Below are 110,442 nucleotides of genomic sequence, written 5' to 3'. Positions count from 1 at the left end.
ATATAATAAATTAATGAAAACTTAGCTTTCACTCTACTCAAGCCCAAGCTCAAAAGGATCAATTAATTAAGAACAAGATAGTTTCCTATATACAATAAATTAATGAAAACTTAGCTTTAATCTACTTAAGCCCAAGCTCAAAAGGATCAATGAAATACAATCAATCACAATAGTTTCCTATATACAATAAATTAATGTTATAAAAATTAAATAAATAAATGAAAACTTAGCTTTCACTCTACTCAAGCCCATGCTCAAAAGGATCAATGAATTACGAAGAAGAAATACAATCAATCACTATAGTTTCCTATATACAATAAATTAATGTATAAAAATTAATATAATAAATTAATCAAAACTTAGCTTTCACTCTACTCAAACTCAAATATAAGCGTTTTCACTTCCTTTGAAAAAAAAACGAAAATTGGTAAATGATATATAGCGTCAAGCGACGTAATTGATATTTTATGCATTCAAATATAGTATACGACATGGTAATTCTTTTCAGGGAATGTTATATTCAAATAATAGATATCATTAAAAATAAATAAATGATAAGAGAAAATAATGTGAACAAAATAATATTTTTTTTTCCTACCGGCCTCTTTTTTGATATTTTCCTCTCATCGGCCTCAAAATCGACATTTTCTCGCGGCCTCGTGGGCAAAATGCCCACTGGGTCTTATGGCCAGTCCGCCCCTAGGACCTGCTCAACTCAGGAATGTAATAAATTAAATTTAAACATGTTAACATTAAGATTATCAAATAAAAAAAATTTAAAAGAATTATTTGTAAATGTCTCTTTAAGTTCGAGGATGCTATTTTGGAAGATGATATTATCTTCTTACAGAGATGGCATTTGGTGCTGATTATATTATAAGAGTTGCTTTCATCCATTTCACATAAAGTAAAATACTTACGTAATTTCAAAAATGGTAAAAGATTCTCATTCTCACTTATATCTGCTGTTACATCAATAGTAGAAGCAATAGAATCTTCTAAATCTATAATGGACATTTACATTTACCTATTAAAATAAATATTAATATATTATTATAAATTTATATTAAATAACTTGTAAGAGCTCTAAATCTCGTCAAATTTAGGAAACGAATAAATATATCTATAAAATAAATGGTGGAATGGAAGTTGATAAAATATGAAGATAAGATATTTTTTTAAAATATAATATAATATTTTAATTTAATTTTCATTTTATTTATTGCTTTTTAAGTATAAAAATTAATTTTTAAAAAGATCGGGATCGATTTTTACCAAAATGATCTCGATCTCGATCCTCAATTTAAGTCAGAATCATAAATCTCGTAAAATTTACAAATTTGCGATCGAATCCAGGATCGTCGATCTTTTGATTCGATCTTTTAACAACTCTGGTAAATAGTGATACGATTGTTTCATTTATATTAATAAAATGGTTTTCATTATTGTTAATAATTCCCTAAATAATTTAATACATCATGAATGATAAAATTATTGAAAATAGTTAAGATAATAATTCATAAATTCAAAATAAATTAAATAGTGATTAATTGAAACAAGAATTTTTAATAAAAAGATAATTAAGATATAAATTGATAAAGTATAATCATTAAATGAATATTGATAAATTTAGATGTTAATACTAATTGCATTATTAAATTTTTGCCTAAAAAATGAAGAAGTATATAAGATAGGTTTTTTGAAATCATTTCATATAATTCTTAAATAATTTATTATGGCCAGTAAACAATGTATTGACTGGCTAGAAAAACACTGTCACATAACTTCATCTTCTACTTCATAAACTATTATAGAGCTTTTATTAAATTTTATTTTAAAGAATCTTATAATACCTTTTTTCAAAAAAGCTTAAATATATATTTAACAATATATGATTATTTTAAGGATGTGAACCCGGACCCTAACCCTAAACCCTCGTATTTTGGCAGAACCCGACATTTTAAAGTGAAGGGTTCAAGGGTTCAGGGTATTATAAAAAAAATTTTAATTTAAAAAAATAATGTAAAAATATTAATTTTTATAATTTTATTAATTTTTTTCGTAGAATCATTTATTTTATATTCGCGTTTTTCTTTCGTTTTTCTTCCTGGACTTCATTTTATTTTATTTAGAGATTGATACCATAAATTTAAAACTATAATTGATAAAGCAAGGGATGTTGTAAAATATTTAAGAACTCCCACAATTGTAAGAATATTAAAATCTATGAAAAGGCAAATGGCAATATTAGATTGCACAACAAGTTGGTCCTCTATTTGTATGATGTTAGAGCGATTAATAAGTTTGAAAGATTTCTGTAATGATTTTATTATAGGAGCATGTGAAACCATTTGTCAGAAGATGATTGGAATCAAATAAAAGACCTTACTAGTGTATTAGTTCCTTTAAAAATAACTAGATTAAGATTGCAAGCAGAACAGTTATGTTTATCGGATTTTTATGGCATATGGATAAGATGTCGATTAGAGTTAGTTACAAGTTCTTTTTCTTATGAAATATTAGAAAATATGAAAATTAGAGATCAACAATATTTACAAAATAGTGTTGTATATGCTTCAATATATTTAGACCCTCGATATCAAGTTTTATTAAGTATTGAGCAAAAATAAATTGCTATAGACCATCTTGAGGATTTATGGCATACCCAAAACTCTATTATTTACAATATATTGGAGCTACGACAATATCTACTGGTTGTAGCGATAACAATGATAATGATAGAAATATTGATGATCTGGAAATTTTATTATTAGATAGAGAAAAAAAAAAGAATTTATCTTCAGATAGAAAGGAGCAAAAAATATCTATTGTATCTTTTATAGAAAAGTTCTCAGAAGTTAAGAGAAATATTTACAAAATAGTGTTGAATATATCGTTACATAATAAATATATATAAAATAATTATATATATTTAATTTTGATAAATAGGAATATAGAATAATTAAGGCTAGGCTTAGTGTTGTGTAACGTCTCCCAATCCCTAAATTTTGTCTAATTAGTTTTAGGCGATTTTTCGGTTAGGCCTAATTAGGTATAGTTGATTTTTAAGCTAATAACACTACTTATAAATGTCGGACAATTTTATACAAACTTATGGAGAGACTTTAATTTATAATAATTTTTTTATAATTTTTCAAATATTTTTATGTAAATTAAAATTTTAAGAAATTCAATATAAAATCTTCTAAAATTTATAGGGTTTAGCCTTCAATATATATAGATTTTTATTATAAATTATTAAATATAAAAATTTTTTGGCCATCGTATGAAATTCCCAGGGTAGATTCTCTTCAGAATAGATTTGATAAAATCAAATTTATCAAGGAAATTAAAAACACGCACTAAAATCAGATCAGAGAGCTACAGGCCTGGCCTTAAACCTGATTCGAATGCCTGGACCGAAAATTTTATTTTTTAAAAATACATGGGCTGGGCTAAAAAAAAAAGTTTAAATACCCGGGCCGGGCTATATATTTTATAAAAATCATTTTTATAATTTTAACAGATAGAATTTTTTTGAAGATTTTTATTTCCTTCCATTTCGTCGAAATCAAAAAATAAATGTTTTAATAATATATTAAATAAAATAACAAAATTTTCCAATCTTTTCTATTCTTAAAAAAACAAGCCAGATGCCGTCATATAAATTCTCGGAACACCCTTGAATAAAAAAAAGGGAAAAAATAATATTAAGTAATCTATTTATAAAAGTCTACAATTTTTCAATAATAAAAGAATGTTTTATATACTTTCAAAATATTAAATTTTTTTTACTTAATTTTTTTTACTTAATTTTTTTTACTTAAAATATATAATTTTTTTACTTAAAATATAATATAAATATAATATTTTTATTACTTTTAAAATAAAATATTTTTTCCTTACTCTTATAAATTAAAATTTTTTTTTTTACTTTTTATGAGATATTTTCACTCCATCTGACAGTTTATCTTTTTGGGATGATTCCCCATTTGAAAATTCAAGTCATTCTCAATTTGGTGAAGATTTTCAGGTAAAATTATATTTCAGTTAGCTAAAGTGAGTGCTACATAAAATCCTGACCCATATATAAATCATACAAATGATATTTTAAAAAAAAAGATATTGCAGATCCTGTTGCTTAAACCTCTGTTGATATTATTGATTGGTGGTCTCGAAACGCTAATCGTTTTCCAAAGCTGTCGACAATGGCCAAGGATTACTTATGCGAACAAACTACGTCCATAGCAAGTGAACGTATTTTTTCTCGAGCCGGCGCAACCATTACTAAGAAGAGGAATAGGATATCAGCCACAACCTTAAAACAATGCCTATGTATAAATTCATGGGATGTTAATGTTTTAAATTTGCGTGACGAATTTTTTGTATAATTTGTTATTTTTCCATTATTTGTTATTTGATTTATGCATATAATTTTTTATTTATGAAAATAATAAAGATATGATAATGTGCCTTATATATTTTGCATTTGTAAATTTTTACTTATAAAATATAAGAGCCTACTTGCGATAAATGAATAATTTTAAATATATCATTTTTAAATTAAAATAGTTATTATTTCTAAAAAGAAAGGGGGAGGGGGGTTTATAGATAAAAAAATTTTAATTCCTAATTAGATGTATCTCTGAAGATCTAAATGTTTTCCTAATTTTTTTTATGATATTCATTCTTAAGTATGAATATTTGGATTTTGCATATGTCATCCACACAATTACCAAAGGAAAAAAATCAATTAAAATTTATAATTTATAATGATGCATTAGTGGTAGAAAGTATTTAGGGGGTTTAGCAAGGCCCGCTAACACTCGCTTTAACAATCGTGATATGTAAACAAAATATTAATAATTTAAAATTTGTCAAGAATTATATCCATGATCTTAAATCAAATAATAATTAAAATCTTGTGTTTCAAATCAAATTTGTTATAAAAAATTTATAGTAGTTACATATTACTTAATATTTTTATAAGATTAGGAAAAATATATGTATCTGAATGTCTTAAATTTAAAAATGAGTTCCTAGCTCAATTTGCCCTGTATTTTCCTATTATCTACCAATCCTTTAAAAAGTTTCAAATGATATACCACTCATATCTAATACCAAATATTATAAACTAAATTCAAGTTAAAAAAAAAGAAAAAAATATAATAGCAGTATCAATATTAGAGGTTTAGAAATATTTTTCTGATTATAAAAACTTTTTACTAGTCTGAAGATAAGTATAATTTTTTTTATATTTCTAGATTTTTAAGGGTGGAGTCAAAAAGTAATGAAAGAAAAAATTTCTTACTGAATCCAAATATTTTATAACATCTTTCCAATATCAAAATTTTTTAAATAGGCTTAAAACAATTTTAAATAAAATTTTCCTCAACGGAATAAAATATAATTGCAGTGACACCTTATTACTAGATCCAATGATTTTAGAAAATCTTTTATCCAAAACTTTTTGACTTTAAACATAAATAAAATGTTTTTTTAATTTTTACATTTCAAGCGTGGTGTTAAAAAAATGGCAATAGAAATTTATAAAAATAAAATTTTAGAACTTTATAATATTAAAAACCACTAAGATTAAAAGAAAGTTTTAAAAAAACTTAAAGATGACGATTATGACAATTGTCATTTTTTTAAGGTACATATTCACTGAAAATTTAATTTAACATGTTTACAATATATATTTTTACCTATTCTCTTCAAAAAAATTTGACAAAACTTAAAAATGACGATTATGACAATTGTCACTTTTCTAAGGTACATATTCACTGAAATATTAATTTAACATGTTTACAATATATATTTTTACCTATTTGCTTCAAAAAAATTCGAAAAAACTTAAAAATGACGATTATAACAATTGTCACTGGTACATATTCACTGAAAATTTAATTTAACATGTTTACAATATTTATTTTTACCTATTTGCTTCAAAAAAATTCGAAAAAACTTAAAGATGACGATTATGACAATTGTCACTTTTCTAAGGTACATATTCACTGAAAATTTAATTTAACATGTTCACAACATATATTTTTACCTATTTGCTTCAAAAAAATTCGAAAAAACTTAAAAATGACGATTATGACAATTGTCACTTTTCTAAGGTACATATTCACTGAAAATTTAATTTAACATGTTTACAATATATATTTTTACCTATTTGCTTCAAAAAAATTAGAAAAAACTTAAAGACGATTATGACAAATTTTTACGCAAGCCGACCCAGCAAGCCGACTCATCGGGTCGGCCCAATGGGTCGGCTCATGAGGCCCATTGGGTCGGGTCGGATCTGATGTCGATATTTTCCGTTAACACGCTAATTATTCTTGAATTTTTCTAAAGCTATGTTTAAGTCTATTTTATTATTGTTTTCTATGCTCCTTTTCGTACTAATTTCCATAGATTTCACAATCCGTCCACACTGGCCATTAACTGCTAAGCGTATGGAGCAGCAGTAAGTTTATGTTTTATCCCATGATCTTCACAAAATATTTTAAATAAATGGTTTGTAAAATGTACCATTATCACTGACTACTTTCGGTGCACAAAATAAACATAATTTTCATTAATTCTTTAATAGTTAAATCTGTAGTTATATTCTTAATCATTGGAAAATCGACCCAAATGTTACATGATTTCATAGGCGTAACCAGAATTTTCCTAAGGGGGGGGGAATTCTTGGTTATCTTAGTCTATATATAGTCATAAAATATTTTTACAAGATAGGAGTTTAATTTTAATAAAAAAAATAAGCCTGGTATGAAATATATTTTTTATTAGTTTATATAAAATATAATAAATTACTTGTATATACATTAATATAAAAGCATGGTAATAATTTATTCTAAACAAGTATAAGAAATTTATTTATAAAAGGTAAGTAGACATATATTTGATATTCCTCTATATATAAAATTAGTTACAAAATACTAAAATTCCACTTTTACAGACATATTTGACAATTAGACAATATATTACAGTTAATATTTTAACAAATTTTACTAATCAATGCTCTTGATAATAAATATAGCAACAATTTGTATTCAATTATTTAACGCCTTCTATTTATTTTAAATAAAAAATTATATTAAAATAATCTTCATATTATTCATCCCACAATGTCTTTAAAAGATATTTTCTGATGTCCTTATCAATATTTTGTAGTTTTCTGTAAAATATATAATTCGCTATATTGGTAAAAATTACTTTATTGTCATATGATAATTTATAAAATTAGATATGCTGGTTGTAAATCTACGACATATAATTCCACTGTTTGTATTGTGCTTTAATTTTTTTATTTAATTTATGAATTAATTTTATCAATAGTTTTATAATTATATTTTACTTTTATTAAGATAAATAAATTAAAATTACTCACTTTATGAAAAATTATATTTGATATTTTATATTATTTAGTAATTTTATGGATCTATTATTAATAATTATAATATATAATACATTTCACTTTGGTCTTAAGACTTTCCATTTCTTAAAAAACATTTTTGGTTCACTTTTTTTAGTATAAATGTTTTTTCTCAAAAATGTATAAATTATGATAAATAGTTTTATAAAAAAAATATCAACTTTTACATTCTTTCTTTTAAATTATTATTTAAGATATATGCATACATTTTTGCAGGGAGTGGGAGGAAGACTAAGGGGAATATTTTTTATTAGCTTAAAATGATATTCAAAAGTGATAAATTTCTGAAGGGGGGATTTCCCCTTGCCCCCCCCCTGGCTACGCCTATGCATGATTTGCATTCTTTTATTTCGTTATCAATATCATTGTTAATTCCAGGCAGCGTCTACATAGCAAAATTTTATGGAGGCAAACCCCCCTAAAAAATCATCCCATCCCCCCAAAAAAAACTTTCAGCTACCTTCGGCCGCATTTTCGCTAAACCCCTATGCAATAGTGATTTTGATAAAAAGAATCTTATGTTTAGCTACCACTTATAATCTGACAACAAAATTTTATTTACATCTTTTCAGGCCTATTTAGGCTAAACCCCAATTAATTTTTTGTTGGTATAATCGCGTTAAAGTAATATAGCGTGTTTTTTCAGTAGCGATAGCTTAATCGCGCTACATTAGAAAAAAATAATAGCTATAGAAGTAGCTGGCTACTAATATGGAAAGTAACGAATACACATAAAAATTATTGAAATATATTTATAATTAATTCTATAATCATATTCTTTTTATATAATATAATTTTTTTTTGAATTTTATATTTAAAAATCTCCATTATAAATCTAGTTTTCAAAATAAATTGAAATGTCGACGATAGAGATTAATATTGAAAAAATTTGGGTACAGATCATATCGACAAAGTAATTTCCCTGGAAAATGATGATGATATAGAATTTTCTTTTCCTGATCTCGCAAAATATTTTAATCACGATAAAAAAATTAACATAGGGTATAAATTTATGGTATACCGAAGGTTTTATCACAAATATGACTACTAGTAGCATCAACGAGATGAAAGTAATATCAAGCAAATTTAATATCAATTTGTAAATCCCAATATTTAATTTTAAAATAAAATTTGAATCAAGCTGTATCTTTAATATTTGAGAAAGATGAGTTTATTTGAAAATATTTTTAGGCCTAGTTCAAACATATAAGATATTAATCAAGAACTATATTATAAATTAAAAATTACAATAAATAATTAATATTAAATTTTCATTTTATCATTAGACTCAATATTTTATAAATTATTACCTGGATGTTAAACGTGTTTAAAATTAACCATATCTATTAATAGATTTTATAAAAACATGCTAAAATACTTATTGAAATAAGTATTTTCAGATTTTAAACAATTTTAGTGAAATAGATAAAATGTTAAAGGATGTTGACCTGGCCAGTCAGCAAGCATGGCCATTTATGGCACTTATCCCCTACATAATTTTTATTTTAACCATTACTATTATAATTAGACACATTAAAAAAGAGATGGTTTTTTTGGAATAAATAGTATTATTTAAAATCTTTTAGACGCATTTTTTTAAATCTATAAATAATTAAATGACAATTTTTGATGATTTTTCTTATATAAAAAATATATGTTAAATTTAATATTGCATTGCCCTCAAGTGCTAGGGTTGAACGATTATTTGATTATAGATTATACTTTCTGATCGACGCGCTCTAGGTAAGATGACAGTATGGAAATGTTATTATTTTTGGGATGCGATAAAAAATAAATAAATTATATATATATTTTAAATTTTAGTCATTTTTATTTGTAGAAAAAGAGATGCGTAAAAAATATTTTAAAAAAATTCAAGGAAGAGTTGCTTGGGTCTCTCCATTGGGATTGATCATTAAATGAGAAGAAAATATAATCTAGGAATAGTCGATAACTTTGGATGTTTACTAATTATTAAATAAAGAATATAGTTAAAATTTGTTTACCTAGTGAAAATCTTATTTTTAATAATAATATTTAAAGTATTTTGCTAAAATTTTAAATGATTTATTATATCCTTAACTGATATATAGGAACTGAAATTTATTATTTAAAATATAATATAAATTATTAACCTCTATACTTTTAGAAAATTATCAAATAAGCATAATATTAATATTTTAAGTGTGAAATTGCAAAATAATATGGTAAATAAATAAATAAAGAGTCTTAATAATTCAAAAAGAAAAAATTTATAGTTTTATATTATTTGTTAATAAACAGATCACTTTTTAATTCATTTGTCAGAATAAGATCAACGATAAACATCATATCATATAAGTTATTGGATTCAAAAATAATATAAATCAAGTAATAGACTACCCCTCAAAAATAAATACCTACCCCCCAAAAATTAATGCCTACCCCCAAAAAATTAATATCAACCCCCAAAATTAATACCAACCCCCAAAAATGCCAATATATTTTGGAGGCATTTGTCTTCTACCCACCCCGGCCATGTAGACACTGATTCCAGGCCACCAAAGATATTCTTTAGCTAAATGTTTGGTTTAGCCGGCACCCAAGTGTCCTTCGTGTAAATGTTGTAGTATTGATTTTCTTAAAATTTTCGGTATGATGATTTTCTTTTCATAGACCATTTCCCATAATACATAATTCCGTCACCGTTTCTAATGAGTTTATTATTTCCATTAATTCTCTGTCATTAGAAGTTTCTTTTTCGATCATTTTAAAGTTAATTGGTAGGTCCCATAAATCATTATTTTCTTTTATATCATCCACAAATTTACTTTCCCCTATCATGTAGTAAAGATTGCCATCTTTTATCTTGTAGGCCGTGCATTTTCTAATAAAGTTAGATTTATTGACATTAAGTGGAATTTTTGAAAATTTTAAAAATTCATTTATTTTGGAAAAATTATCACTAAAAATATTTATAAAATATAATATATATTGTTAGTTAAAACTTACTTCATAATACAGGAAATATTCCTTTCTTTCAAATTAAAACGTATTATATAAAAATATTTTCAATTTTACAGCTACATTAAAATCTGACGTTTTAAATTTGAGAAAATCTAATCCATATTGAATTCGTAATGTGAGATTTTAAAAAAATCCATGAGATTTTGAAATATTGAATAGCCGTGAGATTCTGAATATTTAAATGGCCCCCAATGTATTTGAAGCGATAAAAATCAAAATCTCATGAAATCACTTTCACACGGTATGAGCCGTGAGATTTTGATGGTGTGAGAATTCGAAATCTCACGGCAATCACTTTCACACGCTACACCGGTCCGGGCTTGAAAAATTAGGCCTGATGCAGATCACTAATATAGATATAATTATATAAATTTTATAAAAAGATATCAAATATTAAAAAAATATTAATCATCAAATATCATGTAAATTTTTTTACTAATATTCACGACAAAATGTATGCACATGATCTTTACAAATGAATTCATCCTCCCTTTTTATTTGATGGAATATGTTTTTCATCAGTTATATTGAGAACATCCCCAATGTTGTTACGTAATAATCTACATATACTAGGGTTTTCAGAACTGCTGAACATATATAGAGTTATCAGTTCCATTGCTAATAATTTTATAAATTTTTATATTTGATAAATTATTAGCTTTATGAACTATCAATACATTTATTATTGATATATTTACTATAGTATAAAAATAGGCCAATGGCCATCTATTGAATTTCCTGGATATATAATATATGGGGATAGTTGATCAACTGTATCAACTCCTTATAAAAAGTTATAATTTCTGGTTTTTTAAACTCATCAGTTGACGCATCAATTTTGTTATCATAATGTGGTGTGTAGAAATAGAAAGCAGCACTATATTCTTATACTTTTTTGGTATGTATGAAACTAACAGTTCTATTTTCTCTAAATGCAAATAAACTAAATTTATATCTCTAATAAACACCTGACTCACAATCTATAAAAAATGTTATAAATATTAAATAGACAATTCTTCCAGAACTTGATGATATTAAATTTTCCATGTGCATCTTTTATAGTATTTAGCTCCATAAGAAAAAAAATTAGTATTAATTTTAAAATTTTGGGTTATTAAAAATAAATTTTAAGTTAAGAACCCTTCTATAAATTTAGGTAGATGACATATAAATGCAATATAGAAACCATTTAAAAATGTTTGGTTCAGTTTAGATTCTCTTTAATAACGGTTAATATATATTTAACAAATCGTTTCAGGTTTGGTTTAGGTTAATAATCAAGCTAAACCTTGGATATGAACTAAAAAGATTTTAAAAAAAACCATTGTTGAAACAAATAAAGTCATCGAAAAAACACAACAAATAAACTGAATTGTATTGTTAAAATGTTAATTTTGATATATTTTTCAAATCCCGCATAAATTTTTTGAACTCTATAATTGTCCCATATATAATATATCTCTATAAAAGCAAGATCTACAAAATAATTATCTACAATGTAATTCTCTACAAAATAATTCTCTATAAAAGTAATTCTCTTTAAAAGTAATTCTCTTATAAAATCATTCCCTTTGAAGTCATTCTCTATAAAGGACATTCTCTATAAAGGACATTCTCTATAAAATAATTCTCTTTAAAATCATTCTCTATTAAACCATTCTCTATAAACGGCATTCTCTATAAAATAATTCTCTATAAAAATTATTCTCTATAAACTACATTCTCTATAAAACAATTCTCTATAAATGCATTCTCTATAATTGTTTTCTCTATAAATGTTTCTCTATCATTCTCTATAATGGTTTCTCTATAAAGACGTGGAACCCCATTAATTATATAAAAAAATTATATATATATAATTCTTTTTATAATAAAAATAAAAACTTCACCCTTCACCTTCTATTTTATTTGAAATGCACAGACGATTTTGAAATTTATTTTATTTGAAAAAAAATTAGTTTTAAAATTTTGGGTTACATTGATGGGGGATTTCTTAACATATGTGAGTGAAATGGGGGATTTATTAAAATTTTAAGATTATATAAAAATCTCTCTTTTTTATTCGTTATTCAGAGTCAGATAAAATATAACATTAAAATATATTTTTTTAAAAATATTTATTTTATTAATAAAAACCTCTAACGTTTCCTCGCCTTCGGCCACTTCCAAACACGACGTTTTTTCAACGCGATAAATAACAAATTAAGCTTAATAGATGTGTGCTTCCAAACCAAACGATTTTGCATACGATTTTGCGATTATTTTAATAACAAACTAGCTTGATTTTTTTTAATGATTAAATGGCGTCTGATACAATTGAAATGAATAAGTAATTTTTTTTATTCAATAAATGAAATGATTTTAGAGGAAATTTTGTATCTGAATTGATAAATTTTGTAGAAGATCATGACGATTTATGGAACCAATCTAATGATAATTATTCTAATAGATTATTAGTAGATGAACTATGGACTTTATGTGCTAAAAAGTAGAACAAGACTTTATATTGAAAATATTGACTATTTTATAATAATAATTTTTAATTAACAGACTTTTTAATTAGATACTATTTATTAGTAAGCATGGAATATGAATTTAATAATTTATATCTTTATTTAAATAAAATTATTTTTTATCCTTTATTATTTACCAGGCTTGATTCATCCCCAAATGTCTGTAAATTAAAATGGAAGAATTTGAGGGATTCTTATTTAAAGGAAAAGAGAAAGAGAGAAGAAGTGCATTCATGGGATGCTGCAAAAGCTAGCACTCCATGGAAATGGTATGATTCACTATCATTCTTACTACTTCCACCACACCAAGAAAGACACTAAATAATATCACAGATAATATAGAGAATGTAAGACCTGTAAAAAGGGCTAGAGTAACAAAAGACCCAATGGAAAGATATTTTGACAAAATGTTAGAAATTGATAATGACCCAGATAGATTATGGTGCCTGTCTTTGGTTGATAATGTAAAGAAGGTTCCAAATGAAGTTAAGGACGCCATGAAAATTAATGTGCAAACTCTTATTTATAATTATATAAATAATATTATAGTAGAAAATGTTGATGTTTAAATAGTTATGTAATATTTAATAAGTTTAAATTAAAATAAATGATTTATATACACATACATAAGTGATTTATATAAACATACAAAAGTAATTTATTAATTTATATACACATACAAAAGTAATTTATTTATTTAATATATAATGATAAAATGTTAAATTAAACATATATTAAAGAATTAAAATAGTCTTTAAATAATTCTCTTTCTCTTGAATTGAATTAGAACTTGAAGCATTTAAAGATCTACTGATCCCTAAATTTTCAGTAATAGGTAAAATATTAGGTGTATATTCTATTTTATCATAATCAATAATATTATGTAAAAGAGTAATTGTAGATATAATTTTATCAGCATTTCAACTGATCACTCTATAGCTTTAGAAAGTAGGGCACTCTTTCTTTATAAATTATACTTACTTTTCGTTTTTTTTTATAATGTCTCATAATAAAATATCTAGTTATAAAATCAGCTGTAAAATATAAATCGTTGTTTGGAAGTAAAAAATATTGCGAAAAACGTGCCTCGGAAAACGTTTTGAAAAAACGTCGTGTTTGGAAGTGGCCTTCTATTTTTTTTCCTTAAAAAACTTTGGTTATTGCCACTCTCGGGGGGTATATTATTTTTATTTTATTTTTTTTTGTTATTTTTTTTTGTTATTTTTTTATGTTATTTTTTTGTTATTTTTTTATGATATTTTTTTTATCAATTTTTTATTTTTAAGTTATATTTTTGAGAATTTTGCATACAAATTTAATTTTTTTGTGGTAAAATATAGGAATTATTAATTCCGCATATTTAAGTTATATTTAGGAGAATTTTGCATACAAATTTAATTTTTATTGTGGTAAAATATAGGAATATTAATTCCGCATATTTAAGTTATATTTAGGAGAATTTTGCATACAAATTTAATTTTTTTTGTGGTAAAATATTTAAATTATTTTTATAGGAGAATTTTGCCTACAAATTATATTTTTTATATAGGTCAACAAATTTTTATTGACCCCACCTTTGAAGTTTAAGTGATTTTTACCCTTTCTAGTGAAGGATTAAATCGAAATATAGTATTAAATGACGCAATTAAATATAGTATTCAAATTTATACACGATATATAGTATTAAATACTCAATTTTATTCATTGAATAAATATATTATTAAAGTTAATACAATCATTTATAAAATGAATGAAAATGTCAGAACGATTTAACAATTTATATTTTCTGAAATACTTATATTCAAGAAGATATTCATGAATATAATCGCGATCCACATGTCTTTTGTAGTTTGTTTTTAGATCCCGCCACAGCCTTTGGACTTTTTGGGTGTGGATGGATCTGTCATTAGGATCAACAAAATTTCGAGAATGAATGACCCATTACCTACCCCCTCTCTCCCCCATATATAAACGATGCGGAATTAAGAATTTCTATATTTTTTTACCCCTAATACAACATTTTGTAGAAAAAAATTTTCAAAATATCTTAAATAAAAATTTATAGAAAAAACTTTTTTAAATATCTTAAATAAAAAATTAAATTTGTAGGCAAAATTTTCTTAAAAATCACTTAAACTTCAAAGGTGGGGTCAATAAAAATTTGTAGACCTAAATAAAAAATATAATTTGTAGGCAAAATTCTCCTATAAAAATAATTTAAATATTTTACCACAAAAAAAATTAAATTTGTATGCAAAATTCTCCTAAATATTATCTAAATATGCGGAATTAATAATTCCTATATTTTACCGCAAAAAAAATTAAATTTGTATGCAAAATTCTCCTAAATATAACTTAAATATGCGGAATTAATAATTCCTATATTTTACCACAAAAAAAAATTAAATTTGTATGTAAAATCTAAATATAACTTATTAAATATGCGGAATTAATAATTCCTATATTTTACCAAAAAAAAAATTAAATTTGTATGCAAAATTATAACTTAAATATGCGGAATTAATAATTCCTATATTTTACCACAAAAAAAATTAAATTTGTATGCAAAATTCTCAAAAATATAACTTAAAAATAAAAAATTGATAAAAAAAATATATCATAAAAATTGATAAAAAAAAATATCATAAAAAAATATCGTAAAATAATAACATAAAAAAATAACATAAAAAAAATAACAAAAAAAAATAAGTAAAAATAATAAGTGGCAGTAACCAAAAATTTTAAATACCATTTTTATTATAAATCATAATCATAATTTTCTTTTTCATTTTATTTCTTCTTTCAGATTCAGATATATTAAATTTTTTCTTTATTAAATAAAATTTTTTTAATTAATATTATGAAAAAAAAGAGAATACTTTTTATATAGAGAATTAATTTATAGTGAATGATTTTATAAAGAATGCCGTTTATAGAGAATGTCGTTAATAGAGAATATTTTAAAGAAAATTATTTTATAGAGAACGTCTTTTATAGAGAATGACTTCGAGATTGATTTTATAGAGAATGTTGTTTATAGAGAATGATTTTATAAGAGAATTACTTTTAAAAAGAATTACTTTTATAAAAAATTATTTTGTAGAGAATTACATTGTAGAGAATTATTTTGTAGAGAATTATTTTGTAGATCTTGATTTTATAGATCTTGATTTTATAGAGAAATATTATATATGGGACAATTATAGAGTTCAAAAAATTTATGTGGGATTTGAAAAATATATCAAAATTAACATTTTAACAATACAATTCAGTTTATTTGTTGTGTTTTTCGATGACTTTATTTGTTTCAACAATGTTTTTTTTGTAAAATCTTTTTAGTTCATATCCAAGGTTTAGCTTGATTATTAACTCAGCTAAACCAAACCTGAAACGATTTGTTAAATATATATTAACCGTTATTAAAGAGAATCTAAACTGAACCAACCATTTTTAAATTTTTTATATATTGCATTTATATGTCAGCTACCTAAATTTATAGAAGGGTTCTTAATTAAAATTTATTTTTAAATTTTTCAATGTTGTGTTGTAACCCAAAATTTTAAAATTTAATATTAATTTTTTTCTTATTGAGCTAAATAATATAAAAGATGCACATGGAAAATTTAATATCATCAAGTTCTGGGAAAATTGTTTATTTAAAATTTATAACATTTTATGTAGATTGTGAGTCAGGTGATTATTAGAGATATAAATTTAGTTTATTTGCATTTAGAGAAAGTTTAATAATTTTGAAATGATAAATAATTTCAAAATATCTTTATTTTATCCTTGTTTAATAAAAAAATATGACAATTGTCAGTTTTCTATGTTATATATAAAAAAAAATCAAAAAAGTTTAAAAAAACGATTATGGCAATTGTCACTTTCCTGTGATATATCATCACTGAAATTTTAATTTAACATATTAACAATATCTATTTTTACCCATTTGCTTTAAAAAATTCAAAAAAGCTCAATAATAACGATATGACAATTGTAACTTTCCTGTAGTACATCTTCATTTAACGTGTTAACAATAAATATTTTTATCCATTTGCCTTAAAAAAATTCAAAAAAGTACAAAAATAACGATTATGACAGTTATGACAATTGTCACTTTTCTGTGATACATCTTCACTTAAATTTTAATTTAACATGTTAACAATATCTATTTTTACCCATTAGCTTTAAAAAAATTCAAAAAGGTTCAAAAATAACGATTATGACAATTTTGACTTTCCTGTGATACATCTTCTCTGAGATTTTAATTTAACATGTTAACAATATCTATTTTTACCCATTTGCTTTAAAATATTCAAAAAAGTTCAAAAATAACGATTATGATAATTGTCACTTTCCTATAGTACATCTTCACTGAAATTTTAATTTAACATGTTAACAATATCTATTTTTACCCATTTGCTTTAAAAAAATTCAAAAAGGTTCAAAAATAACGATTATGACAATTGACACTTTCCTGTGGTACATCTTCACTGAAATTTTAATTTAACATATTAACAATATCTATTTTTACCCATTTACTTTAAAAAAATTTTAAAAAGTTCAATAATAACGAGTATGACAATTGTCACTTTCCTGTGGTTCATCTTCACTGAAATTTTAATATAACATATTAACAATATCTATTTTTACCCATTTGCTTTAAAAAAATTCAAAAAAGTACAAAAATAACGATTATGACAATTGTCAGTTTCCTGTGGTACATCTTCACTGAAATTTTAATTTCACATGTTAACAATATCTATTTTTACCCATTTGCTTTAAAAAAATTAAAAAAAGTTCAATAATAACGATTATGACAATTGTCACTTTCCAATAGTATATCTTCTCTGAAATTTAAACTTAACATGTTAACAATATCAATTTTTACCCATTTGCCTTAAAAAAATTCAAAAAAGTTCAAAAATTACGATTATGACAATTGTCACTTTCATGTGCATCTTCACTGATATTTTAATTTAACATGTTAACAATATCTATGCTTTAAAAAAATTTTCAAAAATAACGATTATAACAATTGTTACTTTTCTATAATATATCTTCATTGAAATTTTATTTTTACATCTTAATAATAATAATTATAACCTATTTACGATACAATAAATCGAATAAGATCGACTATTACAATTGCTACTTTTTTGTGTTACTTACATTACATCTTCATTGAAATTTTAATATAAATTTTTTTAAAATATAAATTGTCAAATAAAGTTTAAAAAAACTAACGATTATGAAAATTGTCGGTACATCTTTATTAAATTTTTATTTTAATTTAACATGCTTACTAACCCATTTACTTCAAAAATAATATCAAAAAAATAAATTTACTATAACATTATAAAATATGAAGAGCTTTGAAGATCGTTGATCTAAAATATTATTAAATAAAAGATCTTCAAAAGATCTCGATCTTTGAAGATCGTTACTCAAAATTTTATAAAAGTAAAAGAACTTCTTGCTCAAATTTTTAAGCGAGATCTCGCTCAAAAATCTTCAAAGAAGATCTTTTGTACAACTCTGCTGTTATCATTTAAAATTAAAAATTCTTATTTGTTTTTTTAATATTTCATTTTCATATCGTATATAATTTTATTTATAAATTGAAATCAATTTTTAAATAAAATTATTTCCTCTCTACGCCACTGGATATAATATATGATTAAATGATTATAAACAATTATTAGATTTGAGTAATAATTGTATTTTCAAAGTTTTGGTCATTAAGGCATCCTCATTTATATGTAAAGTCATTTTCAGCTACAAATAGGGCAAGTAAAGGGATTGTGTTGCTGTATTTCATGAATAACAATTTTATATCAGGATAATCTTTATAAAAAATCTTGACAATCATATTTAAAATAATTATTGGGGTATTAAAAAAAATCGGATATTAAATTATTTGTTTTTTTTTCACAGGTATTTGTTTGCAATCAGCTGTTAAAAATTCATCAGCTAATCTTTGTATTAATTATTATTTTTTATTAAAATTTTTATTCATTTATAACCATGTCCAACAGAGTTGTACAAAAGATCTTCTTTGAAGATTTTTGAGCAAGATCTTTGAAGATCGTAAAATTTGAAGATCTTTTATTTTTTTAAAATTTTGTGTAACGATCTTCAAAGAACTAGATCTTTGAAGATCGCTGCGATCAACGATCCTCAAAGATCTTCATGATATTTATTTTTTTACCCCTTTATTAAAAGCCCAGATGTTTTTCAATTTTCATCAAGGCAGGAGGAGAGGTATAAAACATAAAAGAAATATTATATTAATAAAATTGAAAAACATCTGGGCTTTTAATAAAGGGGTAAAAAAATAAATATCATGAAGATCGTTACACAAAATTTTTAAAAAATAAAAGATCTTCAAATTTTACGATCTTCAAGGATCTAGATCTTTGAAGATCTTTTTATTTTGAGCAAATGTACAACTCTGATGTCCAATCAAGTTTAAAAAAAAAGGATAGAACATAATTGCTATAATATTTTCATCTTCAAATATTGTCCCAATAACCTAGATCAAATATTGATTAATTTTCCTATCTTCAATCCCTTTAAGTAAGGCATCTAGGAGTAGTAAACAAAATCTCATGTTCATTTGTTTAAAATTCTTCAATTTGATAATTAGCAGTGAAATAGTTGCACAGTAATTAAGCGTGCACATATATTTATCTCCCTGAAAAATATAAGGAGAACTAGCTACTAGCTTCATTAGCTAATTTAAAATAATGCTATATATATAAATTTTTACAACTTACTAAACAATATTCATGAATAAAATCACATTCATTAAATAAAAACTTAGGTTGTTTTTTAATAAATATTTTTATATATATCTTTTTTATATATAAGTTTTAAGTCTTAATATTTTTTTAACATAATATATTTAAATTATACACTCATCATATGAAATAAAATAAATTTTGCATTCAAATATATTTATCTATAATATAAAAATAAAATAAAAATATATCAAAATGTATTTTAAAGGTATCTAAAAACAGATATAGATACATCTAAAATAACATCTAGATCGCGATACAGATATTTGAATAAAATCTATCCAGATACAGATATTAAAAAGAATCTATCTAGATACAGATACCACATTTTTATATCTAGATACTTTAACAAATCTGATGAGTAACCACTTTGAAAATGTATTTTTATAAAAAAAATTCCAGTTGTTTTTTTGTAATAATAACATCATAGTGACCACTTTTTTGGAATTTATTTTTTGAATATTTTATATTATAATAATTAGATATTATTATTCTAAATTTTATAAGTTTATACTTTGTTAAGATAATTTGATGTTATGCTAATTTTATATTATTCATATTTTTTAGTTGGTACATACATTGTTCATGACTATGTAGATGACTATACTATATAACGTAACTTTTTATAGAAAAATGATACTTATTCCTTTTTACTTTATTAAATAATAAAATTCAAATTTAATAAAAATTGTGTAAATTCCTCAGCTTTTAATACTACAACTTTGAAAATTTTTAAATATATTTTAGGCTTTGTTAAGCTTTTAAGTGACCGCTTTATTTGTAACAATATCTACAAAAGCGACAATTATGTATTGTAAAAAATAAATATTCGATAAAAAAAATTATATTATTTTGAGTCAATATTTAAAAAATATATATTTAAAAAAAAAAGAATTATGGTAAAAATAAACTGTTTTCATGTTGTAAACTCATCTTATTTAATAATGAAGTATAAAAATTTTCAAAATTATTTTGAACATTATATATTACTATATTCTCTAGATGACGTTTCAAGTTTTATATTATATATTTTAATATTTTTATTTATAAATAATAATATTTTATAATGTTAATCTATAAAAAAAATGGAAAGCATGTGGGAAGAATTCTTTACCGAAAAACTGCGGGGAAAAAACATAGGAATGAAAACTGCGAATCTCAAAAAAACTGGGAAAAAACAATTTATGAGTAAAAAAACTATGGAAAACATATCTATTATTAGAAATAAAATATCATGAAACAAAAAATATTCTCTTTTAAATAAAGTGAAAATAATTTTTAAGGAGACTATTTTTATATAGATGTAATTTGTATATTATTCTATCTGATAACATAAATGGGAAAAAGGAAAATAACCATTATATTAACGCAAAATCTGCAATATTTTATAGGGGATTTGTTGAAGAGAGGGGTATAGTTACGACTGAAAGCAAATTTTTTTAAAAATCTGCTAAATGTAGGACTTCATTATTTATGACCATGTTGGAAATTAAATAAATATAAGATAGGCTCAACCCTTAGCACAGGTGGAAAAAAATAAAACGGTGGGGTTCCCTCGGGACTCAATTTAGATATGATCTTAGAAATTTTTTAGAATCCTTATCAAATTATCATAGAATTATTTATAAGGGATCTGAATAAACAAAGTTTTCAGCATCAATTAATTTTTTAAAAACTTATATAAATAATGAGAAAATTTAACAAACCAAATAATTAAAATATATTCTTTAAATAATCATATAAATTTTATAAATTACGATTTTTTTATGATAACTGCAGAGGTCAAAATAATTTAAATTTATTTTTTGAAATCCGCCCGATAACAGACTTGAAAAAAAAATAGCCAAATCCTGGTTTCTTATTTTTTAGGCCGGTCTAAATATTAAAATATTTCACTTGTTTAATTATTTTTTACATAAATTAGAGAAAATGGAAATAATTTTTAAATTTGTACCCATAATTATCAATATATTCTCATATATGTCATATACACAAATGTCACTGTCAAAAATATTCTCAGTCGTTTTAAAATTCTAAGTTGCCGTTGTTAAAGATTATGCTTCTCTCCTGTGATCTACTTTATACAAGCGCAGGCTGTAATAACAGTCCTAACATTGTGTCATGGAGCAAAAATGGTCTTATTGCATATGCTTTAACAAACTCAATAGCGATATACTTACCATTCGTAATAAAATTATCAATTTTAAAATACCTAACATAAATATAAGTGTAAAAGCATTAAAAATTCTGGAAGAATAATTGATATTTATTGTGAGCATTTAGAAGAAATTGTTTTTCTTAAATGGGCTTCTTTTAAAGATATAGGTAAATATAATTGTTGTATATAAATAATTTGATTGTGTTATATATAATTTACTTAAACAAGATTTATTGGCCTCAGCTTCAAAGGAAGGAGAGGTAAAGTTGTCATATTTCAAAGATAAACATAAGGTTTTATAAAATTACAATGTTTTTATACCATTTTATAGAATATTTTGAAAGATTTTGTATGCAAATCTTCCCAGCCTATACTTAGTATGGATATAAAATTTTTATCAGAACATCAAATATTCCTTGTTTTAAGTAGCATGAACTCTGATATAATGTTTAATTTATATAATATAAAAGGTTTCTTATATATTTCATACATTTTTCAAAAGATTAAATTTTTTTAAACATGATTAAAAAAGAATCAATCTCACATTCCCTTACTTATCAATTTAAGTATGATTATGTCATATCAACAAGCTTTATTAAATTAACTGAAACAAGTACAATTAATTATTTCCAAAATATAATATTTATTACAAAAGGTCTACTCATATCATGTGGACTAACAAATGGAGATATTAATATATTCATGATTAATATTTCATCAAACTTTAATAAGCCAGTAATATTAAATCATTCTAATATAAATATAAAGGGCCATATGGACTGGATTCGTGGCTTAGATATTATTAAAATTCATAGTTTATTTAATTATTTTATATTTTGATTTTTTTTTAACCAAGATACTATATATTTATTATCATGTTCACAAGATTTGACTATTAAAGTATGGAGAATTTTAAATTTAATAAAACAGGACAGAAATGAAAAGGACATATCTGGAGATGTTATTGACATAATTACTAGTACTTAAATTATTTTGAGCCAAAAATTTATTTATTATATTATTTTAATCATATATATTTACCCTAATCATATACAGTTATTTTTTATGTTATTTCATTTATTATTAAATATACTTTAATTTTATTTATAACATAAAATACTTTAATTTTTAAACATTATATTTGAAATAAAAAATAGTAATAAAAAGACTAAATTTAAAAGAATGTGCAAAAAGAAACCTAATTATATCTAAAAATTTGAAAATTTTGTCCTATGTAGAAGAATTATTTGGCTTCAGTAAAATGTCTACTGCAAATCATTAATATGGGTCTATACTTGGGTTACTTCATTCCCTTCAAACTCCAAGATATTCACTAACCCATCAAAAAATTATAAATATAAAGATCTCAACAACTTTTTTTTTTCATTCCTATAATGGCATCCATTAAACATTTAACTAATAATATTATTCCAATTATAAGGGTTATAAATGTTTTATATTGAATATACATAAAATAAAAACTAAGATAAATCATGTTATAAGATAGGGGCAGAGTGCATAAAAATAACTCACTGGTGAGGATCTCAAGAGGTCTATTATATCAAAATTATATAATAGAGATTCACTGACACCAAGGTGATCAACAATTTGTTATTGAAAAAATTTTATTTTATTGAAAAACAAATTCAAAATTATATAAGAATACTTTTTTTGATCTTATTTGATAATATATTTTATATAAAAAATCCGTAACCAAAATTAATTATTATAAACAATCCTAAAATTTTAAATTCCACTTTTTTATACAAACAAATAATTTATTTATGATAATAGCTTGATTTCTTATCAACCAGTGGTATGATAAAAGGTTAAGATATCGACGATATCATTTTTGTTACCCTGTAATTTAACATTTTGATAGACACCTGCTCGACAATAGAATAGCAAAAGTTAACTAGCGAAGTTTTTTTTGAGCGGTATGTAATATTTTTTTAGGCAACAAAATATATATTTATTACCGAAACTTATCAAACCTTAAATAAATTTTGGAATGTTCCTAAAAATTAAACACAAAAAAATAAAGATTAATATAATAAATGTCATAAATTTTCTTTGGATATGGAACTGAAAATGAAATTATTAAACTATAGATTGCTATTTTTGGTCTAAAATACTTTCTACTTTTTTAAAATTGATATTTGAATAAAACTATTATCTTTATTAAATAAAATTGTAAAACAGAAGTTTGGAACTTTGATCAAAAGAAGATTTCGGCTTCGAATATTTTTTTTAAAAAATGATTCTCGTTCTAATTTAAATTTTTACGTTCTAAGTTTTACGCGGTAAAGGCTGTTTCCGGTTTCAAACTTAATAAAAAAATGGTGGATTTTTTTTAATATAGACTCTTTAAAACTAATTGCACAACATTTTGAACAATATTACATCATATGAACTAGTCGCTCTTTAACAAGTTCCTGATTTTTTTTCCTACCAAGGTTCTGGCTCCATTGGTAAATTTAAACATAATCACATTTTAAATAAAATATATGACTTGGCATTGAATTTCTTTCAAATATAAAACATGATTGATGTTAAAGATTCAAATTTTTTTATTTAGATTATGATAAGATTGCGAAATTAACAAACACATATTCGATAACACTCGAAGCTTCGTTGAATGCCCATAAAAATTGGATTTATTCAGTGTACTGGCATCCCTTAGGTAATATTGTTATGTCTCATTTTTGTAACTATTATTTCTGTCAAAAATTATATATTTTTTTAAGCTCACATAGACGATAAAAATGATTCCCACAAACTATCCTTTATATCAGCTTCCATTGACGAGTCCATAATAATATGGGAATATGATGAATTATCAAATACCTGGATTGACAAAGTTATTCATTAATTATATTATGCAATAGAAAAAAATGGTTAGGATTTGTTGTTTTTTTATTAATCCAGCCTATAGATAAAACAAAAAATAGAAAAAGGTAATATTTTGACATCTTCAGTTATCACTGCTAATAGGTCGTGTTGGTCAGTCTTAGTATATTTCGATAGTAAATTCCGCAATGGTTTGCTGATATAACATATTTTATTGAAAAAAATACCCTAATTTAATCGTCGATTAATGCATATTCTTTCAATTTAATTTTATTAAAATAATTGGTAAACATGAATTGCAAAATATTTGTATACGTTATATTTTTAAAAAAATAAGGATTGCAATAATTTTAAAAAAATTTAGAATTGATGAGAAAATAGATGTTTAAGTTTTTTTTCACTTACGAAAATAAAGTTTTTTTTTCATGATGGAGGGCAAATTCTTATATTTTCAATTTTTTCCAAACCAAACATTACAATACTAAATCTTAGAATCGGAACCAAGCTTATTTCTGTAAATGTAAACCACAATATGCTATTTTAAATGAATCGATATTGTAACAATATAATAACGGTTAAAAATTGTGCAGAAGCGTTTATTCGTTGCTTTTAAAATTAGTCATGAAAATAAGTTTATTCGACAATAACATTTGAATTTAAGCAAAACAAAAACGTAGCCATTGATAATCATTATGAATGTACATAGAAAAGGTTGGGTGCTATCAAAGGACTGGGCTTTTATGGAGCGATATTCGACCCCACTGGTTATAGAATACTGGCTCACACGCTAAAAGGTGGATTTTACATGTGGAAAAAAATCGGAACTTTAACTCAAAATGGCGATGTTTTTTGTAACGATGGTAATGGTATGGTTTATGAATGGGAAACGGATTTTATGTTGGGGGGACACACTTCAGCGGTTAGTGATATAGCATGGCAAAGTATATCCACCACAAATGATGATACCACATCTATTCAGTATCTTCTATCAGTTAGTTCGGATCAATCCACTCGATTGCATTGTCCCATATATTTATCGGAAGTCCATTTTTGTCATTATTATGTTCCTTTTTTTTATTCTTATCCAATAATTGTTGTGTTGTGTGCAATATAATTTAGCTCCTTGAAGCATTGGAAAAACCATTGACAAATACTAACTAACCTTGGCTGATGTTTCATCGATTAAATGGTAAATACATTCAAGTTAGCTGTACTCAATGCCATTTGTTACATTAGATACTATTGAACGACATTTCGTCTAAATATCTTTCACATTTCTTCTATATGTTCAATGGTGAATTTTCAAGTATATGTTAGCGGCAATGTATCAATGTGTTAATTTTTGAATTTAAGTCATTTTTTGAGCGCATTTATAAATTTGATTTTATTGAAAATGTATTTCAGCATGTTTGAATACCTATCTTAGGAATTGTAGATAATTTTCCCGTTAACTTTTGAGTCATTTATGATTTATATGAAAAATCTATGGAAAAACTAATATAAATTATATTGACTTCGAAGGTTCATGTAAAATATGTCACAAATTATAGGATGGGTATTCCAAACATGATGGATTACATTTCCTTATCAGATTTTTAAATTTAAAAACGCGCTCAAAAAATGATTTAAAGTTGAAAAAATAACACATTGCTGCTAACTTATATGCACTTTTAAATGAATTTTAATGAAGAAACCATCAGTCTAGTTTGGTATTAATGTCACCATGCATCAAAGCTAGCGCGAATTCACGGCGAAATATACAAAATATGATTAAATGTGTTAAATATGGTTTCTCTTATTTTATTTTAAACTAGTTCTTTTTTTATCCCTCTTTTGTTTAGTCTTAAATATAAATAAATTAAATATAGTTTTTTTAAAGTCCTTCTTTTGTTTCATTTACATTAAAAGTAAAACATGGTTTTTGTGTTTTCTTTTAATCAGGGGTTTTTCATATTTATGGATTCCTTAGTAAGGTGTTCATTTATTATAAATTAGATAGTTAGGTCCCGGAGATCGTCTTGAATCCGGTGGTAGTTACGAAAAATATAGGGGTTCGGGTTTAACCCAATTATGTAAGATAAAACTAACACAACTCCTTTTCGCAAGAACATTTTTTATTTCACTCTACGTCAATTATATTTTCATTTATAATTGCTCTTCTTATTTTCCCTATAAAATGATTATCCTATATTTTAGTTAATAAATTTTTATAATTAATTAATTGCGTTATATAAAATTCTATTATTTTTACGGTTTAAAAAATATTGAGTTTTAATATAATTTAATTAATTGTAATTAATATCTAGTAAATTATGACCCTTACCGGATCTCAAGGGTTAAAGGATCCTACAACGACTCTTCGTGTGAATGATACTACGCCCAATTTACCTGTATCTTAAGTCCTTTTACTTCAAAATGTAATATTTTTACATTCATTTTTGCATACATCGCTGTTAATTCGCCTAACTGTGAAGGCGAGGATAGGCGTTAACACTCGTTTTCTCTATAGCGTTGCCGTTGTATTATACTATAATTATACAATTTATCTGGATAAAAGTCATTATAATTTAAATTAATCGACATTTAAAAATAAAATAGGAAAACCAAAAGGTTTGGTGCGAGGTCAGTAGGTGTCAGATACACGGTTATGATATAAATTGCATCGCTAGTCTAAATAGTTTTACTTTTGCTACAGGAGCGGAAGAGAAAATTATTAGGATATTCAAATGCCCCAGGATATTTGTACAAAACCTTTCTAAATGGACCAAGAAATTGTTATACCCTAGTATAAACGACTTGGACAATGGGTGTGGCATAGAGGTTTATCATGTTTACCTTTTTTTTAAGTGAATTGATGGTTAGCGCTGGTAGAAATGAACGCATTTTGCATAATTTCTACAAAATAAAAATATATAAAACAAATCTATCGAACCGTTACTCGTGATATTGGTCAGTATCGGTTTTAGCTTAAATTTATTTTTAACTAATACCAATGGTCAATACAAAAATTATAATTAATCCTTGCAAAAAAATTTGTGTCATAAATTAATTTTTAAAAGATATGTCGATAAAAAGGAGAAATAAATAGCCATCTCCTGGTTTGAACTTATTTCTGTTTAGCTCAAGCTCAACAGATTACTTTAAAGATGACACCTTATCTTATTTTTCTTAAAGTTTGAACATTATAAAAATTATTTTTTATTTTCATATAATTTTTCGGTATAAAGAAATGATCTTTTTACATAAATCTAAATGACCTCTTTCTTTTTAGGCTGTTTAGAGAATGATAATTGGACGGCTAAACAGACGACTGTTTTTAAACAACCCAGGACATAGCCTAAGTGTTTGAATGACAGATTTTTTTATATAATTCCTTCTTTAAAATTTGATTTACAATTTTATATATGGTCAAGTTGATTACTTTTTTAGTCTAGGTCCACTTTTTATCAAAATTGATCCCCCTCCCTTTCCTATAAATCAGTTCTTCATTACCATCTCCTTTTGTATCAGCAATAAAAATGTGAAAAAATTATCTATAATTATTTTTAGTAACTTTATTATATTGTTTCATGTCTTAATTTGCATAATACTATAGTAATTCATGTTCCATATCCTTAAACTCACATAGTCATGAGATATTCTAAAATACGGCTATTTTTTTAAAAAAAGGTGTAAAATAAGTTTTTTGAGAATATTATTTTAGGGCAAGCTATAAGTTACTTAAATTAAATATCATTTCAAGCATTATCGATAAAAAAAATAACTATTTGTTGAAAATAGGCCACGTAAATTTTTAAAAACGCTCTTCTGAACATTTGAAAAAACGGACATGGAACACTATAATCCTCCCTACGATATATATTATAAATAATTTAAAATAAGTATACATTTATATTTTCAAATATAGGGAGAAAAATTACCTCAAACGGCTAGCAATAACCCTTTAGATTTAACGAATCTCCCCATATACACTGATGAATCGAGCATTGAGCGAAATAATATTGTTAATAATGCCAATTTTAGTGAAGGTATTTTATATTATTTTATACCTTACTTTCAAAAAAAATTTGTTAATAAATATCTCATTCATCATTATTCTATTAGGCCAGTCCGGATTTTTTAAAATTTGGTTCATTATGGCCTGGTGCGAATTATTATTTTTAATAATATCTTCTATGTTTTAGAAGTTGTTTCCAAGTCCTAAGATGAATTTTCAACGGTTCATATCTTTTTTTTAACCTTTTCGAATTAGTTGTTTATATTTTAAATATATTTATAAAGTTTCGTCTTGGCTTGGGTTTTGATTAGGAATGGGCCTATAGACCTGCTATATAGATAGTTTATGTTGTAAATAATAAAATATTTATACTTAGATATATAGTATTATATTTAAAAGAATGTCAATCAAATATTTTTATTTTATTGATTGTAAAAAATATAAAGGATATGATTATTATTATTATACTATTGGATTATATAATAAAAAATAAAGAGTGATTCTTGGAGTTTAAAATTTATCGTATCAGAGGTAAAAAAGTTTAGTATTGTGATTCTTTCTTAGTTAAATCTATAATTCGATTTTAAAAAAATTTTTTTATACAGAATATCCTAGCGAGAACTTGTTGCATCAGAGCACCTTATGGCCAGAAGAGAAAAAACTGTAAATTTTTTATGAAACATTTGATATGTTATTTAATTAAATAAGGTATGGTCATGGAAACGAAATATTCTCGTTGGCCTACGACCCCGTCAACAATATTCTTGCATCTGCCTGCAAGGTTTACTTTTTAAAAAAAATTTAAATTGTTTTTCATCTTTCAAATGTTTAAAAATATCTATTTTCAGTAGAATTTCTTAATTTTTAGAAACCTGATTGGGCAATAATGCGAATAAATACTAAATACTTTTTTAAATTTATACTTAGTTGAATATTTTAGAAAGTATTTGTATTTTAAATATTAAAAATTATATTTATTACCATTTCACGATTTTCAGATGAGTATAAATACTTTTTTTATTATAAACTTAAAATATAAATCCACATTTAAATGTTAATTTGTGACCAGTTACCCAAAAAATTAAGAATCTTTAAAATGAGTATTACTAAAATGACAAGTTTTTAGAAGATGTGAAAGATAGTAATTGAAGAAAGGGAGTTTCTATATTATATTATGCTCATGAATTTTGTGACAAGGTAAACAAAGTATCATCAAGAATCAATAATATAGTGAAAGCTAATTGTAATATCTGTTCAACTAAAAATACCAAAATCATGAATTGAGCAATATAAGCTCTCTAAAACGGTGATATTAATATTTACATGATTACATAATTTATGTGATTGGCAAAATTATTCGTCAAAGTATTTATAAATTTTTTTAAATCTGTATTTGTGTTTTTGAAAATTTATTCAACCCTGTTAGTAAAATCATCAAAAATGACCATATTTTGCCAAAAAACAACTTTCACAAAATTTAACACTTTAGCCAGGTATAAATACAATTATAGTTACTTTTTGAGAACTCTATTAACCATTTAGTTATATTTTTTTTTCATTGCTACTCTTAATCACTACATTTTTAAAAAAGTTTATTTATTTATAACTATTTTAATGGCATAATAATGATTACTGATTTAATACAACTTCATTCAAACCTATTTTCTTGTTAATTTTTTTTTACACTAAGGCGAAATTGTTATTTTATAAATGCCGATAATATTTTAAAAAAAACAGGCTTCCAAGCCCCAGTTCGCTAATATATATTTATGGGATTGCGATAATCATTACACACACTATCATAAAGGCGTGCACGATAACGCAAAAATATACAAATTGATTGGAAAACTGTCGATCGAAGGTGGCCATTCTTTAACAATAACCCAAATGACTTTCAGCCATAATGGCCGTTTATTATTGTCAGTTTCTAGGGATAGATCTTGGAATGTGTACGAAATATTAGGTAATACATTTTTAAATAGATTTATTGTCATTCTATTTTTTTTGAACATAAAAGACATTTATATGAAAAAATGACGTTATTCTTTTTTTAAACTGTCAATTAAATTTATTCTAAATTCATAGTTAATTTTTTTTTAATTAGATAATTCAAAAATGTATCAAAAAATTGATGGAACGAACAATTCCTTAAATTCAAAAAAGTTAGTTAATCATACAAGGATTATTTGGGATTGCAGCTGGGTATCCGGCCCTGAAACACTCTATAATAATTTTATAACCGTATCTAGGGATAAAAAGGTACGCATATTTTTTCTAATTTCCTATTCAATATTGAATCTCACCCAATTTATCCTCATAATTTTATTATATTCGATTTTTACTTTAATAAAGGCCATACTATGGACCCAAGATGAAAATGTTGAAAGTAAAAGTTTATGTTGGAACACTAATAAGAGTCAAATGATTTTACTGTCAAATCCGATAACTACAGTCGATTCTAAAGATTATCGATACCATGGCGAAGACGATATTTTGAAGTATAATCTCAATGCATGAATAAAGTTTGATAAACTACTAAAAATATTTTTCGATATAATAATCGAATGAAGCTATATTTTTAATTATTATATAAATTGTCTGCTTCACTGCAACCTCTCGCATCGGAAATTTTCCCTATAATTATATAAATAAATGTTTGCAAAAAAGAATATCTCAATTATTAACCAAAAACTCAAACATTTTTTAAATAAATATAGCAATTAAAGTTATTTGGTCTGCTAAACAATTTTAATTTTCAGATATAAGGATATATATGCCAGCAATTGTGTTTTCCTTAATTAGGGATCTGAGGACTCATGGCAATATCCTTTTTTTAAATATTAATATCATCTTAAACATATTTACAGATACCTAGTAGCATTTGGGCTGGAGAATAGCTCAATACAAATATGGATGTTAACTTTAAATAAATTAGGATCAACTGCCGATTTTAAATATTTATTTGATATTTCGATGAGGTATTTTCATATAGATGATTTATATAATATTTATATTAATTTTATAATCCATGCATATAAATTACAAATCATACAGATTTAAATTAAGATTTTTAATAATATAATGACTTTTGAATTGCTACGCTTTTTATATTTCGATGTCTTGTAATGTTTTATAAAATATAATAGCTTTTAGCATAAATTACAAATAAAATCATTTACTCATATTTTTTGATATTTACATTGTATCCAAACCCTATGCATTTTCAACATTTTCTTTCTGTTAACTATGATTCGTTTATCCATTATATTTTGAATTTCGATCAGCTGATTGTTTTGTTTTCCCCCATTTAAATCTAAAAATAAGTTTCTCATCTCCTCTAAAAAATAAAAATTAATCATATTTAATAACATTAATTAGCTATAGCTCAACAATCAAAAGACTACGGTTTAAACCAGATCTCTCAAATGATAAAACAGAAAGTTCAAAGTATATCATAGCATCATGTTATAAAGATAGCAGCGTCAGAATTCATTCGTTTGAATTTACAGAAACATAAAAATATTTTTAACTAACACACTCTTAACATTGCATTATTTATTATGTTTGTAATTGATAATGCTTAATTAATAAAAAAAAATATGGGTATGTGCATATATAAAACAATAGCAGTTGGTAAATTATACTTTTTTTCAAGGTTTAACAGACATCTTCAATAAATATTTAAAGATTTTTTCGCCCAATAATTTGAACCAAGATTTGAAGATAGAATTTTTTTTATCATTTTATAAATATTACAAAAGATTTACTGATAGGATTTTTTTTAATTTTTGAGTTGTGAAACCTTAATTTTTTAAAATAAATTTTGTTAAATAATTAAAAAATTCAGGTAAATAAATTTACCTTTAAAAACTGAGATAACGATTAACAATTACAAAGGTAACAAAATTTATCATTTTTGGAAAATATTTTAGCATTCAAAGAAGATTTACCTTGAGTAAAAAAATAAGCTCTGGTGCCATCACAACGAACGTAGAAATTGTCGCCTAGACATTTACCTAAAAGGGATAATATAGGGAAAAATTTAATAGTTAACAGAATTTATTTATAAAATTAATTGGTTTTAAAATAAATATAAAAAATAGATTATAATATAAGCGAGTAATTCCAATGACAAATCGACCAAAATTAAGTGATTTTCGAAAGACCATTTTTAAAGGATGATACTTGGCATGAAGGTTAAAAAATTGTATATTTTAAATAAATCAAAATTTTAATGCCCTAGGTCAAATATATCTTGAGTTATGGGCCTTCAAAGTTAGATGAGAGCTTTATCCTCTTTTAACGAATCTTAAAATACTCTAAATATTTTTGGTATAAAGTAACAAATTTTATATCATTTTGGGGCCCTTAAAATTCTCCTTAAGAAAATGCGAAAATTACTTAAAAAATGTCTTCGGTGTCGTATTTCCGGTAAAACAAAAAATTTTTTTGAAAAGTGCTCTATTTAAAATGACGAAACTTAGGAAATATTTTTATTACCAATATATTTATGTAAAAATATTAATGAAGAAAATAAGAATTTAAATCTTATTTAGTTTGTTCTTAGGAGATTATAAGTTTATGGTATCGATAACAGATTACTAACAACCTGAGGATCAATCGTTTTAAGAAATTTGCAAAATGGTAATGTTCTTAGTAGGATTCTCAATGATATCTATTACTACATTTCATTATCAGTTAAAAGGAAAGGTGATTTATTTTTTACTGATCAAAAAATTACCGACCAATTTTGTATTTAATACCAGGTATTCATATCGTTAAGTACAGTAGTTCCGATCATTTCGGATTTTAGTTTAAAATTTTATAAAGGTTTAGCTCCATTTCGATTATTTTTTGAAGAAATTCATTTTGGTTCGGTTTAAAATTTATAAAAGTTCTTTTCGGTCGTTCCGGTTTTAATAATTTTGATTTAAAAAAAAAATTAATCATAAATTTATATCTTTATAATTCATAATTTAATTTAACCATAAAGGTTATTTCATATCTAATTAATTAGTAATTGTTGAGTATATAAAAAAAACAATAAACTTGGTATTGATTGATAAGAAGATAATGGAGATTTAATTGTAAAAAATTTTAATTGTAAAATAAATCATTAATTTAAATTGCTCCAAAGGAAATTTTCAAGTTTAAGTTGATAATTTAAAATTTATTATTTTTTAAAACCGCTATGAACCGGCTTAAACTATTTGTAACAGTTTGGTTCGCTCTTATATTTTCTTTATAACGGTTCGGTTACGGTTCAAAAAATTATAAAGGTGCGTTTCGCGGTTCGGTTCGAAGTCCTGTTTAATACTGATAATCTATTGTTTATACCGATGAAATATTAATTTTAAACAGGTAAAAATGGAAAAAAAATATATACTTATAAAATAAATATGAAAATTTGGTAAAAAATACTGGTGTTAAAATTCGCCATTTTTTAAGAATAAAACTAACCTTGTTTAAATCTTAGTTGAGCCAAATCGTACCTACCATAGTCTCTGATCAATATGTATCCTCCTACTTTTAGGTACGGTAAAATTTGAGTTATTGCAGGCTTTAATCTTTTGAATCAAATTATTAGATTGTTAAAATTGAATTGTAAACTAGAGGTCTGCATTGAGCCTAATCTTTTGAATCAAATTATTAGATTGTTAAAATTGAATTGTAAACTAGAGGTCTGCATTGAGCCGGGTTTTCGCTCGCCCGCTCATCTAAATGGACAGGCGGGCGAGCGGGTTGAAAATTTTCAAAGAATGGGCAGGAGGACGGGCGGGTTAAGAAAAATATTTAAACTATGAGTGGGTGGGTTAAAAAATTTACAACTTTTATTGATATTTAAAATCATTTAAGTAGACGTAAAAAATGTGCTCCATGCAACATATTTAATACCAAATTCTCTATAACTGAAGATCTTGATATCGAAAACATGGTGGATTTGATTTGCATGAAAGAATAATATGGATGAACATCTGATTTTACCCATTCCCCCAAAAGCCAATAGAAATCAATTAAGTGTAATTAATTTTTTTTCTGTTTTCTAAATATCCAAAATATTTATTCAAATTTTACATAATAATAGTTAAAAATTATAATTTCTAAATTTATATTATATAATTAAAAACAAAATTCTATAATTGAGTCCCTAAAGGAACCATAATTGTGTCTAAAAATTTCAATTTGATTTTTTTGGCGAAGCGAATATAAAGAAATTCTCTGGGATCATTTGTAAAAAGCCGTATTTTATTTTCCATATATTTTAAAAACTTAAATTGAGGGCGAAAAATGCCCGTTCTTATACGTCACTACTGGAGTGAATATGAAATTTTTTAAATATTTATATTTGTTGGTCTTTTTAATTTCTGCCTGAATTATTAGATTGATATTTATGTTTGAGGGGAAAGACGAGACACATGTATAATCCCATATAAGTGATTTACCGAGGGCCCAAGGTATGGTTGTCATACCATCAGGTCTTAAGCAATCTACTTGAGATAAGTTTGTTGGTTCAAGATTGTTCGGAATGTGGGCAGATGTTAGGCTTCTATTTATTACATGGTTTACTGCTGTGTGCCGTTGGTGTCGCCCTTGACTAAATATACAATTAAGACCATGCCTACCCTTTGAACCGATGGGTGATTTGCATTTGATGCAAGCATGAGGCTGTATGATGTCACAACCTAGACGTAAACCAATGTCTCAGTTGAGATTACCAAGGTTACGACTAGGGAGCAGAGTTGGGCAGGTCCTCCAGAAAAAGAATCTAGATACAGATTGTTTATAAAAAAATGAATCTTAGATACAGATACTAGTATCTTTTTCAAAATATCAAAAAGATACTTGTATCTTTTACTAAATTCGAGTATCTTAAATACAAAATACTTTTAAATTATAAATACCAATTAAATTAGAATAGTTTATAAAATACAGTTTTTATTATTTATTTGTGAAGAACATAGCATACATATATAAGAATGAATATTTACAATAATTAATTAAATATTTATTAATAACTTAATTATAATAACCAGGGATTTTAATATTAGTTTATTTGTGATTTTTATGTATTATTTAAATTAGTTTATTTTCTAATATGACTTATTAATTCTTGCGTTTGTAATATCAAATATATAAATATCATTTAAATCTCTTTTCAAATTTTTTTTATATATTTCTTGCAAAATAATTAATTATATATAAAAAATATTATAATAATGTACAACTTTATATTATAATTATTAAATACATAATTATTATTAAAAAAATATACATAAAAATGGATTTAGATTTTATTTATAAAAATAAATGATTTTATATATAATTTTTTTGAAACATTTTACTTTTGTTAAAGAAGCCATTTTATATCAGATCAAATTTTATAATATTGGCGGATAACCGATATTTAAAAATGGGTGAAACCGGCCGGATCCGATCTGATAAAAAAATCGGCACATCCCTAATATATTTTATATATAATCATTTTAGCAAGTTCTTATTAGAGAAAATATTTAAGCTACAATTGATATATAAAAATATTAGATAATTTTAAAAGGCTCTTAATAAAATAATTATAATAAGGTAGAATTTAACTTTATTAGTTACTTTTATTTATTTATGATATAAGTAAAATTACATTACAGTATTGATTTACAAAATTTAATCAATTCAAAATGCATTAAAGAAAATTATTATGTTTAATAATTAATTAATAAATATTCTGCCATATTGTTATTTTTTTGCGCATTCTGTTTATAAAGGTGTGCGATTCTCTTCAGAATCTGTTTTTAGTGAAGCTGGTGATATTGACAGTTATTATCGCCGCAAGCTGACCTCTGATAAATTGGAAATATTGGTATTTCTAAAAAGAAATCTTCGTTATATTAATGTTAAATATTATTTTAAATATTTATTTCAAATTTCATAATATAATTGTTTATTACTTATTATGTATATAGATTAATGTTATTATTTATTATATAAAAGTGATTTAATAATAAAAATATTTTATATACTTTTAGAATTGCAATTGAATTGAATATAAACTATAACTCATCATTATAATATATTTAAATCACATAAGTTATGGTATAGTTAAATTATAGATGTTATACTAATAGAGTATATTAAAAATTAAAAGCATTGGTATCTTTAGAGAATACAAAATTAGATATGATATCGGATCGGTAATCGGCAGATATCAATTTAATATCGGTAATATCGGATAGGCCTCCAAAAAGTGGTTTCGACACACCCCTAAAAAATATATATCCAAAATGATTTTAATTTGTAATCAACCATCTTCTATAAAAAGTTTTAATAACAATTATCTAAGATGGATTTAAGTATAGGTATTATTATGTTGATAATTAAAAAATAAAATTAAATATACTTTAATATGTTTAACAAAGTTTGTAAAGGAGTTTGTTGAAACTTTAATAACTTTTTTACTTGTGCAATTTTGACATTCAGCTTGTACCTTGTTCTTTTTCACATAAATTACTTTATAAAATTTTCCATCTAGAATTTTAAGATTCGGATTTGATTCAGGAGAACCCATCTCTATAATTTCATCTTCATACTATGATTGTTAAACATTTTACAAATTAAAAAATATTACATATAAAATATATTCTTCTCTTATTTAGTTTTAGTGTTGTTATTTTTAATCTATCTATCTTTGTGACCTATAACATTTCCAACTAATTTTGGTTATCAATATATTTAAAATATAGCGGGAAAAAATAAAGAAAATAAAACAAGATTTCACGAAGAAAATAAAGTTACATTGTGTGATATGTAAATGTTTTAAACAAGAATATTAAAAAGAATCTGTATTTTTGTGCGTGATGATTGATGGTAAGTCAGTGTTAATGGGTTTATTTGCCTTCCATTTGTCAATTGCGTCATCTAATAATCGATCGGTAGGGCATATGAAGCCAGAAATATAGAATTGTTTGATAATCTAGATGATATGAATGATGATAAGGATAAAAGATTGAGTGGCAGCCTAGTTTAGAGCGTAGCTGAGCAAGTGACCAACTGAATGAGTTTAAATATATGTTTAATATTTTTTCTAAAAATATTTTAAATTTATCCTGAATTATAGATATGAATTCGTTGTTTTTGAAAAAAGATGATAATTGGAAAATATGCAAAAATTTAGGTATATAAAGGCATTGGCGTATTAAAAATAAACGTTGGTGTGGCGGTAGGTGACATAAAATGTGCTCCATGCTGTAAAAGTTTTTAAAAATGTTATGAAGGAAATCTTCTGACTTGGTAGAATTAGCTAATGGGGACCCAAGTAGGGTTAAACTATCGGGTGCAATGATTTTGTAGCCTTCCAACTTTCGTGGCTTATTGTTTAAAAAACAATTAAGTACCAGGCCGATAGCTTGGGAATTGATTTCCAGGTGTTTTAAGGCTCTAAGTACATTAGCTGAGGGGCCACAGATGGTCCCACGTCCAAATACCACAGATTAAAACCTAGGTCAAAATTTTGTTTGATTTGGTAGATGAGATAATGGATTCCAAAACAAAAAGAAGAAATCCAAATGGATCTCCTTGTTGGATGCCTTCTTGGGATAAAATCCGAAAAGATATCCATATGTTAGAGGCGCTGAAAACTATATGAGGATTCAATGAATTTAGAGTAACAGGGAAAAGTTTCAAAGAAAAATTTTAAAAAAGAGGTACGATGTAGGCTATTGAAGGCATTTTTGAAATATAGTTTCCATATTACAGTGGCCGGTTTTCTATGTATATTCTTAAGGTATGAGCCGCTATTTCGCAGCCGCACTTGATCCCGAAACCTACTTGATACAGCATCATATTTAATACGTCCGATTATGATTTTGTCTATTAATCTTCTGAAAAAGAAGCCTACTGCAATGGGACGGGTACCACCATCTGGCTTGGATAAAGTAATTAGACGTGCACCAAAAAGGATTTGATGAGTTTGTATTGGGATATCATTATTAATTATGTTATTACTAAAAGTTGTTAAAACCTTGATGAGAGAACTATGGGAAAGATTTTTTGAATTAATTAAGTATTGGAAATAGGAGGGTCTGAAACCATCAAGACCACCTTCTGAATTTTTGTTGAAAGAATTTATACCACTGGTAAAAATTACAATCTGGTGGATTGGAGGGATGGGTAGATTATCTGTGGAAGCTTCGGGATATAATTGTTTCAATAGTTGCAATGTTTCTTCATTAATAGGAGAAAGACGGTTATCTGAGGACATAAGTTTAATTGCATCACCTATGTCACCTTGATCTATTTTATTTGATATTATTTGCATTTGTGTGTTATATCATCTACTTGCTAACATTATGATTGTAATTAATCATTTGAATAGTGTCAAAATTATCTATGTGTGATTTTATTTGTTCATGTAATGGGTTCTCTTTTTGTGAGAGAAGGTTAATAAGTCTTCCCATGATTTTAAGCAATTTAAGTTATCATTTACTTTTGTGATAAGTTTTGTAGCAAAATTTGAATTTAGGTTTCTAGATTTATTTGGTAGATGTGTTAAAGTGGGTCCTTTTTTCCATTCAAAAAATTTTCAAGAAAATCTGTGTTAATATGAGGATGAGGCTCAATAATATTTAATAAGGGTTTGAATTTTGTTATAATTTCATTGGTTGGAGATTTTAATTACAAAAGGACATGTTGTCCCTTTGTAACTATGTTTGTATAAAAGATTGGCCTTTGTCACTTTTATTAATTTTGCACAAATGTTACAAATTGTTGAAATTATTTTTTTTTAAAGAAAAAATATTTTTATTATGAAAATTTCTTAGCAAAACTATGTATATAAGATTATAAATTGTTAAATGGGTGTTACAATTGCTTGTTACATGTTTGAGGGTATGTGTAATGTGAAAGTGGAACCTATGAGAGGTATAGTTTGTAATATAGATACTGCACCTCTAGGTAATGATGGGCCAAAGAGACTTAGTGTATTTAATTATAAATACAATGTTTGAAATAGATAGCATCCACGTCATAATTAAACAACAGATGGAAAGATGTGGCTGTTACAGAGGAGCACCTGATCTGATGACATAACAATATTTAATGCTCAAAGTAACGAGTTTTTGTATAATTTAGCAAGATTTTAGGCTACTTAGTTTAGATCATGTTTACAATTTATAAAAAATTAATTTAAATTACTTTTTAAAATTTATTAACAATGACTATTTATTTAAATATCTTACTTGAATAGGGGATACTTCACACGGATTTCCTACTTAAGTGGAAACGACAAAAGATTTATCAAATCTATCAAGATTAGCTTGAAAAATAGTGGCAATTTCAGCAACCAGTTATTCTTTTGGACAAAGAATATTAGCATGGAGGGTTTTTAGAATAAAGAAGAAGGTGTTTGACCAGAAAATGTGGATTCATTATTATTATTATCAAACAAATTCCTTTCGTAATTTAAATTGAATATTTTTTTATGCTTAATATAGCAATTTCCTAAATTAGAAAAGTTTTTTGTAGGGGTATAGCAGAGTTGTTATCGCTACCCATCAAGTAGCACACTATTAGCTACTATTTTTTAAAAGTATATAATACATAAAAATCAACATTTATAAATATTTAAATAGTTAGTTTGATTATAAATAAAATTTATGTAAAAAGACTATAATTTATGAAATAAAAACAACTATTTATGGTAATATTCATTTTTTACTTATTTTGTTGGATTTTGATAAAAAAAATCATTTCTTGGCTATCATTCTCAGTCTAGAGCGACGATCAGAAAGTATGAGTTTAGCCTAACTAAATAATTTTTCAACACTACAAGGCAGTATTTAACTTTATATACATATTTTTAATATAAGAAAAATGATCAAAAATACTTATTTGAGTATTTTTAGATTCAAAAAACGCGTCTAGAGGATTTTCTATTATATTAGTATCCTTTATTTTAAAAAAAAATTATCAGTGAAAGTTGTTTTTATGGTTATAACTAAGGCATCTTTGTTTGGTATGAGAGAATTCTGCTTTACCATGAGCTTATACTGATCTTTACCATCATCGGAATTGATATATGAGTTTAGTTTAAAATTGGGAATCATAAATCTTATTTGCAAGTACAACGCATATATGGCATCCTATTGGGTCATTCCATGTCAAATGAGCAAAAAAATCAAGGTTTTCGGCCGATCCCTTTCAATTTCAATAAAAAGCTGTAGACTGGTTATATATGTTCCCATTAGATCTTAAACGAAATTTTAGCGCATTAGCAATTATATTAGCGGAGATAATCGGGGTTAAAGGTCCAAAAAACGTCTTTTTTTGCTTTTTACTGATGTTAAATAATTAGTTTTTAATTTAAAACTAAATATGATCAAATATTGAATCTAATATCAATAGCTAAGTTAATAATTGATAATTATGGCAAAAACATCAAAATTAATTTTTTTTAAAATATGGGTCATCTTATGGTCAGTTGAAAATTTGAAATTAATATTTCGAAATGAATATGATCTCCAATTTTTAATTTTTTTAAGAAATATTATCCTTTTACTATTTTTTTAATAATTTCTTCAACAATTAGCATGGCTGGATATTTATTTAAAAAATAATTGCTATTTTTATACTTTAAAAAAATAGATGGCGCTATATATAATAGTTTTAATATGTTAAAATTCATTTTTTTATTGATTAAAAATATTTTAATGTATAATATATCATAAAATTCGATTATATTACTTTGTAAACCTTATTCCCCTGAGATATTCGCAGGATAAAAATTTTACTAATTTTTTTAATATTTCAATGTAAATTAAAAATAATTAAAAAATCCGACTAGCATGCGAACAAAAAAGCAGGATTAAAGGAGTGCAGGAAAATTATTAAGGGAAAAATCGAAAATCACATAATTACCCGGCCTACCCCCCCCAGACTAAGTCATACCCATCAAGACCAAGAATGTTATGAAATTGTCATTAACCAGAAAATTAGATTTTTAAAAAAATTTTAAGCAAAACGAAAAATTAACTAGTTACAAAATTTTGGGTATCAAATGAATTTGAGCATTCTCTATAAAATTTTTGATCAAAGTCTTTGAATTTTGAGCATATGTTTAACACTGAAAAAATTAATAAAAGTAAGTCAGCTGTTTTTATCTTTTCTTAAAATTATTAAAAATAAACTGATTAGCAAAATTAATTAGCGAATTTAATAGATAAATCACAGTTGCTAAAAATACAAATTGATTTCTTTAATATTTTTTCACAAACACTGATTCATTTCTTTAATATTTTTTCACAAACACTGATTCATTTCTTTAATATTTTTTCACAAACACTGATTCATTTCTTTAACATTTTTCTAATTTAAAAAAAACTAATTTTTTAATATTTTTACTTGTCGTTAAAAATAAATAAATTTTTCTAAATGAAACCTTTAAAAGATAAGCTAAAGTGTTGCAATCCACTGAATAAACCAAAACATAAAAATTTAAAAAAAAATTTAAGATCAGTTCTTCCATGGATGCTTAATATAAATAATGATTTATATCTTCAACAAAAAATATGTAATTCGTGCCGATACCAGTTAAGTAAAATTGGTCCACACATTCCCGAAGAATTTATATCCCCAATAACCCATAATCAGAATGCCTTTGAATCGATTAATTAAACATTACACAATATTGGAGAATCACCAATTAAAAGAAAACGTTTAATGGAGAAAAAATATCCTAAAAATAAAATTCAAAAGATTGAAAATCAATAAAGAGTAAGGTTTTAGAAATATCTGATTCCGAGATTGATAGTCCAATGAAAGAGGAAATTCTTATTATATTAAAGGATAACTTTGATAAATTATCAAAAAATCAACAATATCAAATTCTTACAATTTTGCCTCAAAGATGGAGTGTAAATAAAATTCAAGAATTCAACGTAACATCATACATGGCAAGAAAATCTAAAATGGTGATAAAAGAAAGTGGAATTCTTTCATTCCCAAAACATAAGGCAGGAAAGACACTAAACGAAAAAACATTTAAACCCTTCAAGGATTTTTATAATTCTGATGAAATAAGCTGACTCATGCCTGGAATAAAAGATTGTGTATCTGTTAAAGGCGAGAAAGAACCAGTTCAAAAAAGACTTATATTAAATAATCTTAAAGAAATATTCAAGATGTTTAAGGAAGAATACCCAAATATATCAATTGGATTATCTAAATTTGCCGAACTTAGATCAAAAAACTGTATTTTAGTTGGAGCTAGTGGCACACACACTGTTTGTGTCTGCGCTATTCATCAGAATGTGAAATTAATGACAAATGTAATCGTTGAAATTACAGCAGGAGAAGATTACTGTATAAATTCTTACAACTATCTTTTGGCGCAAATTATTTGTAATCCATCTCAGCCAAAATGTTATTTAACAAATTGTGATCAATGCCCTGGTATAGAGTCTCTTAAGGGACAATTATACCAATTGTTTCAGAGAAATCGTATAGAATATGTCACGTTTAAACAATGGATCACGGTGGATAGAACAAATCTTGAAACTATTATAAAGTCCGTTGATGATTTCATCGATTATTTATTAGAAAAAGTTCAAATTTTACTGCGTGACTCGTTTATAGCTAAACAACAAAGTTTATTTTTGAAGAATTCCAAAGAAAATTTAAAAGATGGGGAATTTTTAACAATTCTAGATTATTCTGAAAATTATTCCTTCATTTTACAAGATGAAGTTCAGGGATTTCATTGGAACAACGTGCAGGCCACTATACATCCATTTGTAGCATATTATAAATCTGGAGAAGATTTAAAAAATATAAATTTTGTTATTATATCCGAATCATCAAACCATAATACTAGTGCAGTCCACCTTTACCTAAAAAAATTTATTAATTTCTTAACAGCCAAATTTAATTCTAAACCAGAAAAATAATATATTTTTCAGATGGAGCCGCGTCTCAATACAAGAATCGCAAAAATTTTCTGAACATATGCCTTCATAAATACGATTTTAATATTTCTGCCAAATAGCATTTCTTTGCCACTGCTCACGGCAATGAAGGCTAATGCTACAAATCTTATTTTTAAAGTCTTAGGGTCTAACAGTGGCCTGTGATTCCCAAATAAGCTTTAAAAATATTAATATCAGATCAATTTATATATAAATATAAACAAGTGTTACCTTTGTATGTGTCCAAATATCTGCCGTGGCATTTATAGGATATCTCTGGCAACTCTGCTATTAGAGCATCTTTTATCACTTCAAAGTTATCTGATATCTTAATCATTAGTGTCTGGTGACATAAAATAGGGAATAGAGTTTTAATCATCATGATATGATGGATTATCAACCAACATTGGTTGAGCTGTATCAAAATCGACAATGACTTTATCAGCCAGTATCTGAGAAATATTGGCATGTGCAATATTATTAATCAATTTAATTGGTCTGGATTTGGTCTCACCTATACTAAAATTATTACGATGTTTATTTATCTCTTTAAAACTGTTGGTATGAACATTACTATAAAATAATTAAAATTTAAGAATGACAACTACCTTTAGGTGTTTTTTGAAGTTATAGTTACTAGATTTATTTGAAGATATATTTTTTTTATACTTTAAACAAATAAATTTGTAGCCACCTTTTGTTTTTACATTAATTTGAAAATATTTTTCAAATTTTAGAAATGGAAAATGTGTATTATTGTTATCAAGAACATTTTCTTCCAGGGTATCTTCCATTTCATTAATATCATAATTGTCTGACTCATTTATATCGATTTGGATATCCATTTACGATAACATTTTAAATTACACTAGCTGATTTAGGTTTATATACAAATTGAAAATATTTTAATTTCAAAATTAAATAATAAATCATAAAATTAATAATTAATTATGGTATTATATTTAAATTTTCATGTTTATATAGCTTGATTATATTTTTAAAAAGTAGGCGCTACTTAGCTACTTTCAAAAAAAAGGGCACACTAAAAAAATGGGAAAAAAGTAGAGCACTATTAGGTATTGCTACCAAAAAATATAGAGTGCTACAATAGCGCGCTTCTTTAACAATGGGGTGTCATTTTTTGATTATTTAAAAAATTGTTGGCATGAATTAATTTTTTTTATAAATAATGGGAGTGAGAGTAAAAAATTTTAGACCAATAGGTGGGTGGGTTTTATAAAAACTATGGGCTGGCAGGTAAATTTTTTTAACATATTAGATGGGCAGACTTTTAGTATAAAAACTGGCCCATTGCAAACTTCTATTGTGAACTAATTCATTTAAAATTAATATAATTTAGTTAAAAATCACATTATAATTTTAAAAAAACTTGAAATCCAAACTTTAAAGGATGAATCGAAGACAAAACGAATATCAAAATTATAACATCTATGCTATTTATCGGAAAAGGAAATTTTAAATTCACATCCTCTTGAGTGATATCGCATAAAAACACATGGCATTTTGTGGCATCATAACTAGGGTTTGACTTTAATATAAAACATCATAATTTTAAATCAACTAAGTATTATGATCATTTTACTTTTAGAACTTTAATGGCATGTTGAGAAAAGTCACAACCAAATATGTAAGAATGTTTATCCCTATAAATATACAAGTTAAAGTAATCAGGAGAAAAAAAATCTGACTTGATTTTTTCTATTATTGGGTATATTGTGTTCCCCACGCCACACCCAATTTCAAAAATATTATAAGATTCTCTTAAAAAGTCATCAGTCATCTTCTGTTCATTTAATTTTGGAAGACTGAAAAAGTATTTATACAAGGGTAAAAAAGGTAGGGTAGCATTATTTGATCTTTGTGTTATTGCTAATCCATTATTACCTTTTAAAATTCATAAAAATAAAAAAGTAAAGTGTCATATTTTTGTGATGTAAATAGTTTTATTAATAACTTATAAGTAAAATAACCATTATTATATTTAAGTTTAATGTTATATTTTTTTTCCGCTTGTTTAGAAAAGTTACAGTTAAACAATGTTCACCTATCCGATAAAACTATCGAGGCTTTAACTACAATGTATCCTACACATTCATTAAATTACAAGTCATAAAATATTGGTCCCTCCCAAATAAATATAAATATTTATACCCATGTTAAGTACTTATGCAAAATACGATTAGTAAGTCAGAATTAAAATAATGATCTTTAATTTTTTTTTAATATAGTAAGAATAATAATGTTTAAAAAAAATACATAGTTTCTTTTTAAAATGTACATAAATTTATATTATATAGTGAGCCCAGTAGAATCAAAAAATATAGCATTATGTGTGAATAATTTTTAATGCCAAAATATAGGAACTTTTAGTTAATATTTCTGAGAATTCTGTAAACAACCATAATCTGTTTTTAAAAAAATTGTTTTCATGGGTTGCATAAAATTCATCCCAATAAAAAGATGCTTTATTTTCATAATTTTCTAAAAAAAATTTATATATCATACTAATATAAAATCATATTTTATTAAATTTACTTATAGTTTCCTCATCTAATTTGTTTTTAGAGTTTTTTTCTATTATGTTTAATGCATCACTTATTTGTTCATCAGTCCAAGATGCATCATCCCTTCATATATAATATTTATTTCTGTATAAATACTATAGCATACCAAGCATTATGTAAAAATATTTCATCTGGATTTACTAGTATTCGATTTTTAGAAAAGTTATTAAGCTAACCTTGAGATTTATAATTAATTTTATCATAAAAATTAAAACCTCCATAGGACATTATCTTGGTAGTATATCAGTGGCTTTAGGGTTTGAAAACGTTTCACTTTAAGAACTTTAATACACCGGCAGATGAATCCATGTATTTGTCTTAAATGAATAAAAGTTCGCTAAAAAGATGATTTACATGTTACCTGTCATATAGGTCACATTATGTAAAATAAATATTTTATTATTGTTTTTATATTTATGAAGAAAACGCTGTTACAAAAATAATATTGAAAGCTAGAATTTAGCCCTAAAGGTTTGTGTAAAGATTTTATTCTAACATATGAGAGATAAAAAAATTTTTTTTGTTTAGCATGTTATATTTAGCCTAGTGAAAAGTGAGTATTGGCTTTGTCTATTATTGTAATATGTTTCAAATCTACCTGTAAAAAGTTCATAAATGAGACAGAAAGCATGTAAATAAAATTCAAAGTGAATATTGGCACAGCGCTCTAATGCTATATAAAACAGCAAATCTATGCTTGCACTCACATCTAATCTAATTGGAGTCAGAAATTTGGGAGTTACCTAAGTTATGAGTCAACAATATGTTAATAAATCAATAAAATAAATAGATATTTCAGAAATAATATAATACCTTTACCTTGTGAAAATCCTATATCGGTAATGTGGTCTTGTGTTGTTCATGCCTTTTTAAAAAGTTACATAAGAATGACAGATTTTTATCAACGTCAAAATAATATATCATATTCGATATTAATAAAAAGAAGCTATTCCCTTCAATCGCAACTCCAAATTTCTAAAATTTGGATTATGATGTCTGATCAAGTCTTCATAAAAATAGGCGTTAGTTTGTTATCAGCTATAGTTGTACCTATTGTAGTGTATTATATATCAAATAGATTTGAACAAAAAAGCAATAAAAACTCTATAAAGGTTTAAAAATCTATTATATTCATCCAATAGCAGTTGTTTTAGGGGAAGAAAAAGTTAGAAAACATATTATCGGCTAAAGAATTGCAAAATGTAAATTTGTTATATTATATGTTTTAATCTCAATTATTTTTATCGATAGCTTGATTCATATGAGTATGAAATTGCTTCATCAATATCATTCAAGGAACAAAACACATCATGGTCTGATATAGGTGGGTTGAAAGGGCTTGTTGACGATATTAGAAAACGTGTCATATACCCATTTATGTATTTTCATTTATTCAAATCAAATTCTCCACTAATTTCTACACCAAAAGGTTATATTTTTATTATTATATTTTCATAATTATTATATCAGTCTCATTCATTAGACATTTAAAACCAATAAAATAATCTTTATGAATAAATTCCCTTTATTATGAACAATTCTTTACTTAAAATTATTTAAAAAACTTTGTTATTTTTAGTGTGATTTGAGCTATTTAAATTCATTTCATGACACTAATATATTTTAAGACTGCTACTTGATTATTAACTTAATTTAATCATGATTTAAATAAATTTAATTTTTCGTAATGTATAAATTTTTTATTTAACAATATCTCATTCATAATTAAGAAGGTGAGATGGACACATGCCCTCAGTAAGAATAATTTGACTCTAATTAAATATGACCGCTTGTGAACCTCTTAAAATTTTAGACCAGTTTTAGTCAAGACAAAAACAGATATTGGTTTGGAAGTTCTATCTGAAGCCAAAAATTAAAATCAACAAATGGCAATATAATTAAATATAAATAATAGCCAAGAGATTTTTTGTTTTTGCTTAACAGTATATTTAGTAATAATTTTTTACATTTTGCAGTATAGTTAAAAAAAGTTTAAAATGAATTTAATTTTTTTTATTTAATCTTAACACAATATTTTCCAAAAAGTGTTCTGTCATCTTAGAATGTTAAAATGAATATATGTTCAACAAGATAATATCCATTTATAATTTAAAATATTTATAGGTATTTAAAATTAACTGAACTTTGTTAAAAAAAACAAACAGAGTTTGGTTTAGGTTTGCAAAAATTTTATAAACAGGATTCTGGTTTGGTTTGGGTTCAGAAAAGATATAAAAACTTCAGTTTGCTAATCTGGGTTTAGATTTGTCTCACAAGCCTACATCTGGTAATCTTTTTCAAAAAATCACCTGGCAAGATTGGGAATGAATAAAAATTTTGCATGAATCACTGAAAATTTTATTTTAATATGTTTCTCTTTGACTTTTATAATCACAAATAGTATTAATTTTTTAAATTATTTTATAATGAATTAATAATCTTATAATTAGGGATGTACCCAGGCGCGTACGCAGGAATTTGGTCTAGGGGGGGATAATTAATTTTTTTAAGAAATAATATTTTTAATTAAAAATACTAAGCATAAATTTATTAGGATTAATAACTTTTCTAATACACAATTTTAAACTAATGTGAATTAAAAAAATTATATATATAAACCGGCATTTAAATGTGAATCATAAAATATAAAGTGAATATAACCCACGATATGAATCACCTAAATGACCCAAAATTGAAATTTGAATTTTTTGAGCTTTTAAAATATATAAAGTATAAAAAATTTAAATGTTGTAAATATAAATTAATACACAAAAAGTTTCTTAGGAATAATTGTATTTTGTATGTTTTGAGCTAATTTTTCAATTAATAATCCTTGCTTGGCGTTAAATGTCTATGAATATTCAAAAGATCCAAATCATTCAATCTACTTTCAGATGTTGTATTTCATAGGTATGTTTTTCACAGACTTGCAGGCCCGGCCCCCGAATTTTAATTTTTTTAAATATACCCGGGCCGGGCTCGTAATTTTTTTTTATAAAAACACCCGGGCTGGGCCTGAAAATTTTTTAAGAAAAAATATCCAAGCCGAGTTGTATATTTTAAAACCAAATATTTGAAATCGCCATTATTAGCTATAAGTATCAAAAATAAATATAATTTATTTTAAAAAATACGGGCTAAGCCAGCCTGGCCGGGCCTGAAAATTTTTTTTAAAAAAACCCGGGCCGGAAAAAATTTTAAAATAAAATCTGGGCCTGGTCCTGCAAATGGTACCTCTGCAAGGCTCTGTTATTCTTCTTAAAAAAGTGAATGTTCTCTCATTAGTTTACTAAAGAGCTGCTAATATATATATAACCATTTTAATAATTGGGAGTATAATCTAAAATGTGTTTGAAATAAAAAGCATCCATAGCATTTTTTGGGACTGTATCAACCATAGTTAATCTTTTAATCATAGTTATTCAGCTAATAAGGCATCATAAGATATTTTAACATCTTCATGATAAAAATATAACAAATATTTATATTTTTTTTCTATCACCATATGAAAAAGGTTGGGAGAGGGGACATTTGTTTTATAATACTCTTCTACTGATCCTATATTAATGTTTTGATGATGAGCTTGCTTGCTGCAAGTCGAGGGGGACAAATATTTAACACGTATAGCTCTGCTTTTGACTCAACAATAACATATAAAATATGAAATTCTTCAACAACACTAGCTCTATTTCCTTGAGTTCTAATAAAATGCTCTCCGCTATTCTCATCTTCTTAATCAAGTCAATGTTATGTTTTTAAAAGTATTACATAAAATAGTTGTATAATTAAATAATACATTCTAATGAGAAAAAAAATTTGGAATAAGTATTGAATCCAATAATTTTCTTGCTTCTGAGGAAATATTTCTTTCAAGCCATTGTGATATTTCAGTAATAGCATTAATAATCAGCTCTTCTAACTCCAAAATAGCTGTTACTGTGGCGGAGACTCGATCTCGTTGGACAAGCTTGCAATTTTTTTCTCCCTGTTGGACAAGGAGTTTCAGAGATAATTATTATTTTAATAGAAATTTAGATAAATATTACGCCACTAAAATTTGAAAATAATAGGTAAATTACGCCAAGGAAAACTTGAAATCGAAATTGATTGATAAAATAACTTAGTAGATGAATGTGATAAATAAAAAAAATATATATATATGTATATATGAGATAAGAATAAATATTAACAAATATAAATTAATATTAACAATAATATTTTTGGAAAATATAATCCGGCATCTGCATTTTTTGGCTTTGGGGGAAACCTAATTTTTTTAGAAATAATTCACTGTTTAACAAAAAAAATTAAAAATTTTCATTTCTTTATTTTTACTAATGTTTTCTAAATGTCAAATTTAATATCAATTTCTTTAAAGGTAATTAGCCAGGTATATTTTCTCAGCCCGGCTAAGCTTCAGTGGATTTTCCTCCATAGCCATCAATCGTTTACAAAAGAAAAAACAAACAATTTAAATAAATAATATTAGTATCAGGTTTGGCTGTGATTCCAACGATTTCACGCCTAATTTTGGACTACATTTTTTGTGAAAATTTGAAAAATCACTTTCTTCCCTGTGGAAATTTATTTTTTTTCTTGAATATTTTCGCCTTTTTTTATAATGTCATAATATTTGAATATAAAGTATTGTTAATAGAATCCCTGCAAATTTAACAATTTTTTTCGTTCCATTCCAAAATTTTTTAGTCCGACCGTAATTTCGATTTTAGACTCTCCCTTAATTGAATAGTTATAAGCATTTTGCGCTAATTGGTTTGTCTTTATTCCAAAAAATTTTAAATAGTCATGCTATTATAAAAGAAGTGGATATTTATTTTTTTTGCATCTGAACTCCACTCGATTTTTAAAAAAATATTTGTAGGTTCATGTCTGAACTAATTTTTCAGGTCCTTATCTCAATTCTTGCTGACGACTTTTTTTAAAGTATTCAGGAATTTTTTGGTACGTTCGATTAGGTTCTGGTTTTTTATGATAAAAGATTTATGCTATCTATTCAATATATCGTTACAATAGTTTCAGACATTGTAAAAGGTAGATAGAACCAAATTGACTTATAGTTTAAAAAAAATAGTGATCTACACCAATGCATGAGTAAAACCATTACTAGAATATATCTTTGGTTAAACAAAATGCATTTAAAATTTTTTATTTTTTGCATTACCAAATTTTTGGTTTAGAATTATTCACAAGGGCATTTTGTTTTCATTTTTCTATTTTAATTATGAATACAACTAATTTATAAAAAAAAATTAAAATCGTAATTTTAAACATTTAAAATATTTTTAATCTATTAAATAACAAGAGAGGAAGAAAATGTATATGTACATAAAAGCCAAAATTATCATATTCATAAACAAAATCATAATATTATGTTTTCAAAATTAAATAATGAATGATATCGCAATATGTAGGCATCATATTAAGGGAGATGATAAAATATTTTGATTAATTTTCATATATGCTCGAAGAAAATAATTCATTTGCGTTTAACTTAAAATTTTTAAAAATTTTCATAATCTTAGCTCAATTCCTAGAAGATATGAGCACGGGCCTAATTTTTTATTCACGGCCCGTCCACTCACGCTTACTCTACAACGCCCATTTTCGTCTGTATTGTGTTTTTAAGCCCGATCCGCCATTCACGAAACTTTTTTTTATCACACCCTAAAAATTCACGGTTTATTTTTTAAATAATAAAATTTTGCTTTCTTTATTTCCAAACTTTACATGAAATAAAATCGTCTCATAGTGTGCACAAATTGAGCATTTCAAACGCTGCGTAAATAGCCTCGTGCAAATTGGTAAAGTTACCGTTTGGCTTTAGCAACCATTTAAAGAAACGCAAAAACAGGTTTGCTTTTTCATTCTTCATTTTGCAATAATATAGAAAATGTAAAAAATAGGGGTGTACCGATACCACTTTTTGGAGGCCGATCCGATCCGATATTCCCAATATTAAATTGATTTTGGCCGATAACCGATCCGATATCATATCTAATTTTGTATTCTATAAAGATACCAATGGTTTTAATTTTTAATAACTTTTTATTAGTATAACATCAATTTAACTATGCCATAACATATGTCATTTAAATATATTAAAATGGTCAGTTATTATAGCTTAAGCTTATATTCAATTCAATAAGTATATAAAATATTTTTATTGATAAATCACATATTTACATAAAAAGTAATAACATTAATCTATTTACAAAATAAAATAAGTAATAAACACATATATTATGATATTAATATATCTAAGATTTCTTTTTTGAAATACCAAAATTTCTAATTTATCTGAGGTCAGTCTGTGGCGATGGGGACTGTCAATATCACCAGCTTCACTAAAAACAGACTTAGATGAGATACTTGTGGCAGGTGTTGCTAGATATTGACAAGCAAGTTTAGATAGGGTTGGATATTTTTGGCAATTCACAGCCCAATATTTCAATGGATCCGCAGGGGTATTATCATTTAGTGCTTTAAAAACTGGTTCATTGAGATAGTTTTCAATCTCAAGGGAATAAGGACAATTTACACCGATAATGTTATTAGATTTCTCGTTATCTTTAACCACATCAGCATAAGATCCCCACAAACTAAATATGCCAGTTGAATCCATTGCTGATGTTGATGGAATTTCTTTTATCTCCATATTTTGATTATCCTTTTCTAAATTGTTTAAATTATAAAATTTAAATGAAATATTTATTAAAATGATTTAATTCTTTACCTAGGCTGGATGAATTAATTATCTTACCAGGATTACTGTCAAAGCATACTAGAAGTAGTTTTTGTCTATAAAAGTTAGATATAGATTGAATTGGGTTTTAAATCGTGGATCCAAAATTGTTGCTATAAAGTATATTTTATCATTATAAATAGAGGAAAAACGTTTGGTAAGATCTTTATACATAGCATCCTTCATAGTTTAAACACCTTTATCATACTCACCATGACTAGTAAGCTCCTTTTTAAGTAATTTTACAAATGGAATTACTATGCTAATAGATGCTTTTTCTCCACTAATTTCTTTAGTGATGCGTTGAATTGGTAATAGAGCCAGATTTACCTTTTTTTTCTAAACACCACTCATTTGGAGTTAACATATCGAGGGTAAAATCATTACAATAAATAAGTAAGGCTTTTTTTTGCTCCAGGAGTCTTTCTAGCATATAAAAGGTCGAATCTCACCTTGTGTCAACATCTTAAATAAGTTTGTGGGTGGGTAAATAATTGCTTTTGGAAAATTTTGAGTCTATTGTTAGCAATAGATGAATGATTAAAATGACCAGTAACCTTTCTTGCTCGAGATAACATATCAATAATAGCTCTCTGTGTAAAAACTCCTTCTTTTACTACTAATTGTAGGGAGTGGGAAAATATGAAACGGATGAATAATTCCCTAAATAAGGTTTGTTAATATATATATAATTTAATTACCTAAATTGCAAGCAGATTTTATATTTGGCGCATTATCACCTACAATAGCATGAATTTTACATTTACTGATATTCCAACTGGTCAACATTTTGTTCATAATATCGGCAATATTTTGTCCAGTGTGTGAATCATTGAAAGTTGCAACATGAAGTAATCTTGCAATTGGTTCAAAATTTTCATTAATCAGATGACAAGTCAAGCTAATATGTGAATACGACCCAGAACATCTAGACCATATATCACTTGTAAAACTAAAGGGAATTTTTTCCCTATCTAATTGACATTTAATCTTATTAAATATCTTTATATATTTCGTTGGTTAATTTTTCCGAAAAATATTTTCTAGATGGAATTTTGTAGTTTCCACATAGATGATTCATTAGTCGATTAAAGCCAATATCCTCTACAATAGAAAACGGCTGATTATCTACGGCTATCATATGGTTTTTATGCATCGATATCGCTTTGGATCTTGGGTCATCAATGTCCCATATTGTCTGCTTATTTAACAGACCTGGCAAAGTTTTTTGGTTAAATTTAGATTTTATTTTAATTTGATCTTTTTCCATTTTTTTTCTATTTTCTTTAGTTAATAGAAGTTCAAATGCATCTTTATGATTATTCTCGAGATGCTTCCTCAAGTTTGTGGTGTTGTAAGACTTTTGACATTTACTACCTCTGGAAATTTTATCGGTACAAGAGTCAACTTTACATTTAGCAAAATTAGAACATGGCGAATCCAATTTAAAATAATCCCATATAAGCGAACAAGAAGCCATTATTTTACTAATTTTAATACCGGAAATTTATGTAATATGCAAAATAAAACAATAGATTATTTGGTTAGGGTACCTTTTCAGGGGCAATTATTTTTTTATGTTATTTTTTGTTATTTTTTTATGCGATTTTTTGTTATTTTTTTATGCGATTTTTTTTTATGTAATTTTTTTATGAAAGCTATTGTTTTTATGTTATTTTTTTATGATTGGTTCATTTTCTTATTGGTTAATTTTTTATTTAAGATATTTTAAAATAATTTTTCCTAAAATTTAAAATTCGTACAATTATTTAAAGGAAGTGATGGGGGCAAATAAGGGGGAAGGCTAGGGGTAAGATTTTTGGTAGACGAAACTTTCCATTTTTAATTTTTTTTTTGGTATAAATCTTTTTTTGGTTCCCTTTTTTTTAGTTCCAATATATATTATATAATTCCTTCCATTTTTTTTAAAATGAATATTCATAAATGACGAATTTTTAGATTCCATTTTTGAAGGAATTCATGATGTTGGGAGATTTTTAAGACTAGTGTACTTGTACATAAGTACCAATTCTTTAAAAAATATTAAACAGAATTATTTTTAGGCCGTTATAAAATTTTAACTGCTTCGAAAGAGTTAGATTATGATAAGAAGGCAATTTCAAGATGGTAATCTAAAGTATAATATGGTTTTTTACTTCACTTATATAGGTTTAAAAAATTTCGAAAGGTATGTGGATTCCATATAGCCTCGAATCATTCAAAGATCGGGGGGCCTGGCCACGTTATTGAAATTGATGAAACTCATGTATGGAAGCGTAAATATAACCGTGGTCGGCATTTGACTTCCGAGGCTATATGGATTATTGGTGGTATATGTCGGGAAACAAATGAGATATTTTTAAGTGCCACCACAACAAGAGATCAAGATACCACCTATCGTGTGGTTAAAGATAATGTTATGCAAGATTCCACGATAATGACTGACTCGTGGTTAGGGTATGTGAATTTATTTTTTCAATAAAGCAAAAGTGGTGATAAATGTAAATATATTTATCTTAGATATAATCGGCTAGAAAGTTCAAACTATTTCCACTATCGGATCAACCATTCGCAAAATTTTGTTGATCTAAATGACAGATCGATCCACACTCAAAAAGTCGAGAGGCTGTGGCGGGATCTAAAGGCAAATTATAAAAGACATGGGGATCGGGATAATATTCATGAATATCTTCTTGAATATAGATATTTTCGAAAATATAGATTATTAAATCGTTTTGATGTTTTTATTCATTTTATTAATGATTGTATAAATTTTAATAGTATATTTCAATTTAATGAATAAATTATTTCGATTGTTATGCTTAAATTTTATTTATTTTTGGAATCTTCCTTTAATTATAGTGTTATCACTAAAAAAAATTAAATTCTTTATACAAATTTTAGAAAAAATTATTCATATTAAGTTTGTATAGAAGAAATCATATTAAGATAGAACAAATCATATTAAGTTTGTATAGAAGGAATCATATTAAGTTTGTATAGAGGGAATCATATTAAGTTTGTATAGAAGGAATCGTATTAAGTTTGTTTAGAAGAAATCATATTAAGTTTGTATAGAAAGAATCAACCAAATAAATTTTAAATAGCGAAGTTTCATCTATCAAAAATTTGACCCCAAACCTACCCGCATTGTACATAATCTAATAATTTTACCCCTTACCCCTAGCCTTCCCCCTTATTTGCCCCCATCACTTCCTTTAAATAATTGTACGATTTTAAATTTTAGAAAAAATTATTTTAAAATATCTTAAATAAAAAAAGATATATTAATTTAAAAATATCTTAAATAAAAAATTAACCAATAAGAAAATGAACCAATCATAAAAAAATAACATAAAAACAATAGTTTTCATAAAAAAATTACATAAAAAAAATCGCATAAAAAAATAACAAAAAATCGCATAAAAAAATAACATTAAAAAATAACAAAAATAATTGCCCCTGAAAAGGTACCCTAACCGATTATTTTAATGAAATGTATAAAAAAATTTTATTTATAAACATATTCCAAATAATATTAAATAAAAGAAAAGATTATTTTATAAATTATCGCACACTTATAAACAGAATGAGAAAAAAAAATACAATATGGCAAAATGTTTAATTAATTATTAAAAAAATTAACATAAAAATGGATTTCAATTTTTTTATAAAAATAAACATAAAAATGGATTTCGATTTTTTTATAAAAATAAATGGGTTTTATAAAAAAAAGCTATTTTTTATAAAAATAAATGGGTTTTTTCAAAAACGCCATTTTTTATCGGATCGGATCGGAATTTTTTTAGTATTGGCCGATAACCGATATTTAAAAATGGGCGAAATATCGGCCCGATCCGATCCTATAAAAAATATCGGTACATCCCTAGTAAAAAAATAACTTACTTATATCTTAAAATAGAATATTTGGAAATTAAAGAGATAAGAAGGCAGGCGATATTATAATTTTCAAAGACGAATCCTTTTTTAGAATTTAGATAAAATTTTGAATCAACGACATTAATAAAAAGGTTACCTCATTTTAAGCAAGAGATGTGTTACTTTTTTTGAATAAAAAATTACGACAAAACGTAAACGCTCAATTTGTGCGCACTATAAATCAGAATTCACTAATCTAGTCACATTTATAAATCAAAATCTTTATTTAAAAAATGGAAAATGCCAATATTTTTTCTTATTTTGTTGCGTTCATCTTTCCTATAGTAAACGATTATTGGCTATAGAAAATAATCAATCTTTCACTGAAAACCGAATTGTTGGGGTGATGAAATTTTATCTTCGAAAACTTTAATAAAAATAATGCAATAAGCCTTTTCTATAAAATAAATAAATATTAGGCATTTTAAAAAAATTCTAATAGTTTATTCAATTTTTTTGATAAATTTGTGAAAATATTTGAATTTATAAAAAAAATCGCGTTTTGTAGTCTCCTAATATAATTTCTTAGGATAACATTTTATTATAAAATGTGCAAGGAAAGTGGTCCGGTTTTTAAAGATTCTTTCTTACGTTTTTTAAACTTTCTCTGATCCACGCAAAATTCTAATCACCCTCGGTGATTTTTTGGAAAATTTTATGAGGCTCACATTCGAAGTTTTTTATTCACACTAACGTCGCGACCCGATCGATCACGGAGATCTTCATTATCTGCGCCAACCTCTAATTCCGACCAGCGTCAACCCTATATTTTTTATATAAACATATACATCTATTAAGCCCTCCAAATTTAGTTTTTATAACCTCTCAGTTAATATTTTTTAATTAGGTAATTACTAAAAATCGCCTAATTTGGCTTAATCTAAAGACAGATACCGAAGAAAATCCGGTGAGGGGAGACGCTTGTTAATATATATCTGCTATCTTCAAAAGTTGAACGAGAAGTTATCAAGAAAAACACCAAACTGAAATAATTTTTCTGCAAAAAGTAGATATACTTTTACCACCAACTAAGAATTAGTTTTAAATAGTTAAAAATTGAGCTATTTATTACACAACTATTCTCCTTTATAATATTATTAGTATCTTTGTATTACTTCAAATGTTAACATGATGTGTGAGACTTGGAAAATAAAAGAATGATAATTAGTTCCAAATCATGAAATCTGACAATCCCGTCTCCACTTATAAAAAAATAAATAATAACAAATTTATGCGACATATAAAAAAACATATTTATTTCAGCTTACATTAAAAAAATGATTACAGCATGAATGAGTTGGGCTAAATATAATAAATAAACAGTTATTGGTAACATCACATTTAATTGAATTAATGATACAATAAATAGAATATTAGAATACCAAACAAAAATATGATGTATCATATTTTAAAAATTCAAACATGCATTTACGAATCTGCCGCCTACAAAAAATCATCCATGCCTATATAGGGCATCGGCGGTATTGCGTCATTACAGAAAAACAATTATTGAGAAACTTTAAAACCATTATAGAGAATGTCGTTTATAGAGAATTATTTTATAGAGAATGTATTTTACAGAAAAATTTTTATAGAGAAAATAATTATAGAGAATGTCGTTTACAGAGAATGATTTTATAGAGAAAGTTTTTATAGAGAATGATTTTACAGAAAATGATTTTATAGAGAATGTATTTTATAGAGAATTATTTTATAAAATTTTTTTAAATATGATTTTTTTATAAAAAATGTTTAAATTTTTTTTGTAAATTTGTGTGCTCTGCATAGTCATACTGGGAAAAAAATTATATGAAATATTAAAATTACCTTATATAAGCTCATTATTGGGCAGTTTTTATTGTAAGAAAATTATTACAATCTGGATCAATTAAATTTACGTTCCCAATATTATAATATATTTATATTCATTGGTTAAGATTGAAGTTTTTATAAGATAAATCTAGTTAATCTACTAAATAAGAGCATAGCATTATACATTCGAAATATTAAATAAATATTTATTCATAATAAATCCAAATAAACATAGTATAAATATTATACCAATATAAAAAATACAATTATATGATTAAATTAAACATTTAAATTTGTATTGTTAGATAAAGCCCTTAAATAATCCAGCATAGTTCTTGAATAAAAATCTTCAACAATTAGAAAAATACTTTTGGATCTTTCGCGATATTCTTTCTTTGACAGCGGGGCCATTAATCCTAAAGAGTAGGCTATCTTCTTCTTTGAGAGCTAAAAATGGAAAAGTTTTTAAAATTTTTAATATAATATAATTACTAACTCTTTATAAATTTCCAGATCGATGGATGATGGGAACTTATATGAGACGAAAAACTTCGATGCCAGCCTTCTACTGAATTATTGGTATTCGGTTCACCAGCTAGTGATGATTCGTAGCAATTCCATAGAGAAATGCTAAATATTGGCGACCTCTTCTCCATATCTATCATTTTTCCAATCCACGTCTCTTCAAAGTATTCTATCAAGGGGGCGAGAATATCCCTATTTTCTTGATAGAATTCAGAGGCACATAATTCCTCGAATCCATGAATTACATCCTCCACTGGTACATATGCCAGTGACATTAACATTTTTATGTACATAGCAAAATTTGTTTGCGTTTTATATGCATTGCAATGATTTTTTTGAACAGTGCGCCATATGCATTGCGACATATGAAACAGGCACCCGCGGATCGCAGTCAGTGGAAACGACTGTTTAAAAGCAGATAAGGCTGCTAATTCAAAGTCGATCATGATGAATTTAGGATTTAAAAAAATTTGGAACTTTTTTATTTGATTTAAAATATTAAGGTAATCTTGTTGGCGACGTGATGTCATCAGGACATAAATAGCTGGGCGTGGATGGTGTATATTTGCTGGAAGAGAGGAGGACATGTCTTGAATGTGCCATCTGCATACCATTTATCACATGTTGATAAAAATTTTAAATTTTTTATGGTTGAAAATATGAGGCCGGTGATCATGATGACCACTATCATATAACAAAAATTGTTCATCATCATTGGATAATTGATATTCAATAGGTATGACCAAGTATCAGGCTTAAGGGAACGGCAGGCGCTCTTCTTACTTGGCGTCTTTTTCTTTGAATTGTCCTTTTAATTAAGGAACAACTAGGCATTCTCCCAATGGCGGCTATAGATATATTGCTAGATATATCGGCCATTATATTATTGGGCAGAGATTGGAGGCCAAAATTACCCTACCTCTTTACGGGGCATAGGGGCACAGGCATTACAAGGAACGCATTTCCTGGTAATTCGTTCAATATCCTTGCCCATACCAGGCCACCATACATATTCTCGAGCCCAAGATTTCATCTTGTCTCGACCTTGATGACCGGCGTGCAGTAATTTATAAGGAATTACGGCTTTGTTTCCCCTCATAATACAATCATCAACAATTGATAATTCTTTCTGTATTTTTTATATGCATCATATTTGTTTTTCCAAGGTTTATCTCCTGTTAGACTTAATTTTACTTGACCTAGAACCTTGTCATTCACAGTATTGGTTTTCAAATCCTCCCAATTGGTAGGACCCCCTTTCAAAATATAAGACAGAGAACGCACTAGGGCTTTCTCTTTATCCAAACTTATATTATCACTTATTTCAGAATCTGCACAGTTAGAACCTAACCTGGATAAAATATCAGGCAAATGATTCTCTTTGCCCCGACGATATCTAACTTCCACGTTAAAACTGCCCACTAATAATAACCAACGTTGTAACCGGGGAGATAGCATTAACTCCCTATTATCCTTTCGGAATAGGTGGATTAACGGCTTGTGGTCAGTAAAAATTACAAATTTTTTACCAATTAAATATTCACGACATTTCGTCAAACCGAAAATCACGGCCAAGGCCTCCTTTTCAATCACCGAATATCTCGTTTCGACATCCCTAAAAACTCGGGGAAAAAAAGGATGGGTCTTTCCACACCATCAATTACATGTAATAAGGCTCCTCCAACACCTTTGTTGGAGGCATCAACAGCTAAAATAATTTCTAAATCATTGTTGAAACAGACTAAAATTTGCTCTTCCCCAATTTTTCCTTTTAAAACTTCAAATGCTTCTTGTTGCTCTACTTCCCAATCGAAATGAACACCTTTTTTTAATAACTCATATAACGGGGCAGCTACCTTCGCAAAATCCTCTATAAAACGATGATAGTAATTTACCATACCCAAAAAGGACTGCACTTCAGCCTTATTATTGGGCTGCTTCAAATTTAATATATTTTTCAAATTTTTTTGCAATGGCTTCACCTCAATCCCATTTATTTGATGGCCTAAATATTCGACCTCCATTACGCCCAATATGCTTTTCTCTTTGCTGGCTCTCAAACCTTTACCATGAATTCTTTTAAAAACTTCCTCCAAACGATGGTTATGCTGCTCAGGCGCCATCCCTGTAATTAGCACATCATCCATGTAATAAAATACACCCTCTAGTCCTTGGAAAACGGACGCCATGGTGCGCTGAAAAATAGGCGCTGACACACTCAACCCAAATGGTAATCTACAAAAAGCGAACAACCCTTTGGGAGTCGTGATCGTCAATAATTTACGAATCTCTTCCCTCAAAGGTAATTGTAAATAGGCTGATGAAAAATCAACCTTTGAAAAATATTTCGCTCCCTTCAACTGGGCCAAAATTTCCTCAATTCGAGGTAAAGAATATTTAACTTCTGCTACCCATCGATTAACGGTTACTCTGAAATCAGCACAGAGTCTCAATTTACCATTTGATTTCTTAACCGGTACCAACGGGGTTGCCCATACACTATATTCCACTGGAACAATAATGCCATCTCTAACCCACTGATCCAATTCTTCGTCAATTTCCTTTTTCCATTCAAAAGGAACTCGTCGACACGCTAGAAAAATGGGTGAAAATCCCTCCCTTAATTTTATATCTACTTGATAATCATTAAGACAACCTAATTTGTCTTCGAAAATTATTTCATACTTCTTCATTAAACGAGATATATTTTCACTCATTTTATGTAATTCATGAATACCAATATCAACCATTGTGGTTTCATCAATGCTAATGTTGTTTTCAACCATTAATTCCGTGGACTTTACATACCTATCAGAATTACGGGTTAAATCATTTTGTTTTACGGTTAAATCCTTCCCTTCTATTTCATGGATATTTTTTCGAGCGTTATGAGCAATATTTTGGTCTTTCGTCTTAATTAGGGCCGAACCATTATGTAGGGCAAAAATATTCCAATAATTACTGAAAGGACCTAACTGAACAGTCCAATCCCACCCCATGATGGTTTCCACATCTTTCTTTACTACCCATAAATCTAGGAAAAATGTGGTATCATGGAGAATTACGCCCAATTTAGTTTTTCCCAAAACTACTATCTCAGACCTATCAAATTGTCTGACACACATAGATTCTTTTTCGAGCTTACCCCCAGGCCAATACTTATAATAATTTCTTATAGACATTATGGAAATGCTAGCCCTTGTGTCGAACATCATGTCGATGTCCCTCGAATCAACTCTTACCGTAATTCTTGGACAAGGACAAGGTTCGACTAATCTCTCAGTCATTAAAATATCATATGTTTTAATTGACTGATCAATATTAATCTCATTTGAAACATCAGTTTCATGAGAATTCTCATTTGAACATAAATTCAACTCGGAATTTAGTGGTTCCTTAACAATATTCATATTTTTTCTTGCAATAGAACTGGGATATTTTTCCCATCTGAAAGTATTAATATTCCTTTCATTGGAATATTTAACAATACCCCTAGGATATTTCTCCCATTTAAAATCATTAGAATCTTTATTATTTTTATCATCATGAATAAAAAAATTTCGGTTATAACCACTGCTTTTACGAGAATTATATCTCATTTCAGCATGGTTATTTACTTTATTATTATTTTTCCATCCCGATCTCCTACCTACTATATGATTACATTTGCAATCATATAGTTAATTTTTGATACAGTTTATGGCTACATGTCCCGGTTTGTTACATTTAAAACATAAACGGGATTTACCATAATTCGATCGTAGAACCTCAAATTTGTTCGTGTTGGTACCAGAAATTTTTCTAACATTAGAATTTTCGAATGCCAGTTTCTTTAACGGAAAACCTTCACAAAAATTTTGTTCTTTGACCACACAGACGAAAATTTTGTTCTTTGACCACACAGGTCTCTACCTTGTGTCCCCTATACCCACAGCGGGTACATTTCAAATCCTCTAAGTCCTTCTTACGATCAGAAAAACCATTTTTTTCAACGGAAATATTTTTTCCATTTGACCCTGTCGGACCACATATTTGGCCTTTATTAATACTACTATTAACTATAACCAACTTATTTATATCTTGATACATAATCTTAATCACTTCTTTTAGTTCTTTCAATTCTTGGAGGATAATTACAGATCTCTCCACACTATCCAAACGATCATCGTTATTACTTTCCAAAGTTTCTACCATTACTGGTCTGCCGTTCTCGATTTCATTTAAAACCATATTTAAATTACTTTCCAAGACCGAAATCTTTTTCTAACAATCTGCCGACACCGAAGTGTCTATTTTCCAATTATCATATACTTTGGTCGCAACCAGAGTACATTTTCCAAACAAAAATTTTATTACAATATATATGACATACAGTATGACCAACAATAACATGGTCACTAATGCATTATTCACATCAAATTTATCAACCATTTGATACAAATCTTGATAATTAATACTCGGATACTCCGAAATTTTATTAAAGAAGCTAGGCTCACTATCAAAATTAAATATAAAGCCCATCTCATTATATGAAAAATTTATATTACTTTAAAACGGCCGTGTTAAATTTCTAAAAATTTAAACAAAAATGTGATTGCGTTGTGTTCTGAGTAGAGATACAAAATATAAAATAAAATATTTTTTACCTTAAAATACCGAATAACCCGGGAATCGAAACTATCCTGGTCACGGCACCAACTGACAAAAAAAAATAGAGCTTCAAATGTTAACTATATTGTGAGACTAAATTCTAATATAAGAATAAATTCAGAAGTACCGAATTAAAAAGCTAAATTCAGAATTATAAAATAAAATAAACACGGAACTGAAATTTGGACTTATATCTTTATTGAGTAAAATATATTCATCATCTTTATTAAGTAAAATCAAAAGCGAAAAATGTTATCATAATTCAAAAGGTTTTATGAAAATTAAAAAAGTTATCAAAATTAAAAAAGTGATCTTTTTTTTACAAAAATATAATATCTATTAATTTTAACTATATATAAACACATAGATAAACAAATATGATTGTCATGATATTATAAATGTATTATTTACGACATAGCTGACTACATTTTATACAAAGTTGTCCATTAATAAATATATTTATATAAAATTTATATTTTTTTACATTATAATATTATACAGAGCTGATTGCCCTGAATTTACTATCCACTTGATACTAATATAATTGTAACCTTCTAAAATTTTATTTAAACACAATATAAGATTATAAAACTTTCTAAAATTCGAATATAATGTTTTTATATTTTAACTCTTAATATTTTGCCGATTGTAATAATTTTCTTACAATAAAAACTGCCCAATAATTCGCTTATATAAGGTAATTTTAATATTTAATAATATTTCATATAATTTTTTTCCCCCTTTGACTATGCAGAGCACATAAATTTACAAAAAAATTTATAACATTTTTTATAAATTAATCATATTTAAAAAATTTTTTTATAAAATAATCATATTCTTTATATAAAATTTTTTATAAAATAATTCTCTATAAAATACATTCTCTGTAAAATCATTCTCTATAAAAACATTCTCTGTAAAATCATTCTCTCTAAAATCATTCTCTGTAAACGACATTCTCTATAATTGTTTTCTCTATAAAATAATACTCTATAAAAGACTTTCTCTATAATTGTCTATAAGTGCATTCTCTATTATTGTTTTCTCTATAAAGGTTTCTCTGTAATGACGTGGAACCGGCATCAGCCCATTCAACTAACCGGTGCTGATTTTGATTCAAAAAAAGATATTCCTTGAATATAGGCTTGGTTTGTCACAATCTTGCCTATTTTTATTGTTCTACATTTCAAAAAATTTCGATTAAATAAATTTATAAAAATGAAACATTGCCCTTATTCTTTACCCCTACCTACATTGAAAAGGCACAATAAACTATGGTATATATAAAATATTTATCAGTTTTTTAATAAACATATTTATTTATTTTTAAACAAGTTCTATACTTTAAAATTCAAAAAATTCATGTTTTATTTTATTTTTTTCAATTTAAAGGAGTACTCTTATTTGGTAATCCTGGGTGTGGTAAAACTTTGATCACCAAAGCTATAGCAAATGAAATAGGTTATATTCTAATTAATACGTGCTAAAATAATGTTTAAATAAACAAAATACAGGCTGTCCAATCATTATATTGGATTTTTCTGTCATTTTGGATAAATGGTACGGTGAAAGTGAAAAATTAGTCAAAGCTCTATTTTCCTTGGTAAGGTATCTTTTATCATGAAATATAATATTCAACCTTTTTTTTATTGATTTTAAAAAATTATACAATAGGCAGAAAAAATTCAACCATGCATTATCTTCATAGATGAAATAGGTATAATATCTAATGCTAAATTATAGATAAAATAAGATATTATAACTGACTTAAGAAGAATGATAAATTTATATATTTTTTAAATTTATATTCACTTTAGAACAATACCTGGATGGTCGAACCGCGAAATCCGAAATAGATCTTAACATAAAAAATTATAAACGGAGAAACCCGAAAAATTATAAATATTTTCATACCGGTTTAAGCCGGTTGATAACGCATAAGATCTTAAAAGATTTTTTTGAGAATGCTCAAATAGAACTAAAGGTCGAAATCTTTTGTGATTTTTATGCATAAAAAATCTTTCTTGAAATCATCCGATTTTTATAAAAAAAGAATCTTTAAAATTTAACTTTTGAGATTTTTTTTCAAACTCCGCTTCAAATTATATTTATTTATTCTAAATAGCATAATTTAAATTTTTTTTAAAAAAATGTCATTTATATGTGTATTTGTTATATACATTTGATTTTTTTTTCGGTAACTCACTGAAACTCGGGGAAATTTTTAATATTATTTTTAAAAAAATAATAAAATGCTATTGTCTGGATATTGGTGAAAATTTTTTGATGTAATAATAATTCAAAGTTTCATTGCTCAAAAGTTATAAGAATTACAAACTTTTTTCATTCAATTTGGCGTCATTTTAGATTTTTTTAAAATATTTTTTTTTAATTCCTAAAAACTTGAAGAAAATCTTCCACTAATATTCTTATTTTGTTAATATTAAAAATATGTGAAATTTAAAAATTAATTAAATTTTTAAATGATATAATTTTATATATAAGTATTTATGTTCTTCCTTAAAATTGTATCAGGCGCGTACGCAGCGGGGGGGGGGGACAGGGGGACAAATCCCCCCCCCCCAAAGCCAAAAAATGCAGATGCCGGATTATATTTTTCAAAAATATTATTGTTAATATTAATTTATATTTGTTAATATTTATTCTTATCTCATATATACATATATATATATATATATTTAATTACATTTATTTATCACATTCATCTACTAAGTTATTTTATCAATCAATTTCGATTTCAAGTTTTCTTTGGCGTAATTTACCTATTATTTTCAAATTTTAGTGGCGTAATATTTATCTAAATTTCTAATAAAATAATAATTATCTCTGAAACTCCTTGTCCAACAGGGAGAAAAAAATTGCAAGCTTGTCCAAAGAGATCGAGTCTCCGCCACAGTAACAGCTATTTTGGAGTTAGAAGAGCTGATTATTAATGCTATTACTGAAATATCACAATGGCTTGAAAGAAATATTTCCTCAGAAGCAAGAAAATTATTGGATTCAATACTTATTCCAAATTTTTTTTCTCATTAGAATGTATTATTTAATTATACAACTATTTTATGTAATACTTTTCAAAAACATAACATTGACTTGATTAAGAAGATGAGAATAGCGGAGAGCATTTTATTAGAACTCAAGGAAATAGAGCTAGTGTTGTTGAAGAATTTCATATTTTATATGTTATTGTTGAGTCAAAAGTAGAGCTATACGTGTTAAATATTTGTCCCCCTCGACTTGCAGCAAGCAAGCTCATCATCAAAACATTAATATAGGATCAGTAGAAGAGTATTATAAAACAAATGTCCCCTCTCCCAACCTTTTTCATATGGTGATAGAAAAAAAATATAAATATTTGTTATATTTTTATCATGAAGATGTTAAAATATCTTATGATGCCTTATTAGCTGAATAACTATGATTAAAAGATTAACTATGGTTGATACAGTCCCAAAAAATGCTATGGATGCTTTTTATTTCAAACACATTTTAGATTATACTCCCAATTATTAAAATGGTTATATATATATTAGCAGCTCTTTAGTAAACTAATGAGAGAACATTCACTTTTTTAAGAAGAATAACAGAGCCTTGCAGAGGTACCATTTGCAGGACCAGGCCCAGATTTTTTTTAAAAATTTTTTCCGGCCCAGGTTTTTTTTAAAAAAATTTTCAGGCCCGGCCCGGCTAGTTCAGCCCGAATTTTTTAAAATAAATTATATTTATTTTTGATATTTATAGCTAATAATGGCGATTTCAAATATTTGGTTTTAAAATATACAACTCGGCTCGGATATATTTTCTTAAAAAATTTTCAGCCCAGCCCGGGTGTTTTTTTAAAAAAAAATTACGAGCCCGGCCCGGGTATATTTAAAAAAATTAAAATTCGGGGGCCGGGCCTGCAAGTCTGTGAAAAACATACCTATGAAATACAACATCTGAAAGTAGATTGAATGATTTGGATCTTTTGAATATTCATAGACATTTAACGCCAAGCAAGGATTGATAATTGAAAAATTAGCTCAAAACATACAAAATACAATTATTCATAAGAAACTTTTGTGTATTAATTTATATTTACAACATTTAAATTTTTTATACTTTATATATTTTAAAAGCTCAAAAAATTCAAATTTCAATTTTGGGTCATTTAAGTGATTCATATCGTGAGTTATATTCACTTTATATTTTATGATTCACATTTAAATGCCGGTTTATATATATAATTTTTTTAATTCACATTAGTTTAAAATTGTGTATTAGAAAAGTTATTAATCCTAATAAATTTATGCTTATTATTTTTAATTAAAAATATTATTTCTTAAAAAAATTTATTATCCCCCCCCAGACCAAATTCCTGCGTACGCGCCTGAATTGTATATATTTATTTAATGTCAGTTTATATATTATATTTATTCAAATAAATTGCTTAATTATCTGGTATTTTATTTAATAGTCCTAACTTAGTAGCATCCAATATAGCACACACCTTTTTAAATAATATAATCTATTCTTAATGTGAAATTAAAGAATTGTGAAAATTTTCACTAAAAAAAATTATAGTCCTAGTAGCATTTAATATTAGCAGCCTTTTCCATTCTTAATATAAAATTAAAGAATTGTGGAAAACTTTCACAAGAAAAAAATATGAAATTCTTAAAACTTTTGAGTAATGAAGCTTTGAATTATTATTAAATTAAAAAATATGCACCAATATCCAGTCAATCGCGTATTTATTTTTTTTTAAATATTTTTAAAGAAAAATAATATTAAAAATTTCCCCGAGATTCAGTGAGTTACCGATTTTTCTTATTCATGTATAATTCTTTAATTATATTTGGTTATTTTTTTTGTTGAAGTCTTTAAAATATTTTTTTATCAGATTACTCATGGGCCAATTTAAAATATGTTAAGATTAATTTTTAGAAAGAAATCGAAAATAGTCAATATGATTTTTTAAAAACCGGAACTAACCAATATGTATTTTGAAAGTCGGAACTAATCTATACAAATGTGTTTACAAAATTACCTAACTAAAATAAACGATTTTAAACTAAAAACCAAAGTGGAGCCTAGCCATTTTAAGTAAGGATCCGAAACCCTGAACCACATTAGATTATTATTATTTTAAATAAATTTCTATGCCTAATAAATACTTATTCAATTTTTCTCCCCTAAGAAAATCTGCTTAAATTAAACGCATTTTTTTTATCAAGTTTAATTAATCACGAATTACTTGATCATAAATCCCATAGAAATTTTAATTATCCTCTTATTTTAACAAAAAAAGAAGAGAAAACATCATTTCCCCCACAAATGAGGGGGGAGGGCTAATAATGATCAACTGGAAGGAAGAGTTGAAGTTATAATCTATATTTTTTCCTATGACTTGAACAACTTTTTCCACTATTAAAGGATTATCTAAAACTATCTCCAGATTATTTAAGTTTTTTCTATCCTTGTTTTTAAATGAAGTGCTTAATTTTCACCCCAATTTTCCAATCTTCTAAATCATTTCACCTTATACATACCACCATCATGAACATAATTATTTTAATGTTAATATTGATCTAACATAAATAGCCACCAAACACCATCACCTCCTCTTTAGACATTTAACTTGTAACTCACAGATTTTTTTTTTACTTCCAACATTTTCCCCCATATCTTACTATAGCATGCTTTATGGGATAAAGTTTTTTATAGGGATGTGCCAATCCATTAATTTTTCACCGATCCTATCCGATATTACTAAAAAAACCTATCCGATACCAATCCGATATTTCTATTAAGTTTTATACCAGCTATCTTTGAACCAATATCATAAAAATATTAATATTTTCTGTTACAAAAAAATCAACCAACTTTCATCAATTTAAGTGTATTTTTTTATTCTCCAAAAGTTATTTATCTTATATAAAATATTTACATTGTTTATGGGTGAATGTGTAGTGTTGTTGAACTCGATTTTGCCGATTTATAAAAAGAACTGAATCAAGATTTTAGTCAAAATATTATTTTCTAAGCCTCGAAATTCTTTTTGCCATATGTGGGGAAAATAAATAAACTTGAGTAATTTACTTTTGGCCCAAATCTTGACTTAATCATTTTTGAAAATTGGCTAAATCGAGCCTACTTGAAAACGCTAAATATCGGTGCCGATCCGATATTTATAGCTGCACAGCCCTAGTTTTCTAACTTGTATACTGTTGTATTGTACACTTTTTTAATGTATATTTTATTTGATAAAGTGATTTATTTTAACAGATGTATTAATTTTTATGTAAATGACTGATGATATTTATCAGAGACCTGCAGAGGTACCATTTGCACGGCCCGGCCCGGTTTTAAAATTTTTAGGCCCGGCCCGGATATTTTAAAAAAAAATTTTTACGGCCCGGCCCGAATTAAAAAATTTAAGGCCCGGCCCGGCCCTGATATTTTTTAAAAATTTTTTTACGGCCCGGCCCTGATATTTTTTTAAAAATTTTTTTACGGCCCGGCCCGGAATTTAAAATTTAAGGCCCGGCCCGGATATAAGTATATTTCATATTTTATTCAGATAATTAATTACAAATTGATACTATAAAAAATTTGTGCAAATAATATTTTTGAATATAAAAGATTCTATTTGTGATTTTTAATTTTTATTTAAAAAATACATGTAAAAAGCTAATATTTTGAGAATATTATATTAAATTTATAAAAATTATAAAACTGTTATTTATAAAAATGGATATTTTGAGCATATACTATATTTTATATTGCATTTATAAAAATAAAACTAATATTCATAAAAATGGTAATAATATTTTATTTTTGAGCATATACTATATTTTATATTGCATTTAAAAATAATAAAACTAATATATAATTTATAAAAATGGAAAATATTTTGAGAATATAATATATTGTATTTAATTTACTATTTAATTTATAAAGTAAAAATAAATCGCTATTTAAAAAAATGCATGTATAATAAATAGTATTTTGAAAATATAATCAAATTGCATAATATTAATATAATTTATTTTATAATATAAATTTTTAACAAAAGAAGATAATTGTATTATATAATATATTGTAAAAAAAAATAATAAAAAACTTTCATAGCTCAAGGTAAAATATAATAAATGCAATAAATATTTGACAGTTTGCAAAGTAAAAACCAGCATGATTGACGAAACCCTATACTCAGGCGCGTACGCAGCGGGGGGGGGGGACAGGGGGACAAATCCCCCCCAAAGCCAAAAAATGCAGATGCCGGATATATTTTTCAAAAATATTATTTTCTATATATTAATATTATTTTTATAATCTTTATTCATATATCTTTCATTCAAATATATATTTAATTACATTTATTTATAACAATCATTTACTAAGTTATTTTATCAATTAATTTCAATTTCAAGTTTTCCTTAGATGGTTATGGCTAGCATACTCTATCCGTGACAATGGAGCTTATTGTAAGATATGTGTCCTGTTTGGTCCAAGATATGCTGGAAGAAATTTGGTTAAGCTTAACATTATTAACGCTCTTACCGAAATATCACAATGGTCTGAGAGAGATATTTCTACAGAGGCTAGCAAATTATTAGATTCCATACTTATACCAAATTTTTTTTTCTCATTACAATGTATTAATAAATTATTTAATTATATTACAATTTTATGCAATACTTTTCAAAAACCCGATATTGACTTGATTGAGATGATGAGAATAGCAGAGACTATTTTAATAGAACTCAATGAAATTAGAGCTAATGTTGATGACGAATTTCATATTTTATATGTTATTGTTGAGTCAAAAGCACAACAATATGAGTTTAATATTTGTCTCCCTCGACTTGCAGCAAGGCAAGCTCATCGTCCAAACATTAATATCGGGTCAGTCGAAGAACATTATAAAATAAATCTCTTTATCCCTCTTTTAGATATATTTATAACACAAATAAACGAACGGTTTTTAATTCATAGGACAGCACTTAGCAATCTGCAGATATTATTACCACAAAAATCCTCCCAACCTTTTTCAGATGGTGATAGAAATAAAATAAAATATTTGGCAAATTTTTATCATGGATATTAAAGTATCTTATTATGCCTTATTGGCTGAATGCCAACTATGTTATAAAAGATTAACCATAGTTGATATAGTCCTAAAAAATACTATTGATGCTTTGCATCAATTCAAACATATTTTAGATTATTTTCCTAATATATTAAAATTATTTTATATATTAGCAACTATTCCCATTAGTACTGCAACTAATGAGAGAACCTTCTCTTCTTTGAGAAGAATAAAAACCTACCTAAGAAGTACAACTTCTGAAAGTAGATTGAATGGTTTGGCCCTATTGAATATTCATAGGCATTTGACGCCAAGCTCGGATGAGATAATTGAAAAATTAGCTCTATCCCAACGAAGATTGGATTTTACCTTATAAATATATTATATGCTTTTAAAAATTTTTGTGCAATTTTATAATTTTAATATATTAGGAAAATAATCTAAAATATGTTTGAATTGATGCAAAGCATCTATAGCATTTTGTTGGGGTCCAAAAAAAGTTGGGAGCAGTTCTAAGTGCTGTCCTATGAATTATAAATAGTTCATTCACAAAATACAATTTTACCTAATAAACTTATGTAAATTTATATTTACAACATTTATATTTTTTATACTTTATATATAAATTTTAAAGGCTCAAAATATTTCTATTTTGTATCATTTATTTTATAGTTATTCATATGCCGCCGGTTATATTCACTTAATATTTTTTAATTCACATTTATTTTAAAGTTTTTTATATGCCGGTTTATAAATTTTAAAGTTTTTTATATACCGGTTTATATGTTTTAAAGTTTTTCATATGCCGGTTTATATATTTAATTTTTATAATTCACATTAATTTAAAATTGTGTATTAGAAATAGTTATTAGTCCTAATAGATTTATGCTTCAGAATTTTAAATAACAAAAATTTATTTTAAAAAAATTTTAATTGTCCCCCCCCCCACAGCAAATTCCTGCGTACGCGCCTGCCTATACTCAAGAAAGATATTAAAAATTCACTAATTATCATGAAGAAAGAGAAGCATATCTACCTTTTCAGGTTGAAGATTACTTCTTCTTTCTTCAAGAATTCTTCCAGTAGTGGAAAAATTCCGCTCACAGCTTGCACTTGAAGCAGGAATAGCCAATACCCGTTTTGCCAATTTTGCTAAAATTGGGAATTCGCTTTGATGAGAAGCCCACCACTATAACAAATTATCCACCTTAAATGTTTCATCTATTTTTTTATTTTTTTATTTATGTAATTATAATATTCATCATCGGGTATTGACATATTACCAGAATTACCATCGCCCCATTTGTCATAAAACGATTCAGTTTGTTTAACAACAGTCGTAATTTGACTGATCGATGGTATTTCATTTACTTCCTGAGCCTCTTGTGATTTAATATAATCTTTTATATAGTTTTCCGTCATCTTGCGATCTGTCCCTGACAACATACGTAATTGTTTGAATTTGGGACAGAGAAAAAGAGAAATAAAATGATACTTGTGTAAAACAAATTTTTCAATTAAAAAATGCTTTATATTAAGTAATATCAATTTTATTTCTCTTTTTTCGCTTTGAAAGGTATTACAAACTTCAAGAAGTTCATAATACCATATTACCACTTTAAAAAGAGTACAAGAGTCCGACTGTAACTCAACAATAGCTCTGTTAAAATTCTCAAGAATGTTGACTATATCCTGAAGGATCGGAAAGTCTATAATATAATACTTTTCCGATCCCCCATGTTCTAGAAGAACTTTTTTAATTTCTTCATTTTGAGAATAAACAGAATTGAGCATATTGTATTTAGAGTTCCAGCGGACTTCTATATCTTGATAAAGGGCTTTTAAATGCTGGCATTTATTACTTTGTTTTAAATGCCCCACTAATATTTTAGTATTATCTATTGTTGATTTTATTAATGGGGCATTACTTTCCAAATATTTGGAGTTAAAGGAATTTCTTAAAATTGTATTTAATAAATGACAAGAACAATTTAATCGTTCATTTAACTCCAATGCTTTTATAATATTTTTACCTTGGTCTGTAACAAAAATTATATTAATAAAATCGTTATTGTTAAAACTAAAATTATGAAAATTTTTTAATAGTTCATCCTTAACTACTTGGCTAGTCTTAGACACTTCTTTAAATTTAGCGGTAAATAGGTTTCTCTTCACTAACTTCCAGTCATCTGATATATAGTGCATGTTAACTGTTATAAACGAGTTCTTTTTATGGTCATCGCACCATATATCAGTGAAAGCAGCCATAAATCGATTCTTGATTACTCGGGCAATAGTATCAACCAAAATGGTTCTTATTTTATTACATTTTTCTTTAAGGTGGCGTGATAGAGTGGTGGGATGTGAAATTAATGAGTTGATATCTATTTTACCATATGTTGCCCCAACATCGACTAGCCTGGCTGAATTCAAGAAACCCATTCCCAGCTATCATTTCGAAAGGTCTAATATCTTTTGCGCAAAGTGTTAAGGAATGATCTATAAATTTTTGTTTTAAATATTTCATATTACATTTATAAGTGGGTTTTTCAGGTGTAAAAAAAAATTATTAATTTTCATGGATTTACCATCACATTTATGTCTTTTTAAATGTGATGTACCATGATTATAATTATAAGATAATAAATTTGAACAATTTATACATTGCACATAGCCAATATTTTTTTTATTATTATTATCTATGATTATTTTATATTTAGTCCAAATATCAGATTTTAAAGTATTATTAGTATTTTTAAAAGAATAAATATTATTTTTAATTTTGTCAATTATATCATTAGTGTTTTGTGCCATGATATTCCTTTTATTGATTGTTTTGGAAATATTCTAAAAATTTAGATATGAATTATAAGATTTATATTTAATATTAATTTTTACTTTAGCTTCTTGAATGCTTAAAATTGATTGAGTATCACTAATTCTAATGATAATAAATATTAATTAATTATTTATATCTTACATTGATTATAAATATCTAATATCAATATTTATTAAATAATGTAGTTTGAAATTATTATATTTATTTATTATAATAAATTTAAACTGAATATTATAGTTATAAGAAAAAGTATGTTATTAAAATTTTATATTATTTACAAAAAGATTCAATCTAATTTGAAATAGATTTTATAAACTAATATATGAAGCTAAAAAATATCAATGTACATTTTTATTTTAAGAGAATAATTCAAATTTTGAAATCATTTATTCTGAAAATTTTATCAATGTTTAAATTTAATTTTACAGTAAGATAAAATTATTAGCAAAATAGAATTTTTTATTACTTAAATCTGTTTATGGGATATATCCACTTCTAAACTATTCTTCTAACACAACTGTTCTAAGTCTAACTTCTAAGTAAGTAATTTAAAATGGAGTTTTCCGGTATCTTTCAGGAAATTAATAATTAGATCGATCTGTGGGTGTTAGGTAGTGTTAACCATCACCTAATATTATATTAATCATAACTATAATATAATATAATCTTATAACCAATAACTCATAATGTAAAATTTTTTATAAAAAATATTAAGGCCCGGCCCGGATATATTTTAAAAAAATTTTTTAGGCCCGGCCCGGATATGTTTAAAAAAAATTTTTTTAGGCCCGGCCCGGGTATGTTTAAAAAAATTTTTTAGGCCCGGCCCGGGTATATTTAAAAAATTTAAAATACGGTCAGGGCCGGGCCGGGCTTGCAGGTCTTTGATATTTATTACATTAACGAAATTGTAAAAATCACTTTTTTCATTTTATATAAACTTTTGATTTAATTTAATTTTATAATAATAAAAAAAATTAAAGAGAAAGTTAACAAAATTTTATCTCAGAGTATCGCCATCAGAGGCGATACTCTTATTCCAATAAAATATATACGCTAAATTAAATAAAATCAATTTATGAAGGTTTATTCTTTTTATTTGATAAATATGAAAATGGTGCCGTGTAAAGCAAATGTTCCATAAGGGTTATTGCAGTCACAATTCGCAATTTTATTACCACTATATTATCAATTGGCGAAATTATCACTCTTTCAGGTGCAGTATATTCTCATTTGTATTCGACTTTATAAAGGTAAAATAAAAACACAAATATTCAAAATTGGGAATTAATATATTATAAAGTAAAATAAAAAATGAATATTCCAAAATTGGAAATTAATATATTATAAAGGTAAAATAAAGACACAAATATTCAAAATTGGGAATTAATATATTATAAAGGTAAAATAAAAAGATGAATATTCCAAAATTGGAAATTAATATATTATAAAGGTAAAATAAAACACAAATATTCAAAATTGGGAATTAATATATTATAAAGGTAAAATAAAAAAGATGAATATTCCAAAATTGGAAATTAATATATTATAAAGGTAAAATAAAAAAAGATTAATATTTCAAAATTGGAAATTATTATATTATAAAGGTAAAATAAAAAAAAGATAAATATTTCAAAATTGGGAATTAGTTATTAAGATAAAATAAAATATTAAAAAAAGGGACTTTCATAAAGGATCTTATTCGATATTTGTTTTGTTGGGAGGAGGTTTTCAAGTGAATATTATTATTAAAGTAATAAAGTGAATATTATTATTAAAGTAATAGCGGAATAAAATATATGCATCAAATTATTCGAAATCTTTACCTAACCTTCTATATTATCTATGACATTATTCATTGGTATTCTTTCAAAGAAATGAAATTCCTATAAAAACCATTTTTTAGTAAAGATATTGTATACGTTATGTTTACTTCGTAAAAAAAAATTAAATCCTTATATAAAATTATTCAAGAATATAAGGAAATTATTCCAGGATATTCAAATAATATTTGCGAAATCATATTCGAAATTACATTAAATGATTTACCGATAATAATGGGGAGATGTGTATGAAAATTTTGAGTATAAATTGTTTACATTATATTCTGTATTCGAATTGGAGAAAATTATGATGAAATATTTAAAAAAATATATTCTATTCTTTATGCAAATTGGGGAAATATAAATTTACGGTATTACAGAGAAATTGTAGCCGGAGAAATTATATAATATTTTTATTCTTATTCGTAAGACGACTAAAACGGCGTCCTCCTTTGGAAAAAAAAACCGCATTTCTTTATTCTTATTCGTGAGACGAATCAAACGGCGTCCTCCTATGGACATAAAGCCGCATTTCTTAATTCTTTATATAAAGTCGATCAAGATAATTTATTTTCGGCGAAAATTTTATAGACACCAAAATAAGCAGAATGTTTAAATATATAGTTTGGAGTAAATGAAAAACGTCAGATGTGTATTTATATTTCGTATATTGTTGGTCATATATTTTCAATCACCCCTAACACTTGGGTTTAGTAATGGGTGGCATGTTGTATTGTACACTTTTTTAATGTATATTTTATTTGATAAAGTGATTTATTTTAACAGATGTATTAATTTTTATGTGAATGACTGATGATATTTATTACATTAACGAAATTGTAAAAATCACTTTTTTCATTTTATATAAACTTTTGATTTAATTTAATTTTATAATAATAAAAAAAATATAAAGAGAAAGTTAACAAAATTTTATCTCAGAGTATCGCCATCAGAGGCGATACTCTTATTCCAATAAAATATATACGCTAAATTAAATAAAATCAATTTATGAAGGTTTATTCTTTTTATTTGATAAATATGAAAAATACCTTGTTGATCAATGTATATGTTTATATAATTTTATAAAATTTTTTAAAAAAATTAACAAAAAAAGACTGTATATTAAGTACACGCAATTCCAACGATCACGAAGTATCTACCCGTTTAAAATCTATATTCCTTACACAAATGGACGGGTTCATGTCCGTCAAAAACTCCAGAGTTTTAGTCATCGGTGCAACAAACAGAATAGATATATTAGATCAAGCTATCCTAAGAAGATTACCCGATAGATTTTTCGTTCCCTTACCCGTAACATAGTCTTTATAATGATTATCTAAACCTTCCATACAGATGGAGTCCGGCCCGTCCGAATTAAGTTTAACAAACCCTCCATTCTTTATCCCCAGTGCCCCTCTCCTAAAAAGAAGATTGAGACGGACGGACCGTTGACGATAACTAACATCTAGGTATTATCATGTGAAAATTGTAAGGTATTCATATATCGATTGAAATTTTTAATATTTCATCGACAAACACTGATATTTTTTGTCTATTCTCAAATTGCACCAGGAAAGTTTAAATACAATACTTACTACAGAGTTAGTACTATTAGATATCGGTTCAAACCGCCCTATGAGTAGTGAACAAATCTTGATTTGGGTCGATTTTTAAAAACGACACCATTAAGATTTTAACCAGAATAATATTATGTAAGCCTTAAGATTTAGCTCATAGATGGTAGAAAGGGTTGGCTTTATTTTCTAAATCTCGAGACTTACTTAATATTATTTTGGCTAAAATCGAACTGAATCAGGCTTTTTAGCAACCCTACCCATGAGGATGTTTAAAAAATTCATATCTTGGCCCATATAAAAAATTTACCCACACTCTAGGCCTTCAGGTATGCCCTACTCTCTGAATACTATGCATAATAAGCTTGTTAACAAGGATTTTTGGAGGATCATAAATTTAAAACTTTGAAACCAATGTTCATTATCAATTATATGATTGCTCAAGACCCTATTCTTTTAAAATGTAATGTATATGACAAGTATGAATTAAGTTGTATAAATTCTTAGATTCACTATTTTCAGGGAGGGGATTGCCTAAAGATGGCGAAGTTGATAATATAATAAGTAGGGAGGAAATTTTTCGGAGAAAAACAAACGTTATTTTTTTAAAAAATTTGTTTTATTACTTACAATTAATATTTTATTGTAAATTTTTTATTTTCATAATCATTTAACTAAAATTTTAAAATACAATAAATTTAACAATACAAATAATAGGCAATCCAGCATTCATCAACATTCTTTCATTAAAAATAAATTGAATTTTTGTGAACATGATTGTAGGGGGTCGGATGTTAGACGTAAAATATCTTTTCTGCTCGAGCATCATTCCTACACGGTTTCTTTTATGATCTAGTCTGCTACTACTTGTAGAAGAAATGTGTTTTGAGCATTTCAATATTTCTCTTTTTCTCCAGCAATAAATAGTTGTATACATGATGAGATTTGTATCGTGGCATATTTTAATTTAAAGAGTAAAGAATTAAATATTAAAGTAACTGATATATTTGTTATTTTAGAATAAAATTAATTAAATTTTAGATATAGAAATAATTTCTAATTTTTAAAAATAATTTTCACGTTTTTTATTGTTGAAAAATACTTCTTTTTTTCCTTTTTTCCCATCCCTAGTAATAATATGCAATCAACTAAGAATCATAAAATAAATTTATTCCTTATTAATTTTGTGAATTAATATTTGTTTTTAAAAAATAATAATAATTAGGATGAAGAACAAAGGTGTCAAATTTTGTCCCTATTTTTGAAAGATATACCAGTAAATAATTTTGAGTTATAAAATTTTCCATAAATTATAATTTGTTCTTATACTAACTTAAATATTTATTAAACTATACCCAATGGCATTAATATTAACACAGACGGACGAATCGTATTAAAAGTGTACATATATTGAAATCAGCTGTAATAAATATCACTGGGTCTAGTTTAACGCCATTAAAAGTCAATTTCGTTAAATGCCTTTCAATGTATGTATATTTTTTAAATGCATTTTAGTGAATAAATTATTAATCTAGCTTAATATTTGATGTCATTGCCTACATCACATTTATCCCTACGATTTCGATATTATATCAGTTTATGATAATAATTATACTTTTTCTAAATATGAATTTTACTATTAAACTTCACAATTATTACCCAGTTAAACACAGACATAAATTTGAGGAACATATCTCAGCTAACTAACAATTACACAGGTAGCGATTTAAAAGAATTATGCCGGTCAGCCCTTTCATTGCGTTTATTCAAATCGAACCCACGTTTACATAATAATTTTGAGGATGAAACCAAAGGTGTGATTTATTTTAAAAATAATTTTAAACCGATATTTATATTTATGATGTCGTATGTCCACACAATTAAAGTATATTAATGATTGTCATAATTTAGTTGAATAAGCTTATATCTTCTAGGACTTAATATTAGTGCCAGGGATCAACCGAAACGAATATCGGTACAGTTTAAGTTCGGATAAAAATAACGGTTCGGTTTGGTTCAAACCTCAAAAACCGGTTTGATCACTTTTGCATTCAAACCTACATTCGAATTATGTATAGGGAAGAATTTTTTTTATTTCATAAATAAAAACACCATAAAACCTTCATTTTTATTAAATGCACATTTTAAAATAATATTTAATTTATAAATATAACAAATAAATATCAATGATTAATTTTAATGAACAATTACTTAAAATTTTTTTATGAAGCCACATTCAAAAGTCGTCTCACTCAAATTACATCTATAAGGAGATAGTATAAATTTAATTGTTGAAAAACATCTTCCCACACTAATTTGGATAGCTGGCACTGTCAGTATGATATCAGATTTGATGTATCATTTATAATACTATATGTGAATAATTTATATATTGGATTTAATTTTTCTCTAGGCATTATAATTTATAAGCTTAAAATATTTAAAAAATGTTGTAAAATGGCAATATACTAAAGTTTATAAAAATTATGACTGACACTTTTAAAACAATTCGAATATAATTAAAATTTTTGCAATATTCTAATAATAACATGCACATTATTTTATAAGCATAAAATTGTGAGATTCGAACCTCTTCATAGGTAATTTAGCGGTTCGGTTCAGGTTTAGGTTCGATAAAAAATACCAGTTTTAGCGGTTTAATAGTTCGGGTTCGGGTTGGATCCCTGATTAGGGATGTAGTGTAACGTCGATGAAATTAATGTCGTTACTACCTTTTAATCCTTTTTTAGGGTGAAAGGAACGCCATTCATTGCTTGATTCATAACGTAACTATAACGCCTTTTTTTGTAACTGTAACCCAAAATATTACGTTACTTTAAATTTTTTGTTAAAAATATGGAAAAATATATTTTAGAATATATTATATTTTTAATTTTATAAATAATTTAAGCCAAGTTTTTAATTCAGATCAACGACCAAGTTTTTCATTTTATTTTATATATTACATTTTTGTTGTTGAATTTTATACAGTCAAGATTGTTGTTTTAATTAATATTGAATCTCTAAAGGCATGTTACTTTATATTCACTAATTTTATAATTTAGTTTATAAATAATATATATCAATAGTACTTATTTCTTCAGATAAAGATGATTTAATTCTGCCTTGGCCCCAGTATGAAACTTTTTTTTACATGAATAAAGAAAGTTAAGGGCATTATATCTACATTTTGTAAGTGTAGATTGAAAATTAGATTTGTTTTATTTTAAATAACGCACCTACCAGATTAACTTCTGATAAAGATATAAAAAGAATTTCAATAAAGATCTGAATGAAGTACTTGTGATGATAATCTTAATATTTTGAAAATAAAGGTCATTCTTTAAATATTTTAAATAAATTCCCCCAATTAAATTTTTAATATTTCAACTCTCCCATTATTTGCACCAAACGCGTGTTTAGCACTAAGCGCTTTTGTTTATCTTATAATAATTTTAAAATAAATTGTTAAAAATAAATAAAAAATGATTGCAAGAAGATCTTATCTTATAATATATTGTTTTTGTATAATTTTATTTTTATATCAAGTACAAGTAACGCGTTAATTTTTTCGAATAGCAAGTAACGCGTTTTTTTTTCACAAGGTAACAGTAATGCGTTCCTTTTTTTCAAACTAATGAATAACATGTTCCTTGTAAAGTTTATAGCACTACTTAATATGCTTATAATTTGAAAATGGGAAACCAAAATTATAATTGATTATGATTTTTTATCTTATATTAATTATCTCTTGTTCATTGTATTATTAATATATCGATAGATGAAGCCTTTTCTGCTTGCAAACTAGTCAAAGATTCCGTCCTAGACGATTATATTACAGACGTTACATTAAGACATATCGATTTTCTAGAAACGCTATCACCTTCGATCGTTCAAAGTTATAAGTCTCCAGTTATAATAAATGAAAAATATGATTTGCATTAAATTGAATCAAAGATTAAGTAAATAAAAAATGATCTATACTATCTTTTATATATTACATATATATATTAGTTTATTTTATTACATTTAAAATAATATTGTATGACAATATAAATCATATTTTTAAAATGATGTATAAGATTAGCAAATATATTAAATAAATATTTTATTTTAACATAGAAAATTATAAATATTTAAATGTTTTTTTATTATATAATTATGGCTTTATACATTATTGTACATGTAATTCTAATTATGAATAATGTTTTAATAAAAATTCACATTCATTTATAAAATTATGATATTTAATGAATTATAAAATAATTTTAAAGCTTATTTTTATATTCCAAATAAGAATAGATATAAGTAGAAAGATGGATTCGATAAATATCACAAGAAAGCCAAAGTGGTATATATATTGATTAAAGATTACTTAAGTGTTTGAGTATTAAATAGGTGGGGATGTAAATAATCGAGAGAAATTGCGAAAATACCAAGCATCATTTATCGAAATACAATTTGACAAAATGAGCATTTATTTTTTTAGTTCTAATTTTTACTAAATTCTCCCATCCATGGCTTATTTCCTCATTTACCATAACTAGTTACATAGAAGGCATGTGATGAGGTGAGAGTTTGCGTTATTAAATTTAAAAGCTTAAAATTAAACAAGGGGCACCACATTGAAGATTCTACAGGATGTATTAGTAACTTTACGAAATAAATTTAGACCTTATACAGGAACTTGAGCGTCGTCACCCATCAAACTACTTTTGCTATGTATTCAATAAGGTTTTACCCAGAGTTTGAAAACTGATGCCTGGAAACCTAGGAATCTAGATAAATCTAAGAACCAAAACCTCGAACCTTCTTAAAGTTTATAGGAACTAGACCCATTTTATAATTTCCAGGAAGAAATTCTAGAACCAGTTAAAGTTTGCAACCAGTACCTGGAAGGCTTAAAACTTAGGGTGCGTCAAAGTTAAAAATATTTCAATTAATAAATTGTACTTGCATTTATAAATTATTCGTTTAAACTCCATTTCGTAAATTTCAATAATAAATTAATTTTTTAAAATAAAATTTTGACTTTGGAGCCACTTTAATCATTGTTTTTTTCTACTGGATTATGTAAACTCATACATTAGCATACCAATATTATGTATATTTAATTTATAATATTATCGTCTGAGTTTATAGTAATACTAATAGGTATCATGTGTAATTAATTTATAATATATTGACATGAGTGTATAGTAATCATAGGCGTAGCCAGGATTTTCCTAAGGGGGGGATTAACAAATGACTGGGGGCTTCGCCCCCAGACCCGAATTGGGCGGCCCTTCGGCCGAGTTACCTTAGTCTATACATAGTCATAAAATATTTTTACAATATAGTAAGTTAATTTTAATAAAAAAAAATACAAATATGAAATATATTTTTATTAGTTTATATAAAATATAATAAATTACTTGTATATACATTAATATAAAAGCATGGTAATTTATTCCAAACAAGTATAAGAAATTTATTTACAAAAAGTTAGTAGACATAAAGTTGATATTCCTCTATTATATAGAATTAGTTACAATATTTTAGGTAAAATTTCACTTTTACAGACATATTTGACAGTTAAAATATATATTATAGTTAATATTTTAACAAATTTTACTATTCAATTCTCTTGATAATAAATATAGCAACAATTTGCATTCAATTATTCATTTTAAATAAAAAATGATATTAAAAATTAAAATTCATATTATTCATCCCACAATGTCTTTAAAAGATATTTTCTGATCTCCTTATCAATATTTTATAGTTTTCTGTAAAATATATAATTCGCTAAATTAGTAAAAATTACTTGATTGTCATACGATAATTGATAAAAATAGACATACTGTAAATCTACGACATAATATTCCACTGTTTGTATTGTGCTTTAATTTTTTCATTTAATTTATGATAATTTTATCAATAGTTTTATAAATATATTTTGCTTTTATTAAGATTAATAAATTAAAATTACTCACTTTTTATAAAATTATATTTGATATATTATATTATTTAGTAATTTTATGGATCTATTAATAATTATAATACATTTCACTTTTGTCTTAAGACTTATCTTTGGCTTATATTCCATTTCTTAAAAAACAATTTTGGTTCACTTTTTTTAGATATAGATGCTTTTTTCCAAAAATGTATAAATTATGATGAATAGTTTTTAAAAAAATATCAACTTTTACATTCTTCTTTCAAATTATTGTTTAAGATATATACATACATTTTTGGAGGTCAGGGGAGGATATTTTTTATTAGCTTAAAATGATATTCACAAAAAGTGATAAATTTCTGTGTGTGTGGGGGGAAGGGGGGGGATTTCCCCTTGCCCCCCCCCTGGCTTTGCCTATGATAGTTATATATATTTATCATGATTTGTTTTTGGAAAATAAAACTAAGTAATATTCCTTTTTTTGTCTATTTTGGCAATGTATTTTATAGTAATATAAAATGATATCGTAAATTATTTTTAGAATATTTTATAATAGTCGTCATAGTGTTTTCTAAGAAATTCAAAAAAATTTGTGAAGTTTCTAAGGTATATGGAGGTAAACCACAGAATTCCATATCATTTCTAGAATTTATAATTGAGTTCATCGAAATAAACATATTTAAATATATTAAATTCTCGCGAATTTAAAAATTAGGGATTTTTCATCGAGAATATATGGAAATATGTATTATGTGAATTAACTTATTGCATAGAGTATAATGCATGATCGGAATTAAATTCACTTTATATCAATTCAAATCATAAAATAATAATCATAATGATAAATTAAATTATGAAACATAAACATTATTATTCTATCTCGCTTTCGATATAAATTTCTTACCCTTCACCATCAATATTAGATGAACTAGAAACTTCTCCTTCATATTAGCTAAAAAATGGTTGAGTTATTAAATATTATTTGTATCTAACTGAGAATATAGATTGATTTGGAAGGTATTAGGAAAGTTAATATATGATTCTTGCTGTATTGTAAAGAGAACCCATACTATTATTATATTTTTTCAAAATTTATGAATTTAAATACTCTTTATTATTGTTGTAAAAATTAAAATTTCTATAGTCAAAAATAGAATTTTTTTTTAGTCAAACGGCAACTTTATTTTGGAAGATAGAGAAGCAAATATTTTATTTTTCGATATTTTCATTTTATATTTGCAAAAATTTTGATTTCCTTTTAACAATTTTAAAATATATTGTTAAAAAATTAAGATTAATTGTAATATTTAAAGAAATAAAGTTTAATAACATTTGGAGAATAAAATACAATAATAACGACAGTGATGACCGTTTAAAATTTTTGCTTTATTTCAGTAGTGCTAACATCACGAGAGCGGCGAGACATTTGATCCATTGAATATTTTATAAAATGGTTATTATTCAAATTGGTCGATTAACATTTTATATATCAAATTTTACTTAAAAGTAAAGTGAGAATCACCATCAACAGAGATGGCATCATTTTTAGCAGGTTGTGAGCAGACTCTAATGTGGGCAAACCGAATTTTGAAAAAATTATTATTTTAGCTTCGATCGAGGCTTAAACCTAAAAGATAGTTAACTCTTTAAAAAATAGTGGACTCACGCTTCATAGCTTTGAATTTTTTCGCCTGTTAGATAGGATCTGCAGTCAAGATATAGTACAATTTTTACTAAATTTTAAAAAGAATTTATGTATTTGAATGTGTAGACTGTTAGGATATATTAATCCATCTTAATGGAAATAATAAAGTGGGATAATATTTTGGGCTCCTAGATATCCTTTTGTTCATGAACCATTTTTATTTGTTTATTGATATTAGAACATGTTGAATTAGAAAAAATTTAATATTCATGAAAATAATCTCCTTTTGCTACTTTATTAATATTATAGTATTATTAATGTTTTAGCAACCAATAGACAATCCCAAAATTCGAGTTTATTGTTTTCCTAACTTGGCAGTTAACAATTTATAATTCTATTTTCGCCATATTATTTTAAAAGTAACATTATAAATATTTCTTGCTAAATATTTTATTTAGTCTATAAACATGTCAATTGGTGTTCCAATTAAAGTCATGCATGAAGCCGAAGGCCATATAGTTACCATTGAAACAAATATTGGCGAAACTTATAGGGGTAAATTATTGGAAGCAGAAGATAATATGAATTGCCAAATGCAAGAGGTTATGGCTACGTATAGGTATTAATTAATGTATATTTCTAAATTTATTATAAATTTATACCAGAGATGGAAGTACAGGCCACTTACCAGAAATATATATTAGAGGAAGCAAAATTAGATTTATGATATTACCTGACATGTTAAAAAATGCACCCATGTTTAAAAAATATCAGACAAAACAAGGTGGCGGAGGTGGAAGAGGCAGAGGAGGGCCTCCAAGAGGTCGTGGGGGGAGAGGTGGTCCAGGCAGAGGAGGTAGAGGTGGACCTCCAAGAGGTGGTCCTGGAGGAGGAAGAGGTATGTTTAGAGGGGCACCTACTCGTCATTGATAATATATAAATATGTATTTTAAAAAATTGTATATATTATAAATTTTTATAGATTAAACATTTGTCAATATTCATTAAATGTGATATTATTGTTATATGATCATATTGATCTCTTATGTTTATAATAAACAATAATTAATATTTATCACTGCATTATGTATAATACATGTTTAAGTAAAATAGACTACTTGATAAAATAATTTTTGATTAACTTTAACAAATCTGATTTATATGTCAACTATGAATTGTAATTCTCCATATTCTATTTTTAAAATTTATATATTCAGAATATATTTTTTTGATATTAAACAATAGCTATGGTTATTTTTTTGATGCATTGTTTATATATTTTTAAATGATTTTTTATGAAGGAACCGCCATAAATTTGCTTAATTATCAATTTAATGACATTTTCAAAACTTTGGTCTAACCCATAAAAATATTTTAAACAATTTTTCTTGCCTAGGAAATTTTCCTAGCTTTTTAAATGCAATTAATTAAAAATATAATTTACCCTTTTTTGTTTAGAGTCCACATGAAAAATTTCATTAACATACAATTGCTTTCCTAACAGACTTTTGTTATCTATATTGGTTGTGTGATAATTTTATTTATAGATTATCCATAAAACAGTTTTTTACGACTTAAGGTAGGTTTATTAAAAAAGAAGCAAATAGTAATTTGTTCATTTTGTTTGTATGGAAATAAATTAGGCCTATGCCAATCCATAAATTTTTCACCAATCTAATATTTAGATAATTTTTTATTTATGATCTATATTTGAGCTAATGTCATATAAAAATCTATTTTCTAGGAGATAAAATTTCTAAAGTCTATGGAGAAAACCAGGGTATTGAACTTGAACTAGAATGCTAATATTTTACTTAACCTTTTTATTTTTAAATTAGAAAAAATTTGAACAGTATTAAAAATATATTCCCTGGAAAAACATTAGAAAAAATTTGTTTCTCATGGCCAAGGCAATATTTTGCAGTATTATGAATGATTAGTAATTTTTCTATTCCTCAAAATAATCTCATGTCATTTTATATAAAATTAAAAGATTTTGGCTGATTTTGATTTCTTAAATACTGAATCTTTTTCTTGTAAAAACAAAAAAATAATTACTCATTTTAACAACTTTTTCTTTTATAATAATTCAATTTTTTTTAAAACATTACAATCACAAATTGAATTTCATTTTTTAAATTTTTTTTTATATGATCTTAAAGAAAAAAACATTGATAATATTGGATTTATTTTTTTTGAAAATATTTGACCAATTTGATTTTTTTAAATGGTAAATGTTTTTCCTGATCTAATATTTATTATTGGTACTGCCCTAAAACAATTACTCATTGATTTTTTTATAAAATTGATAAAAAATTTATTATATAATTATTTGCACAGTTTTATTTTTTTTAAACTTTTATAATATTACCAGCTTTTTGTAAAATTTTATCCAAAAATTAATATTTCAAACCCTAATAACATTTTTAATTAATCAAAATATATTTCACTTTTTTAAATTTAGTTTGTTATATTATTACATAAAAATTTAGCATAATCATGAAAATAATGACCCAGATAAATTAAATAACCTTAATAATCAAATTTCACAAAAATATCCTTTCAACAAATGGAGCATTTGGGAACACATAACAGAAAAATCGTTGCTTGTATCATAACTAGCATTATAAATTATAAAGGAAGTATAGCATCACTTTTCAGTCATTACACTTAAATATAAAGTGGTGTCAAACTTTTTTGCATATAAAAACCATAACCAACTCTTTATAAATAATAATATATAGCATTTAAAACTAGATTCAAAGAGTGTGTATGGAAAGGATTTTAGAAATGATATTGATACCCTAAAACTAAATTGCATAAGCATAATAAATTTGCAGAAAAAAATGCCCGATAAATTTTTCATCTAATAATCGGATCAGCTCTACTCAGGTTCTGTTTTTAGGGCTAACAGCCCATTTTGTTGATCAAAATTACTAAATAACAATAGTCAATAAATATTTAAAAAATTCTGGCAATATTAGGGATGTACTAATATTTTTTTTTATCGTATCAGACCGATATTAAATTTTCCGATCCTATAAGGAGTTTTAATTTTAAAAAAATTCATTAAGAATATACATTTCTGTTTAATAGAGATTTTAAAGAGTTTCCCGGCACAGTCCTTTATGATTTTTTACAAAATAGCTTCATTCCATTAATATTACGAAAAGCCATCACATTTTTGATATCTATACTTAATTTTTTCCCAATGTCAATTAAGACTCTTATATCTCTTCTCTATTGCTTTTTATTTCTACGACAACTATGTTTGATAATTGTATTTGTAATAAGTTGTTTAATATTTTTGTGAATTTTTACTATATTATTTATTGATTTAGTTTTTCAGTTAGGCAGCTTTTAAAATGCGAAGAAATATGCATCTATTTAGAAATTCTAATCATAATATTAGCTTGGAATTGAAAAAAATATATCCGCATTTCAATCTCAAACCAAAAATCAGAGATTGGCAAGATGCTGTCTTATTTTTTATACATAAATTTTCAGGTTTTGCCCTAAATTTTTTATGTATAAAGGCCCGGCCCGATTTTTTTAAAAATTTACCCGGCGCGCCTACCAAGCTTTGACGAGCTATTTTTTGTAGATCTACATTTTAATATTATTATAGTGGTAAATTAACAAAAATCAGTTACTCATTCCGTCTGAAAAAAAGTACCATGTTACCGTTATTCTTTACCTTGTGAAAAAATGAACGCACGATACTGGCTATTTAAAATTACTAAAATAATAAATTAGTTGTTAATTGGTTGGTTGTGTAAAACCTAGACCCAGGGTTTGGGTCTAAAAATCGACTACACTAGCTCCAGAGTTGTTAATCGCTACTTTTAAAAGTAACGCGCTATCGCTATTTGTCAAAAAAAAGTAGCGCGCTATTAGCTACTTCTTAAGCTACTTTTTATAAAAAAAAATTTAAAAACAAATTTGTTTTATTTTTTGCTAAATCAACATTAAAATATAATTAGTTTTGATTATAAAAAAATTTATGTAATAAAAATAAATATTTATGGTAATTTATTGCATTTTATAAGTTTTTACCTAGTGTTATGTGTTCAACTATCTGCCGTGGTACATATATATGATATCTCTGATAACTCAACTATTAGAGCATCTTTCATCACTTTAAAGTTATCTGCTATTTTATTCATTAGTGTCTGGCGCCATAAAATTGTTGTACCAGAGGATTGAGTTTTAATCATCATGGTAAATGATGGATTATCAACCAAGAACATTGGCTGAACTGTATCAATTATAAAATCAACAATAATTTTATCAGCTAATATCTGAGAAATATTGGTATTTGAATTATTAATTAATTTGGTTTGAATTGAATTAGTCTTTTTGGATGTAAAGTTGCCTCTACCAAAATTATTTAGATGTTTCTCCATTTCCTTAAAACTAATGGCATGAACAGTCTTATAAAATAAATACTATTAGAATGAAAAATGACAATTTAACTTTTGGTGTTTCTTGAGGTTATAACTGGATTGATTTGGGGAAATATTTTTTTTACATTTTAAACAAATAAATTTGAAGCCAGTTTTGGTTTTTATATTTATTTTAAAAAAAATTTCAAATCTAGGGAATGGGAAATTTGTATTATAGCTATTAAGAACATTTTCTTCCCTGGTATCTTCCATTTCATTAATATCATTGTCTGAATCACTTTCAATTGGATATCCATAGGATATGACATTTTAAATTATTAACACGTGATTTAGGTTTATAAAACAAATGTAAATATAAATTACAAATTGAAAATATATTTCAATTACAAAATTAAATAATAAATCATAAAAATATTAATTAATTATGATATTATATTTGAATTTTCATGTTTATACTTACCTTATTATATTTTTTAAAAGTAGCTAGGTAGCGCGCTAAAAAATGAAATAATTACAAAAAAAGTAGCCACTATTAGCTATAGCTACCAAAAAAGATAGCGTGCTACTTAGCGCTCTACAAGTAGCTCGCTACTTTAACAACTCTCTAAGCACTAACTCCGAGCACGGACCCGTGGTTCAGACATGGGGTCCAAACTCGGGGTTCAGACCCATGATTTAGGACCCGGAGTTCATACCCATGGTTTAGACTCGGGGTTCAGATAAACGAAAACAAAGAAAAAATAAATCTCATTGACTAATCTTAAATCTTATTTTACATTTCTAATTCTAAATTAAAGCTTTGTTTATTATTTAATTCTACATTCATCTCATTTTCTAACCATTTAATATTTGTTTACATTGGGATGCTTTTGATTGGAGTTAATTTGACCTGGCCATTTTTTCTCTTCCAGACTATGTTAAATTCATATAATTATTAGTTTATATATTTAACACTCTTCAAAACTTTTGCGGGATTTATAGTATATCTTCTACAAGCAACTTTACAAAATTTCTTACTTATAATATCGACAAATATCTCTTGAACACATTATTTTATTAACTTTGCAATATAATTATTCTCAACACATGAGTTTTTTTTATATTTTTGATGTTGTTTATTAATTTTTTTTTTTTTACCTCAATTATTAATTATATAAAAAAATAAAAATAATGTGTTATTTATGTAGAAATTTTTTTTTTAAATATTTTTTTATAAAATTTAACTTTCACTATAATTTTAAAAATGAATTTTTAAAATGAATTTTTAAAAATGAATTGTTAAAAATAAAATTTACGTTTTTTTAAATATTTTTGTTGTTAAATTTATTAATTATTATTTATCAGTGCTGTGATGACTTAATTAATGTTGTGTTGACGATTAAATTAAAAATAAAACCCATTCAGATAAAAATATTTTGTTTAGAAAAATAAAAATAACACATTTACTTTTATAAACTTGAAATAAAATGTTGAGAAAAATATTATTTATTTTTTAAATTTTTTTTAACTTAAATTAAAACTTCTTATAATTATTTTTTAATTTCACGACAATTTTAATTTTAAACTTCTTCAAACTCAATATATTTTTAGCCAGCTAAAATCGACTAGACCATGTTTTTTAGCCGAAAACTATCGTTCTGGCTTTTCCGAGTCATTCTTAAAAAGACAGAGGCTCAGATTTGGAAGAAATTAATATAAATTAAAACGCCTTAATGTTAACAGATTTTTGCAAGCGCCTGAAGATTGAGCCGAGTTAGTCTGTATTTAACTATTACCCAATTATGGCAATTACACAAACTATAAAAAAAAGTCTAAATTGAAGATTTTACTATATAGATTTCAGAATAGAGTTTTATAGTCAAAACAGTCGGTATCTTTATTTTAAATTGTTTTCTATATAGTATTTTATAATTATATAATTTAACTTCTAATATTATGCAATTACATTGACCTCAATATAAAATGTATAAAAGTTATAATATTGTAGATACATATAATATTCAAATTATAACCTTTTAAAATATAAGATATTAAGATATAACATATCCTATTTCCCACCAAGTTAAGATCATCGATCAATCTTTTTGTTTACCAATTTTAAGTTTATCTATTAATCTTTTGTTGGCTATCGTTCCCTCGTTGGATATCGAGGTTGATATCCTTCTTGACTTGGTTTTATTTTATCTTCTATTTTTATCGATTCGGGTTCAACTAGTTCTTCCCTTGGTCGTGTTGGTTGGCGTGTTTACGTACGGTTTTATCTTTTTCTTCTACGATATAAGAGAATTTAGCTTATTGATTTATTATCTACCCTTCATGCCATCCTTTTTAATTGAGGTTTTAATCCAAACTAAATCGTTGTCTCTAAAATATCTATGTATGCCTTTGTCTAACTGGTCAGATTTCACTAAAGATGTTTCTAATTTTTCAGTAATTGAAGGTTTGTCCCAGTCCAATAAAGTATTTAGTCTTCTCCCCATAAATAGTTTTGCTGGTATTTGCCCTGTTGAGGAGTGTTCTGAATTTCTATACGTAAATAGTACTTCATTTAGGCATTTTTCCCTTTGCGAAATATTGATTTTTGATAGTTTGTGTGCATCTTTCTACTAACCCATTACTTTTCGGATGGTACGGTGTAGTATGTTGTATATTCTTGTTTTTACACTATTTATCAAATTCATTTGAAATTGTGGACCATTGTCTGTGACAATTTGACGTGGAATACCATATCCAGTATCCCATTTTTTCTAATCTATTTATTAAATTCTTACTTGTGGTATCTTTAATTCTATCTATCTCGATCCATTTTGAATATGCATCGATTCCTACCAGCCAATAGAATCCATCTGGTGGTTCGGCAAAATCTAAATGTACCCATTCCCAGGGTTTGTGCAAGCGGATTACAGGGGTATACGACAACTCCTGGTATATCTCTGCGATGTTTTTGACATCCAATACAGCGGTTAACTAGTTTTTTGACATCTTTATCTAATTGTGCCCATCATATATAATGTCCCATAATGGATTTCATTGATGTAATACCCGCATGTCCGTATGCAATGTATGTAAAACTCTTTTTTGAAGTGAATACGGAATGATTAATCTACCATTCCAAAATAAAATACCGTCATCATTTTTTTCTTGTTCTAAAAGCTTGTAATTCTAGTGCTTGATTTTGTATATGTGTACCATTTATTATTACTCTTCTTAAAATTGAATCTTTCGCTGTTTCATCTCTAAGTTCTTTTCTCGATAGAGTTAATGTGTCATAAGTAAGATTTCTTATATATTTCACTGTTTTATTTTCGCTTGTTATTCTATCATCATTTTTCTCTATTGGGTTTCGTGATAAAGCATCTGCAATTATATTATTAGCGCTATTCTTGTATATTATATCATAATCTGTTGATTGATTTAAATTTGAATATTATTTATTTTATATGTTGATTGATTTAAATTTGAATATTATTTATTTTTATATTTAAGTTGTTCAATTAACTTTTAAAAGATATATATATATAATGTTTTTAGATGAAAAATATAATAATAAAATAGTTAAAATAAGTCATTACATTTATTATTTACATGGTGCCCCGGTTACGGTGGTACGTTTTTCGTTTTAAATTAAAGTTAAATGATAAAAGTTTAAAAAAAAAATTAAAAAAAATATCCTTACCTTGATTTCTTTTGTAAAAATAAAAACTTGTTAACTTCTTGTTTCTTTTTATGGCGCCCTGTTACGTTTTTGTAAAAAAAAAAAGAATAAAATATAGAAAATTTGTCTAAAATTAAAATAAAGTATAAATTAAATTAAATTTGAAATTGATGACTACCTTATTTATTGATTTGACTACCTATTGTGACGATTGCTTTATCCATTGAGATGACTCTATTTATATGACTACCTATTGTGACGATTGCTTAATCCATTGAGATGACTCTATTTATATGACTACCTATTGTGATGACTATCTAACCTATGGAGATTGCTTAACCTATGGAGATGACTACCTATTATGACTCTACCTTGTGCTTAACCTATGGAGATGACTACCTATTATGACTACCTTATCTATTGTGACTACCTAATCTACTGAGATGACTATCTACCTATGGAGACTGCTTAACCTATGGAGATGACTACCTATTATGACTACCTTATCTATTGTGACTACCTAATCTACTGAGATGACCAAGAATCAAACCTTAGTACGTTCTTTCATGCAAAAAGCTTCTTTCTTTATGGTGTCCCGGCTCTGGATGTTGGACTGGAATATGATAGCCAGCACCTAACCTAAGGTGGCAACCTAGAAAGAACCAATATGAAAGTTGGACGTTAGGTTATGAATTCTATTTTGTGAGACCAATGATGATTACTTATTATTCTAATCCACGTAAGAAGAAAAGTTATTAAAAATTAAAATTTTATGCCAGGATAAAGGCATGTTATAAATTTTTAAAATTACTAAAATGTAAAATATGGATAATATTGATATTTTTTGATTTCTTGAATGATGACGAATTGTTGTTAATTAACAAAACCTAAAGATGAATTCTTAGATATTATTAAAAATAAACCATTAAAAATCCTAAATAAGAAGATAAAACTTAATTTTAAATATGTTAAAATGTAATTAAAACATATGAATTAAAAGGGATTGATTTAAATAACCCTTAAAGTAATACTTAATATGATAAAAATGTTTTTGAAATAAAGCTTTTGAAGACAAAAGGTTATGTAAAAATTAAACATCATTATTTTAGAAAAATATTGTGTGAAATTTTAAATTTTTTTTAAGAGAGGGAGATGTGCATAATATTTGCATATTTTAACCTCGGAGATTGAAAATAAATAAAAATAAATTAAATATTAAAACGCTACTAATTAAATATTGAAACGCTAAAAAATGTAAAACGCAAAAAATGTAAAACGCTAAAAGTATAGAACGTTATGATTAACTTAACACCTAAAAAATAATATAATAATATTTTATTCCAAAATTCAAAATTTTATTCGTGCATATTATTCATACATTTGATTTGATCAACTATTCCAAATTATATATTCCGATTTATTCCAAATTCCAATATTCAACTGGATTAATGATAATAACAATTTTGAGAAATGTGAACAACATACGATAAGGATATCAAACCAACGATAACGTTCAACGATTTTATCAAACCTACGCGATTGATTCAAGCCTACAATAAACGTACAAACTCACGCAACTCTAATAAACGATTTTATCAAACCTACGTGATAGAATCAAGCCTACGAAAACATTTGAGACTTATGCGTTAACCAATATGAAACCGAGTACAATCGAAACAGGAAAAACTTCTAGGACAACAAGCTCTCGATGACTGCTGAGAAGAAGCTTCGTTATTTGTAGAAGAGGGGGAATGTTGATTGATTTAAATTTGAATATTATTTATTTTATATGTTGATTGATTTAAATTTGAATATTATTTATTTTTATATTTAAGTTGTTCAATTAACTTTTAAAAGATATATATATATAATGTTTTTAGATGAAAAATATAATAATAAAATAGTTAAAATAAGTTCTTACATTTATTATTTACATAATCATATGCAGATAATTTATAAGCCCAACGTAATAATATTTGATTTGTTAATGAGCTTAAATCTCTGTTATTACCATATATCTTTATTAAAGGTTTGTGGTCTGTTCTTATTTTAAATTTTCATCCATACAAATAGTTATGAAATTTTACTACGCCGTTTATTATTGCTTTTGCTTCTTTGTCTATTGTAGAATAATTTTTTTCGCCGTCTTGTTAAGTTCTTGAGGTGTAAGCTATTGGAAATTCGTTACCTGGATATTTTTGTATTCCTATTATTTTATTTTTATCTGGGTGTATTCCATCCTAAATATGATAGTTTTACTTTCATAAAATTTATTTTGTTTTCCCGAATTTTGTAATTTTTTGAGGACTTGTTTTATATTCTCTAAGTATCATTTTTTCCTGTCATTATAACATCATCCAAATAAACTGCTGTATCTTTACAGTCAGCCAGTAAATCGTCCATATATCGTTGAGATATTTTGTGCTGTAGCTATACCAAAAGGTAATCGTAAATAGCGGTAGTATCTATTTGGTGTTACCATTGTTATTAATTCTTGCGATTCTTCATCAATACTCATTTGTAGAAATGCGTCTTTGAGATCTAATGTTGAATATTTATTTCCATTAGCGATCTTTGCGATTAATTCTTCAAACGTTGGTAGAATGTGATAGTCTTTAGTATAAATTTATTTAATGTTACTTTGAAATCTCCACATAATCGTAGTTCACCTGAAGTTTTACATACCACTACCATTGGAGTACTCCAGGTTACTTTTGTTGTTGAAGCATCTATTTTCTTTATTATGATATTTTCTTCCAGACGTTTCAGTTTATTTTCTATTTCTACTTTTAAAGGCAAAGGTACTCTTCTAAATGGTAGTGCAATTGGTTTTATATTCTTCCAATTTTAGTTTTACTGGTTCGACATTTTTTATTAATCCTAATTTATTATCACCGTAGCAAATTCTTTATATAGTTTGTGAATATTCACGTTATCATTACCATTTTCATTATTATTGTTGATCATATTGATCTTTACATTTGTTAGTAAGGATAGATCAAATTCTATAGTATTAGAAATTTAAATAGTGCTGCATCATTTGTTTTTGTAAGTAATAACGATTTTATTTTATCATCTAATTGCACTTTTACATAAGCTTCGCCCATAATTTTTATTGAATGTTTTCATATGTAGTTGGAACTCTAGCCATTCTAAGTTTTGACCTCCCAATTTTATTCCATATTGTTGTATTAATGATGATTACTGCTGAACCTGTATCATATTCCATTTTAATTTCGTGGTTGTTTATTAATACCGTAATTGTTGGGTGCTGTCCATATTTGTAGACTTTTCTTATTGAGAAATGTAAATCGTCGTTGTTACTATTGTAATTTGTGCCGTAAACTTTTCCTCTAGTTTTACAACACATGGCAAAGTGGTTTGATTTCTTACATTTGTTGTAACGTTTTTCCGGATGCTGGACAAATCCGAATAGCATGAAAACGATCACAAAAATAGCATGTTATTCTTGTATTATTATTTGTGTGGTAGTTATGTAGTTATTATAAGCTTGCATTGGTTCTCTTTTTACGTATGTATCATTATATTTGGTCGTCTTTTTGATTTTATAAACCATTTTTGTAATATTATTTATTTCTAAGTCGGCCCTTTCCATCGCTAAACCATTTCTAAAACTTTGTTTAAGCTTAACGATTGGTCTTCGTCTTTAGTATCTGGGTATCTTAAACGTAGTTCTTTATCTAGTTGTGACATCTTTACCAGTCATTAATTAATCGCGAATTAGTTCTACATTTTCTTTAAATTCGCATCTTCGGGCTAGTTCTTTTTTTTTAAATAGCTCATTACGGATTCTGTTGGTCCGCGACTTAATCTATTGAAATCAATTCTAGATGCCAAAACAGTCTTTCATCTTTATAAAGTTGTTTTGCAATTTTATATAGATCTGCCCATACCACATCATCATATTTTATTGGAAAGAGTAATTTTTTTATACAGTAATAATATTTATTCCTCCATATATAAATAATTTTTTCAAAGTGGCGTCAGTTTGAGGAATATTTTTAATAGTCAGAAAATATTTGATGTAGTCTATATAGTCGTCAATAGAACATTTATCTTTTTTAAATTCATGTAATGTAATTTTATCCATAATTTCCAATAGATCTAAAAAAAAGTATACAGTTCTATTTAATATTTAACTTGACCGAAGACCGCAAATTTTTTTATTTTGTCGTCATTTTTTATAGACAAAACAATCGGTATCTTTATTTTATATTGTTTTCTATATATAGTATTTTATAATTATATAATTTAACTTCTAATATTATGCAATTATATTGACCTCAATAATATAATATTAAATGTAGAAAAGTTATAATATTGTAGACAAATATAATATTCAAATTTTAACTTTTTAAAATATATAAGATATTAAGATATAACAGGCAGGATAAAAGAAGTTTGTTTATACCCCCCCCCCCATAAATATAAACGATTTAAAAGCATTCTAAATATCTCATTCGCTCAATCTTGCCGAATTTAGGAACTAATGTTATCAAATGTACTTGTCTAAGATACATTTCCAAAATTAGAAAAAAATATACGTGTTAAAAAGATAGCGATGAAATTAAAATCCTGCCAGAAAGTTCGCATCTAATTCTCTAGGATGGTATAGCTGGAAATAATTACCCGACTCACCAACATAAGGAAGATAGAATAGGATTTTACTGTAAAACATATGAGGATTAAATAATAATATCCATGCTATTAAATTAAAATATAAACGATAATATTCAAATTAATAAACTATGTGTTAAAAAAATTGAAATGTGAAAAGGAAATACACATCCGATTAAAAAATATAAATAAAACTTTTTTTTAAAAAAATCGGAAATATTAAATTTTTTAAATAAATAAAAATAAAAAGTATTTTTAAAATTGAACGAACGTTAAATTTGAATGCGTTCGTCATAAAAAAGGAACGCGTTCACGTTCAAAGTTCGTCAAAAATAAAAGGAACGCCGTTCATCATTTTTTTCAAAAAAACGAACTTCGTTCACGAACGCGTTCGTTACAACACTAACTATTATATATATTTTCTTTTAATATTTCTTTGCAATTTTACCATTTATATTTATTAACTCATAAATTTAGTTGATATCTCATATATTATATATATACAAGTCTCTTTTTTTTCTAAAATCTCAAAATTAGTACTTATAGCCAATAATTTATATTCAATTATACTCACATTAGTGATTTTAGTTAATTATTTCTAAGCCCTCTAAAAAATTAGTTTCTATACTTTATTCCCCATTTTAATCTCTTTATTTTGCGTATACATTTTATTTACTCCTAAAGCTTAAGACATTCGTTTTCTTAGGATGTGTCCAAGAAAAATTCGAGATATTTCAAAACTTTTCGCAAATTTTAAAATTTTAATTAAAATCATATGTTAAATTTTTGAAATTTATAAAAATTTCTGGAATTATGTTTTAGACATGTTATTTTTAATTTAACACAGCATATTCATTGATTTGCAATAAAGTTTCGAAAATTGTGAATTTGATTTTTTGATGTTTTGGACAGAGCCTAAGCTAATTATACTTGCTTATGTTTGTTATATACATCTCATACTATTTTATTCCTTTCTGAAACTTTACTTATTTATTGCCATTAATCTGATTAGTTTTTTAAGGTTCTATTATGGTAAATGCATTTTACCATATTTGTCTAAAGTAATCTCACTCAGTTTAGATGGAACTTTTATGAAACATGTTCTCATCCATGCTTTAGGTTTAGAAAAATTTTTTCCCACTTTTCTTCCAAGTCCATATATATGATCTCTTTAGACCTTGGTGATATAGTGTTTTTTTTTCGAATTATGACCACTCATGTTATAATTCTCCATTCAATGTCAATTCTTATCAACCACATCTCGATAAACTAACCAGATTTTTTTATTTTTATCCAATGCTTTTTATTCCTACTTGCTAAAATCTTAAATAGAATCAGGGTTGGCAAGTCGATCACTATACCGGTCAAATACTTTAAAATGTTATTGGTGAATAAATAAATTCATTTAATTAACTAATATGTATTTAATGTATGCTTATCAATCTAATTAGGTTATAATTTATTTTAAAATATATTTGTATCATATTCAAGGCATCGATTTAATTATAATTTATTAAAATATAAGATTTTCATATTAAAATATTAGAATTTCATTTTAAAATATAAAAGAATTTTTCTTATTATTAATTTAATTGAATCTCTAAATATAATAGCATGGTTTGAGAAAATTACTCCAATCAAGATGGGCATTGTCAATAAAATGTAAGGAACAAATACAAATATGCTTTGAAAGCAGTTGTTGAAGAAATCGAATATTATTCCGAAAGAAATTAACAACAATATATTAAATGAAGAAATATATTGGAGGAAAAATTTATAATTTTTAACTATCCTTTAACATTTTATCTTATTGTTGTGAGTGCAAAGGAATTTGGCCCACGTAAAAACGAGATGTTTAACTTGAAAAATACATAATTCAATCATGCCATGATTTTATAATTTCTTCAACTGAAGAAAAAAATACGTTTGAAAAAGAAAAAAACAATCCAAATATATGTGCTCACACTGCTGATTATGGATCCCCAATATAAGGGGAGCATGAAGCATGTAATATAATACATGAATTAGACATTTTAAGGTGATGATAATCAAGAAGAATTTTAAGTGATATCATAAATTTCATAAGTAAAAGCGGCGGTATATTTAATAGCCAAAATATGTGTAAAGAAGTAACTTTCTTAAATAACAAGCGATTTCGGCCTCAAGTTGTTGGAATGGGCCTTGCTCAACTTAGACATTAAAGGAAATATCTAATATATAATCTTACTAACAATTCCTAGTTTTACTCCTTCTTCAAAAAGAAATTGGTTGGTTTGGGGAAATATTTGAAAGAATAAAAGAAATGGATTGAAGATCTTGACAACCAGAAAATTGTAGAGATCATAACCTAAGATTTATTAAAAATATTAAAGAAAATGGTAATACTGAGTATAAATCATAACAAGAATCTGCCATGGAGAGCGAAACTTAATTATAGAATTTTAAAAAATATAACTTAATATTACATAGATTCATTTTTTAATGTTATATATAAAATAAAGTTATTATTGTCTTAAAAAACATTTATTTGAATTTGACCATATTTGACCGGTCAAATATCGCTCAATTTTCCGAAACCTATTTGACTGGTCAAATACATAACCATGAACAGAATATGTATTAATATTCTCATACTCGAAGTTCCTCTTCTTATACCTATAGTTTTTGGTGCAAGCCTTATTTAAGAAAACCTGACGATAATATTAGAACCATAGCTGTTAGATTGTTCTAGCCAAAGTCTAATTTCATATGATTTAAATTAATGGTGTATTGACGATGGTTCTTTTAGCGGTCCTTTATCTTAAGTTCTTTCAAATGTTGATAGAGTTCAGTTGGAGACCTTGTAAACTTTGCTTAAATATAAAAAAATGCAAGATTTATCCTTCAACAAATCATTCCCCATGATGAAATCTGTCTTTTAGGTTCATTTATTTATAATTTCTTTTTGCCATCTTTTTTACAACTTGATTTTAGCATTTTTTAATCCCAATCTTTCACACAATTCGAACTTATTATTTTTTTTCCTAACCAAAAATCTTCACATATTCGAACTAATTAGTTTTTTTCCGGTTAATGAGGCTTACTACCTTAAGGTACTACCTATCAAATTTGAATTTTGTTTATTTTCATTTGGATAGGCACTACCATATATATTTATAATATATATTTGAAAAATCGTGATTTTTGGAAAGCCTATATGGCCTAGTAGCCAAGAGCTTCACTTACTGATCCCATGGCCGCGGGTTCGAATCCCAGGAATGGTCATGTTTTTTTTCTTAATCCAACTTGGTGGTTCCATGCTTGGGTGGATGATATATAGAAGGCCGGACTCGACCACGTGATTCCGTTATAATATATTAAATAATAAGAATCTTATTACATTTTAATAAATTTTGGTCGGTATTTAGCAAATTAGGTTGGTATTAGAATATTTCCATTCATTCACTTAATAGTAAGCATCATTAACCTTTTTTTCCTAAACAAAAATATTTTTTTCTAGTCAAATTCTTGCATATATTTAAACCTTTCAAACTTTCGATATAATTCCCATCTAAATTCCATTGATCTAAAATTAAAACCCTCATATTTTCTGATTATATTCCCCTTTTTGTCTACTTACAAATAGGTCCTTAGATCCCTCTTCTAATGACAACTACTTTTTTCTTTTTGTCACGAATATCCTTTAATAATTTTATTTTCTCGCTATTCAGGACAAGTAACTCACTATTCACGGTTGGCGAAACAATCTTGGCTTACTTTTATTCCCAAGATTCCGACCACCCCGTTTTCAGCCATTTAAAGAGATTCCTATTTCCCATGTTTTAACGTACATTTGAAAACTTTGGTCTCCTGATCTTCTCAGAAACGAAAAGAAAAATACTAAATGAACTCGAATGAATGGATGAGATTTCGAGAAAGAAAATGAAATGATACTAACGAACATCGTGTTCCAAATAACTTTTGGCATAGGTTATGTTGTCTTTTTTTTAAAAATACTTGGGGTGCATGTAATAAATAGACCTATTTGGTAGGCACTCTGTTTCTCTTGTTTTAGAGTCAACGGGATTGGCACAAGAATCTAAATAGGAGATTTTTTCGGCAAATATTCAATCTTCGCCGGTTACCCCAGAACCCTTAAGGCCCCCTTAATGGGAATAAAAGGTGTCCTGATAACATAATACATATTGGTCACTGTTAAATTCTTTCATTTTTATTCCTTCAATCTTTAGGTTTCAAGGATCCAGATTCCTAATCCATTAAGTGGGAAAGAAAAAAATTTGTATTGGGGAAAAACGAGTCCCATACTAAACTCAATTCGAGATTCTAAGAAGGAATTAGAAGTATTATTTGAAAAATTTTATTATACCTATTAGCTTTTCCTTTTCTCATAATATGTATAGAAAATTATTTTATCTTATTTGATATTATTCAAAGTGATTTAATACTTGTATATTAAATTTATAAGCGATCCCCTTTAGATGTTCTAGGTAGTATTGTTAAACCTCATTTGAGCCTTTAAAAACAGCTAACTCAATATTTTATCTAGAAAATATTACGCAAGCCTGAAGATTTTCCTCATAGATGGCACAAAGGCAAACGAGATTTGAGGATTTGGCAATATTTTTCTGACTAAAATAGTTTAGCAACACCTGAACTAGGATACTCTATTTTGGTTTGCTAAGTATTTGGTAGCATTATTAATTTTCATATTTTTTTCTCGTATTTTTATTTCGTTTTTCTTTTTTTTAAATTTTTGTCTATTCAGTTGATTCTATATAGAAAGAGATAGTGTTGTTAAACGGCTCGTTTTACGCCGATTTTTAAAAACGGCTAACTCAATATTTTAGCCAGAAAAATATTATGAAAGCCTAGAGATTTTGCTCATAGATGGCACATAGTATTGAAAATCTATTGGAGAAATCTCGACGCTTAGGCAATATTTTCCTGGCTATATTGTTGAGTTAGCCGTTTTAAATCGACTCAAATCGAGCCGTTTAACAACACTAGTCAGAGAGGGGTATTTAGTAATATGTCGAACCAGGACAAGGCTCCTGCATACTTTTTTTAAAAATGAAAGCTGTCGATTTTCTATAGACCGCCATCCTAGGCATAATCCAGCCAACAATTAAATATCCAAAGTTCCAGGAAGAACCAATAACCATGCACTCTCTAGCTTTTAGGTCTCAATACTATAAATGGTAAGAAGCCAGAAAGTCTAATCTTAATTTCATGGGAAAAATGAAATGAATGGGTATTCCACTTGGGATTACACTTGTATAGATAGACATATTCACGAACACCAACTTAAACTCTCTTTCGGTAGTGGAAACAAAAAAAATTCAGAGCTGAACACTAACAAATTCGTTATTGTTGTAACACCCTCGGAAACTTTGTCAAGAGGTACTTTTCCTCATGGTCATGAAGGTGTTAGATAGAATTACTTGTAGAAACTTGCCGCTCAGATTTCTTATCAATTCATGGCTCCATGCCGCATATTAATTATAGTTTATAATAATATTTTTATTAGTATTTATTATTATCTTTTTTTGAATATATTTATGTTCTAAAATATATATCTAATGCACATATGTATATTTTAATGAAATGAGCATTGTATAACATAGTATTTTAATAAAAAATTTAAACATGAATAAATAATAATTGTGTGTTAATTTGTTTTTGATTACTTTATAATAAAATAAATTAGCTTATTATAAACTTTTTACCTTTAAAAATGATTAAAATTATATATTTCACTTCTTCAAATTTTAATATAACGTCACCTTTTAAAGATTATATAAACATTTATGGCTATGAATATTTTAAAATTATGTGAGTTAATACATTATATTTATTAACCCTTCAATACTCTGGTGGGGTATATTAAACCCCAGGCATGCTAGAAATGATATTACATAAAAACGGTTAAATATTATGATCTTCATCAAATATATCTTAGAATCTATATTCCAAATTTCATATATTTCGGTTGAGTAGTTTTTAAGATATAAGCATTTTGTGACTGATTGGGGTTGGTGAGACCCGACAATTTGTAATTTTTTAAGAATTTTTTTTTAAAAATTTTTAAAATTATAAATATACTACTATATTATTAAATTTATTAAAACAAATTTAAATATCTTTTATTTTGATTGAGATATATGAAAAAGAAAACCTAAACATTTTTTTTGGTGGAGTTATTTTATTCTTTTTTTCATCATCTGGCTCATTTCTCATATTATTTTTATCATATACTATGATTTTTGTAGATTCTGATATTAAATAAAAAATTATTTAAGATGTAATATCATTTTATTTAAGGTGATTATGACTATGTAATTGATAGTGAGGAAGAAGATTTGATTTATGATAGTGATCATGATTCACAATCTGAATTAGATAAAGAAGAAGATATGCTAGTTGAAACAGACAATAAACTTAAATATTATTTAGGTAAATATGGAATTATTTATCATATCTATTTCTCTGTAAAATTAGCTAAAAATAAGGTGACTCAATGTAAAAGAAACAAGTAATATTAAATTGTGGTTTGTTTTAAATAAATTTTATTTCTACTTTAAAAAATAAAATAATAATAATTATAATATGTATAACATCGACTGGTATATATACTGGTATATGTAACAAAACATTTAAATTAATACACAATAAATTATTTTACAAATTTGAATAAACAACACAATATGTAACAAAACATTTAAATTAATACTCAATTAATTATTTTACAAATTTGAATAAACAACACTATTAACATTCCCCTCCTCGACAAAGCATCAAGTTGCTGCTCAGAGGGCGCATAAGTCTGTCTGATGGCGTGAGTCCATACGTTTTTGTAGGTTAGAAAAGTTGCTGTAAGTTATCATTATTATAAGGATCAAGTTTGAATATATGGAATAAAATTTTGGAATAAAAGAATTTGGAATAAAATTTTTGGAATGTAGAATAACATAAGAATGATAAATCAAAAAAATTATATAAAATTTCGCGTTTTTTTTTTTAAATTTTGCGTTTTATATTTTATTAGTAGCGTTTTAATATTTAATTATTAGCGTTTTAATATTTAATTTATTTTTATTTATTTTCAATCTCCGAGGTTAAAATATGCAAATATTATGCACATTTCCCTCTCTTAAAAAAAATTTAAATTTCACACAATATTTTTCTATAATAATGATGTTTAATTTTTACATAACCTTTTGTCTTCAAAAGCTTTATTTCAAAAACATTTTTATCATATTAAGTATTACTTATAAGGGTTATGTAAATCTATCATGTGATTTAAACCTTTTAATTCATGTTTTAATTACATTTTAATATATTTAAAATTAAAGTTTTATCTTCTTGTTTAGGATTTTTAATGGTTTATTTTTAATTAAATCTAAAAATTCATCTTTAGGTTTAGTTAATTTACAACAATTGGTCATCATACAAGAAATCCAAAAAAAATAATATCAATATTTCACTAAGAAATTAAGTAAATAATTTTTTAAGGCTTTTATGTGTTCAAATATGTCCATTATTGATTTACATTTAAGTTATTTTAATAAGTAAATTTACAACATGCCTTTATCTCGGCATAAAATTTTAATTTCAAATAACTTTTCTTCTTACGTGGATTAGAATAATAAGTGATCATCATTGGTCTCACAATATAGAATTCATAACCTAACGTCCAACTTCCATATTGGTTCTTTCTAGGTTGTCACATTAGGTTAGGTGCTGGTTATCATATTCCAGTCCAACATCCAGAGCCAGGACACCATGAAGAAAGAAGCTTTTTGCATGAAAGTGCTAAGGTTTGATTCTAGTCATCTCCATAGATACACAATCAACACAATAGGTAGTCATCACAATAGGTAGTCATATAAATAGAGTTATCTCAATGGATTAACCAATCATCACAATAGGTAGTCATATAAATAGAGTCATCTCAATGGATTTAAGCAATCGTCACAATAGGTAGTCACCACAATAGGTAGTCACCACAATAGGTAGTCACCACAATAGGTAGTCATATAAATAGAGTCATAAGCAATCGTTACAATAGGTAGTCATCACAATTTCGAATTTAATTTAATTTTTTATTTTAATTTTAGGCAAATTTTATATATTTTCTTCTTCTTTTTTTTTTTACAAAAACGTGCCGGGGCATCATAAAAGAAACAAGTAATATTAAATTGTAGTTTGTTTTAAATAAATTTTATTTCTACTTTAAAAAATAAAATAATAATAATTATAATATGTATAACATCGACTGGTATATGTAACAAAACATTTAAATTAATACTCAATAAATTATTTTACAAATTTGAATAAACAATACAATATGTAACAAAACATTAAAATTAATACTCAATTAATTATTTTACAAATTTGAATAAACAACACTATTAACACAATGGAAAAAGGATTGTAAATCAAAGAGTTAGAACACGTCAACAAAATTTAATTTTTCATATGCAAGGAGTAAAAGAATATAGTAGAGAAGCTAACACTCCAGAAAAATGTTTTGATTTTTTTATATCACCAAAAATGATTGCAGAAATTATTTATCATACAAATGAAAAAATTAAAATTATAAGTAAAAACTACACTGATCAATATGAAAGTTATACTAAAGAGATTGATGTAATAGAATTCAAGGCATTATTGGGAATTCTTTATTTAGCTGAAATTTTCGAATCAAATCATCAAAATATGTCAGATTTATGAAAATCTGATGGGTTTATAATTGAGCAGTGGCGTCGCTAGGGGGGGGGACATGCAGGGGATCGAGCCCCCTGAAAAATTTGAATAGCCCTATGAAGCAAAAATTTTTTTTAATAGAACCAAAAATAAATTTTTTTAATTGCTTCCCGAACAATTTCTTTTATAATTCTATTGAGTAATATATAGATTTAATTTTATTATTTAAAAATTAATAAGACTATCTAAATTTTATTAAATGAATACTATTTTAATTATTAGATTTGATTAATACATATAAATTATATTTTCACTATGTCAGCTTGCGATCAAATTTTGTTATAAAAATATATCAATATCACTCACTAAATATTAATTTAGCATTAACACTTGAATATTAATTGACTTTTATTATTTAAATAATTATATAACCCTAATTAAATTAATATAATCATTTATTAATTGAAAATTAACAAATTTAATTGTAATTAGCCGAGTTTAACATCACTAATCAACTATATTATTGATTTTTAAATTTAATTATCATGTCTCTTTCTAAAATTATTTTCAAGGTCCAAATCCAAATAAGTATAAGAGATTTATTTATAAAAAGTAAGTAGACATATAGTTCATATTCCTATATTTAATTATTTATAAAATATTAGGTAAAATGCAACTTTTGCAGACGTATTTTACAGTTATACAATATATTACAATTAATATTTTTAAAATTTTACTAATCAATGCTTTTGATAATAACAATTTGCATTTAATTATTTAACGTTATCTATTTATTTAAAATATTATTCTAATTAAACATCTTATTATTCATCCCACAATAAATATAATAAATTAGATATCTTTTCTTCTCTTTTTTTTATATTTTTAGGATAGCTATTTTTCTTCTTCTTTGAAAAACAGTTTTGAGTTAAATTTCTAATACGAATATATTTTAGATATTATTACAAACTACTATTATTTTAAGATATAATATACCAACTAGAAAATTTTAATTGCTTTCATGATATCACTCTTTTTCTTATTTTATAGTTACAAAATGTTTCATTTCTAATATGTCATCCTTGCCGTGTAAATAACTCAAGGCCTCAATATATTTGCATAATTTCTTCTAAAGATTTTTAATGTTTTTGTTTCATCAATTTATCTAACATAATAATTTCTGATAAGGGTTACCATCGTGAGTGTCATGGCTATGACTGTAAATTAACCAGCATCTTTTATTTGTGTGGCTATGTAATTTAAGATTATTAATATAGCTGCATTTAATTTTAGATTATTACTACAGCTGCTGAGAGCATATGATTACATATTTTAGATATGCAAATAATGGTCAACTGTGTAGTCGTTTATATATCATTAAAATTGGAAGGTAATCTTTTAGAAATTTAATATCTCACAATAATTTTCTCGATTACTTATCTAGCTTCCATCATGTCATCTAAGGAAGCCCTAATTACCGTATAGTTTTATTATTTGGATAGGTCGTTTATATTCTTTCAAGAATTGTTAATTTGGTAAGGCATATAAATTTTTCTTATTAGTCCATTCTATAAAACAATGTCTAAAATGGTAACAGAGAGTTATATTAGTTTCATAGCCTTTTGTCAATGTAAGTTGCTAAGAATTATAAAGCCTTATGTGGTTTTTAATAACCATTATCAATTGAGGCATATGTCTGAATTAATTAACTTTTTATCATTTATATTTCTTTAGACGCAAATTTTTTTTATATCAACCATCGAAAATATTTTATACTGTGATAAATACATTTTGTATTAAAAAATATTATTTTTAAATATGTCTTGTATTGTTTTAATTATTTATATGTTAGTTTATTTTGTATACAAAATAAAATATAATAAATGACAAAATATGAAATTCGGATTAATTGTTTAGAGTTAGCAAATTTTAAAAAAGTATAATATATTAATATAAAACCAACCGGCCTGCAAATTAAAGGTATGGGGGCTTCACCCCCTATAAAAATTTCTTAGTTGAGCCCTCTGAGATTGTAAAGGCTAGCGACGCCCCTGGAATTGAGATATTTAGAACAACAATGACACTCAAAAGATTCCGATTTATAATTAATACAATAAGATTTATGACATACTAACAAGAGAAGAGAGAAATCACATTAGAAATATTTTTCAAGAATTTGTTGATAACTGCTACAGATCTAATACAATATCAGAATACCCTAGATGAAATGCTTCCAGCATTTCGTGGTAAAGGCCCATTCAGGCAATACATGCCAAATAAACCATCAAAATATGGCATAAAACTATACTCCTTATAAAAAAACGAAATATTTTTGTCAAATATAAAATAAATTTATGTTTAGAACACATTAATATTTTATGTAATAAATGTTTTGCATGTCAAATTTAGCATATTTCAATGTTCTATATTTTTTTTTATATTTGAATGTATTAGTGTAATTTTTTTTCATATTGAAGAATAAAAATCCATATTATGAATTATCATGATTATATGAAGGATAAGTTTTTTTTTAATTTTTGGCAAAATTATAGTTATCCTCATCATCTTTAATCTAGGATTAAGAAATAAAAATATTTAAATATTTTATCAAGCTTACAGTTTGATCTATCTTATATACAAATATCAAATGAAAATAATGAATATAACTGAAGATATATACATTTGAAATTGGGGTCTATTAAACCCCAATCGAGTACTTACCATTTTTTTCACCGGAGTATTGATGGGTTAAATATTTTCAGGTCATTATAGTTTGCTAATTTTATAGACTTATGATATTGATTTTTTGAATTTTTATTATAACAATTAACGAGATTTTATTTTTATTGATTATAAAAAAAATCCATAACCGCTTGTCTTTTACAGATAGTAAAAGATCTAATGGCTTCACTACTATTCCCTGTGAAAATGAAACCTTCTAGCATAAGACATTCCTTGTGTTCATCTCGTATTCACCTCTAATAGCATTAAAACATTTTAACTTCATAGAGGACAATACCTTATAATTTTGTATAATATATATCTTTTTTTCTGCTGAGCTTTGAGGTCTTAATATACTTTCTCTCTTGTGTGACAACTTTCCTCACCTTGGAATTTACATTAA

At 25.7% G+C, this 110,442-nt stretch overlaps 4 protein-coding genes and 1 long non-coding RNA gene across 9 annotated transcripts; 4 read left to right on the top strand and 1 right to left on the bottom strand.

Annotated features, from left to right (window-relative positions):
* Window positions 1-21,789: 21,789 nt before the first annotated feature.
* LOC135931382 (elongator complex protein 2-like) lies at window positions 21,790-32,349 on the top strand. Of its 2 annotated transcripts, XM_065468445.1 has the most exons (19): window positions 21,790-21,954; window positions 21,998-22,094; window positions 22,156-22,220; window positions 22,259-22,397; window positions 22,460-22,540; window positions 22,583-22,741; window positions 22,784-22,906; window positions 24,506-24,610; window positions 24,675-24,787; window positions 25,484-25,819; window positions 27,376-27,597; window positions 28,685-28,805; window positions 29,380-29,437; window positions 29,483-29,555; window positions 30,512-30,737; window positions 30,879-31,033; window positions 31,127-31,272; window positions 31,642-31,752; window positions 32,153-32,349. In XM_065468445.1, the coding sequence occupies exons 1-19, from the start codon at window positions 21,826-21,828 to the stop codon at window positions 32,289-32,291; spliced, it is 2,598 nt and encodes an 865-aa protein (XP_065324517.1). In that variant the 5' UTR covers window positions 21,790-21,825; the 3' UTR covers window positions 32,292-32,349. The 2 variants fall into 2 exon arrangements, with proteins under 2 accessions (XP_065324517.1, XP_065324518.1); XM_065468446.1 differs by lacking the exons at window positions 22,583-22,741; window positions 22,784-22,906 and having other exon boundaries at window positions 32,153-32,348.
* On the bottom strand, window positions 31,871-46,665 carry LOC135931383 (tRNA N(3)-methylcytidine methyltransferase METTL2-like). Of its 3 annotated transcripts, XM_065468447.1 has the most exons (11): window positions 46,526-46,665; window positions 46,417-46,481; window positions 46,282-46,373; window positions 46,111-46,227; window positions 45,435-45,630; window positions 45,329-45,389; window positions 45,129-45,274; window positions 34,235-34,341; window positions 32,725-32,790; window positions 31,954-32,111; window positions 31,871-31,893 (listed from the first exon to the last, which is right to left on the bottom strand). In XM_065468447.1, exons 1-10 carry the CDS (start codon window positions 46,529-46,531, stop codon window positions 31,954-31,956), a joined length of 1,014 nt encoding a protein of 337 aa, XP_065324519.1. In that variant the 5' UTR covers window positions 46,532-46,665; the 3' UTR covers window positions 31,871-31,893. The 3 variants fall into 3 exon arrangements, 2 of the variants coding, with proteins under 2 accessions (XP_065324519.1, XP_065324520.1); XM_065468448.1 differs by lacking the exons at window positions 31,871-31,893; window positions 31,954-32,111 and adding an exon at window positions 32,541-32,576 and having other exon boundaries at window positions 32,636-32,790; XR_010573031.1 differs by lacking the exons at window positions 31,871-31,893; window positions 31,954-32,111 and adding an exon at window positions 43,957-44,068 and having other exon boundaries at window positions 32,779-32,790; window positions 45,116-45,274.
* Window positions 46,666-47,254: 589 nt separating this feature from the next.
* Window positions 47,255-82,299, top strand: LOC135931638 (uncharacterized). Of its 2 annotated transcripts, XM_065468879.1 has the most exons (10): window positions 47,255-47,422; window positions 47,465-47,512; window positions 47,562-47,739; window positions 65,392-65,460; window positions 65,514-65,602; window positions 65,674-65,716; window positions 77,871-78,067; window positions 79,556-79,606; window positions 79,994-80,144; window positions 82,112-82,299. In XM_065468879.1, exons 1-10 carry the CDS (start codon window positions 47,300-47,302, stop codon window positions 82,273-82,275), a joined length of 1,113 nt encoding a protein of 370 aa, XP_065324951.1. In that variant the 5' UTR covers window positions 47,255-47,299; the 3' UTR covers window positions 82,276-82,299. The 2 variants fall into 2 exon arrangements, with proteins under 2 accessions (XP_065324951.1, XP_065324952.1); XM_065468880.1 differs by lacking the exons at window positions 65,392-65,460; window positions 65,514-65,602; window positions 65,674-65,716.
* LOC135922068 (uncharacterized) lies at window positions 54,663-55,739 on the top strand. The gene is made up of 3 exons (XR_010570717.1): window positions 54,663-55,200; window positions 55,243-55,530; window positions 55,594-55,739. It is a non-coding gene; the product is annotated as an uncharacterized LOC135922068 (long non-coding RNA).
* A 3,980-nt stretch (window positions 82,300-86,279) lies between the features above and the next one.
* On the top strand, window positions 86,280-87,025 carry LOC135931744 (small nuclear ribonucleoprotein Sm D3-like). Its single transcript, XM_065469031.1, has 3 exons — window positions 86,280-86,332; window positions 86,372-86,532; window positions 86,579-87,025. Exons 2-3 carry the CDS (start codon window positions 86,381-86,383, stop codon window positions 86,841-86,843), a joined length of 417 nt encoding a protein of 138 aa, XP_065325103.1. The 5' UTR covers window positions 86,280-86,332; window positions 86,372-86,380; the 3' UTR covers window positions 86,844-87,025.
* The last annotated feature ends 23,417 nt before the right edge of the window (window positions 87,026-110,442 follow it).

Source organism: Gordionus sp. m RMFG-2023, chromosome 1 (assembly GCF_954871325.1).
Source record: "Gordionus sp. m RMFG-2023 chromosome 1, tfGorSpeb1-WG-v2, whole genome shotgun sequence".
NCBI classification, from domain to species: domain Eukaryota; kingdom Metazoa; phylum Nematomorpha; class Gordioida; order Chordodea; family Parachordodidae; genus Gordionus; species Gordionus sp. m RMFG-2023.
Note: the sequence above shows the minus strand (reverse complement) of the source record. Positions and strands in the feature narration are given on the sequence as shown.

Bases quoted from the DNA above. Each gene is read 5' to 3' on its own strand.
- LOC135931744 (XM_065469031.1), top strand. From the start codon at position 86,381: ATGTCAATTGGTGTTCCAATTAAAGTCATGCATGAAGCCGAAGGCCAT. The intron at 86,533-86,578 runs GTATTAATTAAT...AATTTATACCAG, and splicing joins GAGGTTATGGCTACGTATAG to AGATGGAAGTACAGGCCACT.
- LOC135931638 (XM_065468879.1), top strand. From the start codon at position 47,300: ATGATGTCTGATCAAGTCTTCATAAAAATAGGCGTTAGTTTGTTATCA. The intron at 65,717-77,870 runs GTATAATATCTA...TAACAAAAAAAG, and splicing joins TATCTTCATAGATGAAATAG to ACTGTATATTAAGTACACGC. The intron at 79,607-79,993 runs GTAAATAATTTT...ATTATTACCCAG, and splicing joins TATTTTTGAAAGATATACCA to TTAAACACAGACATAAATTT.
- LOC135931382 (XM_065468445.1), top strand. From the start codon at position 21,826: ATGCTTCTCTCCTGTGATCTACTTTATACAAGCGCAGGCTGTAATAAC. The intron at 29,438-29,482 runs GTAAATTTTTTA...TAATTAAATAAG, and splicing joins TGGCCAGAAGAGAAAAAACT to GTATGGTCATGGAAACGAAA. The intron at 31,753-32,152 runs GTATTTTCATAT...AACATTAATTAG, and splicing joins TTATTTGATATTTCGATGAG to CTATAGCTCAACAATCAAAA.
- LOC135931383 (XM_065468447.1), bottom strand. The intron at 45,390-45,434 runs GTCAGATTTTTT...GTATATTTATAG, and splicing joins CCAATAATAGAAAAAATCAA to GGATAAACATTCTTACATAT. The intron at 45,275-45,328 runs GTAAAATGATCA...TTTATATTAAAG, and splicing joins ATGCCATTAAAGTTCTAAAA to TCAAACCCTAGTTATGATGC.